Source organism: Elephas maximus, chromosome 24 (genome assembly GCF_024166365.1).
Source record: "Elephas maximus indicus isolate mEleMax1 chromosome 24, mEleMax1 primary haplotype, whole genome shotgun sequence".
Classification (NCBI taxonomy): Eukaryota; Metazoa; Chordata; class Mammalia; order Proboscidea; family Elephantidae; genus Elephas; species Elephas maximus.
The window spans coordinates 12,115,096-12,259,274 of NC_064842.1; the positions used below are offsets into that span (position 1 = coordinate 12,115,096).

At 43.4% G+C, this 144,179-nt stretch overlaps 2 protein-coding genes and 1 long non-coding RNA gene across 5 annotated transcripts; all 3 read right to left on the reverse strand.

The window, feature by feature from the left end:
• Positions 1–4,961: 4,961 nt before the first annotated feature.
• Positions 4,962–40,412, reverse strand: LOC126066731 (uncharacterized). The gene is made up of 3 exons (XR_007515234.1): positions 40,200–40,412; positions 6,101–6,196; positions 4,962–5,678 (listed from the first exon to the last, which is right to left on the reverse strand). It is a non-coding gene; the product is annotated as an uncharacterized LOC126066731 (long non-coding RNA).
• Positions 40,413–45,147: 4,735 nt separating this feature from the next.
• On the reverse strand, positions 45,148–67,083 carry HHIPL2 (HHIP like 2). Its single transcript, XM_049868041.1, has 9 exons — positions 66,738–67,083; positions 61,176–61,828; positions 59,304–59,447; positions 57,947–58,278; positions 56,429–56,555; positions 55,519–55,664; positions 51,021–51,102; positions 46,697–46,779; positions 45,148–45,730 (listed from the first exon to the last, which is right to left on the reverse strand). The coding sequence occupies exons 1-9, from the start codon at positions 67,056–67,058 to the stop codon at positions 45,384–45,386; spliced, it is 2,235 nt and encodes a 744-aa protein (XP_049723998.1). The 5' UTR covers positions 67,059–67,083; the 3' UTR covers positions 45,148–45,383.
• A 6,730-nt stretch (positions 67,084–73,813) lies between these two features.
• TAF1A (TATA-box binding protein associated factor, RNA polymerase I subunit A) lies at positions 73,814–112,553 on the reverse strand. 3 transcript variants are annotated; one of them, XM_049868033.1, is made up of 11 exons: positions 112,490–112,553; positions 110,562–110,723; positions 107,834–108,003; positions 101,191–101,304; positions 100,524–100,722; positions 88,642–88,772; positions 87,518–87,676; positions 82,119–82,185; positions 81,269–81,392; positions 79,684–79,799; positions 73,820–74,295 (listed from the first exon to the last, which is right to left on the reverse strand). In XM_049868033.1, the coding sequence occupies exons 2-11, from the start codon at positions 110,680–110,682 to the stop codon at positions 74,183–74,185; spliced, it is 1,314 nt and encodes a 437-aa protein (XP_049723990.1). In that variant the 5' UTR covers positions 110,683–110,723; positions 112,490–112,553; the 3' UTR covers positions 73,820–74,182. The 3 variants fall into 3 exon arrangements, with proteins under 3 accessions (XP_049723991.1, XP_049723990.1, XP_049723989.1); XM_049868032.1 differs by having other exon boundaries at positions 73,823–74,295; positions 79,645–79,799; XM_049868034.1 differs by lacking the exons at positions 107,834–108,003; positions 110,562–110,723; positions 112,490–112,553 and adding an exon at positions 103,413–106,893 and having other exon boundaries at positions 73,814–74,295; positions 79,645–79,799.
• Between the last annotated feature and the right edge of the window lie 31,626 nt (positions 112,554–144,179).

A 144,179-nucleotide genomic window follows, 5' to 3' on the forward strand; every position in this document is an offset into this window, starting at 1 on the left:
GACCACATATTAGGTCATGAAACAAACCTTTGCAGAATCCAAAACATCGAAATATTACAAAGCATCTTCTCAGACCACAAGGCAATAAAAGTAGAAATTAATAACAGAAAAACTAGGGAAAAGAAATCAAATACTTGGAAACTGAACAATACCCTCCTGAAAAAAGACTGGGTTATAGAAGACATCAAGGAGGGAATAAGGAAATTCATAGAATGCAACGAGAATGAAAATACTTCCTATCAAAACCTCTGGGACACAGCAAAAGCAGTGCTCAGAGGCCAATTTATATTGATAAATGCACACATACAAAAAGAAGAAAGAGCCAAAATCAGAGAACTGTCCCGACAACTTGAACAAATAGAATTTGAGCAATAAAAGAATCCATCAGGCACCAGAAGAAAACAAATCATAAAAATTAGAGCTGAACTAAATGAGTTAGAGAACAGAAAAACAATTGAAAGAATTAACAAAGCCAAAAGCTGGTTCTTTGAAAAAATTAACAAAATTGATAAACCATTGGCTAGACTGACTAAAGAAATACAGGAAAGGAAACAAATAACCCAAATAAGAAACGAGAAGGGCCACATCACAACACACCCAACTGAAATTAAAAGAATCATATCAGATTATTACGAAAAATTGTACTCTAACAAATTTGCAAACCTAGAAGAAATGGATGAATTCCTGGAAAAACACTACCTACCTACCTAACACATTCAGAAGTAGAACAACTAAATAGACCCATAACAAGAACAGAGATTGAAATGGTAATCAAAAAACTCCCAACAAAAAAAAGCCCTGGCCCAGACGGCTTCACTGCAGAGTTCTACCAAACTTTCAGAGAAGAGTTAACACCACTACTACTAAAGGTACTTCAAAGCATAGAAAATGACGGAATACTACCCAACTCATTCTATGAAGCCACCATCTCCCTGATACCAAAACCAGGTAAAGACATCACAAAAAAAGAAAATTACAGACCTATATCCCTAATGAACATAGATGCAAAAATCCTCAACAAAATTCTAGCCAATAGAATTGAACAACATATCAAAAAAATAATTCACCACGATCAAGTGGGATTTATACCAGGTATGCAAGGCTGGTTTAATATTAGAAAAACCATTAATGTAATCCACCATATAAATAAAACAAAAGACAAAAACCACATGATCTTACCAATTGATGCAGAAAAGGCATTTGACAAAGTCCAACACCCATTTATGATAAAAACTCTCACCAAAATAGGAATTGAAGGAAAATTCTTCAACATAATAAAGGGCATCTATTTTTTTTATACAAAGCCAACAGCCAACATCACTCTAAATGGAGAGAACCTGAAAGCATTTCCCTTGAGTACGGGAACCAGACAAGGATGCCCTTTATCATCGCTCTTATTCAACATTGTGCTAGAAGTCCTAGCCAGAGCAATTAGGCTAGACAAAGAAATAAAGGGCATCCGGATTGGCAAGGAGGAAGTAAAATTATCTCTATTTGCAGATGACATGATCTTATACACAGAAAACCCCAACGAATCCTCCAGAAAACTACTGAAACTAATAGAAGAGTTTGGCAGAGTCTCAGGTTATAAGATAAACATACAAAAATCACTTGGATTCCTCTACATCAACAAAAAGAACATCGAAGAGGAAATAACCAAATCAATACCATTCATAGTAGCCCCCAAGAAGATAAAATACTTAGGAATAAATCTTACCAAGGATGTAAAACACCTATACAAAGAAAACTACAAAGCTCTACTACAAGAAATTAAAAAGGACATACTTAAGTGGAAAAACACACCTTGCTCATGGATAGGAAGACTTAACATAGTAAAAATGTCTATTCTACCAAAAGCCATCTATACATACAATGCACTTCCGATCCAAATTCCAATGTCATTTTTTAAGGTGATAGAGAAACAAATCACCAACTTCATATAGAAGGGAAAGAAGCCTCAGATAAGCAAAGCATTACTGAAAAAGAAGAAGAAAGTGGGAGGCCTCACTTTACCTGATTTCAGAACCTATTATACAGCCACAGTAGTCAAAACAGCCTGGTACTGGTACAACAACAGACACATAGACCAGTGGAACAGAATTGAGAACCCAGATTTAAATCCAACCACATATGAGCAGCTGATATTTGACAAAGGCCCAGTGTCAGTTAATTGGGGAAAAGATAGTCTTTTTAACAAATGGTGCTGGCATAACTGGATATCCATTTGCAAAAAAATGAAACAGGACCCATACCTCACACCATGCACAAAAACTAACTCCAAGTGGATCAAAGACCTAAACATAAAGACTAAAACGATAAAGATCATGGAAGAAAAAACAGGGACAACCTTAGGAGCCCTAATACAAGGCATAAACAGAATACAAAACATTCCCAAAAATGACGAAGAGAAACCAGATAACTGGGAGCTCCTAAAAATCAAACACCTATGCTCATCTAAAGACTTCACCAAAAGAGTAAAAAGACCACCTACAGACTGGGAAAGAATTTTCAGCTATGACATCTCCGACCAGCGCCTGATCTCTAAAATCTATATGATTCTGTCAAAACTCAACCACAAAAAGACAAACAACCCAATCAAGAAGTGGGCAAAGGATATGAATACACACTTCACTAAAGAAGATATTCAGGCAGCTAACAGATACATGAGAAAATGCTCTCAATCATTAGCCATTAGAGAAATGCAAATTAAAACCACGATGAGATTCCATCTCACTCCAACAAGGCTGGCATTAATCCAAAAAACACAAAATAATAAATGTTGGAGAGGCTGCGGAGAGACTGGAACTCTTATACACTGCTGGTGGGAATGTAAAATGGTACAACCACTTTGGAAATCTATCTGGCGTTATCTTAAACAGTTAGAAATAGAACTACCATACAACCCAGAAATCCCACTCCTCGGAATATACCCTAGAGAAGTAAGAGCCTTCACACAAATAGATACATGCACACCCATGTTTATTGCAGCACTGTTTACAACAGCAAAAAGCTGGAAGCAACCAAGGTGTCTATCAACGGATGAATGGTTAAATAAATTGTGGTATATTCACACAACGGAATACTACGCATCGATAAAGAACAGTGACGAATCTGTGAAACATTTCATAACATGGAGGAACCTGGAAGGCATTATGCTGAGTGAAATTAGTCAGAGGCAAAAGGACAAATATTGTATAAGACCACTATTATAAGATCTTGAGAAATAGTATAAACTGAGAAGAACACATACTTTTGTGGTTACGAGGCCGGGAGGGAGGGAGGGTGGGAGAGGGTTTTTTACTGATTAATTAGTAGATAAGAACTACTTTAGGTGAAGGGAAGGACAATACTCAATACACAGAAGGTCAGCTCAAATGGACTGGACCAAAAGCAAAGAAGTTTCCGGGATAAAATGAATGCTTCAAAGGTCAGCGAAGCAAGGGCGGGGGTTTGGGGACTATGGCTTAAGGGAACTTCTAAGTCAATTGGCAAAATAATACTATTATGAAAACATTCTGCATCCTACTTTGAAATGTGGAGTCTGGGGTCTTAAATGCTAACAAGCGGCCATCTAAGATGCATCAATTGGTCTCAACCCACCTGGATCAAAGGAGAATGAAGAACACCAAGGTCACACGACAACTATGAGCCCAAAAGACAGAAAGGGCCACATGAACCAGAGACTTACATCATCCTGAGACCAGAAGAACTAGATGGTGTCCGGCCACGACTGATGACTGCCCTGACAGGGAGCACAACAGAGAACCCCTGAGGGAGCAGGAGATCAGTGGGATGCAGACCCCAAATTCTCATAAAAAGACCAGACTTAATGGTCTGACTGAGACTAGAGGAATCCCGGCGGTCATGGTCCCCAAACCTTCTGTTGCTACAGGACAGGAACCATTCCTGAAGACAACTCATCAGACATGGAAGGGACTGGACAATGGGTTGGAGAGAGATGTTGATGAAGAGTGAGCTACTTGTATCAGGTGGACACTTGAGACTGTGTTGGCATCTCCTGTCTGGAGGGGAGATGGGAGGGTAGAGAGGGTTAGAAACTGGCAAAATTGTTACGAAAGGAGAGACCGGAAGGGCTGACTCATTAGGGGGAGAGTAAGTGGGAGTATGGAGTAAGGTGTATATAAGCTTATACATGACAGACAGACTTGATTTGTAAACATTCACTTAAAGCTCAATAAAAATTATTAAAAAAAAAAAAAACCATTGCTGACAGTCAATTCCGACTCATAGGGACCCTACAAGACAGAGAAGAACTCCCCCATGTAGTTTCCAAGGAGCAGCTGGTAGATTCGAACTGCTGACCATGTGGTTAGCGGCCAAGCTCTTAACCTCTGTATCTTCACATAAAGCCACCCCAAAAGTGGGACTCTGGCTTCTGCCAAGGAAAATCCAGCTTTCAAAATAATTCCTTTAATGTGGAAAGGGGGTGGGAGAGGGGACGGCAGTTCCCTGGGAGAAGAAAATTGCCCTTCTTCAGGGCTTATGATTCGCATCCTGACTGCCTCCTTTGTCTGCATGAGCTTTTCCCAGTTTATCTGAGTGTATGTTTGAAAAAGCAAAAGGTGGAAGGCAGAAGAGAAAGAGAATTTGTGTGATTGATCATCCCACCGGATAAACACCCTGGCCTCCTGACTCAAACCTGCTGAGAGAGAATTAAATTATTCAAATCAAGAGCTGCAGAACAGCTTTTCTTTGCCAAACCATAATAGGGAGCAAGTCGCTGGGAGGCACCTGGGCTCTTTCCTGCCTTCCAACAGCCAGGTGGCCGCTGCCATTGCTATTTCTCCAAGCCGGAACAATCAGCAACAGCCCTGAGCCCTCTGCAGTTTAGAACTCTGATTTTACACCAAAGTTCCTCCTCCTCCCTCCTCCTCCTCACAAGCAGTGGGACAAAAGCCTGACTGGATTTTCTACATGGCCTTCACCCATCGGACAACAGCCCTCTCTCCCAGCCCCTCTGTGACAGTCACACGCCCCCAACGATGGAGATGCCAGCCTCTCAGCACCCACAGTCACCTAAAAAACAACAACAAAGTTACTGTCGCGTTGATTCTGACTCATGGCGACCCCTTGTGTGTCAGAGTAGAACTGCACTCCATACAATTTTCCATGGCTGATTTTTCTGAAGCAGATTGCCAGGCCTTTCTTCCAAGTCACCTCCGGGCAGATTCAAACTGCCATCCTTCGATTAGTAGCTGTGTGCTTAACCACTTCATGCTCTAAAAATAGAGGCTGGCCACTTGAAAGAAAAACGGCAGACAGAAACCAGGGGAACCTGTCACCCATTCTCACCACCTCTCCCAACCAGAGGGAGAACTGTGCACTCATCAGCTCACCCCCTTAAGCTGGGTACATTTAGAACCTTTGAATCCTGAAACCTGTGAAATGCTGAAATCTGATGTTTGAGGGTGGAAACCAATGCAGGTTTTTCACTCGAGCCTGGAGTCATTCAAGAGTGCCAGAAGAGGGGTGGGGAACCTGGAAGAGGAGGTGGGAGGGAAAGAGGAGGAAAAGAAAAGGTAGGTTGGTAGAATCTGTTGTTTCTGGTGCAGCCCCCAGCCAGGTCTTCGCTCCACAGCTCACAGCCATCCTTCTCCACAGCAGACCGACTCCTTCTAATCCAGTTGCTGCAGAGACGATTCCAATTCATGGCGACCCTGTGTGTGTAGGAGTAGAACTGTACTCCACAGGGTTTTCAACAGCTGAGTTTTCAGAAGTAGTTCACTAAGCCTTTCTTCAGAGGCACCTCTGGGTGGACTTGAACCTCCAACTTTTCAGTTAGCAGCCGAGCGCATGAACTATTTACACCACCAGGGGACTCCCTGACTTCTTCCAGTGGCTTTAAAAAAGAGCCCCAGAAGAAAAACTGTACCTCTTTTCCCCACATCTGGCTCTCTGAAGGCCCTCTCCTCCCTCTCCCGCCTCCTCGGCTCTCACAGCCTGGCCTCTGGGCCTCTCCAAGCGTATAATTTCCTGCTCTCCCTCCCCTTCTCTGCAAGGCCCCTCAGACATGGTATCCACGACCTTTCCTCTCTCCCACCTTTTGACGCAGGCCCACATGCTCATCTGTTCTACTCACCCTGTCAGTCTCTCCAGTGCCAGCCATCAGAACACCTGCCTGACAACACCCGATAGGGGTGAGGTCTGCACACCACGTCCAACGTAAATGAAGACACTAAGAAATACGCAAGAATAAGGGACAATTTTGGTAAATGCTATAACATGCAATTTTGAACAATAATAACAACCAAAAAAATGTGTGTGGCTACAAAGGTAGACAGGTATGCATAAAGGTGTATAGGAAGGCACATGTGAGTATATGGGTGTACACAGGCAGGTGCGTCTGTAGGCATGTGTACACTACATATATCTTCACATATATAATAAACCACATAGGGGCACAGTTACAGACACTACCCAGACATGAGCAAACACCTTGCAGGATTGGTTTACCGGATTTGAGGGCTTGGGCCAGGTCTCACGGGATAACCCAATAGGCACAACATAACTCATAAAGACAACGTTCTACGTCCTAGTTTGGTGAGTAGCATCTGGGGTCTAAGATACAACGATTGGTCTCTACTCGTCTGGAACAAAAGAGAACGAGGCAAACCAAAGACTCAAAGAAGAAACTAGTCCACAGGACTAACAGCCCACATGAAACACAGCCTCATCTAGTCTGAGACCAGAAGAACTAAATGGTGCCCAGCTACCACTGTCAACTGTTCTGGCCAGGGACACAACAGAAGGTCCCAAATAGAAAGGGAGAAAAATGTAGGACAAAACTCGAATTCCTAAAAAAAAAAAAAAAAAGGCCAGACTTACTGGACCAACAGAGACTATGGGAACCCCCAAGACTATTGCCCTAAGATACCCTTTGAACTTGAATTGAAGCCACTGGTGGTCTCCTTTCATCCAAATAATAGACTGGATTATAAAATAAACAATATCACCCATGAATACTGTGCTCCCTTAAATAATCAACTGTGTGAGACCAAACGCTCAACATTTAGCCTAAAACGAAGATAAGAAGCCAAGAAGCGGCAGGGAAGGCAGATTAATAGAATCAGAGCAAACATAGTGGAAATAATGAGAATGCTGAAACACTGTAAAAAATGTAACCAATGTCATAGAACAAGTTGTATAAAAGCTGTTAAATGGGAGCCTAATTTGCTATGTAAACTTTCACCTAAAACACAATAAAATATTTTTTTAAAAAAAGAAACACCTGCCTGAGCCAACAAGGTCAAATTTCCTTCTTCAGAGGGCTCAACAAACGGCCTCCATGCAAAGCCCGAGGAGGAACGCGTTAGGCTGCAGGGCTGGTATTTGTGGCCATTGTCCCCTGGTCCTCTTCCAGGACATTTTCCTACTGTTACTCCTCCATAGACACCCTGAGGAAAGTCACTGGGTGATAAAGACAAATAAGAAAAGCAAACCAAGCCCCCTGCATCCTTTTCCAGAGGTGATGGGCCTGGGGCAGCAGGCGGAGCTTCTAGTGGGCCAGGGCTAATCCGCCACCCCAGCTGGAAGTCAGGGAAAGGCTGGAGGATTGTATCAGGCGAAGACGTATAGGCCCCCGCTGAGTAATACGGAGGTCAGCAAGTCACTTCGTCCAGCTTTAAATCTACGGGCTGTGACTTCTTGGCAGACGTGAGGTCTCCCTTATTTTCTTTTCGATAGCCACTCTGGACAAATTGCAGCCGGGGTCGCTGTATATATCCAGGCTCCGACAGCTCCGCAGAGTGCCTCTCCCACACAACAGGGGGCATTCTCCTTTGCAGCTCGCAACCTGAAGCTGGGACAGAGCTGGTATTCAGGCCCCAGCAGGAAAGCTGAGAAAAAGCTCAAGGTCAGCCCCGGAGGTGCAGGAGGAAGGAAGGAGCCTCCCGTCACCTCTGTGCTGCCTGATGCTGATAAAAAAATAAAATAAAATAATAGCAGGTGATAATGTTCAGCCTCAGACACCCAGGCCTGGCTTTCTAAAAGGCTGGCCAGAGACCCTGTCCCTCCCCAGCTGTCATTCTGGAAAGACAGACTGGGGACAGGAGCTTAAACCCCGTACCCCACACGTGGAAGCTCTCTCAGAGATAACCTGGTTCTCCGCACAGTGAGCCGGAGGCACACCTACCACACCAAGGGTCTTCAGACGTGCTGAGATGCTCTTCCCTGCCCCGTGTATCCAAGAACCGCGGTTTTCCCTTCCCCCTTTCTAGCCCCCAGCCCCAGTCTGCATTAAAGAACTTTTGCTTAGTTTGTTGTTTTCTTAGACACTAAGTCTTATTTGGATTACCTGGGTGGTGTAAACAGTAAATGCGCTTGGTTGCTAACCAACAGGTTAGAGGTTCAAGTCCACCCAGAGGTGCCTCAGAAGAAAGGCCTGGTGATCTATTTCCAAAAACTCAGCCACTGAAAACCCCGTGGCGCACAGTTCTTCTCTGACACACGCGGGGTCGCCATGAGTCGGAACCAGCACCACAGCAACCGGGTTGATTTGTTTTTCCCATCAAATGAAAGTTCCTCCCCAGCCCTCGCTCACTGGCTATTGAAACCTTAGAGCTGCTTTCGCTCATGCTGTTCCCTCTGACTCTGATTCCGTTCTCTCACTCCCTGGCCCTTTGTCCAGAGAGAAGTCCCCACATGGAAGGTGAGCTGAGGCCTTCTCTGAGCCCCGCCCCCAGGTCTCGCAGGCGCCCCCGCCTCCTCATCTCCAAGGCCCTCCCAGGAGGCCTTTACTCCACTGGTTTTGCAATCTTTACACGTCTCCTCCCCGGAGACAAACCTCCTTGAAAGCAGGAGTGTTTTATTTTGCCCATCCGGGCCAGCCAGCACACCAGGCATCTTGGGTGGGTTACATACATTGACCAAAGCTACAGTCTCTCTACTAAATCCCAAAAAAAACCCAAACCCGTTGCTATGGAGTTGATTCTGACTCACAGTGACTCTACAGGGCAGAGTAGAACTGCTCCATAGGGTTTACAAGGAGCCCCTGGCGCATCTGAACTGCTGACCTTTTGGTCAGCAGCCAAACTCCTAACCAGTGTCCCACCATCTCTCCCCAAACCTGCAGCATGCAGTCAGAGCTGTGTCCCCACGCTGCTTCCCAGGGAAGGTAGGGGAGCCATGAAGGACACTCAGACCTTTGACTGCTTTCTGTCAAATCACTTTCTTGAGATTATCTTTAGGATAGGCGACATAAAGGAACGCTTTTTAAACTGTGCCAGGGCAGCCAGGTGTGGTGGCCAAACCCCTCTGCAGCTCTGAGAAGGTCAACAACAAGCTAGGAGAGAGTCCAAAACCCACTGCCATCAAGTCAGTCACAGTTCATGGCGACCCCTTTATTGCACAGTAGATCTGTGTTCCATAGGTTCAAGGTTAGTAGTCAAGCACAAACCATCTGCACCACCCAGGGACTTAGGAGAGAGTCAGGAGAGACGAAATCTCCATGCATTATAGAAGTCAGATTCCCACTCCTTAGCAGCAACAATGTCCTCCATTCTCTGGCCACCACCCTGAAGACCCCCCAAGCCTGTAGCCAGTCCTGAGAGCCTTAGAACAGCCCCTTCCCCTGAGGCCCTTAGGCAGAAGCACCTCTGATGTGGGGTACCTGAGGTTGGGGTGACCAGTGTCAGCCACAGGGAGCAAAATGCTTTATGTGACATTTTCACCTGAGGGCTTCTGTTGTCAAACCATTCATTACCAAAACTCGGCGATATGTTTCAAAACCTTCCAGAGCTTCAGCAGATGGAAAAGTAAGAAGACATGATGTCAGAATTACTGAAAATGGAAGGATAATAATAAAGACGCTGGGCCTCTGTTAATTCCTCTAAACATCACCCTACTCCAGATCCAAAGGCAGCCAGCTCTTCATCACAATAATCCTTCAATTTATGAGGCCTGGCCACCTTGCAAGCATTTTCTTGGCAGAGAGAGATTCCTACAAGGTGGGAGATCTTGACCATATCTATGAGGAAGAAAAAAAGAAATTGCACCTGACTGGTCCTCAAGCTAAGTCCCTTAATGTTTCCCATCCACCCTTCCCGCCTCCTTGGCTAAAGATGGGTAAGGCATTATGAAATGCAGAGGGCTGAAAAGACAGTGTGGTCCGGAGTTATCCAGATCAAGGTCAAAATCCCAATTCTACCATTTTCTAGCAGTGTAACTGAGCAATTTCCCTGACCTTGCTGAACCTCAGTTTCTTCATCGGTAAAATGGGAGTGCAAATGTGCAGCTCAGAAGGCTAATAAAAGAAACCAGGAAGATAATGTCTATAAACCATCTCGCAGGGTTCCTGCAGGGGGAAAAGCTTTAACCCAGTTTCCCAAAGTGTAGGTGTTATGTGTAAAAGGGGTCCCACAGTCAATAAGTGTGGGACACGCCTGGCTAAACAGATAAAAGTTTGTTTCTTCTCTGCAGGGCTTCTCAGAAACTCTAGCCTGGTAACAGGAGCTGTGACTCTCCAAGAGCCTTCCCAGGCCACTATGACCACAAAACCCTCAGAAGTAGTACTCCTTGGCTTATCTTTAGGGAAATGATGCTTTAAATTAAAGAGAAGACAGCAATTAAATTTTGCAGCTATTGAGGCGACCTCTTCTTCTAGGAGTCCCTGGGTGGTGCAAATAGTTAAGCACTCAGCTACTAGCTGAAAGGTTGGTGGTTTGAACCCACCCAGAGGCACCTTGGAAGACAGGCCTAGTGATCTGTTTCCAAAGGTCTCAGCCTTGAACGCCCTAATGGCTACCAATTTTCAGCCATCTTATTAACTTTCCACACTCCTGTAAAGAAAGCAGACTAAAGACTCTCATCACAGTTGGCACAGTAAGAAACGGAGGCCCAGAACAGCTAAGGAAGCCATCACCGGAAGAGGGCATGGCTTCTCCAAGACTGCAATTTAGCCCCCAAAATGTATTCTATTATCATCACTTATATTCACTAGTTATGGATCTTGACATGAAACCAGCCAACACTTCTTGCAAGTGGATTTGATTTTCTGGAGAAAGGAAATTAATTAATATGCACACTCAGTCTTTTCAAAACCATCTATCAGGTATGAAGAGTCACTATAGACACTTCGGTCCAATAAAGCCCTGCCTAGAGACCCGCCTGATAGCTTTACCCTTTGGTTTGTGGATTAGGTCGAAGAACAGTTTATCTGTTCATGCAGATGAGAACGTCAGACAGCTCACCTTCACTACTGTCCCCTGAATCCAGTACACACTTTTAATCCCACCACAAGGTCAAACGCAAAGCCCAAGAGTGTCGATTTGGAAGAGGTAGATGAATTGGGGAAAAGGAACCTTGGAAAAAGGGTTAAGGTTCCCAAGGTCCAGCCTCGAAGTCCCCCTGTGCCCAAACTCCCACTTCCTCGTTCTCTCTCTCAGCTCCCGCACCTGTTCCTCTACTTTTAGTAATATCGTAGCACCTGACCACTGTGAAGCACGCAGTCATTTTTGCAAAATGAAGAAGCACCTGTTGCGCATTTACACGGCTAACCCTTGTGTGGCACCTTATCACCACAGCTCTGCAAGATACACCATTTTTCCATTTAACAGGTGATAAAACCAAGACTCAGAGGGGTTTCAAGTGTACCCAAGGATTCTCTGGCAGCATGTCTATCACAGGGGAGGCTGGAGGTGACTGAGGAAAGGGACAGCCAGGCGACCCACATCTTAGTGAACAGCATCTGCCTCAGTCATTGCTATGTTGCCATTCCAGAATCTTTTAATACACGCCATGAGCCACATAAGGTCCGGTTGGGCATCACCCAAGCACTTATACGTCTGCGGCATCATAAGGTTATAAGAGAATTCAGAAATTCTGATCAGAGAATGGGACTTAGCACGCGCAACCAGACGCAGTTAACACAGCAGCTTTCCGCACGCGACACATGTATCTCATGTCTCTTGTATACAAAGCAGTTGCACTGCCAGACATACAATGGTACAGTACACACATAAACTATAACACGTATGTCTTGATAGTCATAATAAATGCCCATGTTACTGGCTTAGGTACAGTGAGCTTACCCATCCTTCAAACGTCAGCTCCTCTCTTGTAGGCTCCCCCATCCTACCGCCCTTTGTGCTCCCTCCTCCATATTCCTGGCACTTTGTACCCATCCTGGAACTGCTCTTGCACATGGCAGCGTGAGTCACTCATTATGTTTCTATCTCTCCTGCTGAGCTGGGATCCCCTCGAGGGTGGGGTCCAGGCCTTGGGCATTAATAGCTCTCCAGCATCTTGCTCCATTCCTGGCCAGCGATTGGTCCTCAAGTTGGTGGTCATTGTTAAGGGCCAACCATAAAGCCAAACCAAGTAACATAACCCAGGTGTTAGATGTCAGAAGCCATTGTGTTTTTACCCTGATCCAACAAAAGCTGTTAAAATATAAGCAAAATACATGGGCTCCCTTTTTGGCTACTTTTCCTTCCCCAGACACAAGTCCTCTGAGACATTTCTGCGTTGTTCCTGCCATTTCAGAGCTTTCATCCCAGGTGTCTGACTTACTGAGACATGATTAAGCATTTTTGTCATAGCGGGGACTCTTATTAATACAGATATACAGATTGGCCTGTTCATTAGTGCACATGAAAAATTAGACATGAAAACAGAATGGCTTGATCACAAGCTAAAGAGTATGCAGGGCTTCTATACATCCCAATTGTTTTGGCATTATTCTCATGCTGTGAAGCCAACAAAACCACGATGTGGTGCTCTGGAAATGGCAAGATTGAAGCGAGACCTGCTGCTGCGGTTGTTGTTGTTGTTGTTAGGTGCCATCGAGTGGGTTCTGACTCATAGCGACCCTATGCACAACAAAAGAAACATTGCCCGGTCCTGAGCCATCCTTACAATCGTTGTTATGCTTGAGCCCATTGTTGCAGACACTGTGTCAATCCACCTCGTTGAGGGTCTTCCTCTTTTCCACTGACCCCGTACTTTGCCAAGAATGATATCCTCCTCCAGAGACTGATCTCTCCTGACAACATGTCCAAAGTATGTAAGATGCAGTCTCGCCATCCTTGCTTCTAAGGAGCATTCTGGTTGTACTTCTTCCAAGACAGATTTGTTCGTTCTTCTGGCAGTACATGGTACATTCAATATTCTTCGCCAACACCACACAATTCAAAGGCGTCAATTCTTCTTCGGTCTTCCTTATTCATTGCCCAGCTTTCACATGTATATGATGCGATTGAAAATACCATGGCTTAGGTCAGGCGCACCTAAGTCTTCAGGGTGACATCTTTGCTCTTCGACACTTTAAAGAGGTCCTTTGCAGCAGATTTACTGCTGCTGTAGTTATTTGTAATTATCACTCCCTGCCTGAGACTGCAGTGAGCCACCCCAGAAACAGCCAGCACTCCCCTGGGGTTCTGCACATGAGGTCTCCGGGGCCACCCACGGCCTCTCCATGTCATCACCAGCCTGAGTGAGAGGAGAAGTGGGCATGGGAGTGGGAGGTGTGAGACGGGAGGACGCATGTATCAGTGAGATGAAAAGGGAGGCGAGGCCACTCGTGTTCAGGCGTGTATGATCACACTGGTGGCACAGAGAGCAGTATAAGAGGGATCCCGTTGTGGATTGAATTGTGACCCCCAAAAATAATCCTAACCCCTGCACCTGTGGTGGGAAACCCTGGTGGCCTATCAGTTAACAGCTACAGCTACTAACCGAAAGGTCAGCAGTTCAAATCCACCGGCAGCTCCTTAGAAACCATATGGAGCAGTTCTACTCTGTCCTATAGGGTCAATATGAGTCAGAATCAACTCAACGACAGTTTGGTTATAATGCCATTTGGGAACGGGTTTTCTTTGTTATGTTTATGAAGCAGTATTAGTAGAGGGTCTGTCTTGAGTCAATCTTTTTTGAGATATAAAAGGAGCAGATTAAGCAAGGAGGAAAAGAAGCAGAGATGGAGGAAGAAAGATACCAAGCCACATGAAGACTGCCCAAGAACAGAAGTTCAAAAGAGACACGGATCTTCCTTCAGAGCGAACAGAGAGAAAAAGCCTCCCCCCAGAGCTGGCACCCTGAATTCAGAATTCGAGCCTCCTAAACTGTGAGAAATAAAGCGTCTGTCTGTAAAAGCCACCTATTTGTGGTATTTCTGTTATTGCTGCACTAGATAACTAAGACAGATCCTAATGGTGTATACCCAAAGAATTAAAAGCAGGAATCCAAATAGATACTTGTACACCAATGTTCATTGCAGCACTATTCACAATAGCCAGAAGGTGGAAACAGCCTAAATGTCTACCAACAGATGAATGGATAAACAAAAGCTGGTACATACACACAATGGAAACAACTCAGCCACCTTACCACACAGATGAACCTTGAAAACATTATGCTGAGTGAAGTAAGTCAGTCACGAAAGGACAAATACTGTATGATCTCATGTATATGAAAAAAAAAAATGTACAGAGACCAAAGCTCATTAGTAGTTAGTTACCAGACGTGGGAGGGAAAGGGACAGGAGAGCCATTGCTTAGGGGGCACTGAGTTTCTGTCAATGGCAGTGGAATAATCTGGAAAAGGATAGTGATGATGGCTGTACAACGTGAACAATGTGACCAATGACAGTGAATTATACATGTAAAAATGATTGTCTGAGGCAAGGGAGAATGAAGAAAACCAAAGACACAAGGGAAAGATTAGTCCAAAGGACTAATGGACCACAACTACCACAGCCTCCACCAGACTGAGTTCGGCACAACTAGACTGGGCCCAGCTACTACCAATGACTGCTCTGAAAGGGATCACAATATAGGGTCCCAGACAGAGCTGGAGAAACCCCGAGAGGATGGCCCCAGGGCACCCTTTTAACTCCATACTGAAGTCACTCCTGAGGTTCACGCTTCAGCTAAAGATTAGACAGGCCCATAAAACAAACAATAATACCCATAGTTGAGCCATGTTTATGAAACCAAATGGGCACACCAGCCCAGGGGCAGGGACAAGAAGGCAGGAGGGGTCAGGAAAGCTGGACAAATGGAAATGGGGAACTCAAGGTCGAGAAAGGGAGAGTGTTGGTATGTTGTGGTGTTGGCAACCACTGTCACAAAATAATATATGTATTAACTGTTTAATGAGAAACTAATTTGCTGGGTAAACCTTCATCTAAAGCACAATTGACACAAATTAATGAGTTGGAAAATGTTTTGTTATATATATTTTTACCACACACAAAAAAAAAAAGGATCCTGACTTCTTTGCCTGGAATTCAGCCTTCCAACAAAACTGCCTGGAGTCAAGCCCCAGTCACCACTGAGGAGCTTGGAACTTCAGGCAAGTTATTGACCCTCTCCGTGCCTGCTTCCTCATCTGTGAAGTGGGAAATAGTGGCCCCAGGATATAGGGCTGTCGTGAGGATTAAGGTAACTGACATATGCAGAGATGCAAGAACAGTTTTAAGTGTCCTGTGGTCTTCAGCCCACCTTTATGATCACCTTACTAGGTCCCATCATGCTCCTTTAGCCCTAACCCACACAACTTCACTCATTCAATCAATAAATACCTATTGAATACCCAACAGGAGCGGTGTGGTGCAGTGGGTAAGTGCTCAACTGCTAACTGAAAGGCCGGCGGTTAGAACCCACCAGCTGCTCCGCAGGAGAAAGATGTGGCAGTCTGCTTCCGTAAAGATTTACAGCTTTGGAAACCCTATAGCGCAGTTCTACTCTGTACTGTAGGGTCACCATAAGTTGGAGTCGACTAGAAGGCAATGGGTTTTTGGGGGTACCTAGTACCTAGGACACTGTTGGAAACCCTGGTGGGGTAGTGGTTAAGTGCTATGGCTGTTAACCAAGAAGTCGGCAGTTCGAATCTGTCAGGTGCTCCCTGGAAATTCTATGGGGCAGTCCTACTCTGTCATATAGGATTGCTATGAGTCGGAATTGACTCGACAGCAGTAGGTTTGGTTTGGTTTGAAGCACACTGCACCAAGGTGGTATAGTGATTAAAAGCTTGGCTGCTAACCAAAACGTCAGCTGTTCAAATCCACCAGGCACTCCTTGGAAACCCTGTGGGGCAGTTCTACTCCGTCCTATAGGGTCACTATGAGTTGGAATCGACTGCACAGCAACAGGTTAGCACAACGTTAAATTGAACTGCCTGTTCCTCCCCACACGTGCCCTCCTAGCTTTCCTGCCTACAGCATCTTTTCCTCTCTCCACATGGCCAGATCCTAACTCCTTCACGGCTCAGTCACCTCCTCCATGAAGTCTTCCTCATCCTCCCCAATGGAAGTGGTCGTTTCCTCCTCAGTTTGTGCAGCACCTCATTTTTCCTCCCGTACAGCACTTAATACTTTTTAACTCAAATCAGACCTCAAAACTCCCTGAGGGCAGACCCAGTCTGCTTCATCTTTCTGTCCCGCACAGCATAACATCTTACATATAGCACTCAATATGCAATCAGTGAACAAGTATGGCATGAAGGAAGGAGCACCTGAATACAAACCAGCAGAGAGAGGCTCTCTAGGCCTCTCACCGGAGTCTGTTTATAAAAGGTAGACCGGAGGCCATCAGTTCAATCCCCCCAAAGTTACTAAACAACTGTTATGAGCAAGGCGTTGTGCAAAGCAGTATGGGAAAATTTTTTTTTTTTTAAGTGAAAAATACCCAATCCCTTCCCTGTAGGGTCAAGTAATCAAGCAAAAGGGAAGGTCCCAGTGTCCATTTCCAGCTCTGGATGTCTGCTCCCCCATTCATTCCTGTTCCAGGGCCAGAGGGTGAGACTGTACAAGTCACTGAGCTTCCAGAGAATCCAAGAACCCAGCTCCAACCACGGCCTCCCTGCAGCTTTGCTGAGGCCGTCCCACATGCCCAGGGCACCTGGTTCTAACCTTCTTTGGTCCCTTCCTAAACATCTCGAGCCCGCTCAAAGCAGACCATCTCATCTCGCTCTTTGCCATGATCTTGAGGGCACCTGGAGTGAATGTCCTCCTTTCCCCACTTTATCCCCATCCTCTGCCCTCCCCCCCCATCCACAGAAGGCCCATCCCCCTTCCTTCCAGAGACCCACCTCTCCTGTGCTCAGGGTCACTGGGCCCTTATGTAGACCTCTCAAACCTTGCACCCTCCCTCCAGCACGTTCCCTTCCAAACCTCCGATAGTTACCTCTCTGCTTACCAGGTCCTGCTCTGCCTCTGGCAACCTGGGGCAGTCCACTTACAGCCATCTCTCAGGGCTGTTGAGACAATTTAGATACCACCAGTATGTAAAAAAAGGCTTTGCAAAACAAAGGGACTACAAAAATGTTAGGCATTTTCTTATCCTCTGAGGGCAGAGATCACCTGTTTGTATCCTCTTTGGTTCTCCCTCAATGCCTGGCCATGCTTGTGACTTGAAGGTATTCAATAGATTAGACAAACATCAGATTAATGAGTAAGTCCCAGTATGTATGAGTCAAACTCCCATGTCAATTTGACTGATTAGTTTATCTCTGACTAAGAGCATTTGGGCTTACCACATTCTCACTCTCAATCAAGTGAGAATTCCCGCTGGGCCCTCTCACTCTGAAAAGGACAGAAACCAGGAGAGAGAGGCACTCTAGGGCTCTCACTGGGGCCTTTTTAGGTTCAAATCCTAATGTACGCCTATAGACCAGAGAAGAATTTTCACCCCCGGGTTCCTAGTGTCTATAGATGGGAGCTGAGCTGTTGGACACACCCAAGGTCCAACAGAACAGAGTTGTCCATGAAAGTTACCATCAGTCTGTGAAGGACTTAAGTTAGGATCAACGATAAGGTTTCATTTGTTACTTTAATAGTATAGCTTTTATGCTGTTGTGGTATGTAATTTTGTTGATTTATTTATGCAGGTGTATAAATATTATGTATCAGTATGAACAATCTGTCATATTGATTTGTTGGTTTTGCGGAGCCGTGCGCCCAGGGTCTCCAGAAACCCTGATAAACAATCTGTGACATGTACTCAGGCCTCCCCAACCTTAAGGGGCAAAAAGTCTTTCCTCTCCTTAAGCTCCTGCCCCTTAAGCTGCCTTCCTTTGTCTCTCCTTCCTTTCCTTGTCAAGCCCCTCTTACACCCAAAGCCCCGAAATATCATTGCTTCTCCCCTACTCAAGCTGCCTTCTCCAATGGCCTAATTGCCAAGTTCAGTGCCATTTTCATTGACTTTTCTACAAGATTTCAAATTGCTAGCCAGGCCTTGTTTCCTGAATCTCTTGCCTCAGCTCCCAGGACATGATAGCACCTCTTCCCTCTTTATTCCTCCTCAGCCCTAACCCACACCTCATTTCCCCCAAGTTCAGGCCTCAGGCCTCTGATTCCTTAAGGACACTCTGTTCCTCTGGTATCACACTGATGAGGACCCAAAAAAAACAGACATCTCTAATTCAAGGCCTCTTCTAGGCTCCTGGCTGGAACTTCCAGCAGTTCCTGGACCTCCACCTGGCTGTCTTGCCAGCTCAAGTGGTCCAGAACTAGACTGTTGGAATCTTCCCAAGACCAACTATCCCCCCGACTCACATTCCCAGCGACAGGTGCCATATGTCCGTTCATTCCCCATTGCACAAATATAGACTGTGTGCCCCCTCTGTACAGGCACTGCCCTGGGTCTGGGGAGGCAGCCGTGAGCAGACTCCCACCCTCATGCATGGCAAGAACTCAAACAATAAGCAAGGAAATAAGTATAAACTCCAACATCAGGTGGTGATATGTGCTATCAAAGAAAATAAAGCAGGCTTAGGAGATCATGGCCAGAGGGCTCCTATTTCACATAGATGTTTAACGCAATGGGACTTGGATGAGTGAGCCCAGGGAGACTGAGAAGTGGCTGCTGGGGGAATAAGAAGAAAATCAGGAGTACAGTCCCAGAAGCAAAGCAAAGCAAATGTTTCAGAAAGAAGGGTCCACCATGTCCCAAGGTCCAGTTGGGTGAACACTGAGAACCAACCGTTGAACTTAGCAATATGTAAGTCACAGGGCAGTCTGTTCTGCGACTGTCATGGGGATGGTGCAGGACTCAGCAGTGTTTCGTTCCGTCGTGCACGGGGTTGCCATGAGTCAGGAGCTGCTTTGACGGCAGCAGACCAACCACAGGTCACAGGAGACAAGACAGAGTATTTCCGTAGTGGAAGCAGGGAAACCTGCTGAAGAGACTGAAGAGAGAATGAGAGGGAGGGATGAGATAAGACAGCAAGGACAGATGACTCTTCCGAGCAGCTTTGATAGAAAGAGGAGCAGAGAAACAACGGAGCAGCAGTGGAAAGGAAACATAACCTAGTATGAGGCTCTGGGGCCATTTTTTATGATGGGACATTACAACGTCTTCGTGTGCAGGCAGGCGGTATAATCCCACGGAGAGGGAAAATGTAAAGATGGTGGGGAGGAGGTGACTGCAGGAGCAAAGTCCTGATCAGGGACCAGAGCACAGCAGATGTTTTGCCTTAAGACAGGAACAGAGACAATTCTCTTTGACTCCTTTTTACCTCTATCTCCAATCTCTTATCTCTACATTCCTGACATCTTACATCTCAAATCAATCACCAGGTGTGGTCGTTTATTCACCCCCCCCCCCAATATCGCACACTTTTGTCACTTGCTTTTCATTCCCACTGCCACTACTCAGGATGAAATTATCATGTCTTTTTAATTGTAAAATACAATCACGTTTTCTTTTTTTCTTTAAGTAAGTAAGAAATACATTTTTACAAAGAATTGCTATGGGAGAATTAAGCACCCACATAAAAGAGACATGAAACAAAAAAATAGTGATTTGGCAAAGTGGGTAGGAAGTCTACAGATGATAAAAAGTGTCTTATTTCCAAGGAGTAAAATCAGAAAATCCTGTACTTAACTCCTTTCTGCATTAAATTCTTGTATCTAACAATTTAATTTCGTGTTTTTTCCACTAGATAAAACTAGGAAGGATGATAAGTATTTTTTTTATACTTTATATATATTTTTTCTTTTTCTTTTTTATTGTACTTTAGATGAAGGTTTACAGAACAAACTAGTTTCCCATTAAACAGTTAGTGCACATATTGTTTTATGACACTGATTAACCACCCAATGACATGTCAACACTCTCCCTTCTCCACCTTCGGTTCCCTATTACCAGCTTTCCTGGCCCTCCTGCCTTCTCTTCCTTGCCCCTGGGCTGGTGTGCTCCTTTAGTCTTGTTTTGTTTTATGGGTCTGTCTAATCTTTGGCTGAAGGCTGAACCTCGGGAGTGACTTCATTACTGAGCTAAAAGGGTGTCCAGGGGCCATCTTCTCCATGAACCTCCCCTTGGCATCCTGGTATCTCTCCCTCAACTGAACTCCTGTATTGCACTCATGCATCATCTCTTCTTTCTGGGCTACACTCCCTCATATTATCCATTGACCTCCATCTATGTAAGCCTTCCTCCCACAACTGCACTGTAATTCCCTGAGGGCAAGGACAATTGTCCACGCTTCTTGCACTGCTCCTTGATATGTACGACAGTATTTTTTATATAAAATACTCCTAAATAAATGTATGTTGATCAAGTCATGAACTTCAGTAATGAGGTGCGTTAGGAAGCACTCATATCTGAACGCAAACCCCAGGTAGAATGTTTATGAGTATTTCAAGAACCATTTTCAACTCAAAGGTTTGACCTCAAAAGGGTGCTAGGGACTGTCCACCACTTTGTCACTCCAGAAAGATGAGTGTTCAGCCCTAAGGAATCACTGGCCCAGAAAAACTGGTTCAGGAGCACTGGGGTTAGGGGTCTGCCCTACTCTAAACAAGATTTGTGAAGGAGGCAGAAATAGGGGCTCAACTGGACTTGGACTCAGCAGGTCCCTATCTCTTTTATTTGCCCCTTCTGTTGGCAGGTTTCCTAACTGGCTCTTTGGAAGCCACCCTGTGGGACACACAGTTGAGTCCATGCCTATTTGTAACATGAAGAATGTGTGCAACTCATAAAGTTTGCATCCATGTGGAGGAGTGCATATGTGTGCCTGCTGAGCCCTCAAAAGCATCACTAATGAGTGAACAAGAATTCATTGTGTATTCTTTGCAGAGCAGCCTGTAGACACTTCATAATTTGAAAAAAAATACAAGAGCTTCTGCCTCTCATATGAGATGACTGAGTTTCCTGCCAACCTCCTTTTCAGATGGATCTGAGTTTCCCTCCCAACTCTGTCCCCTACCTGCCTTAAGACTCTCTGCCAGTGACTTTGCCTTCATTTCTTCATCTAGACCCCAGGTGTGATAATACTTACCTTGTAGGTGGTTGTGAGAGTGAAATGGATGGAGCTAAGGTTCCTAAAGTGCCGCTACCATGCCTGCAGCTCTATCCAGGATACCTATCATTACATGATTACAAGTCAACAAACTGAAGAACATACTGATACACTGCAACAATTTATTACACATGCTTAGGGACTGGAAGTCTGGGCAGCCGCAAGCAAACCCGAAAGTAGCAGAATTAGGGTGGTAGAAATGGCATTTGCCCATCTCCATTCTTGAGGCTCCTCTTCTGATCCTGTGTCTCTAGACGCTTTGTCTGCCAGCCTTATCAGTTTCCCACAGATGAGAGCTCATTTGAATCCCTACGTCCCCTTGTAACCTCTCTGCCTATCTGATCCATATTTTACAGTTGAGAGCACTGAGGCTTAAGTTAAATGCCACTCCCAAGGTCAAAGAGCTAGTTGGTGGCAGAGCTGGAACCCAGGACTGTTGGATCCAAAACCACCTTCTCCTCCTTGTACCTCGCTGCCCTTTCTAAAGCACTGACCCAGCTGGGACTTCATAGTAGTGGCTTACAGTGAGTTCAAGAGAATTCTGTGCTGATCAAGCAAAAAGATATGACCACGAGATGTCACTGTTGCACAACAACCTATTTATTGGGGCCAACAGGTTGACAGTGTCCACGAGGGGAGCCGTGCCCCACAGCAGGAGACCCTCCAAAGGCAAACAGTGCAGAGAGCCACCAGAAGAGGACAAGAGAAGTCTCAGGGGGAGGTGGAATGCAGAGGGAGGAGCTTATATGTCTCGGTTATGTCCTTCTGCAGCAAAGTGGGAAGTCTTGGGGTCAGGGAGCTTTAAACCGCCACAGCAGCTTGGGGTCTTTATCTTATCCATGGCTAGCAGATGTGTATCTTATCTATGGCTAGCAGAACCCTAAGCTGGACCACATGAAGAAGAACGGGGCATCAGGATGGGAGAAAGACTTATTAACAACCTGCGTTATGCAGATGACATGACCTTGCTTGGTGACAGTGAAGAGGACTTGAAGCACTTACTCATGAAGATCAAAGACCACAGCCTTCAGTACGCATTACACCTCAGCGTAAAGAAAAGAAAAATCCTCACAACTGGACCAATAAGCAACATCATGATAAACGGATAAAAGACTGAAGATGTCAAGGATTTCATTTTATTTGGATCCATAATCAGCACCCGTGGAAGCAGCAGTCATGGCATCAGACACGCATTACACTGGGCAAATCGGCTCCAAAAGACCTCCTCAAAATGTGAAAAAGCAAAGATGTCACTTTGAGAACGAAGGTGTGCCTGACCCAAGCCAGTGGTGTTTTCAATCACTTCATATACATGTGAAAGCTGGATAATGAATAAGGAAGGCCGAAGAACTGACACCTTTGAGTTGTGATGTTGGTGAACAATACTGAATATCCCATGGACTCCCAAAAAAAGAACAAATCTGTCTTGGAAAAAGCATAGCCAGAATACTCCTTAGAGGCCAGGATGAAGAGACTTCGTCTCACATACTTTGGACATGTTATCTGGAGGGACCAATCCCTGGAGAAGGACATCATGCTTGGTCAAGTGGAGGGTCAGCATAAAAGAGGAAGACCCTCAACGAGAAAGACTGACACAGTGGCTTCAACAATGGGCTCAAGCATAACAACGATTATGAAGATAGTGCAGGACCAGGCGGTGTTTCGTTCTGTTGTACATAGGGTCACTACGAGTTGGAACTGACTCATAGGCACCTAACAACAACAACACGGCTAGCAGATATTGAGCATAGTTTTGTAGGATATGCAAAGCAGGCAGGCCCTAAATGGATAAAAATCTGCTTATTTCAGTTATTTTTAAAACAATTGGATGTGTAAACACTTGCATTAGGCATTGGCAAGCATTTTGAGCTAACGAGCCTCAGCTTGCTATGAAGAAATAAACAACCTGGGGCTAATATACAGAAACCATCTTTGGCTCATTTAAAAAACATGGCTACAAGGTGTACAGAATAGTGGCAAGATGGTTATGAATTTGTATTGTAACCAGCGATTCTAAACGCCCTTGCAATTGAGTTTAGACAGCCCCCGCCGGGCCTGCTATGGCAGAGACTGGAGAGCAGTCTGGACACCATCACCATGACAGCGCTACATAGTGCTCCCTAGGATCATTCCTGGCCATCCCTCCTGCGATTGAGCCCTGGTGGCAAAGTAGTGTAGGTGCTTGGCTGGCTGCTAACCAAAATGCCCGGGGTTCAAACTCACCAGCCACTCCAAGAGAGAAAGATATGACAGTCCGCTTCCGTAAAGATTACAGCCTTGGAATCCCTATGGGGCAGTTCTACTCTGTCCTGTAGGGTCACTACGAGTCGTAATGGACTCATCGGCAGGGGGTTCGGTTTTGGTTTGCTTCTAAGGCAGGTGAAAGGAGACCTGGTAGTGTAGTGGTTAAGCACTTCTTGCTAAACCCAGCAGCTCCGGCTCCTGTAAAGATTACAGCCTTGGAAACCCTATGGGACAGTTCTACTCTGTCCTATAGGGTCACTAAGAGTTGGAATCTACTGGACGCCAATGAGTTTGGTTTTTTTTTGGTTTAAGGCAGGTAAGAAAAGTGATCCCTCTCCTCCTGATGAAAAAGTGGAAGCTCAGAAACATGGTGTCGCCATCTAAGTCTAGGTAAGGCCTTTCATAATTCAGGAAGAGCCAACCAGAAAACTAAAAGGGTCTCCAAGTTACAACCACACACTGATGCAACAGTCAGCCATAAATGCACATTACAGCACGCAAAGCCCAGCACTGATCCTGGACAGAGAATACCATGCCTGGGGGGAAACAGCCATTCCCCCCTGTCATGTCATTACAGAGAAACGTCCTGCCAGATCCCAGATCTACTACTGAGCCCAGCTGGTTCTCATTCTCTTCTGAGGCCAAGTCTACTGCTTGGTTTCATTTAATTGCATATTTTTATCATTTGATACCTGTAGCCAGAAGCCTGCAGGTATAAATGCCCTTTCCCATCAGCGCAAGCAAGAAAATGTACCTGCCATGGTAGTATTGAGTCAGAATCAACTCGATGGCACTGGGGTGGGGGGATGGTAGTATTTGCTTCACCGGGCTGCTGACTTATTTTAAGAACTAAATCTTTCCTGTTACTATATTTTTCACTCTAGGGTGTATGTACTCCAAGACTGACATTATATTAATAACTAAGTCGACAGCAGGAGCCTCGTCTCGTGTGATAAGGTAGCGCCACCTAGGGACCACTTGCTCAACAGCAGCCAAAATAAATAACAGCAGTAACCTTGACAAACATGAGACTGTTTGGGGCTCTGAAGGAGAATTTTACACGCATTCTTCTCTCCTCACATAACCGAGCTTGCCTACCAGTATTATATCCTCCTGTTAATTTTAAGATAAATAAGTCCAGACACAAGGCTCCAGCAAGAAAGCTGAGTGAGTTTTCCACTTGCCAACTCTGCTTCATACTTTCCAAGCTTGGTGACTGTCGTTTATAAACGATGAGGTCATGACAGAGGAAAGTGAATGTAACTCCCAGGTGCCCAGAGCACAACCGTGGAGAGAGGCAGCCCTCCAGGGGGACCTGATGCAACCGTCTTGTCTTTATTTAGACCTTCCGTCCAGCATCTCTAAGCTTTGGGTGTGGATTTATTCTCACAGCACCTCTAAGGAGTGTAAATCCCAGCGTGATGTTACCTACAGGCTGTCACGGTAAAGAGGTGGAAAATCCTCCCACCGTGGGGACTAAGGGTAGACACGGGGCTGTTCACAGCCCACAGAACTCAGGCTCCCCGCATTAGCAGTGCAAGAATGGAGAATTACCACCCTATTAACGCCCAACAGCTCTGGCCTTCAAGCTCCCAGTTCTTTTCGGATATGCAGACCAGGGTTTCTGGATCTCGGTACGCTGGCATTTTGGGACAGATAACTCTTTGTGGTAGGGGGATCTGTCCTGTGCAATGTGGGATATTTAGCAGCATCCCTGGCCTGTGCCCACTACACACCAGTAGCACCATCCCCCACTGTTGTGACAAATGGGCTAGACGTTGCCAAATGTTCCCAGGAGGCTGGGGTAGGGCAAAATCACCCCCGGGGTGAGAGCTGCTTACCCAAAAGGCAGATACACAAAGCACACAGGGTATCGTAATAACTACCACTGCTTAAGAGACACAGATTGGGTGGCGCAAGTGATTTGCACTAGGCTGCTAACCAAAAGGCTGGTGGTTCGAATCCACCCAGCAGTATCACAGAAGAAAGGTCTAGGTGATCTGCTTCTATAAAAATTACAGTCAAGAAAACTCTGTGGAGCTCAGATCTTCTCTGTAAACACATGGGGACACCGTAAGTCGGAACTGGCTCCAAGGCAAAAAATTTGCTTTGTTGTTTTTTTGGTGTCGGTGTGCTAAGAACTCCCTGACAGTATCTTATTTAATCTTCCCAACCAGGACGATAGTCTGTGTTGACTCTCTAAGGGAATATTTACATCAGAAACAGCAAACGGAAGCTGAGAGATGTTGGGTAATTTGGCTAAGGTCACACAGATGGCAGCTGCAGAATTACCATTTGAAACCAGCCTTCTGTGACTCTAAAACCTGAGCTCATCATCACCTACTAAGATGGCAAACCCTGGGGCACAGGCCAGGTATTTCTGGAACAGTCTTAATCCTACTAGAGTATGTGGTTGTGGTTGTTAAGTGCTGTCGAGTCGATTTTGACTCATAGCGACCCCAGGTGACACAGTAGGACCGACTGCCCCATAGGGTTTCCTAGGCTGTAATCTTTCCAGGAGCAGATGGCCAGGTTTTTCTCCCATGGAGCCACTGGGTGGGTTCGAACCGCCAACCTTTACATTTAGTAGTGGAGCACTTAACTGTTGTGCCAGCAGGGTTATGCTACAATATGCTAGCACTATTAAATAATATACCCAAATGTGGGTTTAAAGGCATAAACACTGCAGCTACTCTCTGTTAAAAAAAAAAAAAACTGATCCAAAGTGTTAGTGCTGAAGAGATTTTGCTGTGGGTCTGAGTTCAGATCCCATGGCCAGTAATTGGCCTATTATTTTGGCTGAATTATTTAAGCTCTTGGGGCCTCTGTTTATCCATCTACAGGATAAAAAGGGCTAGTTGGATCATTGGTTCTCAACCCTGGCTGCACATTAAAATCACTTGGGGAGCTTTTAAAAGAGAATCCTTAAGCCCCATCCCAAACCAATTAAACCAGAATCTCTGGGAATGAGACCCAGGCAGTGACTTTTTTTTTTTTTTAATTGTGCTTTAAGTTTACAAGTCAGTCTCTCATACAAAAATTTGCTCTCCCCCTAATGAGACAACCTGCTCCTTCCCTCCATTCTCTCTTTTGGTGTCCATTCCACCAGCTTCTAACCCCCTCTGCCCACTCATCTCCCCTCCAGATAGGAGATGCCAACATAGTCTCAAGTGTCTACTTGATCCAAGGAGCTCATTCTTCACCACCATATTTTTCTATCCCATTGTCCAGTCCAATCCCTGTCTCAAGAGTCGGCTTTGGTAATGGTTCCTGGCCTGGGCTAACAGAAGGTCTGGGGGCCATGACCACCAGGGTCCTTCTAGTCTCAGTCAGACCATTAAGTCTGGTCTTTTTACAAGAATTTGGGGTCTGCATCCCACTGCTCTCCTGCTCCGTCAGGGGTTCTTTGTTGTGTTCCCTGTTAGGGCAGTCATCGGTTGTAGCCGGGCACCATCTAGTTCTTCTGGTCTCAGGCTGATGTAGTCTCTGGTTTATGTGGCCCTGTCTCTTGGGCTCGTAATTACCTTGTGTCTTTGGCATTCTTCATTCTCCTTTGCTCCAGGTGGGTTGAGACCAATTGATGCATCTTAGATGGCCGCTTGCTAGCGTTTTAAGACCCAGTTGCCGCTCTCCAAAGTGGGATACAGAATGTTTTCTTAATAGATTTTATTATGCCAATTGACTTAGATGTCCCCTGAAACCATGGTCCCCAAACCCCTGCCCCTGCTACGCTGGCCTTCAAAGCATTCGGTTTATTCAGGAAACTTCTTTGCTTTTGGTTTAGTCCAGTTGTGCTGACCTCACCTGTACTGTATGTTGTCTTTCCCTTCACCTAAAGTAGTTCTTATCTACTATCTAATTAGTGAATACCCCTCTTCTTCCCTCCCTCCCTCCCCATCTCGTAACCATCAAAGAATATTTCCTTCTCTGTTTAAACTATTTCTCGAGTTCTTATAACAGTGCAATATTTGCCCTTTTGCAACTAATTTCACTCAGCATAATGCCTTCCAGATTCCTCCATGTTATGAAATGTTTCACAGATTCATCACTGTTCTTTATCGATGCATAGTATTCCATTGTGTGAATGTACCATAATTTATTTATTCATCCGTTGATGGGCACCTTCGTTGCTTCCATCTTTTTGCTATTGTAAACAGTGCTGCAATAAACATGGGTATGCATGTCTCTGTTCGTGTAAAGGCTCTTATTTCTCTAGGATATATTCCAAGGAGTGGGATTGCTGGATCGTATGGTAGTTCTATTTCTAGCTTTTTAAGGAAGCGCCAGATCGATTTCCAAAGTGTTTGTACCATTTTACATTCCCACCAGCAGCGTATAAGTGTTCCAATTTCTCCACAGCCTCTCCAACATTTATTATTTTGTGTTTTTTGGATTAACGCCAGCCTTGTTAGAGTGAGATGGAATCTCATGGTAGTGTTGATTTGCATTTCGTGAGCATTTCCTCATGGATCTGTTAGCTACCTGAATGTCTTCTTTAGTGAAGTGTCTGTTTATATCTTCTGCCCATCTTTTAATTGGGTTATTTGTCTTTTTGTGGTTGAGTTTTTGCAGTGTCATGTAGATTTTAGAGATCAGGCGCTGACTGGAAATGTCATAGCTAAAAACTTTTTCCCAGTCTATAGGTAATCTTTTTACTCTTTTGGTGAAGTCTTTGGATGAGCACAGGTGTTTAATTTTTAGGAGCTCCCAGTTATCTACTTTTTCTTCTGCATTGTTAGTAATGTTTTGCATACTGTTTATGCCATGTATTAGGGCTCCTAACGTTGTCCCTATTTTTTCTTCCATGATCTTTATCATTTTAGATTTTATATTTAGGTCTATGATCCATTTTGAGTTAGTTTTTGTGCATGGAGTGAGGTATGGGTCTTGTTTCATTTTTTTGCAGATGGATATCCAGTTATGCCAGCCCCATTTGTTAAAGAGACTGTCTTTTCCCATTTAACTGATTTTGGGTCTTTGTCAAATATCAGCTGCTCGTAAAAAAAAAAAAAAAACTCGTAGGTGGATGGATTTATGTCTGGATTCTCAATTCTGTTCCATTGGTCTATGTATCTGTTGCTGTACCAGTACCAAGCTGTTCTGACTACTGTGGCGGTATAATAGGTTCTAAAATCAGGTAGAGTGAGGCCTCCCGGCAGTTACATTTTTTAAAGCTCGTGGGTAACTCTCATATGCAGCCAGGGTTGGGATCCAAGGAGCTAGATGGACTGAACTATAAGTCTCTCAGATTCTGTGTTTCTGCCTGAAATCCCAACTCCCCTTCAACCGGAAGCCATCTTTTCTCCCTTATGAGACCCACAAGAGCTGTTCTAGAGAGCGGCCAGTTTCTCTTTCCTATAAGACTGTCCCAAAAGCCTTGAAAACCTTCCTGGGAGTCCTCCCGTGTCTCAACTGCCCTCCAGTCCGTGAACCAACCACATCCAGCATCTCATTCGACCTCCAGAAAGTACTGAAACCTCACCCGCCGGTGGTAGCTGAAGGCTAGAAACTCCTTCTACAAAAAGGTGCAAAGAGCAGGGAAAACGACAGCAGACACCTGTGCCACCTGAAAAGACTATCCTCTTCTGGGCCTCGCTGAATGCTTGCCCTGTCTGACTTTAATAAGGTTAATTCCAATCCGTGGTCTCGCAGGAAGTGAGAGAATCTCTCCTTTTTGAGGAAGACTGGCTCTCTCCCATTTCAGCTCCCAAAGGAGAGTGACAATGTCTCACTCAGCAGGTGCCGAAACAAAGAGCTAGTGACAGAAATGGGGCTTCAGACAGTAGAAGCCCCAGGCTCCTTGAACTTTCCTATGACTCCTGCCACCCCCACAACAGAAGGGTTTCACGTAGCACTATTAGACACGGCAAATAATAAAAGTAATGTACACTGATTAAGTACTCCCCAGGTGCCACACTCTGTCCAAAGTGTTTACATGCATCACTGTATTTATTCTTCACAAGTTCCCCCGTCAGATACTATCATCATCATTGTCAACATCATTCCCATTTTATAGATGAGAAAACCAAGTAGTCTGTAGTCATTGCTCCTCTTCCTCGCCTCCCACTCATTCTCCATCCTGTCCAGCCTGGCTTTGGTCCCCATGAATCAAGCAATTACCTAAATAATGTCTGCCTGCCGCACACGTATTGACTTATTCACTGAAGGGATAAGCTTAGAGAGGTAATGTGCCCAAGCCACACGGCTAGAAAATAGGAAAAGCAGTGCTAGTTTTCCAATCACAAACTAGGGTTCTTTGGCATTTTATTATATTTCTTGTAACACCTTCCCAAGTTTTGATTTACCTTGAGATTTACTAAATGGGCCTGAGGGCTGCCTCGTGACTCCTTTCAACCAATAGAATGCAGTAGAATTGACACCGCCAGTTGCGAGTCTAACTCGTAATAAAAGGCCTGGCAACTTCTGCTTTTTTACCCTTCAAAATCAGGCACCAAGTAATAAATCCATATATACTCTAGAAAAGATGGGCCATGTGGAAAGGCCTGGAGGACGACACGCCACATGGAGAGGGAAACCACTTGGAGAAGCACTAAGCCTCCAGACGTGCCAGAGAAGATGCCATCTTGGATTCTCCAGCCCACTTGGGCCTCTAGAAGACTCCAGCCTCCTCTGCCATCCAACTATAACTGATTTAATCACATGGTCCGACTTCATAACTGCAACTAGACAAGTGTCTGACCACAGTGCTGGGCGCCACGGCCTGGTCCAGCTGACACATCCGTTAACCATCACATGAGGTGAGATGGCCGCTGTGCTGACCTCTTTACACACAGCATCACGTTTAGTCAGTCTTACAACCACCCTAGGAGCCAGGTGCCCTCTCAACCCCAGTTTACAGGTGAAGAATCTGAGCCCTGTACGTTAGATAACCTCCCTGCAGCTGGCAAAGCGCTGGGGGTGGAGGCAAAGATGCATTTTCTAGATGCTTCTCTTCAGTCACCATCCTCTGGGCCCTTTCCTCTGAGAGCAACGTAAATACCTGCCACCCCAGGCCATGCTGCTCCCTGGCCCAGTAACACCCCGACACCACTGCTGTACAACTACCCCAGACTCAGAATTGAGGTCCATCCATCAATTCCATCCAAAAGTCCAGCAGTCTGATTAAAACATATCTAAATTTTTTTTAAAAGAGGATTGTTTGCGCGGGATAGGATCAAAAATGCAGGAGGTGAATGTTTGTTACAATGATTTTATTAATGAGGTATATTTCATGGGGCCACATCAGGCAGGGAGGCATCCACCACTGAGCTGCCCCGTGAGGTCAGGTGCTGCCCACTCACTTACTGGGAGACACATCAGCCCTGGGGTTTATGCATTTGAGATGGTGAGAAGGGCTGTGTGCCCTGAGTCAGTCTGGACACTATAGCCCCTTCCACCAGGGTCCACGCAAAGGGGAAGAGAGGATCATCTGGGACCAGGGTCCCTGACCCCAGAATCCAGATCATGAGCCCCTGCTCTGTCCTGGGATCCTACTGGCCTCCCCATCCATCCCCAGGGGGCACTGGAAAGAGCTCAGGCTACTGGGCCAGGTGTTTGTCGATCTTCTCTAATGCTAAATGGAAAGCTTCCTGAAGCAGGAAACACACACATCTTGCTCATTTTGCATGTCCTGCACCTCGACAAATGTAGGCTGTATTTTTCCTGAAGTACGGTGCCACGTTCCCTGATTTCTGCCACTTCCCCATGTGAAGGAAACGCTGGTGGCATAGTGGTTAAGTGCTGCTGCTGCTAACCAAAACGTCAGCAGTTTGAATCCACCAGGTGCTCCTTGGAAACTCTATGCGGCAGTTCTGCTCTGCCCTCTAGGGTTGCTATGAGTTGGAATCGACTCCAAGGCAACGGGTTTGGTTTGGTGTTTTGGGTTCCCCGTGAGAATGGGTTGTGATTATAATGCTAAAATGAACAGTACCCCTACTTCCTCCTTCCTCCACTCACTGAGCCACTGCACCTGCTTCTCCTTCCTTTTGAGCCCTTTGCTTTGGGATTTGCTCCTCACCATCCCAAGACCTGTTTCCCCATAACTCTGGCTCCAGAGAGGGTACCAGGTCCAAGGACGAGTCTCCGCCCCCCCTCCCTCCCTATCCTGACCCCAGGTCCCCACTAACAATCCTAAGTTTTACCTGGGAAAAATTCAGAAAGCCCCTTTCCCCTATTTTTGTTTGGTTGGTTGGCTAGGTTGTGTGTGTGTGTGTGGTTTGTTTTAACTTTCTTTGATCCACTCCCAGAATATAATCTAAAAGTGGCTTCTGCTACTCTTTTACTCCACAATCTGATGCAGTTCTCTTCCCCTCCCTAAGCCACAGTTTCCTTGTCTTCAAAATGAAGTCCTGGTCCCCTGGCCCTTACAGTCTTCCACCGTGAGTCTGACTGTGGACAGGACAGTATAAGGTGGGCTCCCAGGGAGGGGAGGATGCTGGAGAGGGATTCTGAGCAGAGCTGGAGAGCCCTGCACCAAGAAGGTGGGAGGTCACTGGGGTCTGTCCTGCTACTCCCTCACCCTCAGATGGCGGCTCAGGGCTACAGGGAATTCAGAAAATGGAGGCCAGGGAGGAAGGAGAGACTGAAGGCAAGTGAAAGGACGTATGAAGTAGGAAGAAGTTCCCTTAACACATAAAAAAGCCAAGGGATGGGGCTGGAATTTACTTTTTTCCACTACCCCCACTCCTAACCAAATCGGACCCTGGGATGTTGCCATGGATTGAATTGTGTCCCCCAAAAATGTGTGTCAACTTGGCTGGGCCATGATTCCCAGTATTGTGTGATTGTCCACCATTTTGTCATCTGATGTGATTTTCCTATGTGTTGTAAATCCTACCTCTATGATGTTGATGAGGTGGGATTATCGGCAGTTATGTTAATGATTCAGGACTCAATTTACAAGATTAGGTTATGTCTTAAGTCAATCTCTTTTGAGATATAAAAAACAGAAGCGAGCAGAGAGACAGGGGGACCTCATGCTACCAAGAAACAAGAGCCAGGAAAATATCTCGTCCTTTGGACTCAGGGTCCCTGCGCTGAGAAGCTTCTAGATCAGGAAAGATCGATGACAAGAACCTTCCCCCAGAGCCGAAAGAGAGAGAAAGCCTTGCCCTGGAGCTGAATTCAGACTTCTAGCCTCCTAGACTGTAAGAGAATAAATTTCTCTTTGTTAAAGCCATCCACTTGTGGTATTTCTGTTACGGCAGCACTAGATGACCAAGGCAGATGCCTTCCCTCCTCACCAAGCAGGAAGCTGGAATCTTTATCTCCTCAGGGTTGATTATAGCTTAATGATCAGTCTATAAAGAAAAATCCCTTTCGTGTTCGTTTCTGACACTTCACAATTTATTGGCACTTGCAAGTTCATTACTGTGTCGAATCCTCAAAAATGCTCTGAGGGCCAAAATTAATATCTCCGTTTTAGAGGTGATGAAACGTGGCTTGAGCTAGGGCTTGACCTTGAGGGGAAAAGAAGAAGAAAGAGATATAAAATTAAATGCAAAGGCCATCCAGGCCTTTTAACACCATGCTACTCATGAGGAAATTAAAGCCTTCATAGGGGCTTCCAGCAGCCTTATCTTTCTTTCATCTTGTCCTTTCATCTTTATGTCCTTTCTCCTAGAGAAAAAGAGAGACACTGTAAATACAGTTCATAAGTTAGAACTGAAAGGGAGAGAGGTTTCATTTTTCTATCACATCCCACTTCCCCCTGCCTGGAGATCAAGTTCACTAACACTGAAGGGTAAGAGGGGGAACAGGTGAAGGGCACTGGCCAGCATCTGTTTGCAGGAGTTAATACAGCGTCAAGGGCATAGAATCAGGGAAATCTAGTTTCTGCTCCTGGTTTTACCTTAACTGAATGCCTGACCTCCTCAAAATTACCTCTGAGACGGAAAATAAGCCAGCTCTTGATGGCTCTTCGCAAGACAGGAGACATTATAATCAGGCTGTTTCAGGCAGAAGGAGCCATGTGAAATGAGAAATGATGGCTACTTGCTGGGTTCGCTTGGGAGGGAGAGGAATTTGTATACAAAAAATGAAGCTGACTGAGGAGTTTGGCCTTGATCTGGAGGACAATGAGAAGGCCCTGAAGGCTCCTGGAGCAGAGGAGTGAAGAAAGCCATGATTAGGACAGTGAACCTCAGAGCAATGGCCAGAGGCAGCGGGACAAGGAGGAAGCCAGGCACGCCATGTGAACACAAGGGTACTGCAAAATTCCAACTTGGGGGAAGAGGCAACTGTCTTAGTCATCTAGTGCTGCCGTAACAGAAATACCACAAGTGGATGGGTTTAACAAAGAGAAATTTATTTTTCACAGTCTAGTAGGTTACAAATACAAATTCAGGGTGTCAGCACCAGGGGAAAGCTTTCTCTCTGTTGGCTCTGGAAGAAGGTCCTTGTCCTCAATCTTCTCCTGGTCAAGAAACTTCTCAGGTGCAGGGAACCCGGGTATAGAGGACACACTCTGCTCCTGGTGCTGCTTTCTTGGTGGTATGAGGTCCCCAACTCTGCTTGCTTCCCTTTCCTTTTATCTTTTTTTTTTTTTTTTAATAATTTTTATTGTGCTTTTAAGTGAATCCTTTTATCTCTTGAGAGATAAAAGGCAGTGCAGGTCCCACTCCAAGGAAACTCCCTTTACACTGGATGAGGGAGGTGACCTGAGTAAGGGTGGTGTTACAATCCCACCCTAATTCTCTTAACATAAAATTACAATCACAAAATAGAGGACAACCACACAATACTGGGGATCATGGCCTAACCAAGTTGATACATATTTTTTGGGGGGGACACAATTCAATCCATGACAGCAACTGAATTGGAAATAAGGATGAATGATGAGATGACATCTCCCTCTTTTCTTCTGGCTTACAAAATTAACATCATCTTAGACATCATTCATTCAATCATCAAACATTTACTGAGCACCTACTACGTGCTAGACGCTATTCTAAGTGCTGGGAATACTGCAGGGAATAAAACATGAGAATCTCTGCCCTCAAAGAGCTGCCATTCTAACCAGGAGAGGCAGATAAAGAGTAACAACCATAATAAGCACATTAGCTAAATGAAAAAAGGATATCCCAATGGTTAGCACTCGGATGCTAACCGAAAGGTCAGCAGTTGAAACCCACCAGCTGCTATGCAGGAGAAAGATGTGGCAGTCTGCTCCCATAGATTACAGCCTTGGAAACTTTAGGGGGTAGTTCTATCCCATCCTATAGGGTCGGTATACGTCGGGATCGACTCGACAACAACGGGTCTGGTTTTTTTTTGGTTTAGCATGGGGTGAAAAGGAGAATGGTGAAGCTTCAAATAGGGGGTCAGGAGAAGGTGATATGTAAGCAGAAAGCTGAAGGAAGGGAGGCAGACTTGCCTACCGCTGGGGGGCATATGATCTTCTTTCAGTAACAGACCACCCTGTGGCCATAACTTCATACCCGCAATGCTGTTGTTGTCACTTGTCATAGAGTCGATTCTGACTCATGGTGACCCGTGTGTGCAGAGTAGAGCTGTGCTCCATAGGGTTGTCAAGGCTGTGACTGTTTGGAAGCAGATCACCAGGTCTGTCTTCTGGGCGCCTCTGTGTGGGTTCTAACTACCAACCTTCTGGCTAGTAGTCCAGCGCCTAACTGTCTGCGCCCCCAGGGAGTGGAGTAGCTGTTCCTTCAAAACATGGCTCATTAACCAAGAGTGAATGAGGCATAGTCCCTGATCCCAACCCCATTAAAAAAAGGCCAGGGACAGAGCTTTCCTCATGTACTCCATCTCCAAGGTCTAGCCTTGTGTAAGTACTCGATATTTCTCGCATCAATCAATTCATCCATACTCAACCAATAACTTCTTTAATTTACTAGCCTCAAACACAGCCCCCATAACTCACCTGTAAGTACCAAACTTGGTAAGATTTATCAGAAACAAGATTCAAGGATTTTTTAACACATAAAGGTATCACCCTTAATATGACCAGAACACGCTTTCTGTTTTGCATTTTCCCCTCCAGGCATCTCTGTATCCATAACTTGAGGTAGCTACAATTTGGTGCATTAATCATAATTAATTTTGAGATGTGGGTTCTTTTCCACTTATCATTATGCTGTAAGCATTTTTTTCTGGCGTTTCTTAGTCTTTAAAATTATCATTGATGATGGATGAAGAGGGTCAGGCAGTTACCCTCACAGATGGCCAGCTAAAGCAATGCCATTTTCAATGTCCCTGAATTACAACACCTATGGCAATGGGTGACCACAGCCTTCAATATGGATTGCACCTCAACACAAAGAAAACAAAAACCCTCACAGCTGGACCAATGAGCAATGTCATGATAAACGGAGAAAAGATTGAAGTTGTCAAGGATTTCATTTTACTGGGATCCACAATCAACAGCCACGGAAACAGCAGTCAAGAAATCAAAAGACACACTGCATTGGGTAAATCTGCTGCAAAGGACCTCTTCAAAGTGTTGCAGAGCAAAGATGTCACCCTGAAGACTAAGGTGCGCCTGACCCAAGCCATGGTATTTTCAGTCACATCATATGCATGTGAAAGCTGGACAATGAATAAGGAAGACCGAAGAAGAGTTGACTCCTTTGAATTGTGGTGTTGGCGAAGAATATTGAACATACCATGGACTGCCAAAAGAACGAACAAATCTGTCTTAGAAGAAGTACAACTACAATGCTCCTTAGAAGCAAGGATGGAGAGACTGCATCTTACATACTTTGGACATGTTGTCAGGAGGGATCCGTCCCTGGAGAAGAACATCATGCTTGGCAGAATACGGCGTCCACTTCTGAAAAGAATTACATAAAAAGAAGAGCAGCGGAACATTGTCTGAATAGTCCCAGAAGATGAGCCCCTCAGGTTGGAAGGCACTCAAAATGCAACTGGAGAAGAGCTGCCTCCTCAAAGTAGAGTCGGCCTTAATGACATGGATACAGTCAAGCTTTTGGGACCTTCATTTGCAGATGCGCCATGACTCAAAATGAGAAGAAACAGCTGCAAACATCCATTAATAATTGGAGCCTGGAATGTACAAAGTATGAACCTAGGAAAACTGGAAATAGTCAAAAATGAAATGGAACACATAAAGATCATGTTAGGCATAAGTGAGCCGAAATGGACTGGTATTGGCCATTTTGAATCAGACAATCATATGGTCTACTATGTCAGGAATGACAGATTGAAGAGGAATGGTGATGCATTCATCACCAAAAAGAACATTTCAAGATCTGTCCTGAAGTACAAGGCTGTCACTGATAGGATAATATCCATACGCTTACAAGTAAGACCAGTTAATACAAATATTATTCAAATTTATGCACCAACCACTAAGGCCAAAAAGGAAGAAACTGAAGATTTTACCAACTTCTGCAGTCTGAACTTGATTGAACATGCAATCAGGATGCACTGGTAATTACTGGTGATTGGAATGTGAAAGTTGGAAATGAAGAAGGATTGGTAGTTGGAAAATACAGCCTTGATAGAAACGATGCCGGAGATCACATATTGAATTTTACAAGACCGACAACTTCTTCATTGCAAATACCTTTTTTCACCAACATAAATGGGGACTATACACGTGGACCTTACCAAACGGAATACACAGGAACCAAATCGACTGCATCAGTGGGAAGAGACAATGGAAAAGCTCAATACCATCAGTCAGAACAAGGCCAGGGGCCGACTTCAGATCAGATCATCAACTACTCATATGCAAGTACAAGCTGAAACTGAAGAAAATTAGAAGTTGACAAGAGCCAAAGTACAACCTTGACTATATTCCACCTGAATTTAGAGACTATCTCAAGAATAGATTTGACGCGTTGAACGCTAATGACCAAAGACCAGGTGAGCTGTAGAATGACATCAAGTACAATCAGAAAGCAAGTGGTCATTTAAAAGATAGGAAAGAAAGAAAAGACCTAAATGGATATCAAAAGAGACTCTGAAACTTGCTTTTGAACGTCGAGTAGCTAAAGCAAAAGGAAAAAATGATGAAGTAAAAGAGCTGAACAGAAGATTTCAAAAGGTAGCTCGAGAAGACAAAATAAAGTATTATGATGACATGTGCAAAGACCTAGACATAGAAAACCAAAAGGGAAGAACATGCTCAGCATTTCTCAAGCTGAAAAAACTGAAGAAAAATTCAAGCCTCAAGTTACAATACTGAAGGATTCTACCAGGAAAATAGTAAACAACGCAGGAACCATCAAAAGAAGAGGGGAGGAATACACAGAGTCACTATACCAAAAAAGAATTGGTCAACATTCAACCATTTCAGGAGGTAACATATGACCAGGCCCGATGGTACCGAAGGAAGAATTTCAAGCTGCACTGAAGGTATTGTCAAAAAACAAGGCTCCAGGAACTGATGGAGTAGCAACTGAGATGTTCCAACAAACAGATACAGCACTGGAAGCGCTCACTCGTCTATGCCAAGAAATTTGGAAGACAGCTACCTACCTGGCCAATCGACTGGAAGAGATCCATATTTAGGCCTGTTCCCAAGAAAGGTGATCCTACTGAATGCGGAAATGACAGAACAATACCATTAATATCAAATGCAAGTAAAAGTTTGCTGAAGGTCATTCAAAAGCAGCTGCAGCAGTGTATCGACAGGGAACCGCCAGAAATGCGGGCTGGATTTAGAAGAGGACGTGGGACCAGGGATGTCATTGGTGATGTCAGATGGATCCTGGCTGAAAGCAGAGAATACCAGAAAGGTGTTTACCTGTGTTCTACTGACTATGGTTTAAAGTCAGGAAAGGTGTGCATCAGGGTTATATCCTCTTACTATACCTTATTCAATCTGTATGCTGAGCAAATAGTCCAAGAAGCTGGACTATATGAAGAAAAAGAGGGCATCAGGATTGGAGGCAAACTCATTAACAACCTGTATTACACAGATGACACAACCTTGCTTGCTGAAAGTGAAGAGGACTCGAAGCACTTATTAATGAAGATCAAAGACAGCCTTCAGTATGGACTGCACCGCAACAAAAAGAAAACAAATCCTCACAACTGGACCAATAAGCAACATTATGATGAATGGTGAAAAGGCTGAGGTTGTCAAGGGTTTCATTTTACTTGGATCCACAAGCAGCAGTCAAGAAATCAAAAGACACATTGGCATTGGGCAAATCGGCTGCAAGAGACCTCTTTAAAGTGTTGAAAAGCAAAGATGTCACCTTGAGGACTAAGGCACACCTGGCCCAAGCCACGGTGTTCTGAATCGCCTCATATGCATGTGAAAGGTGGACAATGAATAAGGAGGACTAAAGAAGAACCAATGCCTTTGAATTGTGGTGTTGGCAAAGAATATTGAATATACCATGGACTGCCCAAAGAACAAACAAATCTGTCTTGGAAGAAGTACAACCAGAATGCTCCTTAGAAGGAAGGATGGTAAGACTCTGTCTCACATACTTTGGACATGTTATCAGGAGGGAGCAGTCCCTGGAGACGGACATCATGCTTGGTAAAGTGGAGCGTCAGTGAAAAAGAGGAAGACCCTCAAAGAGATGGATTGACACAGCGGCTGCAACAATGGGTGTTACCACAAATCGCAGATTTGAGCCGCCTGCCGCAAAGCCAATACTGAGACGGGAGGAGGTAAGCAGTAAGAGGGCTTTACTGAATACCAGTATTCAAGAGACAGAGGGGGTTAAATTTCTCCCAAATTCTAATTCTAAAGAGCTAATGGGAGGGTTTTATAGGACTAAGGCCGGGGTTACCTAATGTTTTTAAGCACATAGCCCACAGATGGTCTTACACATCACAAAACAACTACAATAAACTCTTTATTAAACTAAAGATATGCATGTCAGATATCTGGACTCTAATCAGTATGTTTGTAACAGGCTGAAAAAAACTCACATAAGAATCTCTCGGCTAGTGGAACTGTTCTGCCAAGTCCACTCTGGCTGAGATAGGGAGCAAGAAAGAAAGTTGTAGATTAAAAGTGTCAGGCAGCTTTTCTAGCTGCCCTCTTGCAGGCTGAAGGCCATTTCTCAGGAGAACAAAAAAGAGAAGAAAGACCAAGGCCAAAGGAGCTGAGAGAGCTCCACGTCCCTTTAGAAGAGACCAGAGCAGCTGGTGCAATAAAAAAAAGTTTAGAGATTACTTAGGGCATCATTACAGCGTTAGTTATGTCAAGCTCTCAATCACCCATTGTGAATAGGAGAAAACATGTTGTAAGGTATTAGGGTGTGTTTTATGTTAAGAGTGGTACAGGCGGCTCAGCCGTATCTTGAACAGAACCTGCGCCATTTTCTAAAGACTAGAGATTAATCACAGCTTATACAGCTATACTAAAACAAACGAGGAAATATATTCTCCCTACTTGAATATTAAAATACTGGAGAAAATGTATTTTCTCTGCTTCATGGGCTCAAGCATACCAAGTGTGAGGCTGGCGCAGGCCCAGGCAGTGTTTTGGTCTGTGGTACTTGGGGTCCCTAAGCGCCAAGTCTGAACCCACTCCACAGGACTAACAGCAACATTTACATACGGGATAGAGATTCTAAGGTGACACAGGGATTTGTGGAAACATTACTTCTGTAAGCATGAAAAAGCTATTCCTTATTAGAAAGAAGATAATGGGCATTCTTAACGTGCTTTAGAAATAACCCGGAAGAGAAAAGCCTGGCCCGAGCAGGAAAATGAAAAAAAAAAAAAAGCCGACCTCGGCGGCTTACCCGGACCTGCGGGCCGCAGTGCCGGAAACGAAGGCGCGGGGCTCCACGGCTCGTTATCCGCGCCCGGCAGAGGGCGCCACCCACTGAATTGCCAACAGAAAAGGAGGGGTGGGTGCTCGCGGCGACCTGGACCGTGAGCCGGGCGAGGCGGGCAGAGGCGGCGCTGGCGGGCAGGCCGCGCCGGCGGGCAGGAGGCGCTGCGCCTGCAGTTACGCCGCGTGGCCAGCGGGCGGCGCTGTGGCACCGGCTCCCGCGCGCTCTCCCCGAGACCGGCCGGTGCGCGTCCAGCCGCTGTCGCCCGCCCAGAGCGCGGCCAGCGTGGCCCGGAGGGCGACTCGGCCTGTGGCTGCCACGTGGCAGCCCGCGACCCGGGGCGGCCGGCTCCCAGACCCCGCCCCCTGCAGCAGGGAAGGGCGGGGTCGCTCATGCCAACAGCCCCGGTGGCGACCTTTCCGCTCTGGGGTGTTTTCCTGAGTTTCAGAACGCCGCGTGACCCGAGTCGCCGGGGGGACTGCCGAGAGTCTGTTGTGAACACACGAGTTCTAGGCCAGGGTTCCTTTTCCCAGAACCGAGGGCCGGAGGCTGGGGCAGTGGCCCGAGGCCCGTGTGGCCGTCCAGCGCTTGACGAGTCCGAATGGAGAGTTACTGAAAACACCAGAGACATCGGGTTTCGAAACCAACACCCCCAAAAAGTAAAATAATATATCATCCTTTTTTTTGTTTGTTTTATTGATTACATGTTGAAATATTTTGAACATGCTGGATTAAATAAAATGCATAATTACAATTAAATTCACCTGTTTCCTTTTACCTTTTTTTTAATGTGGCTACTAGAAAATTTTAAATTACATCTGTAGTTTTCCATTTTCAGCTCTCATTATGTTTCTCTCGGAGGGTGCAGGTTTAGGGAGCCAGAATCCTGTCCCCTTGATTTCAAGTTCTTTCTTGACCTGCCCTTACATCAGGTAAGCAGTGGTAGGCAAAGACAGTCTCTCATCTGTGGGCCTACCCAGAGCCAGTACTGTACCTGGCAAGTAGTAAGCATGGCGTTCGTTTTCCCCCAACATAATCTTAAAAAAAAAAAACCAAACCCGTTGCCTTCCAGTCGATTCTGACTCATAGCAGAGAGTAGAACTGCCCCGTAGAGTTTCCAAGGAGCACCTGGTGGATTTGAACTGCAGACCTTTTGTTTAGCAGCTGTATCACTTAACCACTAGGCTACCAGAGTTTCCACCATAATCTTAGACTCCACAAAAAGTGAAGTAATGTATCTCTTAAATTGAGCTAGCTTTGGGATGATCAACTGTAAGACTTTCTGTCTTGGCTTGCAAGATTTAATTCTGGAAAACCACACTCATACTCGGGTCGTTTTGCTTTTCTGAGGTCAGGATATCTGTACCAAGCAACACTGTGGAGGAGCGATGTGCAGAGTGCCTTGAGGAAACAGGCCCCACTCCTGCAAAAAAATACCCGTAATTATCACTTAAGGAAGCCGTGGTTGACACTGGATGCCTTTTGGCAAAGCCATTTCAGAGCCTCAGATACCGCAGAACACTTTAGTACAGGACTACTTATTCTGGTTGTTGTAAATTTGATTCTGCACTCCCTTCCCCTCCCCACCCCCTACCCCAAATATGCATTGAATTCCTGGTCCTTGGACCTGTGGATGTGGTCCTGGGTGGAAATAGGATTTCTTCTGTTGTGTTAATAAGGTCGTAGGAGTGGAGGGTAGATACTTAACCTAACCACCTCTAAGTTACAGAAAGACCAGAATATCCATTTCCTTCATATCATTTACCACACTTTGTGTTAATAGGTTGTCCCTTATATCACACCATTAAAATACAACCCTTCTGAGGGCAGAAACTCCTGATTTCCGTGTTTTGCTCATTATTACAATTCTTTTGCTCACAGTAGTGTCTTGCTCACTATCATATCTGCAGCACCTAGGACGCTCAATAAATGTTTGTGTAAAAAAAAAAAGACTGGCACAAACACAGAGACACACATGGAGAAGACATCCCTGTGAGGATCATCTACAAGCCAAGGGGTCAAGAACACCCGGGACTACCACCAGGGAAGCCGTCAGCACAGCCAGGACCCTGACCTTGACTTCTAGCCTCCAGAGCCGTGAGACAATAAATGCCTGTTGTTTAAAGCCACCCACTTGTGGTATCTGTGTTACAGCGGCACCAGGTAACTGAGACACTGGGTAACTTGGCCATCAAGTGGCCGAGGTAGTAAGAAAAGATGCCTTAGAAGTCTTCTAGCCTCGTCTCCCTCCAGCATTACCAGGCCTTGTCCTTCCTCCCATTTTTCCCTCCTCCAGATGGTCTCAAAAAAAAAAGAAGCACATGTATCAGTGTATTTTTCAACTTTCTGAACTTTCCAACACCCTAGGCTCCGAGGAAACGCAATACATGTTGACTTTGCTATAGCCTAGCGATTATTTTCCAACAGATCCTAGCCCCTCAGTAAAGGTCATTAGCATCACCAGGCATCCTCCAGAAAGTGAAGCCCCCTGGCCAGAGAGAAATACCGTTCCTGTCCTCCAGCTTCCCAGCATTTCAGGGATACCACTCAGTTCCTTTCTCCAGACCCCCAAACCCCCCCAAAAAAAGAAAACCAAACTCTTTGCCGTCAGGTCGATTCTGACTCATAGCAGCCCTATAGGACAGAGTAGAACTGCCCCATGGAGTTCCCAAGGAGCGGCTGGTGGATTTGAACTGCTGACCTTTTGGTTAACAGCCCAGCTTTTAACCACTGTGCTGCAGGGACTCACTATCCTCCTGTTCAAAGGCTGTGCTCAGAATGCCTTGAATTTGATGATGAAGTCCTTTGTTTGATAAATGAGTTCTGAGCACCTTTCCCCTAGAACTCAAAAGACTACCCCGACCCTATTTTTACCACCTTCTTTGAAGAAATGATGGGAGAAAAATGTGTCAGTCTGCTTCCGAAAAGATTTACAGTCTTGAAAACCCTATGGGCAGTTCTACTTTGTCCTATAGGGTTGCTGTGAGTCCGAAACAGCTCGATGCCAGTGGGTTTCTTTGAAGAAATACTGTTACAGATAGAATTATGTTCCTTGAAAATACGTGTTATAAATCCTAACCCCTAAACCTGTGGTTATAATCCCTTTTGGGAAGGGAGTTTCTTTGTTATGTTAATAAGGCAGTATTAGGGTAGAAAACAAACCAAACCTGTTGCTGTGGAGTCGGATTCGGACTCATAGTGACCCTATAGGACAGAGTAGAACTGCCCCATAGGGCTTCCAAGCAGTGGCTGGTGGATTTGAACTGCTAACCTTTTGGCTAGCAGCCATAGCTGGCCGTAGCTCTTAACCACTGCACACCAGGGCTCCTATTTATATAGGGTGTGTCTTAAATAAGTCTCTTTTGAGATACCGAAGAGCAGATCAATCAAAGAAGCAGAGATGGGGGAAGGTAGATACCAGGCCACATGAAGACCACCAAGGGACCAGGGAACAGAAACCGAGAAGAGACAAGGATCTTCCCACAGAGCCCACAAAGACAGAGCCTTCCCTTAGAGCTGGGGCCCTGAATTCGAACTTCTAGCCTCCAAATCTGTGGGAAAATGAATTTATGTTCATTAAAGCCACCCACTTGTGGTATTTCTGCTACGGCAGCACTAAAAAAAAATAAGACAAATACCAGCGGGGCAAGATGAGGCAAAGGGAGCTCAAATATTTTGTCCAAAGGTTAGATAGAACCAGTCTCCCCGAACTGACCAGAGTTTTCAGCCATCTTTCAACAAAACGATCCAGGGTTTAATCCCTTCCCCCATTATCCTGATGTCTTCATCTGAGAAGGACCTAAAGGCATAAAATATCTGAGTGGTCAGAAACCTGCAGTTCATTTCTAGCCTGAGTGTTCCTAAAAGCTACAAAGGTAGGCAAGGGTAAAGACCAAAAGATAATCTAAAAATGATCTTCAGAAAATGATGACCAGTGTTTTCCATCTTTTATAAAGACAAAAAAAAAAGACAAAGACAAACCCACTGCCATCAAGTCAATTCCACCTCAGAACGACCCCATGGGACAGGGCAGAACTGCCCCAGAGAGTTTCCAAGGAGCAGCTAGTGGATTTGAACTGCTGACCTATTGGTTAAGAGCTGAGCTCTTAACCACTGAGCCACCAGGGCTCCTCATAAAGACAAAAGAGGAGAAAAAGAACAAAAGCGAAGCTGGATGGATTTAGGTTAGCTAAGAAGCCACCACCGTCAGTTACCGTGGTGCCAACTCCAAAGTGTGGCGCCCCCATGTGTGTCAGAGTAGAACTGTCCTCCATAGGGTCTGCAATGGCTGATTTTTTGAAAGTAGATTGCTAGACCTTTCTTCAGAGGTGCCTCTGGGTGAACTTGAACTACTGACTTTTAGGTTAGCGGCCAAGCACATTACCCATCAGCACCACCCAGGGACTGCTGGTACATGATAAACAAAAACCCGTTGTCGTTACGTCTATTCCAACTCATAGTGACCCTATAGGACAGAGTCGCATTGTCTCAGAGCATTTCTAAGGCTGTAAATCTTTATGGAAGCTCACTGCCACGTCTTTCTCTCACAGAGCGGCTGGTGTGTTCAAACCACCAACCTTTCAATTAGCAGCCGAACACTTAACCGCTGCACCACCAGGGCTCTGGTACATGGTAGGTATTCAAGTAAAGTGTAGTTATGTTTATTACGCTACTTGCTGAGGCACCATAGTAGATGCTAGAGGTGTTGAGGTGAACCTGCCCTTATTCAGTCCATGAACTTCCGACTGGACGAAGGAGAATACCCTTTTGGAGGGATTTTCCTCAGAAGCCTGTCACAGGCCTCCTAGACCAGGGACTAGGCATGAACGTGAAGTGTGGCTCTTAGCCAAACTCGAGGTATGCTAGATTTCCTAACAGCAGACAAACACTCAGAAGACTGAAGGAGATATATCAGTCTGAGACACTGTTGATTTATTATCTTAGGTGGTAAGCATTTTTAAAAACAAAACAGAGACATCAAGTGGGATTCCAGGCAGCTTTACAGAATACTAGACCTTACGACCCAGGTGCACTGGCAGCGTGGGCCTTGCTTGGTCTAACCGCAGACGCACCCATACAGATGAGGGGCTTCCATCCATTCTCACCCAACCCCATTGAGTTCTCTATGCCTCACCCACACTTCCCGTGCTTCTAAGGTGCACCTTCAGCAGCAGCTTCCGTGTGGCGCCGTCCCCGGGCTGGCCACGGTGGCAGAAAAGGCCGAGGGAGACTCCTGCCAGCTCGTCGTCGCTGTGCTGACGGGGCCGTCCTGCCACCGTGGCTTTTCCGGCTCTTCTTCCTCTTCCCTTGGGGGCCTGGGGACCGCACTCCGGCTTTCTTCCTTGTGCCAGGCCTTCTCCTGCCACTCGTGGGAGAAGCCGGCTTCTTGGAGAGGCCTTTCTTAGACAAGCCTGGGTGAGAGCTAGAAGCGGAGGTCGCGCTGGATAACTTTCTAGCAGCTTTCTCTGCTTGCTCCTTTAGCAAGTCCAAGACTGTCTCTGGGAAATAAGCACTTAGTTAGTGAGAAATAGAAGTCCTGGAAAATAGCTCTAAGAGAAATACTACCTGGGATACCTGTGACTGCATAAGGGTTCTTTAATATGGATTCTTTTTAAATTAATATTTTTAATTCTCTTAACTGATATATATATGTGTGTGTGTGTATATATGTAGGACTGGTGGTTAAGAGCTCAGCTGCTAACCAAAAAGTGGGCAGTTGGAATCCATCAACCACTCCTTGGAAACGTTATTGGGCAGTTCTATTTTGTCCTATATATAGGGTCGCTATTAGCTGCAACCCACTCAACAGCACACAACAACATACATACGTACATAAAAAAAAAATTTTATTTTTTTTATGTATACAAAAAAAAAAACGAAATGTATAAATATATCTCTTTTTTTTTTTTTTTTTTTTTTTGAGCAGGGTCAGTCCAGTGATAAGTGGCTCTAGAATAAGATAGCTGCCTATGAGGGTCTTCTTAAGACAGCACCCTCCTCTACAAGCACTCCCTGACTCCCCGCCTTCCTCAGGAAGAATTCACCACTGTCAGGCCCTCCCAGGCCCCTGCACACCACCCTCCATAGCAGAGCCTCAGTGTTGCACTTACCTCTGTATTTCCCTGCACTCCCCACCCCACCATTAACCCTGAACTCCTGCAAGTCAGAGACTTTTCATGTCATAGCACCTGCCCCGTAGTAAAGGTTACGTACATGAACGATGCTAAATGAAGGGATACATGAACAACTAAAGGATGAATGAATGAAGGCAGGAGCACAGGTCACAGGAGAGGCAGGTGTCGCTCCCACCCACTGAGCCATGAGGACAGTCCGTGTCCAAAAGACAGCCCTTGAGGGGAAGACTGAGACCCTCCTCCCCAGGAGAGACTGTAGACTGCGCGCTGAGGGCACCATGCAGGCAGCAACGCCGAGGCCTGCACCCCAGGATTCAAAGGCAGACTCACTGGCAAGTGGCCTGAACTGGGTCCGCTTACTCTTGGTTTTCACGGGCACCGGCTTGTATTTGCACTTGCCTGGGGGCGCACGCCTGAAAACACAGACAGAAGGGTGAGGACACAAGGCTGTGACAATGTGACCAGGAAGTCAAGATCACCAGAGGGCATGTATTAGCAAGAATCGCACTCAGCCCTCAGTTGCTGGTGGGGACGGGGTAGATGGAATAGGAAGTAATCTCAGATGGACAGAGCATGGCCATCGCCAGGGAACCTCAGGCCTTGGGAGACGGTGTAGTGAGGGGCTGGGCCAGGGGCATGGCAGCTGACAGAACTGGGCTCAGTCCTGGAGACCTGGGTAAGAGAACCTTGCTAAGCCTCAGTTTCTGCATCTGTAAAATTAAATAATAATCACAGTACCCAGCTCTCAGGAGGTGGTAAGGATTAAACAAGATCTGTGTACCTGGAACCCTAAAAATGACTGATAAAGAATGAGACAATAAAAAGATTCAGAGCAATGCCCAGTACGTAGCGAGAGCTCGACAGATGACGATGGTGATGATGAGGAAGATTCTGTTGCTGCTGCTGGTGATGGTGATGGTGGTGATGGTGGTGATGGTGCTGGTGGTGGTGGTGGTGCTGGTGGTGGTGGTGGTAATGGTGGTGGTGGTGCTGGTGGTGGTGGTGGTAATGGTGGTGGTGGTGCTGGTGGTGGTGGTGGTGATGGTGGTGGTGGTGCTGGTGGTGGTGGTGCTGGTGGTGGTGGTGATGGTGCTGGTGGTGGTGATGGTGGTGGTGGTGATGGTGGTGGTGGTGCTGGTGGTGGTGGTGGTGCTGGTGGTGGTGGTGCTGGTGGTGGTGGTGCTGGTGGTGGTGGTGATGGTGCTGGTGGTGGTGATGGTGGTGGTGGTGATGGTGGTGGTGGTGCTGGTGGTGGTGGTGGTGATGGTGGTGGTGGTGCTGGTGGTGGTGGTGCTGGTGGTGGTGGTGATGGTGCTGGTGGTGGTGATGGTGGTGGTGGTGATGGTGGTGGTGGTGGTGATGGTGGTGGTGGTGCTGGTGGTGGTGGTACTGGTGGTGGTGGTGGTGGTGCTGGTGGTGGTGGTGGTGCTGGTGGTGGTGGTGGTAATGGTGGTGATGGTGCTGGTGGTGGTGGTGATGGTGGTGGTGGTGGTGGTGGTGATGGTGCTGGTGGTGGTGGTGATGGTGCTGGTGCTGGTGGTGGTGGTGGTGGTGGTGGTGGTGGTGGTGATGGTGGTGGTGGTGCTGGTGGTGGTGGTGATGGTGCTGGTGGTGGTGATGGTGGTGGTGGTGCTGGTGGTGGTGGTGGTGATGGTGGTGGTGGTGCTGGTGGTGGTGGTGCTGGTGGTGGTGGTGATGGTGCTGGTGGTGGTGGTGGTGCTGGTGGTGGTGGTGGTAATGGTGGTGATGGTGCTGGTGGTGGTGGTGATGGTGGTGGTGGTGGTGGTGGTGATGGTGCTGGTGGTGGTGGTGATGGTGCTGGTGCTGGTGGTGGTGGTGGTGGTGGTGGTGGTGATGGTGGTGGTGGTGGTGGTGGTGGTGATGGTGGTGGTGGTGATGGTGATGATGGTGGTGGTGGTGGTGGTGGTGCTGGTGGTGATGGTGGTGATGGTGATGGTGATGCCACCGAAGGGAAACCCCTTTAGGAACTCTTGGCACAGCCCCTTAAATAATGCCAGTCTCTCCACCTAGTAGCACACTAATTCTTAAACGGCATTCCCCCTGGATGCACCTGAGAAATTAAAGGGACTTGGGAGACAGGGGAGCCCCAGTGGCGCAGTGGTTAAGCGTTTGTCTGCTAACCAAAAGGTCAGCAGTTTGAACCCACTAGGCGCTCCTTGGAAATCCTATGGGGCAGTTCCACTCTGTCCTACAGGGTCGCTAAGAGTCGGAATCAACTCAAAGGCAACAGGTTTGGTTTGGTTTTGGGAGACAGGGACCACCCCTGGCATCCACGACCAGAGCAGAGATGCAGCTTCCCAGCCAACCTCACTGCCTTCTCTGCCATGCTCCAACTCTAACTTCCTCACCCCAGGTTTTTTTAAAAAAAAAAAAAGCAACTTTATTATTGAACAAACACATACGCGACGCTTAGGGACTGTTCTAAATACTGTATAAATATTAACTCATCAAATCTTCATAACAATCCTATGGTGTAAATCCAATTATTATCCCTATTTACAGGTAGGGAAAATGATGCACACAAACGTTAGGCAACAGGCCCAGAGCTAGTCAGTGGCAAAGCCAAGATTCAAACCCAGGCTCCAGAGCCCACGTTCTTAACGATCGTATTCAGCTGGCTCTCAAGGAGAAGTAAGAGGAAAGGATGGACGAGGAAAAACCAGACATATATAAATTGATAGTCTCCTCGGAAGGCTGGGATGGGTGCAGATATGGGAAGTTGTGTCAAACGAGTAATCACAGCAGAATCTGGATCCACTGCTACGGAAACTCAAAGTCTGTATAATTCAATGTAATTACGGCTGGACTAAGTGGGTGGGGCTGAAACGACTTTGATCTTCCACAAAGAAAACGAAGTTCCTATCCTGGGTCCCCTTCTTACTGGCTGAACTTTAGGAAGTAATTTAACTTCTTTAGCCTTCAGTTTCCTTATCTGTAAATTGAGGGCGTTAACTCACCTTCTTGGGATTTTGTCAGCATTAAGTAAGATGCCGTATGCAGAGCACTTAGCACCATGCCTGTACACAGTAATTACTCAGTAATTACCAACTTGAGAAAAAGTGTATGAGGAAGGATCTCTTCGGTGTGGGAAAAGCAGCACAGTTGCTTTACGTATGGCCTCTCATGTTTGGAAGAAGTAGAGCCAGAATGCACCTTAGAAGCGAGGATGGCAAGACTTCATCTTATGTACTTTGGACATGTTATCAGGAGGGACAAGGCCCTGGAGAAGGACATCATTCTTGGTAAAGTAGAAGGTCAGCAAAAAAGAAGAAGGCCCTCATGGACATGTATTGACACAGCGGCTACAACAATGGGTTCAAGTATAGCAACCATTGTAAGGATGGCACAGGACTAGGCAGTGTTTCGTTCTGTTGTACATAGGGTCACTATGAGTTGGAACCAACTTGATGGGCACCTAACAACAACAACTCATGTCTGCTCTGGTGAGAGAAGGAAATTTAATTACCCCCAACAAAACAGGAAAGAAACATGGATTCACACAGAAAACCTGTCAGGGGAAAGAGCAGGAGAACTCCTGGAGTAGGCATTACCAACCCCCCAAAGCACTTTACGAGAGCCTGGGTCCACTCCATCCCCTACACACAAGGAGCCATGCCAGGAGCTGACCCAGTACAGGAGACAGATAGACCAGTACCAAATTCACCCTCTTGGTAATCTGTGTACCAGCTACCAGCACAGTGCCCCAGGCACAAACTCTGGGATCCTCAGTCAGAAGCTAAGCTTCAGTCAGGGCCTGAGCCTCTTCTAGGATCTCCTAAGAACACATAAACTGACAGCCTTGTTGCCAAATGGAAGCTGAGCTGAGCCCTGACCAGTGACTGTACTTATTTGCCTAATGTCTACTGAACACCAACCCAGATGTGAATAACATAAACCTCATGGGGAAGTTTCCTCTGCACGTGCGAGCTGGTTCACAGGAGACTTTCTTGTTGGGACAAGAATTCTGTGATGAGTCCAGCACACTGTCCAAAGTCCTCGGGATGATATACCCCACCACCCTTCCAGGGGCAGATACACTGACCACAGACTCAACAACTCAAGAGTCGCAAGTTGCACTGTGGCTTCTGCCTGATCAGTTGGAGGTGGCTAACCTCTGAGAGAGGTGGACAAAGAAGGAGAAGTAAACAGCAGATAGCCCACCAAGTGAATAAATACTGCTGCAGTATTCCAGAAAGGGCCAGGTGGAGATGCTAAAACAGCCTGACAATTTAAGATATTTGCCGAAGACTTTAAGACATCCACCAAGCCCAGGAGATAGGGCAGCAATGTCTACCTGGGTGGTCAGTGGGGTAGACTAGTTGTTGGATGATCCCAGACAGAAGTTTCCAAAAACATATGAAAAAACAGGAACCACAGACCTAGACTAGACATCCTAGAAAAGTTCAAGACTCTCATTTCCAATTGCAAAGAGACCATATCCCAAGAATTCCGTAATTCTTATGGACTTATTGTTCTGCATATGTTTGCCCAAAATGCTTTTCATCTGAAGCACAGATTTGCTCCATTGATAAATTTTGGTGATTCTTGGAAACTGAGGACCTTGTGTATCACCTGGCATTGAAATGAGGACTGATGAAGATGCACTTGCAAAGAAAAGGAGACCAGCTCTTACCTGGAGGGGTCGACAAATTTGTAAATAGATCCATGCGGCGCGTAGGCACTTGGGTAAGAGGTGGCCAGGAAATAGAGCTCCCCTAAGGAAAAAGACTCAAAAGAATAAGCAAGAAATAACAGGGCATCAGGAATCAAAATGAGGTACGGCCCTAGAATACAGTGAGCCTCAAGATCAGAACCCCAAAATCATGAGTGACACGGAGGCCTTGGCTGGACTGTGAGCTTCTTGAGGGGAAACACCACCTTTGAACCCCTGAGCCTAACTTAGGGTGTGGCACAGCCACATTAAAAAAAAAAAAAAAAAGCCAAGCTAGTCACCATAGAGTCAATTCCAACTCACGGGCAGCAGATCACCAGGCCTTCCTTCCCAGGAGCCTCTGGGTAGTTTCAAACCCCCAAACTTTTGGTTAGTAGTCAAGCACTTAACTGTTTGCACCACGCAGGAACTCTATTAAAGTTTGCTGATTGAAACAAATGGCTTCTCCTTTATCATCTCTTTGCTCTCAGAAATTTTACCTCTATTTGCTTCCATTCCTTTCCCACTTCTCCTTCACTGATGAGGGTTCTCTGTGGAACTTTGGAAACAGTGTACAGAGGAGGACCATTTCCTTTCCACTTTATGCTTCTCCTTTCTTTAGTCCTTTCTTTCCCCCTCAGCCTCGCGCTGTCCTTGTTTTCCTCCTTCAGTCCTCGAGTTCCTCATTTCCTTATGAGCCTGCTCCCTCTGCAGCCTCTCCTCTTGGTCTTCTCCAAGCCCCACACTTCTACCCACTTTCTCCCTCTTCTCATTTAGAAAGAGCCCGTTTCCTCCCATTTGAACTCCAGGGAACGCTGTTCCTTTCTCGTAGTTACGACCTCATTCCGCCTTGTTTAAGGTCATCAGTGGAGAACAGTATCACGCAGGTTTAGAGTTGGGCAAATTGGGGTTTAAATTCTGACACAACTCTCTGTGACATCTTGGGAAGCCTCTTAATCTGCACAACCCTCAGGATATTTACTCATTTGTACGCTGGACGTAATAATAGCTCACATAAGGAGTCCCTGGGTGTTTGCGCCCAGGGACTACTTATGTGAGGTATTATTATCTCACCAAAAGGTTAGAGGTTTAAATCCACCCAGAGGCACCTCAGAAGAAAGGCCTGATAATCTACGTCTGAAAAGTCAGCCACGGAAAACCCCATGGAGCACAGTCCTGCTCTGACGTACCTGGGGTCACTCTGAGATGGAGTCAACCTGACGACAATTGGTTTTAATACCTCACGTGATTCTTAGGTATTAAATCAGAAAGTACTCAGTCATCTGCAGTAACTATTACTCTCTTAACTCTTTAACCCTGAAGGGTCATTGCTGCCTCTTAAACATCTTTGTAAATCTGGCACAATGTACAATCGCACCACATTTCATTCCCTTGTTGTCATGTGCCTTACACAACTGTCTCTTAAGTTTATGGAAGAAACCATCTACTACATGGCCTACAAATCTGAACAGCCTCGAGCTTTATAGAGAGAGGCTTTCTTCCTCAAATTTGTGTATAACAGTAACCAATGTTTGTCTTTGCAGAGGCCCCAGACAGGATAAAAGCTGCCTAAGGTGGAATGGCTTTGCATAGTAAAAAGCTGTATTTATAATCTTCCTCAATAAGGGGTCTGAAAATATAGGACATGACCTAGTCTAGAGTCCCTTTGCCCCTCTGGAAACCTCAGGCACGGCCAGAGGTGATTCTGCCCAGAGGGGTAGAAGGGGGTCTGCCCAGAGTCCAGGAGAACACAGGCTGCCCTGTGCAGGGGCCCCTGCAAACCTGATCTAAAAGGAGAATTTAAAACCTTGAATCGTGGCATATTCCCTACGTGGGACTACAGTTTGTGGGGACTATATGTTTTAAACATGCCACAGATTTCTTACCGTATTTTTAGAGAAAACCATAGAACTTGAGGTGAATTTCACCTGTAGTATTCAATTGACACTTTTCACATGTATGTTTTAGAACCCCCCCCAAAAAAAAATCCCTATAATATACCATGAAAAACAAACGTGTGTAACGTGATTTTATTGCAAGCATTATTTCTTTGACCAGTCCTCTGGGGATTGTGCTTCAGTGACTGACATTCAGAAATCCAATCCATAGAAACCCAGCAATGGGCACCAGCCCACCGGTCATCTGCTGGGCGGTTGTTTATCGACACCACCTATCAGCTCTGAGAACTCAGTAAATAGACTGCAGCAAGAGCTGAGGCAGAGCTCTGTAAGCAAAACGGCGCAGGTAGAAAGTGGCTTAGCTAAAGCTGGCGAAGGATAATAAAACAGTGCAATAATACTCAGATCAAAAAATGTCTGTCAGTGGGGAGGAATATGACAAGAACAGGAAAATCTGAGTCGGCTTAAGCAAAAACACAAAAGCAAGCAACTGGGCAAGAAAATAACTTGCCTCATGAAATGCCTCACTGGCTTTAGGGCAAAGTCTGCCGTGAACACCTTGGCAAGTGCACTCCACAAAATTCAGCCAAGGACGCTTAGTTTTGTTTGCCAGATGTGCTGACTGGCGTTCAAAGACAGCCTGTTTTCTCCTGAGAGCAGTCTACAGGCTCAACACTCCAAACCACCACAGCCAGGCTTTCTATATTCACCTGAAAAGGGGCAAGCCACAGAACATAGCGGCCCAGGGCCCACTGAGCAGGCCTGCTTCCGGGGGTTCTGGCCTCTGAGAGGGTAGCTCCAGCCTCTGAGCAGGGCTCCAGCCTGTGGGGTCCAGCCTCCTTGGGGCTTCTGCAGGGGAGCAGACCCAGCGTGGCCTGTGGCTTTCACATCACTCATTTTCCCTAAGCATTATCCTGCCAACCTGTGGATTCTCTCCTTTTTTATATTTGGACTTCCAATTTGGAACTCACATACTTTTTTCTAGTAAAAATGCTTGAATTTTCCACAATATCCTCAGATCCTCTAAAATGCTCATCTCAACTATCTATTCCTAAGCTAGCGGAGAGGAAGGGTCCAGGAGCTGACTGGGTCTCTTTATATCCTACTCACATAAAGGTCTCGTACACCCACCCTGTGGCTAGAGTGGAAGAAACCAAATATTTAGGAAATCTTCAAGGCTCCGCTTTACAACTATAGAGAATCCTAGGTCTGGAAGGGACACTGAGCGATCACTTTATTCTCTACTTCCAAGCATAACTATAAAAAAAAAAAAGAGTTGACACGGAGTCAACGACCACTCACAGAGACCCATGTGTGTTGGAGTAGAACTATGCTTTGTGGGTTTTTCAATGGCTGATTTTTCAAGAAGCAGATTGCCAGGCCTTTCTCCTGAGGTGCCTCTAGGTGTATTCGAACTTACAACCTTTCAGGGAGTGTCAAACACATTTACCGTTTCCAGTGCCAAATACTGAAAAGATTACGGGCCCTGTCCTCACTTACGTAAAACAAAATAAAACTTATCTTTCAAAATTAAACATAATTTACATAAAGCTGAAATGAAATATTAGTTACTAAGGAGTCCCCGGGTGGTGCAAACAGTTAAGCACCTTACTATTAGCCGAAAGGCTGGTGGTTCGAACCCATGCAGAGACACCTCGGAAGAAAGGCCTGTGATGTGTTTCGGAAAAGACACAGCCTTGAAAACCCTATGGAGAAATTCTACTCTTTACACATGGTGCCACCACGAGTTACAATCAACTTGAAGGCAACTAACAACATCAACAGGTCAAGTCTTTGCAAGTATCAGTTGCTTTCCTGATTATAAAATTTGGAGGAATGTATGAAAGCTAAGTCTTTCTCTCTCTCTACCTGTCTGTCTCTCCATCTCTCTCTGTCTGTCTTTCATGCATGTTTGTGCACTTATGCCTTAATGCTTTGCTGGTGCCCTAAACATGTATCTAACCTGTCTATGGGGTAGCCTCCTACCTACCTGTCTATCCTTTTCTCAGATCACTCAAGAAAGAAATTCACCCTTACTCACTAATAGCAGTTGCTCACAAACTCCTGGCAGGATCAGAAAGAGCCCAGCCCAGCCAGTGAGCTGACGGTACCCTCTCCAGCTGACACCAGCAGGATAAATATCCACTACCCATCTACTGTGGCCCACTAGCGACCCTATCCATGTTCCTATAAATGCAACTTAGAATAAAAGCTGGGAGAAGGGAGCACATGAACCTCCTTCAGGGCCAAAGGACTGAAAAAACTGAAGTGTAGACCTTGATTTGCCCCTCACAGTGTGGTGTGCAGTCCACCCAAGAAACAATAGGGTGGTATACTCAGTCTGTTTCCTCATTGCTGAGATGAGCATCCTAATTACATCATGGGGATGTTCTGATTATTAAATAAGAAGAAAAAGGTAAAGTGCTTAGAATGGTGTCTGGTACATTATAAAGGATGACTGAACGGTAGTGATAATAACAGAAGTGGAAGTCACTATTTAAATAAAAATAAATGTTCAGTCAATGCCTGTGATGACCATAGTTCCAGGAAGCAGAAATCCAATAGCCCTGTACCCTGGTCACCTGCTTCGTCTTCAGCAAAGGAGATGATAAACATGCGAGAGGCGCTGATCAGCCCTGGAAAGGCACACGTCGCCGTGTTGCCCAGGCAGATGTCCTGTTTCTTCCATTTCTTGGTTTTTCTATCTTCCTGCAAAGCCATGAGTCGACTAGATGAAAAATAAAACCTTATGTTTTAGGAATCCATATTTCGAACCTGCAGAAGACTTGTCTTCCTAGAACCAGGGAACCCTTGAATCCTCCAGCCTTCTCAAGAGCCAGAAAGCTGCTTCAGAGACACTTCTGTCACCCACGTAGTCTAGATGGGGAAGCTCATTCTCTATAACGACGGGAGTCTGGTGCCCTGTGAAATCTGCACGATTACAAAAGACTAATCTTATTTTTATTAGTTGTGTGACCTTTGGCTCATTGCCCAGTATCTCTAAGCCTCAGTTTCCTCATCTATGAAATGGTGGCTCAGTGGTTAAGCGTTTGACTGTTCCCCTTCTGTGCTCTTAAGAATCTGTATTTCACTATGTATAAGTTGGAAATCCTGGTGGCTTAGTGGTTGAGTAGTACAACTGCTAACCAAAGAGGATCGGCAGTTCAAATCCACTAAGCGCTCCTTGAAAATTCTATGGGGCAGTTCTACTCTGTCCTATGGGGTCACTGTGAGTCAGAATCTGGTTTTTATATATGAGTTAAAAAGAAAAACCAAACCCGTTGCTATCAAGTCAATTCCAACTCACAGTGACCCTGTAGGAGAGAGTAGAACTGCCCCATAGGGTTTCCAAGAAGCAGCTAGTGGATTCAAACTGCCAACCTTTCGGTTACCAGTTGAGCTCCTAACCACTGCATCACCAGGGCTCCCAGTTAGACCTCAATAAGAACATTAAAATAAATAAAAGAGAGAGAGGACATCAATCTTCCTTACCCACTCATGAAGTCCCCAAAGATGTAGAGGCCACTGAGATTTGGGGATTCACACCCACGGTAGACATACCCTCCAGTGACTGACTTCCCCACTGCATGGCCATATGCATAGATTGGCAGAATGTCATCTGTCCAGGACAAGGAAAGACAGTGAGTGTGATGATCAAAAATGAGAGCTTCAAGGAGGAAGAAGGGGGCTGTTAAATGCAGGTGCCTGATTCAGTGGAGGACACTTTAGCTCTTGGTCTTGGGTGGGACAGGCAGACAAGGGTTAATCACACCTGTTTTTCTTCAACAGACCAGCCATTGGTTCTTGTGAGTTTCCCATTGACTGCCATCTGCAGGCAGAGCGGAGTAAAAAATTCTCTATGAGGCAAAGACCTGGAAGTCTACACACCTAAGTTTTTCTCTTAGGATTGATAAGCCAAATAGTCGGACTTAAGGATTTGGAAAATATTGTGAGGACCTGACTACTGCCTTGTAACTCTGTTTAGTTACCGTGGAGCCAGTCCGACTGCTGGCAGCCTTATATATGATAGAATGAAACGTTGCCCAGTCCCGTGCCATCTTCACGATCTTTCGTATGTTTGAGTCCATCGTTGAGGTTTACGTTGCAGCTTGGTAACTTAAGAGTCCACGAAAAGGCTAAATAATGATGATAGAGTCAGGAAATTTGAAGTCTGAGCCAACAGGAGTTTCTTAAAGCACTCCCTGACTGCTGATTCACACAGGGAAATAGGGTTCTTAACATTTGGGGATTGTCCTTACCTGGCTATCCACAGAATACCATCTCAGTGGGCCACCCTGATTTGGGAAAGAAATTAAAACATACAGCCACCAGTTTTTCTCCGCCAGCAGTTCTCAAAATACTATGCCTAAGAATCATGTGGATAACTTATTTAAAATAGATCCTTAGATCTTTCCCATGCCCCCAATCCACTCGCGATTCAAATTCATAAGGTCTGAGGTGGAGGCCAGGAATCTGCTTTTTCACAAGCACTGCTGGAGGATATTCTGTTGCCAGTGGCCACAGGCCCACACTTTGAGAAGCACCATCCTACAGAACACGATAAAGGCACTCCTTAAGGGACCTGCCACGAGGCAGTGGTGGTTCAGGGGTAGGGTTCTTGCCTTCCGTGCAGAAGACCCAGGTTTGATTTCTGACCAGTGTACCTCATATGCAGCCACCACGCAAGCTGCTAGGAAGCTGAACAGGTCTCAGCAGGGCTTCCAGACTAAGACAGACTAAGAAGAAAGGTCTGGCAATCTATTTCCAAAAATCAGCCAATGAAAACCCTACAGATCACAACAGTCTGATCTGCAATTGGTTGTGGGGACGGCGCAGGACCGGACAGCGGTTTGTTGTGTTGTATGTGGGGTGGCCGTGCGTCTGGGGCCCACTCGATGGCAGCTAGCAACAACAAAGAATCTGTGGGAGAGGACGGTCTCTCAGGTTTTATTCCCTCACCCCCGCCTCCAACCACTTACTCAGGAGGTCACCGCACAGGCTTCTACTCACCCAGAGAGGCGTTGCGACACAGTGTTTTGTCGTAACATTCAAACCCCTCCTTCGCTCTCCAGCCATAGTTCCCGCCTTTAACAATGAGGTCGATTTCTTCAAACCTGTTCTGGCCCACGTCCCCACAGAATATTCGGCCTCGGCCCTGGCGAGTGATGGGGTCCCCCCGGTCCACGGCACAGCGCCACATGTTTCTGACCCCAAAGGCATAGACGGCGGGGTGCGCCCCTGGCTCAGAAACAAATGGGTTGTCGGGAGGCACTCGGTACCGCTTGCCATCTGAACCTGCCCTGTTCACATCAATCCGTAACACCTTTCCCAGCAGGGAGCTTCTGGAAGAAAGCAGGTCAAGAAACAGACACAGGTAAGCAAGGGCACAGAGCCAGAGGTGACTGCCCAAGAGGGCCTACTGATAGTCAGTGCTAAGCTGTTGCTGGCAACACCATGGAGAGATGACCTGTTTTTTTTTTTTCTTTTAAATATACATAAGATGTTAAGATGGAGTCTCTGGTTAACATGCTCAGATGCTAACCAAAAGGTGGGTGGTTCGAGTCCACCCAGAGATACCTAGGAAGAAAGGCCTGCCAATCTACTTCCAAAAAAATTAGCCAGTTCTCCAACAGGTGGGTCACCATGAGTCAGAACTGACTAGATCCATCTGCTTTTTAAAGATGTTAAGACTTCCCCATTTTTGGCTCAGAGAGAATTAGTAAGCCGAAGTTTGATGTAGTTTGATGTAATCCTGGGCAAATTGCAGCTTCGATATTTCCAGCTTGTGATGGGGGGCTGGTTTTCTCTCAGGTTTCATTTCATGCTAAGGATTTTTAAAAGAAGCTGGTTCTATTCCTCCTCGTATAGCAATGTGGTTAGTAAGAACAGAGGTAATATATGTAAAGGAGCCCTGGTGGTGCAGTGGTTAAGCACTTGGCTGCTAACCGAAAGATCAGCAGTTTGAACACACCAGTCCCTCTGTGGGAGAAAAGATGTGACGATCTGCTCCTGTAAAGGTTACAGCCTAGGAAACCCTATGGGGCAATTCTGCTTTGTCCTACAGGGTTGCTATGGGCTGGAATTGACTCCACCGCACACGACAACAATATATGTTAAAAATACTGAGTTCTCCTCTACCTAGCACTGAGAGTTACATTGAGCATTTCTAACATTAATTACCAAAATACACTGACTATAGCTGAAATTTATAGAACAGAAAACCAAATGCTCCTCCCACTGCTTCAACAATGGGGACTGCGTACTGCAGGAAGTGATTTGAATTTGACTCTCTAGAGACTCCACCTCAGCAAAAACACTGCCGAGAGCTCCCCTCCAGGGACAGGGGCCCAGCCTGCATCCAACTTACTTGTTCTGAGCATTTCCAAACTTGCCAAAGGGGTCCCCAGCCTGTCCTCCGTCCCCAGTGAATATGTACATATATCCGTCCAGGCCAAAAAGGAGCTGCCCGCCATTATGATTTGACGCTGGCTCATCTATTTCCAAGATGACCCTGGAAGAGAAAAAGAAACCATGCATAAGGCTTGGACACAAGCTGAAGCTTCATCCTCTTGAGACACTCAGAAATGGCTGATCCGAGCCAGCCAAGACCTGCTTCAGGGTTTCCAAGGATCACCACGCAGGTAGATGAGATGCCCCTTGTTCTCTGTGTCACTCCCTCATAGATCATTCTTCTTTGACTTCGTGGCTCTAGACAGCACCAAGGGAACAGCCACCCTTTCCCAGGGCTTGGCCTCACTCTCTGCTCTACCAGAGCTCTCCATCCATTCCTTTGCGCAGCCCTGAGAGGTTAGTCTATCAGTTCTTTGTGCCCTTTAAATCCTGTCCACATAGGAAAAGAGAGAAGGCAGAGAGGAGAGGGGGAAAGGCAGGGTGGGACAGGGGGAAGAGCATGACCTTGGGGTCAGTCAGAACTGAGTCCTTAATCTGACCATGATGCAACAGCTTTATGGCCTTGTGCCACAGCCCCCTGGAAAGATCAGAATTCCCACATTTGAGGTAAAGAGCCTGAGATCTAATGGCCACGCGATAATTGGTGGCTGCTTTTATACTCTGTCCTATAGGGCCCCTATGAATCAGAATCAACTTGATAGCAATGGGTTGGGTTTTTATATTTATATTTACGGAGCCCTGGTGGTGCAGTGGTTAAGAGCACAGCTGCTACCCCAAAGGTCGGCAGTTTTAATCCACCAGCCACTCCTTGGAAACCCTATGAAGCAGCTCTATTCTGTCCTGTAGGGTCGCTATGAGTCAGAATCAGCTTGATGGCAATGGGTTTGGTCAGGTTATTGTGAGAAGCCCTGGTGGCACAAACAGTTAAGTGCTTGGCTACTAACCAAAGGTTAGCATGTTGCTGTAAAAAAAAAAAAAATTTGCATAGCACGCTTGCAAAAATACCTCGTGGGGGGAGGGAGCTATAAAAAAAAATTGGCATAGAGGCACTTATGAAAATACCTCGATAGGGCAGAGAGCGGATGGCAAATGTAGAAGGCCCAGGTTATCGGTATAAAAATATGGTATATTTATGTCAAGGCCCTGAAGGTTCAGCGGTAGAATTCTCGCCTTTCACACGGGAGACCTCGGTAAGACTTCCAACCGACACAACTCACACCCAGGCACCACCTGTCTGTCACTGGGAGCTTGTGTGTCGCGAGGATGCTGACCAGGTTGCAGTGGAGCTTCCAGGTTAAGACGAACTAGGATGAAAGGCCTGGTGATCTACTTCCAAAAATCAGCCTGTGAAAACCCTGTAGATCACAACGGTCTGATCCACAGCCAATCATGGGGATGGCACAGGACCAGGCAGCATATCGTTCCACTGTGCATGGGGTTTCCATGACTCGCCGGCTGACTCAGTGGCAGCTGACAACAACAACAATGCTATATTTATATTTAATATTATAAGTAATACATTGACATTCTCTGTAATCATTTCTCAATTCCTTACAGCTGCTGGCCCTTGCTTACCCCCCACTGTGAAGATAAGCAAGCAGGGCTCTAATTAAGATAACTATAAGGTGATAGCTATACATCACGAAGACCTTGTATTCAAGAGTCTAACTTGCGTTGTCTTCATTAATCAACAACGACTCTCCTTTGTCCATATTATAAGCTAGTGGCTCTAAAACCAGTAAAGTTTCCCTACATCCTCTTGAAGGGCTTATTGGTACTAATTTGGGGCACAGATGCAGACATGCAGATTCTCAGGGGTATGTCTCACCTCTCTGATTTGGGGTTAGCTTTGTTGGGATCAGCCTGAGAAACCCTCATCTCACTAATTCGGATCTTCTCTACCTTCTTCTTGCCCAAACATGAATAATAAATGTAGAACTTGCGGTTGCGGCGAAATTTAGGGTGAAAAGCCAACCCCAAGAAGCCTCTCTCGTCCCCGATCCATGGAGTGGTCAACACGATGCTTCTGAGGTCTAGGAAGGGTTGTTCCAGGCGACTCCCGTCAGGCAGGTAGACCCATACCACTCCTACCTGCTCAGCTACAAAGAAGCGATGGGTGCCGTCCCCAGCATGCACCATGGAGACCGGGTTCCTTAGCCCATTGGCCACCTCAGTCAGGCAGAGCTGGAGGCAGCCCTGCTGGTCCTCAGCCACCACACCCAGGTTGCGGTTGAGATGGTCCTTCCTCAGGACGTTGGGGAAGCAATAGTCCTTGTCAGGGATGTTGACGAGGTGGCAGAAGCGGGCTCCATCCTTGCCCTGGGACCCCTGGAGGCGCCGGTCACTGGTCAGCAGGGAGATGGCAGAGTGGCAATTAGAATGGAAGGCAGAGCAATAGTCTGAGCAGAGGCCAGGAAAGTTCCGGAGGGGTGTCTGAGGGTTCTCGGCATCGTAGAGGTGGGCTGCGTAGGGTGAGCACTCCTGGAAAAGAAAAAAGAGGCTCCATCTCAGTGGTCAGACTGGCCACAGTGGGGCTTACATCAATTTTCGAGCAAGCAGAAAGGATAACTGGTCTAGAAAAGAATCAGGATTCTAGAGCTTCCGTTAGCAACTTCTGGTCAATCATTTCTCTTCTCAAGCACCTAAATTTTCTACCCAGTTAACGTGCCTGGAGACCAGATGAAAAACACACCTCTCGTAGTCACTATCTTATTTCCAGCGTTGTAGCTCAGTTCTTGACACATGAAGTTTTCTTGAATGATGAATGAATATATATATTTTAAAGATATGGTACCAAATTTCTCCACCTTTCCCTTTATTATAAATGCTGTATCATTACATTTTTTACCATTACAATTTTATTCCTTTATACCAGTCTGAAGCAATTTGGCAAAAGTTTCCATTTGTTAAATCTGGGTGTTGGATATAGAGTGTTATTTAATTTTCTGTACCTTTTTGTATGTTTGCAGTATTTTATAACTAAAAATAATTAAAATGGACATGAGATGTATTACTTCCAGAGAGTGCCATCTAGTCATTTCTTCACTTATTTATTAAGCATATTTGTTAAGTGTTTAATACATGTAAAGCATCATGCTGGGAGCTATACAGATTTGAATGGTGGCCATATGGAAGTAGGACAACTCTTTACTCAAACATATGAGGACTGTGTGCCCAAAAGGGTATCTGCTACTTGGGCTTCCCTTAACTGTAACAATTTTTAAAAGGAAAATACAACATTGTGGGCAGACAACCAACTCCCAATAATGATGACAGGCAAAAGCAACAGAAAAGGAAAGTAAGAGAGTCAGGTCTAGAGGGTACAGCTTGGGGCCATAGAGAATTACGGCGCACTGGCCCAAGAGCGCCCCCGAACTGAGCACGAAAGCCTCCCCCAGGCCAGCTGGCCAATGTGGGACCATCTCATTCACCTCCATTCTCTCATCACTTAACAAAGGCACCAACAGCATTTTTCAGACAGATTTGAGTTCTCTGTTCTCTTATTTCCGGGTCGTAGACTGCAGAGCAAGCTCTTGGTTATCAGGAAAAGGGGACGTTATGGATTGAATTGTGTCACCCCAAAATATTTGTGTTGAAATCCTAGCTCCTATACCTGTTTGGAAGGAGCCCTGATGGCACTAGGCTGCTAACTGAAAGCTTGGTGGTTTGAACCCACCAACCACTCCACGAGAGAAAGATGTGGCCGTCTACTTCTGTAAAGATTACAGCCTTGGCAACCCTATTGGGCAGTTATACTCTGTCCTATAGGGTCTATGAGTCAGAATCGACTTGATAGCAATGGGTTATGCCTGTTTGGAAATAGGGGCTTCCCTTTGTTATGTCAGTGAGGTCATACCAGAGTAGAACAGCACAGAGACACAGATGGTGGGGAGGGGGGGCCAGGGGACAGACACCAAGGAACATCAAGAAACTCGTGGAACTACCAACAAAGAAAGACCTCCCCCTAGAGTCACACCCTCGATTCGGACTTCTAGCCTCCTGAACAGTGAAAAAATAAATTTCCGTGCTTTAAAGCCACCCACTTGTGGTATTTCCGTTATGGCAGCTCTAGGTAACTAAAACGGGGAGAAAGAACCCAGAGAGTGGAAATTCACCGAGTTTCTCCACGAGCTGCCTGTTGCAGTCAGGATACTTGTCAGAGCTGCTGACAAGAGGCAAAATGAACTGTTGGGAGTCTCACCTCACTGTCTCCATCTACTCTCCAGGCGTGGGAAGAAGAGACGAGAAGCTGCAACAGCAGGGGGCAGCAGGGGCTGTGGAGGGAGAACGCCTACCGCGGCACACTCATATGCAGCAATTTGGAGTTTGCCAAGTTGCTATTGCCCAGCTAGCTCAGGAGCTATCATTTCTATGTTTTAAGGTTAAGAAAACAAAGTTCCAGGGAGAGTCACTCATATTATGGAGTCACGGCAATAGGCTTGGGTTTTTTTGGTTTTTTCCTTCATGCCAGACACTATTCCTGCCCCGGGGATATGGTGACCCAGATGCACCCTTTCTGTTCTCACAGAGCTTACTGACCTACGTCAGAAACCCCTTAAGCAAAAGAACCAGTCCTGGGCCAGTCGGTGCTGCTGTTACCCTAAGTTAGCATGGTGTGATCATGTTACTGGGTGGAAACCCCAGGCTCTTGCTCGGCATGACTCATATTGGCCAATAAACAAGAGACCAAGGTGGGAAAGCAGAAAAGCACCTTTATTTCATTTCGCAACGCAAAGGAGTCAGTCGGAGCTGCTGCTGCCAAGACCGCTTGCTCCCCAAGGGCAAGGAGAAAAGTTACTTTGAAGGAGTTTACAAGTAGGAAGTTCATACAAGTTATGTCAACAACATTCTTAATCATACTATGCAGCTGCGACGGGGTTTGCATATAACTATTTTTATCCAGCAAAGAAAGCAGGACTTTAATGCAAAGCTGTGGGGGAAGAAGCCCAGCAAAGGAAACGGGACTTTCAATGCAACACTGTGGGGGAGGAAGCCAAACAAACAAAGCAGGATTTTCAATGCAAAGCGGCATGAGGCTCTGCCTTAATCAAAGATCACAAGGCTTGGAGCCTGAGCCTCTAGATCCGTGCCCCGGCACTGTTTGCCCTTGGACAAGTCATTTAAAACTCCACGAGCCTGATTCCTCATCAGGAAAATGGTCATAAAAACCATCTCTGAAGTCCGTGGGTGGTGCACACGGTTACGCTTGCACTGGACTACGAACCAAAAGGTTGGCAGTTCGAAGGTACCCAGAGGCGCCTCAGAAGACAGGCCTGGCGATCTGCTTCCATAAGGTCACAGCCTTGAAAACTCTATGGAGCAGTTCTGCTCTGCACGCATGGGGTCGCCATGAGCTGGAATTGACTTAACAGCAACTAACAATAACAATCCTAACTACCTCAGAGGGCAGTGGTGATTCAATAGGAGAATCCTCACCTTCCAAGTGGAGACTCAGGTTCAACTCCCGGCCAAAGTACGTCATGCTCAGACACCACCCATCTGTCAGTAGAGGCTGTGTTTGCTATGATCCTGAATGGGTTACAGCAGAGCTTCTAGACCAATACAGACTAAGAAGAAAGGGCTGGTGATCTACTTCTGAAAATCAGCCAGTGAAAACCCTATGGATCACGACCATCTGATCCCACTGGTGCTTGTCATACATGGGGTCGCCATGAGTTCGGCCAACTCAATGGCAGCTAACAACAACTATCTCAGAGAATCATTGTTGGCAACACTCAATATGTGGGGTAGAGGAAAAAAAAGAGGGCCTTATAGGGTCACTATAAGTTGGAATTGACTCGCCAGCAATGTGAGTTTGGTTTTTTTTTTTCTTTTTTTGGTATATAGATATTAACAAATTGGACAAGTGTAGGGTTGTTTTCCTGATAATATTCTCATTCTTCAAATCCCTAAAACAGGACATCAGCTGAATTTGGCTTTCTGAAACCTCTCCTCCAATAGGGAGTGAGGGAAATGTTTTTTCAGGGGATATCTCAGAAATTAACAGCCTCTGATGAGTGGTTAAGAGCTCAGCTGCTAAGCAAAACAGTCAGCAGTTTGAATTCACCATCTCCTTGGAAACCCTATGGGGCAGTTCTACTCTGTCCTGTGGGGTCACTATGAGTCAGAATCAACTCAAGGGCAACAGATTGCTCATACAAGCCCAGCTTCTGCCTAAAGAGTTAATTCTCGAGTAAACAGCCAAGGGATGGTGCTTGAGGTGACAGAGTACCGCCCTTGGTGGTAATACCCAGGCATCTGCTTTGGCTGCAGGCTCCGCAATGAGTCACGCCTGGATTCTGGGAAGCTCAATTAACCTCTCCCACCCCTTGCAGGGAGCCAGAATGGCCAGTGCTCTCCAGAATAAGAGCAGTGGGGATGTGCGGCTGACACAAGGAAATGCCCTGTTGATATGCCCAGTTGTTGGCCACGCAATTGTGCTGACTGCCCAGGAGTTCTCAGATCAAAGGCCTGTCTCGACTTCCTGTCCATTGCCCTCCACAAACCATTAGTACACTCTTCCCCCCAGCAACCCCTTTCCTCAGCTTTCCCCCGTACCTGTAACCGCCCTCTTCCCACAAAGGCAGTGTCAAAACCCAAAATCCACTCCCTTCAAGTCAATTCTGACTCATAGCGACTCTATAGGACAGAGTAGAACTGCCCCATAGGGTTTCCAAGGAGCAGCTGTTGCATTTGAACTGCTGACCTTTTGGTTGGCAACCGAACTCTTAACTACTGCACCATCAGGGCTGCCAAAGGCAGTGTGAACAGTCCTATTTTCAGGCTGGGCTGAGCTAAGGTGATGCCTCTCCAGGATGTGGATTCCCCTGGGGAGCCAGGAAAAGCAGAACCTCTGAGTCACTGCCTTCAGTGGCTGGGAGCTCTCTCCATTCCACTGTGGAGTCATTGGCAGGCAGCTCTGGGAGGGCTTCCCGCAACCCTACAGCCGCCATTATCACACCAATGGCCCCGAGGAGGACTGGAACCCAAAAGTCGTCCCCATTCTCTTCACACCTCTGTAAAGGCCACTGATGACGTGCACTGTGCCCAGCTCGCTCGGGGCACAGCAGGGAGGCCAACGACAGCTGCCCTAGAGCTCCATGGACACCCCCTCAGCCTCCTGGGGCCTGAGAATACCAGGCAGAAGAACCCCTGAGGGAGAGCTTCGGGGGACCAATGGAAACTCAGCAACCCTCTCATTAGGGTGCCTGGCCAGAGCCCAAAGGTAGGTAAGGTGAGGTAACTGTCAGGTGAGCTTCTGTAGGGCCAGGTGCCCGATGCACTCACTCTCGACGGCCGACCACCCACAAATCACTGAACCACTGGGGCTGGAGGGCACTTTTCTAAGCCAGCTCCCTCCACCCCACCTCGGGGTGATGCTCAGACATACCTGGCAGAGGATGTCTTTAATGTAACCTCCGCACAGCTCATGGCCCCTCAGGTCAAAGTAATCCATGATGTCCCAGTACCGGGAAGCGATGCGGTGATCCTTGCTCTGGTCACAGCAGCCGAAGGCCTCGTAGTCAGAGCAAAATTCAAGGTGCACTTGGGGCTTGAAAGGGGGCCCATAATCCAGGCACTGGGGGTGTCCCTGCAGCAAGCCCACCTGGCCCAGCAAGAGTGTGACACAGAGACAGAAAATGCGAGAAGAAACAGGGAGCCAGGGGGCCCGCCAACTTGGGCCACTCCTAGGAACGGTCTCTCCCAGCATGTTAGCCTTGGGAATACTCAGGCTGCTGTGTTTGCTCAGGTTGGCTTCCCTGCTCTGCCCTAGGTCCCTCCCTCCCTTCCTCCTTCTCCCCCTCCCCACCCCCCTTTTCTCCTCCTTCTCTTCTCTCCTCTCCTCCAGTTCACTGAGGTGGTTTCTGAGCAGAGTCCTTTCTGTGGAGTGGGAAACTGAGCATCCTTCATGATCAGAGTGGGCGGTGTCCCCCAAATCCCATCAAATCATGAAGCTGGCTCAAGTCTCAGCCCCTGGTACTCTTATTGCGGTGGAAATGTGTTAATGTGTTAAACAATAGTGTTAATGGCAGATGTACTGTGATTCATTAAAACTACCAAGAATCCCTGCCATGTGTTGGGGGGCAGGGGAGGGGAGAGCAGGAAATTCACAGGCTGAGCAGCCCAGAGTCCCAGTGAGAAAGCCACAGATGAGCCAGGTCTCCCCGCAGTGCTGAAGGGCCCTCTGGAACACAGGTGAAGATGTGGAAAGAGTGGGGTTCCTGTGACCAGATGTCAAATGCCTCAGGGCTGGGAAGGCATGTATTGGGAGTGGTAGAAAACCCAAATGGGTTACTGTCGAGTCAATTCCGACTCATAACAACCCTATAGGACAGAGTAGAGCTGCCCAATAGGGTTTCCAAGGAGTGGCTGGTGGATTCAAGTGCCGACCTTCTGGTTAGCAGCCGAGATCTTAACCACTAGGGGGCCCCTGTGTAGGAGAGCAAATTCCCTGAATCTTGCCTCCACAGCCAGAAGCAAGAAGAGAGGAGGCAGTAAGGAAAAGCGGAGAGTGCCCAGTGAAAGCAAGAAGTCGCCAAGAAGTCTTTGGGACAGTATGACCAGGAAGCACAGGACGCCTGGGTTCTCTGTATTTTTTGCCAAATGCATACCTTCTCAGGGGCTCTCTTCCTTACCTACATGTCCCAACGTTAGCATTTAAGCATGTGTTTTGCGTTCTACGTATCCCTTGCTCATAGCAGGCCTTTGATACATATTTGAGTAAGCAGATGAAGAACATGGAATCCCAAACTCACACAGCCCCATACCCAAACAGGGGCATCAACAGGGGCACCTGGGGACTCGGGATGTTTGGTACCTGAACTCACTTTGAGTTATTCACGGTTCCACTTCACCGTGACATGCCTTTACCGGCAAAAGCTGCCCTTTAAGATGCAGATGAAATCAAAGCTGCTTCTTCACGCAAAGGTGTCCCTAGGGAGGGCTCCACCACTCACCACGGGGAACAGCCTCTGCCTGTATGTCATTAGGAGGGGGCACAGCGTCACAACCCAGCCACGTCTGCACACAGAGGGCTCTGGATTCTGAAAGGGGAATAACTATAACGAAGGGGAAAGTAGGGGAGGGAGAAGTCAGAGTGATTGTCGACGAAGCCGTCTTCCTGTTTGCACTGTTCAATATCATACCGAGTTGAATATTGCTTTCTAAAACAGAATATGGCATCCACGACTCAGTGGTGACTGTGCTACTCCCATGGGGCTGTTGGCTCAAAGGTCAGATAACATCATTGCTCTGGAAGCCTTGGGTGGGAGGAATAACACTTGGAATAATGTCAACCATGAGTTCATAGCTGTCACTGCTGCCTTCCCTAGAGGACACCATGCTTGGTAAAGTAGAGGGTCATCAGAAATGAGGGAGACCCTCCATGAGACGGATTGACACAGTGGCTGCAACAACGGGCCTCAGACACAGCAGACTGTGAAGATGGCGCAGGACTGGGCAACGCTTCGTTCTTTTATTCATAGGGTTGCTATGAGTCGGAACCAACTCAGTGGCACCTAACGACACTGCCTTCTCAGAAATGGGAGGTAGCCATCTGACCTGTGATGTGTGAGAATGAATACTTCCCCGTTCCACATACGCCCTGTGGATATTGTCTCTTTGTTATAATGACATTTATGTCTCAGTTTTCCTTTTACCACAAAAAAACTGAGTCCAAGAAAAATGCCTCCTTATTTGGGCAATAATTCTAAATGACTCAGTTTAAAGAATCAGAGCAGAGCTTTAAAAAAAAAAAACAAAAACTGGACAGAATAAAACACAAACCTTCCTATCTACCCAGGACATGACAGTGGTAGGAGGAGTTTCAATCAGGCCTTATTTTTTTAAGGACAAGAGTTAATTGAAAAATTAGCTAATGGGATCTTTTCAGACAGTGCCATTGTGAGTTTAAAATTATTAAAATGTGTAACATGTCTGATGGGACTATGTAACATTTCAGGTATATAATAGATGCAATTATATAATAATTTCACAATAGATGTTTCAGTGTCAATCCAGTAAATACGTATTATTACGTGTAAAGTATTATGCCGGAAGTGCAATGTTTAACAAAAAAACTGGTATGTAAACTTTCAGGGAGTTTATGTTCTGAGAAGAAAGGATAAAATAAGTGCCCAAATAATACAAAACAAAAAAAACCAAACCTGTTGCCATAAAGTCGATTCCAACTCATAGCAACCCGATAGGACGGAGCAGAACTGCCCCATAGCATTTCCAAGGCTGTAATCTCTATGGAAGCAGATTGCCACCTCTTTCTCCCGTGGAGTGGCTGGTGGGCTTGAACTGCAGACTTTTCAGTTAGCAGCCAAGCACCTAACCACTGCACCACCAGGGCTCCTCCCAAATAATACCAGGCAGATTATATTAAGATAGTAATAAAGGAAGGACAAACTGTCATTAGGGATTCCAAGGAGGGCCAGATGACATCAGGATGGAGGGGACAAAGGAAAGCTTAATGAAAACTGAACAGAGTTTTTAGATAAGATACAGGTGGGAAAGAACAGAAAACAAGTTTCAACTATTAGGTAAGCTTAGGAGCCATAAACTGGGACCAGACTATCTGAAATTGTCAGCTCCCATTTTTTGAAGCAAACGTGCTATTTGCACATGCAAGTCCATATGGCAAGTGCCTTTTTAAAAGTAATGCTAAGAAGCTTGTGTTGGTCCTACCATCAGCACAGGAAACAGAACAGAAAATACAAAAAGAAATGTTCTAGCTTGTTAGCTTCTCATATAGTTCAATTTCCCTCACAGGCTGTCTGCCTTCACAGACCTTCGTCTCTCACAGTCTGAAAATGAGCATACGTGTCTGAGACTGAGAAAGTAATAATTTCTCTCAATTTTACTATGCATTACAACTTACCAAGTATTTCTTCACACTTCATCTCACTGATCTTCACAAAATTATTAGGTAAGCAGGGTAGACATCATCATGACCAATTACAGGCAAGGTAATTAAGTCTCAGACAGGTTTAAAATACTTAGGGTCACACTTTTAGTGAATGGAAAAGGCAGCAATAAAGTCCAGGTGTTTTAAATTACAGCCCAGGTTCCTTTTCATTCCATCACAATGTATCTGAAAAGAATGACCACATAGGATGTATAGCAATCACTTTTAATTGTCCTTCTTCATCTTGAAGAAAAAAAAAAAAGAAGAGTCCTACTTATTTTCTTTTGAAAATATTTAAAATGTTGTTAGGTATCATCCAGTCAGTTTCGACTCATAGCAACCCTACGTACAACAGTATGAAACACTGCCCAGTCGTGTATCATCCTCACAATCATTGTTATGCTTGAGCCCACTGTTGCAGCCACTGTGTCAATCCATCTCATTGAGGGTCTTCCTCCTTTTCACCGATCCTCTGCTTTACCAAGCGTGATGCCCTCATCCAGGGACTAGTCCCTCCTGACATGTCCAAAGTATGTGAGATGAAGTCTCGCCATCCTTGCTTCTAAGGAACATTCTGGCTGTACTTCTTCCAAGACAGAATTTGTTCTTTCTTCTGGGAGTCCACGGTATGTATATTCAATATTCTTTGCCAACGCCTTGATTCAAAGGCATCAGTTCTTCTTCGGTCTTTCTTAATCATTGTCCATCTTTCACATGCCTACGACGCAATTGAAAACACCATGGCTTAGGCCAGGCGCACCTATTTAATCAACCCAGCAGAAAAAGCACTTGTGCTATAAACGTGGATGAATAACTGGGTCCAGACACACTTCCCTCTTCATTGAAGAAAAATTTGTTGCCATCAAGTCAATTTTGACCCTGTAGGACAGAGAACTGCCCCAGAGGGTTTCTAAAGCTATGATCTTTACAGAAGCAGCCAGCCACGTATGTCTTGTGTGGAGCTGCTGGTAGGTTCAAACAGCCGATCTTTTGGTCAGCAGCCAAGCGCTTTAACCACTGCACCAGCAGGGATCCTTTTTTATTAAAGAAACCACTCCCTCGCCCCTGCCAAAAAAAACCCCAAAGTCATTGCGTTGAGTTGATTCCGATTCTGACTCAAACTGAGCCTATAGGACCGAGTCGAAATGGCCCAGTTTCCAAGGCTGTAAATCTTTACGGAAGCAGACTGCCACATCTTTCTCCTTTATTAAAGAAAGCTCTGTTCTTACAGTTTCTTATAGCTTTTTTTTTCTTTGTCCTTTCATATTGATTTGAATGTCTTTATAGACTTTTTGTCAGTTTGTAGATATTGCAAATACTTCTGCCTGTTAGCAGACTGTATTTAATTTTCTCTAAGGTGTCATTTGATCAACAAAAGGTCTTAATACACTTGACCATGCATCTCTCTCAATCTAGACAAAATACATGAGGCAACTTTTTTTAAGCAGTGGACAACAGGCAACACCTGGCTGGGATCACTGAGGAAGAGAAGGGTGAATGAAGTAAGTCCCCCAAGTGTCTAGCTTCTGCACCTGAGGACAGTTTCCCCAGAGCAGTGCATGGGAGTCCAAGCAAGGTAGCCCCACTGAGCTGAGGCAGCAGAAGTGAAAGTGTGAGCCAGCTGAAGCAGCCAGTCACCCAGGAGGGAACTCTGCAGAGCACCCTGGAGTCTGTGTGCCTAAGGGTTGCCTTTAAGTCCATGGTCAATGGTTGCACCATACATAAGCTGAGAGGGAGTTATATTCTGCAGTGAGAGGCAGTAGCTCATTTATTATACAATTTTGCTATTTCAGAGGTGTTTAGGAAAAAACAAGTTGACTTTAAATTCTCTTTATTTAGTTCCTGTTATTTGAAGCATCTAATGTAGTTATCTACCACTGTCTTAGCTATCTAATGCTGCTATAACAGAAATAAGCACAAGCAGATGGCTTTAATAAACAGAAACTTACCCTCTCACAGTCTAGGAAGCTTCAAGTCCAAATTCAGGGTGCCAGCTCCCGGGGAAGGCTTTCTCTCTCTGTAGATTCCGGGGGAAGGTCCTTGTTGTCAATCTTCCCCTCTGGTCTAGGAGACAGGTCCAAAGGACACGCTCTGCTCCTGGCGCTTCTTTCTCAGTGTATGAGGTCCCTCTCCTCTCTGCTCTCTTTTATTACCGCAAAAGAGATCGACTCAAGATACAACCTAATCCTGTAGATTGTGTCCTGCCTTATTAACATAACTGACTCTAATCCTGCCTTGTCAGCAACATAGAGGTTAGGATTTACAACACATAGGATGATCACATCAGATCACAAAATAGTGACAACCACACAGCACCGGGAATCGTGGCCTAGCCAAGGTGACACACATTTTGGGGGGACACAATTCAATCCATAAAAACCACCCATCTGTCAGTTTGTTGTACTGTGTTGGCCTGTTTGTGTGTTGTGTGTTACTGTGATGCCAGAAGCTATGCCACTAGTATTTCAAATTCTAGGAGGGTCACCCATGGTGGACAGGTTTCAGCAGAGCCTCCAGACTAAGACAGACTAGGAAGAAAGGCCTTGGTGATCTGCTTCTGAAAATTAACCAACGAAAACCTTACAGGTCACAAGAGAACACTGTCCAACTTGCTTGTTTTGGACACGTCATCTGCAGGGGTCAATTGCTAGAGGAGGACATCCTGTTCAGTGACATAGAGGGCCAACGAAAGCAAGGGAGGCCCTCAGTGGGACGGGCTGGCCCTCAGTGGGACGGGCTGGCCCTCAGGAGGTGCTGGCAACGATGAGGACGACGCAGGACCGGCACCATTTCGTCCTGTTGTCCGTACAGTGGCCAGGAGTCAGCGCTGACCCGAGAGCAGCTAACAACAGTGTTATCCCGGCGGACGGCTCAGTGGTGACCACCCGCAGCTGAGTCGGTTCCGACTCACAGACAGCTACCCCACGCGCTTCAGAGCGGGACTGTGCTCCACAGGGTTTTCAAGGGCTGTTTACTGAAAGCATCTGGAACTAGACTGCCAGGGCTTTCTTCCAAGGGTTATTCGGTAGTTAACATTTATTAAGCATTAATTATTATCTAGGCATGAATTACATTTCTTTTATTTTTCTTAGCAATCCAATGAGATAAATCCTATTGTCTCCATCCTACAGATGAAGAAATTGAGATTAAAAGAGCCTAGTGTCTTGTCCGAGAAGTCAGAGAACTACCAAAAGAAAGACCAGGATTCAAACCCAAAGAGTTTCCCAGAGAAAAAGGAGAGGGAACACACGAGCTCTAAAGCATGTCTTGTCCGTGTCTTGGGTTGCTGTGCCAGGCAACCAAGAATCTCAAGCCTTTTGTCAAGTTAGGGCAACGCCCACTGAAAGCTGCCTGCCCCCCTGCCCCAAATTAGTTCTCTAAAATCAGAGGTGTCTCTTGAGAAGATCAGTTGACCCCAAGCTGCCACATCTTTATATTAAAAAGAAAAAGAGATCTTTTCTAAATCCTTCTCTTTCCAAAATTCCTCAACAGAACTCATCACCCAATGCCTTTCTTCATGCAGGAAACCTAACATTGATCAATCAGAAATTAAAAGAACAAATTTATTTCATAGCACAAGTTATAGTTAGAACACAAAAGGGCCAGAAGCAAATTATGTGCGAAGTAGCAATAACTGCTGTGGAGCTGTATTCTCTGATTAACCAAAAAATTTTTTTATTTGAAGAAATATTCTTTAATAAATAAGCCACATTTAACAGTACAAAAAGAAAAATACAAAGCAAAGGCAGTGAGGCTCGTTCTCTAACTATAACTGAGAGTAAAAGGAATGTAAAAAAATACAAAAATAACTTTTTAAGAGCCGTATAAACTCCCTTCTTAAAATGCCAAACAAACACATTCAGTAGCTATCTACAGAGCTGCTGCTCTGCTCAAGGCTCTATAAATAAAAGTTAAAATCAATGTCAGAGTCCTGGATCTACAATACTGTAGCTTTTCACTGCTCTGTTCATCCGCTTCATTTTCTTCTTTAAGCCTTGATGACCTTGTTTTGATACATACCGAAAATATCTACAACCTAAAAAACAAAATAAAGACTTTTAATACTTATCATCAAATTCTTCAAGTATTTCCACATTTTGCTTCAACTCTGGCATACTAGTGATTATGAAAACAGGCTGACTTGTATTATCTATACCAATATATCCTAAGAATACCCCAACAGCTGTCACCAATGAAATGTATTGCTTCCTACATTCACAGATGTTTTTGATTCCTCAAAATTAAAACACATACTTCAGCTTGTTTTCTATCCTGCTCCCAAAACCTCAAAATTGTTTTCTCCAAGAGCAAATGACTATAGCTTCCCTCTCCAAGTTAGCTTAAAAATCAGCTAAAAAGGCATCTATAAAAACATTAAAGTTCTCTGTAGAAATTCTAGTTGAAAGGTTAGAATAAATGAATCATAGGTTGGAAAAAATCAAATATTACCTATTCATTCCAGTCATCTAGCAAGCAACTAGAAGGTGATTATGTAGCTCTGAAAAGTATGCCTAATGCTTGCTCATTTAAGTTCTACCTGCTCTTCAAAGTCGTACAATGCTAAAAGAATCATTTATCAAATATTTCAGAGAAACAAATCAAATTTCAATAAGAAAAACGTAAAGTGGATATTATAAGTAATAGGATTTTCTATGTTCAATAACTGAATAATGAGACCATAAATCACACACAAAAACATTAACTACGTTACAATCTCAGCGTGTATATATCCATTTTCTCTGGGAAGTTGGCCGGATATATATGTACCTGGTGTTGTTGTCAGATGCCATCGAGTCCGTTCTGACTCATAGTGGCCCTATGTACAACAGAATGGAACACTGGCTGGTCCTGTGCCATCCTTACAATTGTTGTCATGCTTGAGCTCATTGTTGCAGCCACTGTGTCAATCCGCCTCGTTGAGGGTCTTCCTCTTTTCCGCTGACCCTGTACTTTGCCAAGCATGATGTCCTTCTCCAAGGACTGATCCCTCCTGATAACATGTCCAAAGTATATAAGATACAGTCTTGCCATCCTTGCTTCTAAGGAGCATGCTGGTTTGTACTGCTTCTCAGACAGATTTGTTCTTTCTTTTGGCAGTCCATAGTATATTCAATATTCTTTGCCAACACCGCAATTCAAAAGCGTCAATTCTCCTTTGGTCTTATTCATTGATTTCACACACATATGATGTGACTGAAAATACCATGGCTTGGGTCAGGTGTACCTTAGTCTTCAAGGTGACATTTTTGCTCTTCAACGCTTTAAAGAGGTCCTTTGCAGCAGATTTACCCAATGCAATGTGTCTCCTGATTTCCTGACTGCTGCTTCCACGGCTGTTGATTGTGGATCCAAGTAAAATGAAACCCTTGACAACTTCAATCGTTTCTCCGTTTATCATGATGTTGCTCGCCGGTCCAGTTACAAGGATTTTTAAGTTGAGGTGCAATCCGTACTGAAGGCTGTGGTCTTTGATCTTCATTAGTAAGTGCTTCAAGTCCTCTTCACTTTCAGCAAGCAAAGTTGTGTCATCTGCATAATGCAGGTTGTTAATGAGTCTTCCTCCAATCCTGATGCCCCCTTCTTCTTCATATAGTCCGGCTTCTCGGATTATTTGCTCAGCATACAGATTGAATAGGTATGGTGAAAGAATACAACCCTGACGTACACCTTTCCTGACTTTAAACCAATCAGTATCCCCTTGTTCTGTCCGAACAACTGTCTCTTGATCTATGTAAAGGTTCCTCATGAGCACAATTAAGTGTTCTGGAATTCCCATTCTTCACAATGTTATCCATAATTTGTTATGATCCACACAGTCGAATGCCTTTGCATAGTCAATAAAACACAGGTAAACATCCTTCTGGTATTCTCTGCTTTCAGCCAGGATCCATCTGACATCAGCAATGATATCCCTGGTTCCACGTCCTCTTCTGAAACCAGCCTGAATTTCTGGCAGTTCCCTATCGATATACTGCTGCAGCTGTTTTTGAATGGTCTTCAGCAGAATTTTGCTTGCGTATGATATTAATGATATTGTTCTATAATTTCCACATTCGGCTGGATCACCTTTCTTGGGAATAGGCATAAATATGTATCTCTTCCAATCAGTTGGCCAGGAAGCTGTCTTCCATATTTCTTGGCAGAGACTAGTGAGCACCTCCAGCGTTGCATCTGTTTCTTGAAACATCTCAATTGATATTCCATCAATTCCTGGAGCCTTGTTTTTCGCCAATGCCTTCAGAGCAGCTTGGACTTATTCCTTCAGTTCCTGATCATATGCCACCTCTTGAAATGGTCGAACATCGACTAATTCTTTTTGGTATAATGACTCTGTGTATTCCTTCCATCTTCTTTTGATGCTTCCTGCGTCGTTTAATATTTTCACCATGGAATCCTTCACTATTGCAACTCGAGGCTTGAATTTTTTCTTCAGCTCTTTCAGCTTGAGAAACACCGAGCGTGTTCTTCCCTTTTGGTTTTCCATCTCCAGCTCTTTGCACATGTCAAAATACTTTACTTTGTCTTCTCGAGAGGCCCTTTCAAATCTTCTGTTCAGTTCTTTTACTTCATCAATTCTTCCTTTTGCTTTAGATGCTCGATGCTCAAGAGCAAGTTTCAGAGTCTCCTCTGACATCCATCTTGGTCTTTTCTTTCTTTCCTGTCTTTTCAGTGACCTCTTGCTTTCTTCATGGATGATGTCCTTGATGTCATTCCACAACTCGTCTGGTCTTCGGTCACTAGTGTTCAATGTGTCAAATCTATTCTTCAGGTGGTCTCTAAATTCAGGTGGGATATACTCAAGGCCATATTTTGGCTCTCGTGGACTTGCTCTGATTTTCTTCATTTTCAGCTTGAACTTGCATATGAGCAATTGATGGTCTGTTCCACAGTCGGTCCCTGGCCTTGTTCTGACTGATGATATTGAGCTTTTCCATCGTCTTTTTTCACAGATGTAGTCAGTTTGATTTCTGTGTGTTCCATCTGGTGAGGTCCATACATGTGTATGGTCACCATTTATGTAGGTGAAAGAAAGTATTTGCAATGAAGAAGTCGTTGGTCTCGCAAAACTCTATCATTCGATCTCCGGCATTGTTTCTACCACCAAGGCCATATTTTCCAACTACTGATCCTTCTTCTTTGTTTCCAACTTTCGCATTCCAATCACAGTAATTATCCATGCATCTTGATTGCACGTTCGATCAATTTCACACTGCAGCAGCTGATAAAAATCTTTTATTTCTTCATCTTTGACCTTAGTGGTTGGTGCGTAAATTTGAATAACAGTCGTATTAACTGGTATTCCTTGTAAGCATATGGATATTATCCTCTCATTGACAGCGTTGTACTTCAGGATAGATCCTGCAATTTTCTTTTTGACTATGAATGCAACACCATTCCTCTTCAAGTTGTCATTCCCAGCATGGTAGACTATATGATTGTCCAATTCAAAATGGCCAATACCAGTCCATTTCAGCTCACTAATGCCTAGGATATCAATGCTTATGCATTCCATTTCATTTCTGACAATATCCAATTTTCCTAGATTCATACTTTGTACATTCCAGGTTCCATTTATTAATTATTATATATGTACCTGTAGTAACCCTTGTATTATCCCTGAAAATAGTACACAAGAATTACCTCATTTTATTAGCTAAGAAGAGCTAGTTTCCATGATGGCACTTAAATATTTTGTGTTTGTAAACTCATCATCCACTTCAGCAAAAAAGCCTTGTATAGAGATTTCTGCTGCCTCCTAAGATATAGAAAGAACTTCGCTTCCATACTAACAACAAGAAAAGGCCAAGTACAAAATCCTAAATCTTCTTGAGCCCACTGGAGAGCTAATGTCACAGGGCAACCAATCAGCCTGAATTCCAAGGATGAAAGGCTCTTCCAAGGAGAAATGGGATGCACGGACTGGCTCACTTGCTACAGAGTATGGGAAGAAGAGGCAGCTACCACACAAGCGGCCCATGCTCTAAGCATGAAGCAACAGCTGCCCACAATTAGAAGAACCTGAATCCTATGATATAGCAGTGGCAACCAGAGTGAGAACAAACTCAGCTCAGTGAACCCCTGAAGAGACTGACCCAACCCCCACACAACCACCAGGCAGTAGAAGGGACAGCCATTTTCAAGCACAACCATGTTTGACATTCCTATAATCCTTTAGAACTTAAAAAGCATTTTGACTTAGTGTTTAATATGCAAACCCTGGTGGCATAGTGGTTAAGTGCTACAGTTGCTAACCAAAAGGTCAGCAGTTTGAATCCATCAGGTGCTCCTTGGAAACTCCATAGGGCAGTTCTACTCTGACCTATAGGGTCACTATGAGTCGGAATCAACTCGATGGCCATGGGTTTCGTTTGGTTTTTTGGTGTATGCAAACCAGGACTGGTGATACAATGCCCATTTCAGAGACGGCTCACAAAGGCTACATGGCAAGTAAGTGACAGCATGGGAGAATGAACCCAGAGCTCCTAACTCTGCTCAAACACACTGTCTGAGATACCTCGGCATTCGTAAAGTAGTAGAAAATCACAGTCCAAATCACACTGTGTCCCTTTTCATTAGTGTATTAGTGAGAAAATTTCAAGTTATTTTATTAATTCCTTTCCTCTCACGAAACCAACATTTTATACATCTTAGTAACCATCTCAAACACTCGCTGATTCCAAATAACACGAATTCCAAATAACACAAACTAAATCCGTATCTAAAACGGGACTAAAGAACAGATGGCTTACTAGCAGTCATTGCAAGGTTTATTTCCTTCACTTCTGGACGTTATTTTGTAGCAGTTTCATTTCAGTATTTCCTACCTGTTCAGATTTCAGTGGTACATAGCGGTAAGAGTTTTACTGGCCAAAACATTCTACAAAGAAAAGATCCATTCCTCTGTTCTTTTAGGAGGATTTTTGTTAAGTTAATGGGAAATATTCCTTTTCTTAATGGGAGTGGAATTCTTTTCTTTCAGAAACAAGATAAGTGAACATAGAGCTAGTGTAGAGCAATGAGGTCAATAAAGAATATTTTTCTTTTTCTTATAGACAGTCTTAGTCAACTCTCTATACGGCAAGGCCAAATGGTCATTTGTTGTGGGATCAAACTGCATGCTACACCCTAATGCCAAAGACACTCATGTTAGAACACACGGAGACCATCACAATCAACATGCAATCACCAAATCTATCTGTCGGTACACCTTCCAGGCACATCACACCTTGTTCCAACTCAGGATTCGGCCTTCCATCCAAGTTATTTCTTGAGCACCTAATATCCCTGGGAATTGTGCTGGGTACACTCTAATGTGAACAAATGGCCATACTTTCTCATTTCAAAATTGTCCAAAATCTGTGTCTACATAAAAAACAAAAAACACCTTTTCCTAACAGTATTCCAGCTACCAAAGCTTTCTCACAAGCCAAGGCCTTATCTTCTGTCCAGTCGTTTTTCGCCCAGAAGTAGCTGAAATGAAAGCTTGGCCACCAGTTTTTCCTAGAGCGCCACTCATCTTGAACCCACGCTAGATGATTTCTGGAAAAGAAAAATGTCACAAGGGAAGGTCACTGGGGGGGACAGATCTGAACTGTCAGAATCTGAACTTAAGCACACTCTACGGGAAGATGACAAGGAAGATGTTTCCAAACCAAATACGGAGCATGGCCAGGCCATAGCACATGACTGGCAACAGTATGAAAACACAGCTTTTTTGTACTCTTTTATTTCTACATCCCGTTTTCCATTCAACTAATAGCCAATTCAGTACAGCGCAGTGAGTAAGAGCATAGACTCTGAAGCCAGAATCCTATATTCAAATTTCAGTTCTTCTATTTACTATCTATGTGACCTTGGCCAAGCTGCTTAATCTCTTGAGCCTTAGTTTCCTTGAGAATATTAATGATACATATTCCAGAGCACTGTTACTAGAATTAAACCGTTCCAGTAATACAATAGGTCTCATACGAAGTTCTTCAGGTACTCTCTGGTACGCAGTAAACGTTCAATAAATATTAGCTATCATTATTACTTAAAAGTTACTTTAAAATTATATGCTACGAGGAATTATTATCCAAATCAAGTTGCCATTATTATACAAATACACCACGGATCTGACAGCTGAGCCCAAGAATGCTAAGTGCTCTTCAGTAACTGAATTTAGCAAACGCATATTTAGCACCTATGTGCTCCCTGCGGTAGAATTTCTAGAGGTTCAAAAATGAACAGCGCACTTCTCTGATTTCCAGAACTTTATTCCCCAGCATACGTTTATGTACCGCTTTAGACTTAAAAAGTGGTTTACAGTGAGTGCGCCAACATACCACACTAAACATTTTCAGCACTGTTTTAGCTCCAGGGTCAAGTCAGATTTGAAGTCTGAACAAGTTCCCGCTGACACTGAATTTTCTAACCAACCAAAATGGATATAATAAATAAAAGAAACTTAACTTTATGGTATCTCTGTCATTCCTTTTCTTATTCAAAATGTGGCACTAACCATACTAGGAGCAGAGGTATTTTCTGGATACCCAGCTCACAGTAGACTTGATAAATACTTGTTGAATGAATAACCAATGATTCTCTTGTGAGGCTCTAAAAATCACACTGAGAATGGCTGAAAATTGCCTCCGAGGTGATCTTAGAAGCTGACAACACACAGAAGAAATCGACTCTTCACGAAAAGCTTTACCAAGGGTCTTTAGCAAAGAGTGAGGGTGACCCCTCTCCATTCTTATTTCCAGTATGAAAACACATACTAGCAGTGCAGTGCTAAGTACCATACTTACCCAATAGCACAAACAAATCTTGAGAGAATTTTTATAACTGATGCTCATGACTTTGTACTTTCTTGCTCTGATATACTCATAAAGACAGCTGAAGACACAGTTCAAGAAACCCAAAAACATAAGCAAAGAACTTTATATAAATAGTCATGGATATTAGCTAAAATACTGGGAAATATTACTTATGCTAGTCCAATAACACTGTTTGTGTTTCTTACTTACCCCATTAAGGTCTGTTTCAGATATTTTGCCAAATATTTCCATGCAGTTATATTCTTAGTGCAGCCAGCAAAATCTAAGATTGCAAATAATACCTCCAGCCCCAGTTTATGGTGTTCTTCTTTATCTGCAATAATCAAACCAGTCCAAGTTTACGTACTTTGTGAAATACACAAAGCGAAAAAATATATATACAGCTGATTAAAACATTACTGAGTCATATGCCCTCTGGTTTGGGTTAATAGTTTAAAACACCTCACTATGCTGACACTCTACTGTAATGAATTTGAGCATTTCAATAATTTAGTCCATGCTAACGAGGTCAGCGTGGGAGTCTGATCCCTACATGGGTTATAGGCCTCAATTTATATGCCACTGAGAATGTTATTTAAAGCAGTTGCACTATTTGGCCATGTTATGTATGTTCTCTTCTATTAGGAGAGGGAGGCAGCCATTCCAATACCAACTGAGCTTACTGAGATGATTTTCTTCAACAAAGGAATATATTCTTTTCTAAGCTGACCTGAAGCCTAGTAGGGATTAAAACGAGGTGAATTATATAAATTGAAGCCTTTTCTCTTTTGCTGACCACTGCCTATGTTCTACAGCAGGGATGAGCAAACTTTTTCTGTAAAGGGTCAGAGAGTAAATATTTTAGACTTTGTGGTCCACACAGTCAGTCACAAGTTCTCAGCTCTGCCACTGTAGTGAGAATGCAGCCACGGACCGTACGTCACGAGTGAGCATGGCTGTGTTCCAGCAGATCCTTATTTGGGGGTGGACGTGACCCACTGGTTATAGTCTGCCTGCCCCGCTTGTCTGAATAAAGAGATATAAAACAAAAATTATTTACCTGAATTTCTAAGTATTCTATGGAATTCTAACATCAGTTTATGAGATGGTACAATCTGGTACAAAATCTGGAAGATAGAATAATTTTGCCATTTTTACACACTCAGGGCATTTCCAAATTCCAGCGTGCTTTCAAAGGAAGCTCTTGTCTAATGTGCTTTCAGTAAATAAACCAGGGATTTAGAAGATAATCTGCTCCTGTCCACCTTCAGTTAGGGTACAGAAAGCAGTTCCTATAAAGCTTAAAACAAAAAAAAAAGATCATCAGTAGAACTGGGGAAATAGATGGGGACCTCATACACTTCTGGAGTCCTGGTGGCACAGTGGCTGAAGTGCTCAGCTGCTAATCGAAAGGTCGGAGGTTCAAACCCATCGGCCACTCTGAGACAGAAAGATGTGGCAGTCTGCTTCCATGAAGACTTCCAGGCTTGGAAACCCTTTAGGGCAGTTCTACCCTGTCCTGCAGGGTCGCTAAGAGTTGGAACCTGTTCAACAGCACTTTCCATTCCACCAGGAGTGTATGAAGAAAACAGAACCAAATCCACTGCCGTCGAGTCAACTCCAACTCATGGCAACCCCGTGTGTTACAGAGCAGAGCTGAGCCACAGGGTTTTATCGACTGCAATCTTTACGGAACCAGACTGCCAGCACTTTCTTCCACGGCACTGCTTGGTGGGTTCAAACACCCAATCTATAAGTTAGTAATTGAAGCAAAGAGTTTGTGCCACCTAGGAGTAATGTGAGTTCTAATTTCTCCACATCCTTGCCAACACTTATTACTGTCTGTCTTTTTGAGTCTAGCCATCCTAGAGGGTGTAAAGTGGTATCTCATTGTGGTTTGATTTGCACTTCAAGTATCTTTTAATGTGCATACTGCCAATCTGCATACCTTTCTTAGAAAAACATCTATTCAGGCCTTTTGCCATTTTTTAAACTTATCTTTTTGTTATTGAGTTGTAAGAGTCGTGTATATATTCTAGATATAAGTCCCTTATCAAACATGTGATTTGCAAATATTTTCTCCCATTTTGTGGGATGCCTTTTCACTTTCCATAATGGCTTCATTTGAAACACAAAAGTTTTTAGTTTTGATGAAGTCCAGTTGTGTGGGACAAAGAACTCAATTTGGCCTTTTGTCTCTGGTTCCCGAAAATAACCTTTGGAATCTGCCAGAAATCAAGGTGCCTTTGTTTTCTAAAATAGCCAGGCAATACTTCAACAGGTATAAATGTAACAGGAACCCCAAAGACCAAACCTGGGAAATAACTTCAGGAAAGGAGGTGGGGGCATGATGCAACAAATCAAGCATATTCATTTATTTGATCAATCACGCAATGAGGCCCCAGTGACTATTATTAAGGACTATGGACCTTGGAGCTTCCTTTGAGCTTCCGGATTGATGATGAATGTGGGAAGACCTGCACGCTTCAGTGAACATGGGGCTCCGTGTAGAAAACTTCCCCCAGACCTCGCCTGTGCATCTTCTTCTGTGGCTCTGCTGAGAAAGTTATAGTGAGTATCGCCCTTGCTGTAAGTTCTGTGAGTCATTCTATCAAATTATTGAACTCACTGGGGGCAGTGAGGGCCAGCAGGGCCTGGTATCTGCCTATCTGGCAGTTGACTAGAATGGCAGGACTGAGTCTTTCTAAGCTGCAAAGACCCAGCGTTGGGTGGCTGGTAGGCAGAAGAGGCTGAGCAGGTGTTGTTTTATAAAGACCTACCTCCGGGTGGTTCGGGTCAAACAGACAGAAAACGTCACATGAGTGGCTGGTGTCAGAGATGAAGAAGTGGGAAACGGGGACGTGAGTTACCTTCCCAGTGTGGGATTTGGCCTTACATCTAATATTAACCTACCAGTTTAGCTGTTTTTTTCTTTTGTTGTTCATTCTTTTGCTGTCGTATTTAAGAATCCTTTGCCAAATCCAAGGTCATGAAGATTTACCCCTGTGTTTTCTTCCAAGAGTTTAATCGTTTTAGCTGTTTCCTATAACATTTTAAAATCTTTTAAAAACATTATTAATGATCGGCAACCCGAGTGAAGGTATCATCTTGCTTTTGTTAACTCTCCTTAATATTTCATTGTACAAACAGGTCAAAAGGTTATTTTGAAGAGCAGAATTAAAACAGCAACTTTAAAAGTATGTTTAATAAAACAAAGCCTGTTGGACAACTCTTAAACATATCGTTTCTACCTGGAAGGTTTGACAAATGTGAAAGTATACTTTAAAGCTAACTGGTCTTTTAAAAGAAGCCTGATAGATGAGGATTTTTCTCAGTGTCATTTTTGTAATTTATTCAGTTCTACAGTTTTAAAAGAAGAGACACTGCTCTTGGTTTCCTCAGCAATTCAGCATCAATGTCTACTTCCAGTGCTTTTACTCTAAATGCTCCATGCATTGCTCTCTGCCCAAGGAAAATACACCTGGCAAAGATGGGCAAAGCATATCATGTATTTCCAGTTCTACAGGGGAGGGACAAAAATATGGTATGAGACAAAATAATGACTGAAAACTTCCCAAATTTGCTGGAAAAAACGCCAATTTAAAAATCCAAAAAAAGCTCAGCAAACCTCAACCATGATAAATAAAAGGAAAACCTAGGCTTCATCTGAGTCTGAAATTCAAAGACAAATAGAGGAATTCTGAAAATAGCCACAGGAGCCAAGCACAATACACAGGGGGGAGTTAAGATAAAATGATGGCTTATTTCTCATCAAAACAACAGAAAGACAATGTAACAGCATCATAAAATACTTATAGAAATAAAAGTCGACCAGAATTCTACACCCAGCAAAACTATCTTTCGAAAACTGAAGATAAAATAAAGACTCAGAAAATCGTGGCCAGAAGCCCGCAGTACAAGAAACGTTCTGCAGACTGAAAGACAGTGACATCATATGGCAACTCCCATTCTGGAGGAAGAAATGAAGATCACCAAAATGATAAATATGCAAGTAAAAACAAATGATATATATATATATATATATTCTTTCAATAATTTATTTAAAAGACATGTGGCTATTTAAATTAAAAAAAAAAAAAAACACTATTACAGTATGGGGTTTCTGATATACATAAAAAACCTAACCGTAAAATAAAGGACAGGGTGGTAAATAAAACTATACCGAGGAAAGGATGCTGTATGTTTTATGTAATGCAGCACAGTCCTAACGCTCAAGTAGACTGATAAATGGGAAAATGTGTCTTATAATTACTCAAGCAAACACTACAAAATATAAAAAATCTAGAATAGTCAAATACATGGGGACAGAAAGCAGACGAGTGGCTACCAAGGCCCGGGAGGACAGGGAGAAGCGGAAGTTGTTGCTTCATGGGCAGAGTCGCTGTCTGGGAGGTGGAAAATTTTGGAAACAAATAGTGGTCATGTTTGCACAACCATGAGTGTGATTAGTACCAATGGACTGCACATTTGAAAACGGCAAAAATGGTGAATTTTATGTTGTGTGTGTTTTACCACAATAAAAATAGTTAAAGCACGTATACTTCCAAGAAAACCACTACAAAATATTTCAGAGAAAAATTAAAGGCCTAAATAAATGGAGATATAGACCATGTTACCACTTTGAAAAACTCAGTATTAAGATATTAATTCTCTCCAAACTGATCTATAGGCTCAAAACCCCAGCAGGATTTTTTTTTTTTTTTTTGTAGTAATAGACAAACTGATTTTAAAATATATATAGAAACTCAAAGGACCTAGAAAATCCAAAAATAGTTTTGAAAAGGGAAGACAAATTTAAATTTGTATGACTTTCAGCACATGATTCCAAGACTTGCTATAAAGCTACAGTAATCAAGACAGGAGGTATGGGTATAATGATGGAAATATACTTAAGCACAACAGTCCATATATGAGGTCAACTGATTTTCAACAAAGTTACCAATGTAATTCAATGGGGAAAGGATAGCCTTCAGTAAATGGTGCTGGAACAACCATATGGAAAAAATGAACTTTGACCCTCAGCTCCCTCCAGAGAAAAATTAACTGAAAATCTTAAACCTAAATATAAAAGTTCAACACTCTTAGAAAAAAAACATAGACAAGGCTCTCCACTCTCTTGCAGTAGGCAAGGATCTTTTAAACAAAAAACCACTAACCCCAAAAGAATAAAAATCCATAAACCAGATTTCATCATAATTAAAAAATTCTGTATTTTATAAGGCATTGTTAAGAAAACAAAAAAACAAGCCACAGACTGGGAGAAAATATTCAAAATTCATATACCTGAAAATAAAAAGTATACCCTATTATATTAAAAACAAATAAACAAAACCAACTCTTCCTTATCAATAAGACAAATAACTCCCCCTAAAATAGACAAAATACTTGAATAGACACTTCACAAAAGAAGATGGGCTAACAGCACATCAGAAGATACTCAACATTATTTGTTATTGAGGAAATGAAAATTGAAACCACAGTGAGATACCCCTACATACCCACTAGGATGGGTATAATTCAAAAGACTGATAATACCAAGTGTTGGTGAGGATGTGGAAAAACTGAACTTTCATACATTGCTGCTCGAAGTGTCCATGGCACAGTTACTTCAGAAAACAACTGAGCAGCTTCTTAAAGAGTTAAACATATACTTTAGCCAGCAATTCCACTCCTAGGTAGCTACCCAAAAGAGATGAAACTATACATGCACAGAGCCTTGTACTTGAATGTTCATGGCAGCATACTCATAATGGCCAAAAAGTAAAAATAACCCAAATGTCCATCAAGAACTGAATGTATAAAACAGGACTAGTACTCAAAATAATAAGGAACAAATCAGTGATACATGCAATAACATGGATGAATCTCAAAAACAGCATGCTGAGCTAGAGAAGCCAGACCCACGAGTACACATGGTTAGATCCCATTTGTAGGAAATTCTAGAGAAGATAATTTTAATCTACACTGACAGCAGATCAGTGATTGCCTGTGATTGGGAGTGTTTAGGGTAGGCTGGCTGTAAAGGGAAATATGGGGACTAATTGGGGTGATGGAAATGTCCTATATCCAGATTATCACGGTGGTGACATGAATATAAATATTTCTCAAAGTGCTCCAATTATAAACTTCAAATAAGTACATTTTACTGTATGTAAATTGTATCTCAATAAAGTTGATTTTCAAAAGATACCAATACAGTGCTTTCCAAGCAAGGTGGCAAGCGCTTGCTGAAACACTGATCCTTTTTCTTCAGGCTCATGCAGAGGGCAAGGAAAATCTGCCTGGATCCTTCAGCTGGGAGCAGTGTGCTCTTGCTCACCTCAGTGTAATTTTCTACAGGTGCTATAATATGCAAGTTGAAAAGCACTGACCTAAGGACATTTTAAAGTAGACCCCTCCCCCAGCCCTGTTCAAACATTGAAATAAAAAATTCTATACCTTAAGCACACTTATCAGTTTCTCTTTTGGTGCCTTCTCTCTCTTTAGAAAGTTGTATAAGTAGACATGGGCATTCGGGTTTGATGGGAACTTTTCATCATACGCATAATTGGTGAGGACCTCTCGGGCGCCATCTTGATCCCCATAGAATTCCAGCATCTACATAAAAATAAGTCGTAACAGCCTAGCTAGATTCTGTCAGATAGCTACGTAAAAGATAATAAACAAATTTACTGGTGGAGACTAAAGATCACGAAACTGACCAACAGTAACGCCAGTTTTTGCTTTCACCAGCATATATTACAAGCTTTATGGAACAGAGAAAATCACTTCTAACAAGGCTTACATGGTTTCCCATTTTGTCCTTATGATATTTTGCCATTGAAAAATGCAGCACCTTCAACCTAAGAACTGCTCCTGTAATAAGGGATAAAGTCCTCAAAGCAGGGCACCCTAACAACTGGAAAAAGATCACGTGATGCAACCAACCTCAGTGCCCTGCATAACTTCAGCCACAAAAGGAGCACATGGATCCTAACTTCTCTCACTTCGTCCCCGTCCTTACACAGAATTCCCAGATTCACCGGCATATAGTTTCAGAAAGTATCTTCTCACAGCACAATTACCACTTCGGCACTCATCAAACTTTTATCAAGCACATTATTTTCCAGGCTTATTTCTAGTGCCCAGTGTCAAGGCACTCTATCCTTCCACAAGGACTCGGGGATGTAAGGATACCATTATGAACAACACTGTGGCCTAGTTTCAGATTTTTCTGCTTTCCTTTTATAAACCTCATCAAATCATTAAAAAAAAAAAAAAACCATTCTGCTAGTCTTTTAAGCTTAACAACAGTAAAGAACTAAAATTTACAACTATACTTCTATTAATTTATTAGCATTTAGTCAAAGCAGGTTATCTAGGGGTGAAAATGAACACAAAGTAACATTAACGGCATTGTTTTTTTTTTTTTTTGGTAAAATAAATTATTCAGATGACTCAAAAAGAGAGACCATATTCTTTTTACTACAATTCTCTCCATTAGTTCTCTTCTGAAAAAAAAGATCAGGCACAGGCTTACCAAAAACATGAACTTAATAACACTTTATGCAAAGTCTACTTACCTCTACATAACTCTTCACGAAAGGGTCCCAAACTCCAGGAATCTGAATCAATGCGGACAGATTTACAGATGTCTTCCAGCTGTGGCTGCGCATATTCTGCGTTGCTGTGCCGTAAGCATAGTCTTCCTCATCTGCCCATGATAAGATTTGAAAAAGTCATTCAGTGTTGAGGACTTCTGCTCAATTAGTAACCAGAAAACTATCCACGAAGGAAAGCTCAGCCCTGCAGCTTCACTGCTGAATTGTAACAAACATCTAAAGGAAAATAATACTATTTAAGAAAACACACAAAATGGGAGAAAAAATTTGCAAATCACATATCTGATATAACTGCTAAGTGACTTGTATCTAGAATATATAAAGAGCTCTTACAAGTCAACAATAAAAAGACAAATAACCCAATTAAAATACGAGCAAAGGATCTGAACACACATTTCTCCAAGGAAAATACACAAATGGCCCCATAAACACATGAGGAGATGGGCAACATTATTAGACATTAAACCTGTTGCCGTCCAGTCGATTATGACTCATGGTGACCCTACAGGACAGAGTAGAACTGCTCCGTAGGGTTTCCAAGGACTGGCTGGTGGATTCAAACTGCCAACCTTTCGATTCACAGCCGAGCTCTTAACCACGGCATCATCACTAGTCATTAGGGAAACGCAAATTCAAAACCACAATGAAATAGCACTTCACACTGATTAAGATGGCTATAATACAAAGGACAGACAATAACAAGTGCTGGGAAAGATGTAGAGAAATTGGGACCCTCACATATGCTGGCGGCAACGTAAAATGCTGCAGCCACTTCGGAAAACAATTTGGAAGTTCCTCAAAAGATTAAACAGAGTAAAATTAAACAGGACCCACACCTCACACCATGCACAAAAACTAATTCCAAATGGATCAAAAATCTAAATGTACAACCTATAAAGATCACATAAGAAAAAACAGAATCAACCCTAGAGGCCCTAATACACGAAATTAACAGGATACAAACCATAATGAACAACGCACAAACTCCACAAGATGAGCTAGATAACCGTGATCTTCTAAAAATTAAACACTTATGCTCATCAAGACTTCACTAAAAGAGTAAAAAGAGAACCTACAGGCTGGGAAAAAATTTCTGGCTATTACAAATCCTACAAAGGTCTAATCTCTAAAATCTACAGGAAAATCCAGCACCTCTACAACAAAAACACAAATAATCCAATTAAAAAATGGGCAAAGGAAATGAACAGACACTTCAGTAAAGACATTCAAGCAGCGAAAAGGCACATGAGGAAATGCTCACAATCACTAGCCATTAGAGGAATCAAAATCAAAATCATGATGAGATACCATCTCACCCCAGCATTCCTGTAGTTGTTAGGTGCCCTCAAGTCGGTTCCGACTCATAGCGAACCTATGCACAACACTGCGAAACACTGCCCGGTCCTGCGCCATCCTTATAAATGTTGTTATGCTTGAGCTCATTGTTGCAGCCACTGTGTAAATCCACCTCGTTGAGGGTCTTCCTCTTTTCCGCTGACCCTGTACTCTACCAAGCATGATGTCCTTCTCCAGAGACTGATCCCTCCTGACATGTCCAAAGTATGTAAGACGAAGTCTCGCCATCCTTGACTCTAAGGAGCATTCCAGCCGCACTTCTTCTAAGACAGATTTGTTCTTTCTTTTGGCAGTCCATGGTATATTCAATATTCTTCACCAACACCACAATTCAAAGGCGTCAACTCTTCTTCGGTCTTCCTTATTCACTGTCCAGCTTTCACATGCATATGATGTGATTGAAAATACCATGGCCTGGGTCAGGCACACCTTAGTCTTCAGGGTGACATCTTTGCTCTTCAACACTTTGAAGAGGTGCTTTACAGCAGATTTACCCAATGCAACGCGTCTTTTGATTTCTTGACTGCTACTTCCATGGCTGTTAATTGTGGATGCAAGTAAAATGAAATCCTTGACAACTTCAATCGTTTCTCCGTTTATCATGATGTTGCTCGCCGGTCCAGTTGTGAGGATTTTTGTTTTCTTTATGTTGAGGTGTAAACCATACTGAAGGCTGTGGTCTTTGATCTTCATTAGTAAGTGCTTCAAGTCCTCTTCACTTTCAGCAAGCAAGGTTGTGTCATCTGCATAACGCAGGTTGTTAATGAGTCTTCCTCCATTCCTGATGTCCCCTTCTTCTTCATATAGTCCAGTTTCTCATATTATCTGTTCAGCATACAGATTAAGCAGGTATGGTGACAGAATACAACCCTGACGTACACCTTTCCTGACTTTAAACCAATCAGTATCCCCTTGTTCTGTCCGAACAACTGTCTCTTGATCTATGTAAAGGTTCCTCATGAGCACAATTAAGTGTTCTGGAATTCCCATTCTTCTCAGTGTTATCCATAGTTTTGTTATGATCCACACAGTCGAATGCTTCTGCATAATCAATAAAACACAGGTAAACATCCTTCTGGTATTCTCTGCTTTCAGCCAGGATCCATCTGACATCAGCAATGATATCCCTAGTTCCACGTTCTCTTCTGAAACCCGCCTGAATTTCTGGCAGTTCCCTGTCAATATACTGCTGCAGTCATTTTTGAAAGACTTTCAGCAAAATTTTGCTTGCGTATGATATTAATGATATTGTTCTATAATTGCCACATTTGGCTGGATCACCTTTCTTCAGAATAGGCATAAATATGGATCTCTTCCAATCAGTTGGCCAGGAAGCTGTCTTCCATATTTCTTGGCAGAGACGAGTGAGCACCTCCAGCGCTGCATCTGTTTCTTAAAACATCTCAATTGATATTCCATCAATTCCTAGAGCCTTGTTTTTCGCCAATACCTTCAGAGCAGCTTGGACTTTTTCCTTCAGTACCATCGGTTCCTGGTCATATGCCACCTCTCGAAATGGTTGAACATCGACTAATTCTTTTTGGTATAATGACTCTGTGTATTCCTTCTATCTTCTTTTGATGCTTCCTGTGTTGCTTAATATTTTCCCCATGGAATCCTTCACTATCGCAACTCGAGGCTTGAATTTTTTCTTCAGGTCTTTCAGATTGAGAAACACCGAGTGCGTTCTTCCCTTTTGGTTTTCCATCTCCAGCTCTTTGCACATGTCAAAATACTTTACTTTGTCTTCTCGAGAGGCCCTTTCAAATCTTCTGTTCAGTTCTTTTACTTCATCAATTCTTCCTTTTGCTTTAGATGCTCGACGCTCAAGAGCAAGTTTCAGAGTCTCCTCTGACATCCATCTTGGTCTTTTCTTTCTTTCCTGTCTTTTCAATGACCTCTTGCTTTCTTCATGGATGATGTCCTTGATGTCATTCCACAACTCGTCTGGTCTTCGGTCACCAGCGTTCAATACGTCAAATCTATTCTTCAGATGGTCTCTAAATTGAGGTGGGATATACTCAAGGTCATATTTTGGCTCTCATGGACTTGCTCTGATTTTCTTCAGTTTCTGCTTGAACTTGCATATGAGCAATTGATGGTCTGTTCCACAGTCGGCCCCTGGCTTTGTTCTGACTGATGACATTGAGCTTTTCCATCATCTCTTTCCAGAGATGTAGTCAATTTGATTTCTGTGTGTTCCATCCGGCGAGGTCCATGCGTGTAGTCACTGCTTATGTTGGTGAAAGAAGGTATTTGCAATGAAGGAGTCGTTGGTCTTGCAAAATTCTATCATTCGATCTCCAGCACTGTTTCTATCACCAAGGCCGGATTTCCCAACTACTGATCCTTCTTTGTTTCCAAATTTTGCCTTCCAATCGCCAGTAATTATCCATGCATCTTGATTGCATGTTCGATTAATTTCAGACTGCGGCAGCTGATAAAAATCTTCTATTTCTTCATCTTTGGCCCTAGTGGTTGGTGTGTAAATTTGAATAACAGTCGTATTAACTGGTCTTCCTTGTAGGCGTATGGATATTATTCTATCACTGACAGCACTGTACTTCAGGACAGATCTTGCAAGGTTCTTTTTGACGATGAATGTAACACCATTTCTCTTGGAGTTGTCATTCCCAGCATAGTAGACCATATGATTGTCTGATTCAAAATGGCCAATACCAGTCCATTTCAGCTCACTAACGCCTAGGATATCAATGTTTATGTGTTCCACTTCATTTTTGACGATTTCCAATTTTCCTAGATTCATATTTCATACATTCCAGGTTCCGATTATTAATGGATGTTTGCAGCTGTTTCTTCTCATTTTGAGTCATGCCACATCAGCAAATGAAGGTCCCGAAAGCTTTACTCCATCCACGTCATTAAGGTCAACTCTACTTTCAGGAGGCAGCTCTTCCCCAGTCATCCTTTGAGTGCCTTCCAACCTGGGGGGTTCTTCTTCCAGCACTATATCAATGTTCCGCTGCTATTCATAAGGTTTTCACTGGCTAATGCTTTTAAGAAGTAGACTGCCGGGTCCTTCTTCCTAGTCTGTCTTAGTCTGGAAGCTCAGCTGAAACCTGTCCTCCATGGGTGACCCTGCTGGTATCTGAATATTGGTGGCATAGCTTCCAGCATCACAGCAACACACAAGCTCCCACAGTATGACAAACTGACAGACACGTGGGGGCCAGCACCAATCAAAAACACAGAAAATAACAAATGTTGGAGAGACTGTGGGGAAATTGGAACTCTTACGCACTGCTGGTGGGAATGCAAAATGGTACAACCATTTTCAAAAAACGATATGGCGCTTCCTTAGAAAACTAGAAAAATAAATACCGTACATTCCAGCAATCCCACTCCTAGGAATATATCCTAGAGAAATAAGAGTTGTCACACAAATAGACATGTGCACAGCCATGTTCACTGCAGCACTGTCCACAATAGCAAAAAGATGAAAACAACCTAGATGCTCATCAACAGAAGAATGGATAAACAAACTATGTGTCCTGGACGGAACTCTATCCTCCCAAAAGCGTGTGTATCAACTTGCTTAGGCCATGATTGCCAGTATTGTGTGGTTGTCTTCCATTTTGTGACTGTAATTTTATGTTGAAAGGATTAAGGTAGGATTCTAACACCACCCTACTCAGGTCACATCCCTGATCCAAGGTAAAAGGGGTTTCCCTGGGATATGGCCTGTATCACCTTTTCTCTCTCAAGAGATAAAGGGAAGCAAACAGAGAGTTGTGAGCCTCACACCACCAAGAAAGCAGCACCAGTGCCATAACTGGATATCCATCTGCAAAAAAATGAAACAAGACCCATACCTCACTCCATGCACAAAAACTAACTCAAAATGGATCAAAGACCTATATATAAAATCTAAAACGATAAAGATCATGGAAGAAAAAATAAGGACAACGTTAGGAGCCCTAATACATGGCATAAACAGTATAGAAAACAATATAAAGAACATAGAATAAAAACTAGATAACTGGGAGCTCCTAAAAATCGAACACTTATGCTCATCCAAAGACTTCACCAAAAGAGTAAAAAGACTACCCACAGACTGGAAAAAAGTTTTTAGCTATGACATTTCTCATCAGCGCCTGATCTCTAAAATCTACATGATACTGCAAAAACTCAACCGCAAAAAGACAAATAACCCAATTAAAAAAAGGGCAAAAGACATGAACACACACTTCACTAAAGAAGACATTCAGGCAGCTAACAGATATATGAAGAAATGTTCACAGTCATTAGCCATTAGAGAAATGCAGATCAAAACTACAATGAGATTTCATCTCACTCCAGCAAGGCTGGCATTAATCCAAAAAACACAAACTAATAAATGTTGGAAGGGCTGTGGAGAGATTGGAACACTTCTATACTGCGGTGGGAATGTCAAATGGTACAACCACTTTGGAAATCGAGCTGGCGCTTTCTTCAAAAGCTAGAAATAGAACTACCATACGATCCAGCAATCTCACTCCTTGGAATATATCCTAGAGAAATAAAAGCCTTTACACGAAGAGATTTATGCACACCCATGTTTATTGCAGCACTGTTTACAGTAGCCAAAACATGGAAGCAACGAAGGTGCTCATCAATGGATGAATGCATAAATAAATTATGGTATATTTCACAAAATGGAATACTACGCATCAATAAAGAACAGTGAGGAATCGGTGAAACATTTCATAACATGGAGGAACCTAGAAGGCATTAAGCTGCGTGAAATTAGTCAGCTGCAAAAGGACAAATATTGTATAAAACCACTATTATAAGAACTTGAGAAATAGTTTAAACTGAGAAGAAAACATTCTTTTGTGGTTATGAGGGGGGGAGGGAGGAAAGGTGGGAGAGGGGTATTCACTAATTAGTAGGAAAGAACTACTTTAGGTGACGGGAAAGACAGCACACAATACAGGGGAGGTCAGCACAACTGGACTAAACCAAAGAAGTTTCCTGAATAAACTGAATGCTTCGAAGGCCTGCGTAGCAGGGGCAGGGGTCTGGGGACCACGGTTTCAGGGGACATCTAAGTCAACTGGCATAATAAAATCTATTAATAAAACATTCTGCATCCCACTTTGAAGAGTGGCGTCTGGGGTCTTCAACCCTAGCAAGCAGCCGTCTGAGATGCATCAATTGGTCTCAACCCACCTGGATCAAATAAACCCTAGCAAGCACCCATCTAAGATGCATCAATTGGTCTCAACCCACCTAGATCAAAGGAGAATGAAGAATACCAAGGACACAAGGTGATTACGAGCCCAAGAGACAGAAAGGGCCACATGAACCAGCAAATACATCATCCTGAGACCAGAAGACCTAGATGGTGCCCGGCTACCACCGATGACTGCCCGAACAGGGAACATAACAGAGAATCCCTGATGGAGCTGGAGAACAGTGGGATGCAGACCCCAAATTCTCACAAGACCAGACCTAATGGTCTGACTGAGACTGGAAGGACCCTGGTAGTCATGGCCCCCAGACCTTCTGCTGGCCCAGGACAGGAACCATTCTGGAAGCCAACTCTTCAGACGGAGAATGGACCGGACAATGGGTTGGAGAGGGATGCTGGTGAGGAGTGAGCTTCTTGGATCAGGTGGACACTTGAGACTATGTTGGCGTCTCCTGCCTGGAGGGGAAATGAGAGGGTGGAGGGGGTTAGAACCTGGCGAAAAGGACACGAAAGGAGAGAGTGGAGGGAGAGAGCAGGCTGTCTCATCAGGGGAAGAGTAATTGGGAGTGTGTAGCAAGGTGTATATGGGTTTTTGTGTGAGAGACTGACTTGATTTGTAAACTTTCACTTAAAGCACAATAAAAAGTATTTAAAAAAAAAAAGAAAGCAGCACCGGGAGCAGAGCATGTCCTTTGGACCTCAGGTTCCTGCACTGAAATACTCCCAGGCGAAGGGAAGAACAATGGCAAGGACCTTCCTCCAGAGCCGACAGAAAAAGCCTTCCCTTGGAGCTGGCGACTGAATTTGGACTTCTAGCCTACCGGACTGTGAGAGAATAAAATTTCCACCTGTGGTATTTCTGTTACAGCAGCACTAGGTGACTAAGATACTACGTTACATACACACAATGGAGTACTGTACAACGATAAAGAACAACGACAAATCTGCAAAGCATCTCACAACATGGATGAATCTGGAGGGCGTTACGCTGAGTAAAATAAGTCAATCACAAAAGGACAAATATTGTATGAGACTGAGACAGATAGGGTTAACTGTGCTGGTGAAACAAAAGAGCTGTTAAAAGGTTGCCATCTAAAAGCTGGGTCAACAAGAACCACATCCTGTCAACAAGAGATAAGGCTCAAACAACCAGTGAATTACTATCTCCTTCTTGGTGTCCCTTCCCCCTTTACAGGCTCCCACATGCGCAGAAGAAAGCGTGACCACTGTTTAACCTTCCTTGGCCCTTCAAAGATGGTGATGCAGTGCCAAAGATCAGGGCGCTTGTGCTATATCCCATAATAAGTGATGCCAAGGGCTGCCGAGAGGACTCCATCTTGACTATTAGTGGGTTCCATCTTGGATTCCAGATGCGCAGGCAACCTAATTAACATGCACCGCCATTCTGAGAAGTGCCCGCCCCTTGAAAGAAGCCCACTAAATATTCACTATTGTCTCCACCAAACCCATATAAGCCCTAGCCCTGCTTCCCTTTTCAAGTCAGTCTTTTGGAGAGGCTTAGATCCCCGCTGATTCCTTTTTCTTGAGTCAAGCAAAATAAAACTTGCTGAAGATAAAGCTTGTCTTTCGTGTGTATTCTCACTCAGGAAAAGACAAGGACCCTTTGTGTCAGGTTGCCAGCTGGTAACAAGACCACTACTATAACTTACACACAAAAAGAAATAGTCTTTGATGGTTACGAGGGAGGGGAGGAGGACAAATGGAAAAACATTAAATAGATAATAGATAAGTGGTAACTTTGGTGAAGGGTAAGGCAGTACACAATACTGGGGAAGCCAGCAAAATTTATCCAAGGCAAGGTCACGGAAGCTCCACAGACACATCCAAACTCCCTGAGGGGCCGAATTACTGGGCTAAGGGCTGTGGGGATCATGGTCTCAGAGAACATCTAGCTCAACTGGCATAACATAGTTTATAAAGAAAATGTTCTACATTCTACTCTGGTGAGTAACATCTGGTGTCTTAAAAGACTGTGATTGGCCATCTAGGATACTCCACTGGTCTCAACCCTTTGGGAGCAAGAAAGAGTGAAGAAAACTAAAGATACAATGGAAAGATTAGTCCAAAGGACTAATGGACCACATCTACCATGGCCTTCACCAGACTGAGCCCAGTACAACTAGATGGTGCCCAGCTACCACCACTGACTGCTCTGACAGGGTCCCAGACAGAGCTGGAGAAAAATACAGAACAAAATTCTAACCCAAAAGGAAAGACCAGGCTTGCTGGCCTGACAGAGACTAAAACCCTGAGAGTAGGAGCCCTGGACACTGTTTCCGCTCAGTAATGAAGTCACTCCTGAGGTTCACCCTTCAGCCAAAGATTGAACAGGCCCATAAAACAAAACAAAACCAGAGGAGCACACCAGCCCTAGGGGAAGGACTAGAAGGCACGAGGGGACAGGAAAGCTGGTAATAGGGAACCCAAGGTTGAGAAGGGAGTGTTGACATGTCGTGGGGTTGTTAACCAGTGTCATAAAACAATATGTGTACTGTTTAATGAGAAACTAGTTTGTTCTGTAAACCTTCACCTAAAGCACAATTAAAAAAAAATGTTCTACATTTGAGTTTGGTGAGTAGCATCTGGGGTCTTAAAAGACTTTGGGCAACCATCTAAGATACTCCACTGGCCTTACCCCTTCCACTAGCCTCACCCCTTTGGGAGCAAGGGAGAATGAAGAAAACAAAAGACACAAGGGAAAGATTAGTCTGAAGGACTAATGGACCACACTTACCACAGCCTCCACCACACTGAGACCAGTACAACTAGATGGTGCCAGGGTACCATCACTGACTGCTCTGGCAAGGATCACAATAGAGGGTCCTGGACACAGCTGGAGAAACGCAGAATAAAATTCTAACTCACAAAAAAAGATCAGACTCACTGGCCTGACACAAACTGGAGAAACCCCTTTTAGCTCAGTAATGAAGTCACTCCTGAGGTTCACACTTCAGCCAAAGATTAGACAGGCCCATAAAACAAAATGAGACTAAAGGGGCACACCAGCCCAGAGGCAAGGGCTAGAAGGCAAGGGGGGGACAGGAAAATTGGTAATAGGGAACCCAAGGTTGAGAAGGGGAGAGTGTTGACATATCACGAGGTTGTTAATCAATGTCGTAAAACAACATATGTACCAACTATTTAATGCAAAGCTAGTTTGTCCTGTAAACCATCTAAAATACAATAACAACAACAACAAAAAAAGGTTAAACAGAGTTACCATATGACCCAGCAATTTCACTGCTAGGTATATACCCAAGAGATATGAAAACATATGTCAATTTTAAAAATAAAAAACCTGAAGATCTCCAACAAAGTATTTTCCTACAGAAGAGGGCCTCCAGTCACTGAGTGTGTCAAATGCAATAACCTGTACATGAAGGTTCACAGCAGCATTATTCATAACACCCAAAAGGCAGAAACAACCCAAATGTCCATCAACTGATGAACGGATCAATAAAATGAGGTATAACCATACAGTGGAATATTATTTGGCCCTAAAAAGTGAAGTACTAATACATGCTACAGCACGCACAACCTTGAATATATGCTAAGTGAGATAAGCCAGTCACACAAGACCTCAACACTATACGATTCCATTTGTATGAAACGCCCTGAATAGACAAATCTACAGAGACAGTAAGTAGATTAGTGATTGCCTAGGGCTAAGAGGTTTGGTGGGGTGGCAGAAATCGAGAGAAACTGTTAAAGGTTTCCTTTTGGGGGTTGATAAAAAGGTTCTAAATTTGATTATGATGATGGTTGCACAACTCTGGGAATAGGCTAAAAAAACACTGAGTTATACACTTGAAATGGGTGAACCATATGGTATGTGATTATATCTCAATAAAGCACTCACTAAAAAAAAAAAAAAAATGAGATACCACTACACCCAACAAATGGGCTAATATGAAAAATCTGGGAATAACTAGTGTTGAGGAGAATATAGACAAGAAAAGTCTCCCTGGACTACTTCAGGGAGAGCTTAGCACATTGTCTACCAAGACTGCGGACACCCCTGCTCTAGAACTCGGCACTCCTAGAACACGTTTATGTGCACCAGTACACATGCCCATGAATGTCAAAGCGGCATTATTTTTAACAGCCCAAAACTATTAAAAACTTAAAAAGCCATCAGTAATAGAAAGAATAAATAATTGTGTGAATATCATACAAAAAAAAAATTCTACAGTAATAAAAATGAACAAGCTAGAGCTACATTCAACAATACGGATAGATCGTAAAAGCAATGTTCATTAAACAAAAGACGCAAGGCCCAAAAGCATACAGGCAGTATGAATTCAAACATAACTTCAGAAACAGGCAAAACTAACTTACACTGTTTAAGGATGCACACACGAGTCGCAAAGAAAAGCCAGTGAGTGATTACTATAATGACCAGGACAGCGGTTTTCTCGGGGGCATTCTGAATAAGGAGACTGCACAAATGCCTTACAAGATTGTCATGATGAAGACAGCATTTCAGGAGTGTCTTGGGAGAGACCATGGACAAGAAAAGGGAAGGGAATTGAGATTAGTAGAGTCTACATGTCCAGAGACTACATGCCTTCAGCTAAGAAAATACTGCTCGTCACAAACAGGGTGATAAACACCTGGACCGAGATTTGGATGGGGATGTGAAGACAGACAGTAGTTAATCCTCTACTTTTTTTATGTAATTACAGAAAAACCATATAAGAGAAGAAATGTGCAGAGAACCACACAGCTCCAACAAATGTAAATCTGTCGGGAGGAGAAGGTGACGTCACCCCTGAAGGTGTGAGAAAGGGAACCTGGTCCCAGAAGTAAGGACACCTGTTCAATTCCTGTGGTGGGTAAACCAAGGAAACTGTCTGCTATGATCTTTGTATGAAAGAAAAGGACTTTATCTTGCCATGCTCTTTAAACATACTGTCTTGAGAAACAACATCATAAAACAAACACCATTCTAAACACATGGAAATATTTATTACCTGCAGTAACACCTGTTGAAGAGAATTTGTAGCTTTTCATGAATTCAGGTTTTAAAAAATAAAATGTCATGAACTTAATTTATGAACCATCTAAAAAACGGAAAGGCTTTTTGATGTGTCAGAAATATTATAAAAGATGATCAAGAAGTTTATGTTAATAGAACTGTCAATTCTCTGTCATATCTGAGTAAGGTAGGTTTGGAAGCAGAGGGGATTTACCACGTTACTTCTTAAAATTCCTTCTGCCCCTATGATTCAGTCTCATCACCCTAAGAAAAAGCTCACTCACTGTCACTCACCAAGCTTAGACAACTCCATCTTCTTCTTAGACCAGGTATAATACTGCAAAAGCCCTTTATAGGCCTGAACAAGGTTGATTAATATATCCTGGGAAGACGACTTTTCACCGTATCTCCATGTCTCTGCCTGGCTTAGACTTCTGTTTGCATCCTCGAGCATCCCGTGATGTAGGAGGTACAACGCATGTTGTAAAGAGATCTGCAACAACAATAGTACAGACAACCATTAGCCAAAAAGCTCTCACTGTCCACTGAATGGTTAACAGACAACACATGCTGGGCTAAGACCTTGGTAGGATACAAATGACGTAACAACATGGTCTCTGTGATCAAAGTTTTTATGTAGCCTGGAAGGAAACACAAACATGAAACAATTAAAATGATGTAAATAAGAACTAAATTATATAAACATACAAACAGGAGACAGTGTGACAGAGTGACTGACACAGATAAACAAAGAGAAGGTATTTTCAGTCAGAGAACAAGGAGGGCAAGTGGAAACCAAGAATTAAATGATCAACGCTACGTTCCTTCAGCTTCTTTTACTTGCTCAGGTGTCTTCCATCTTTCTGCCTAGGCTTTTTACAGTATTACCTACCGTTATCAGTGAAACGAGCAACTAAAAAAAATTACACTCCAAATGTAAATTCGTAAAGCCCACTCTCACCTTTAAGTAATTCATGACACCAATGTTTTTCATCCGGTCAGCAAAGGTACTGAAAGTCTCCACATTGCTCTTGGGATGATAATAGAGAATCTCACTTCCAAGCCTCCATATAATCTGTCAAAGCAGAAATCACCACCAAAATGTAAAATCTTCGCCTTAACCAACTTCTAAGAAAGCTATTTTTAAATTTCTTTTTCTGGTTATAATATTTAAAATCCTATCATTTATTTTCCTAGATATCACTATTAACACTTTACTGTGCTTTACCCAGTGAAGCTATTATGATAAAATCATTTCACTTGATTAATATTAAAATACAGGTAGTCTCCAATTTACGACCTATTTGAGTTACATCAAACTGCACTTACAAACAACTTTTTTTTTTTTTTCTACTTCTGTTAGTAATATGGAAACCCTGGTGGCATAGTGGTTAAGTGCTATGACTGCTAACCAAGAGGTTAGCAGTTCGAATCTGCCAGGGGCTCCTTGGAAACTCTATGGTGCAGTTCTACTCTGTCCTATAGGGTCGCTATGAGTCAGAATCAACTCAACAGCAGTGGGTTTGGTTAGTAATATGTCCTGCATACAATTTTGTAGCACGTAATTCGCTGATGTTATCATTCTCAGGTGTTCACTCGCGGATGTTCAATGTTATGATTTACCATTCAAAAAGTGCCGACTATACCGCCATATAGCAGACTATGGCAATAATAATGAAAACTTAAAAAAAAATTGAGGTATTCAACTTATGTCAGAACCAACCTACAATGGAGCTGTTGGAACAGAACACTGTCATAAGTTGGGGACTACGTGTACTCAAAAAACCAAAACCAAACCTATTGGTGTTAAGTCAATTCTGACTCATAGCTACCCTATAGTACAGAGTAGAGCGGTACCATAAAGTTTTCTAGGAGCGCCTGGTGGATTCGAGCTAGCGACCTTTCCGTTAGCAGCCGCAGCTCTTAACCACTATGCCACCAGTACTAGATAACTATAATTAATCAACTGCCATCAAGTCAACCCTGATTCATGGCAAATCCGTGTGTGTCAGAGTAGAACTGTGCTCCACAGGGTTTTCAATGGCTGATTTTTGGGAAGCAAATCACTAGGCCTTTCTTCTGAGGTGCCTCTGGGTTGACTCAAGCCTCCAAACTTTTGCTTAGCAGTCAAGTACTCAACAGTCTGCACAACCCAGGGACACCAGGTCACTGTAACACTATGGTTTTTAAATAAGTAGTTTAACGAAGGTAGGTGATTAGGCTACATATTGAAGATTTTTTTTAATTTTCATTACAAGGAAGAATATAAAGGTGAGAAAACCTGTATTATGGTAAGATTAGCTCTTCACTGTTCTTGGCCTCATCTTTATTATCTGCAAAATGAGGACAATGAGCTAGATCTTTTCTTAAATCCCTTCAAGCTCTATAATTCGTCAATAAATTATATCTATATTTATAGAACTCTAACTTCAGAATTTTAATCAACAATGGATAAATTTTAATAAAAAAAAAATTTTCTCCCCAGGTCACCAGAACTTTGGGTGACAGAGCTGGAGCTCTTCTTTTTCATGGGAGTGAATCTCTGTTTTTCCCTTACCACAGTTTAAACCATTCCAATATCAACTTCAGAGTAGATTTAAGAGCTGAATTGCAAAAAGTTATTAAATCATTTCTATAAGCACACATACTGTTTATCTGGTGTAACTGTAACACTCATGTTCCCAACTGAAGAAGATCAATCCTGATTTTGTTTGTAGACTACCAAATTGTAGCATTTGGGAGCTTACAGAAAACCTGGAGCTCATCTATCACATTTCTCAAACCTAGCTGGCCGCTCGTTAAAAATAAACATTCTAATGATTCAGATTCTGATTCTGTAAGACTAGGGTGAAGCACAGGAATCTGTATTTTCAACAAAAAGCCCAGATGATTCAAACACACACAAACAATTGTCTGGAAATCACTGATTCAATTCTTCTATTTTACAAAACAAATTCGGGACAAAAAGAGCCTGTAACGTGTTCAATGTTTAAAAGCTATAGGTAACCTTAGTCCGAAAACTTTTCAATCAATGGTGAAATTGTTTTCTTGGCTCTAGTAGATATCTAACTGATGCTACACTTACTACGTTGTTGTTATTGTTGTTAGGTGCCATCGAATCGGTTCTGACTCATAGCGACCCTATGCACACTACAACACTTCCCAGCCCTGCACTATCCTTACAATCGTTGTTATGCTTGAGCTCATTGTTACAGCCACTGTGTCAATCCACCTCGTTGAGGGTCTTCCTCTTTTCCACCGACCATGTCCTTTGCCAAGCACAATGTCCTTCTACAGGGACTGATCCCTCCTGATAACATGTCCAAAGTACATAAGACACAGTCTTGCCATCCTTGCTTCTAAGGAGCATTCTGGTTGTACTTCTTCCAAGACAGATTTGTTCACTCTTTTGGCAGTCCATGGTATATTCAATATTCTTCCCCAACACCACAATTCAAAGGCATCAATTCTTCCGTCTTCCTGATTCACTGTCCAGCTTCCACGTGCATATGATGCGACTGCAAATACCATGGCTTGGGTGAGGCGCAGCTTAGTCTTCAAGGCACAACTCACAATGAGAAGAAATAGCTGCAAACATCCTTTAATAATCAGGACTGGGAATGTACAAAGTATGAATCTAGGAAATTTGGAAATCATCAAAAAGTGAAACGGAACACATAAACATCGATATCCTAGGCATTAGTGAGCTGAAATGGACTGGTATCAGCCATTCTGAATCGGGCAATCTGTACAGTCTACTATGCTGGGAATGACAACTTGAAGAGGAACAGTGTTGCATTCATCATCAAAAAGAACATTTCAGGATCCATCCTGAAGTACAACGCTGTCAGTGATAGGATAATATCCACACAGCTACAAGGAAGGCCAGTTAATACGACTATTATTCAAATTTAGGCACCAACTACTAAGGCCAAAGATGAAGAAATAGAAGATTTTTATCAGGTGCTGCAGTCTGAAATTGATCGAACACGCAATCAGGATGCATTGATAATTACTGGTGACTGGAATGCGAAAAGTAGAAAACAAAGAAGGATCAGTAGTTGGAAAACATGGCCTTGGTGGTAGAAACAACACTGGAGATGAAATGATAGAATTTTCCAAGACCAACGACTTCTTCATTACAAATATCTTCTTTCACCAACATAAACGGCGACTATACACATAGGCATTAAACTGACTACATCTGTGGAAAGAGACGATGGAAAAGCTCAGTATCATCTGTCAGAACAAGGCCAGGGGCCGACTGTGGAACAGACCATCAATTGCTCATATGCAAGTTCAAGCAGAAACTGAAGAAAATCATGGCAAGTCCACGAGAACCAAAATATGACCTTGAATATATCCCACCTCAATTTAGAGACCATCTGAAGAATAGATTTGATGTACTGAACACTAGTGACCGAAGACCAGATGAGCTGTAGAATGACATCAAGGACATCATACATGAAGAAAGCGAAAGGTCATTGAAAAGACAGGGAAGAAAAAAAGACCAAGATGGATGTCGGAGGAGAGTCTGAAACTTGCTCTCGAATGTCGAGCAGCTAAAGCAAATGCAAGAAAGGATGAAGTAAAAGAACTGAAGATTTCAAAGGGCGGCTCGAGAAGACAAAGTATTTTAATGACATGTGCAAAGAGCTGGAGATGGAAAACCAAAAGGGAAGAACACACTCGGCGTTTCTCAAGCTGAAAAACAGTTACTGTATTAATTAAAAAAAAGAAAAAAAAAAAAACAAACCCGTTGCCCTCAAGTTGACTCCAACTCACAGGAATCCTAATGGACAGGGCAGAACTGCCCCGTACAGTTTCCAAGGAGTGCCTGGTGGATTCGAACTGCTGACCTTTTGGTGAGCTGCTGAGCTCTTAACCACTGCACTGCCAGGCTTCCCCTGTATTAACAGAAGCTATTTAAGATATTCATGTGTACTGTGTGTGTGAACTGTCTTTGCTGAACAGCTTTAACAGTATATGGGAGATGGTGCTCTAGAGGCCTGGGATATACCAAATTCCTGCCCTTGTGCAATATACATTCTATCGTGAAGACAGAATCAACAATCAAGAAACATAAATTATGTAATAGCTCAGAAAGCGACAAATGTTGTGGAAAAAATAACGCAGCAAGGGGCCTGAAAAGTAAAGAGGTAGGGAGGATCAGGAAGAATGGTTAGGGGGTCAGGAGTGTCAGTTAGTCAATGGGAGCGGGCAGCACAGAATTACAATTTGAAATAGAAGAGTCATGGTAGGTCTCGTTAAGGAGGGGACTTGAAGGAGGCAGCCAGAGTGGCAGCCGAAGAAAGGCCTTTCCAAATAAAGAAAAGATGGGGGAAAAGCAATCAGGCAAGAATATGCCTGGCCTGTTCAGGTAACAAGGCCAGTGAGGCTGAAGCACAATAAAGAAAGGGAGAAAGAGAAGTCAGAGAGGTCAAAAGGCGGAAGGGAGTGATCAGGTCATGTTGGAACTTACCGACGATTATAAGGACTTTGGGTTTTACTCTGGGTGAAATGGGAAACTATTAGTGTTTTCAGCGGAGGTGTGACATGATCTGACTTACGTTTTGAAAAGATCACTCTGCAACATTAGTCATTAGGGAAATGCAAATCAAAGCCACAATGAGATATTACTTCATGCCCACTGGATGACTAAACTCAGACAGACTATAAGTACTGGGAATGATGTGAAAAGATTGGAACCCTCACTCACTGCTGGTGGGAATTTAAAATGGTGCAGCCACTTAGGAAAAGAGCCTGGAAGTTGCTCAAAAGGTTACAGAGTTATCATAAGACAGAGCAATCCCACTCCTAGGTACACACCGAGAGAAATGAATGCATACATCCATACAAAAACTTGTCCATGACTCCTAGCAGCATTATTCATTATATCCAAAAAGTGGAAACAATGCAAAAGTCCATCAATTGATGAATGGATAAATAAAACGCGGTATAGGCATACAATGGAATATTATTCAGTCGTAAAAAGGAATAAAGTACTGATGCACGCTACAACATGCACGAATCTTGAAAACACTATGCTAAGTGAAAGAAGCCAGTCATAAAATACCATATATCAAATGGTTCCATTTGTATGAAGTGTCCAGAATATGCAAATCTAGAGACAGAAAAGAGATCAGCGATTGCCAGGGGCTGAGTATGGCGAGTGAGGAGTAACTGCTAAAGGGTGCAAGGATTCTTTTTAGAGGAATGAAAATGTTCTAAATTGATTGTAGTGATGGTTACACAACCCTGTGAATAAACTAAAAACAAAACAGTGAACTGACATCTTAATGGGTGAGCTGTATGTTACGGGAATTATATCTCAAATAAAGCTGATTAAAAACAGTGGGGGATCACTCTGATTGTTGTGCTGAAAATAGACAGGGGTGGGGAAGAGGGAAAGCAGTCATCCAGGTGAGGTGACAGTGGCTGGGAACAAGGTACAGCAAAGGAGGGGGTGAGAAGTACTTAGATTACAGTATTTTGAAGGTACAGCTAACAGGATTTTCTGATGGTTTGGTTAGGGAGTATGGGAGAGAAAAGGATGACTCCAGAATTTTCAGCCCTAGCAACTACATAAAGAAAAAATAAAGTAACCACCTGAAGTAAGGAAGATCGGGCTTAAGGGAGAAGACCAGAAGTTCCATTTCAGACACAGTATTTTTATTTTTTTTTTATAATATATTAGTTAGGATAATACGATCATTAAATATCCAAGTGGTGATGTGGGGTGTAGACAGCTGGATACAGGAATCTGGAAATAAACAGTGAAGTCAGGGCCAGAGATATAGGACTGAGACTCACGAGCAATAGATATTTAAGGTGATGAAACTGAATGAGATAATCAAGTGAGTAAACATCAGGAAGAGGACAAAGGATTGAGCCCTGGGGCACTCCCAAGCCAAAAGGCCAGGGAGAAGAGCAGCAACCAGAAAAGAGGACTGAAGAATAGTCAGTGAAGTAGGAGAGAAAATGAAGAGAAAGTGCAATATCCTAGAAGCCAAAGAGAGAAAATTGATCACACAGGAAGGAGTCACCTACTAACTGTTAATATTGCTGACAGATCAAGTTAGATGAGCACCAAGAACTGCTACTGGACTGAACAACATAGCAGTCATTGCTGACTTCGACTAAACAGTTCTGTTGAAATGGTGACGATGAGTGGAAAGGGTGTCTAACAGGAGAGGGTTTGGAGAGAACAGGTATATTCACCTCTTTCAAGGAGCTCTGCTGAAAGGGGGAGTTGAAAAATGAGGCATAGCTGGTGGAGGACGTGGGGGTGAGAGATGATTTTAATACTGAAGAAAAAACATATCTGTATGATGATGGGAAATATTCTGTAGAAAAGGAAAGAAGTGTTGGAATGATGAATATTGGAGAATTTAGAGCTCAAAGTATTTTTAGTCTCCTTTAAAATGAGAGTAAGTAAAAAGAAGTATACAAAAAATGTCCTGATACAATCTCTACACCCAAAGCTACTTCTAGTAGTTTTTGGTAACATCAATTTGGGAATCTACAAAGCTACTCTGGGTAAGCTCCAGAGGCAGAAACTCCCAGGGATCTAATATCTTCCAGCACACTTACACTTTGTTTACCTCAGGGGCAGCCTGCCTTTTGCCGGCATCTGAGTCTTCCAAGATCTGAAAATAACTATGCATATATTCCGCCGCTTTCTCCCACTGGTGTTTTAGCAGAGCTTCTTGGATCAAACCTAAACAAGCACTTGTTGTCTTGGCAAAATCCTTCTCCTTTTTTCCTCCAGTCTCTACAAAGATAAAAAGAAGACAGACTTTACCCGTAGTGACCCCCAATTCAATGATTCAAAAACTTTTGGCAAGCAAAATTTTTCACACGTAGAACCAAAACCAAAAACCATCAAGTCAATTCCGACTCATAGCGACCCTACAGGACAGAGTAGAACTTCCCAATAGGGTCTCCAAGAAGGACCTGGTAGATTCCAACTGCTGACCTTTTCGTTAACAAGTAGAATAGTAGGCGTTAACTGAATCAGCCCATCCTCAGTATCAAATCAGGTTCACTTGCAACAAACCCTTCCGTACTGTTATCAGCTAATAATAAGAATGCCTTATCTGATGTTCTTAAGTTACCAGTTGTTCTTGGGTTACCCTTCAAATCTGATTCAATCATCCTTTCATTCTCGCACTAAACAATCTTGGGAGCTCCCAGAGACTCCCAAAAGCACAGTTTCAGGTATTTAGAACAGGTATTAAAAATCATCAGAGTCATCCTATGCAAGCACGATCTTTATTACTTACCAACATTCTGAAAACTCCAAGAGGTAAGCTTTTAGGTTTTAAGGACTGAGTTTCAGCAACTCAATGATATGAAATGCAAATGAGATTAAAATAGTTGTAGATATTAGCATTTACATCTAAAGTATTGGCAATCAGCATGTGTGATAGTGAAGGTTGTGTGCCAACTTGTCTGGACCATGATTCTAAGTGGTATGGCAGTTACATAATGATGTAGTTTGGCAGTTATGTAATGATGTAATCATCCTCCATTTTTCTGCCTGATATAGTCATCCCCCATTTTGTGATCTGATATAAGCAGCCAATCAGTTGCAAAGGGAGTTTCCTTCACGGTGTGGCCTGGATCCAACATATACAGATGTTACAGCGAAGCTCCTGTGCTCTGGATCCTGCATCCGATTTGTCATTCTCTGACCTCTGGCCTGCCACCTGACCTACAGATCCTGGGATTCACCAGCTCCTGCAACCCCAAGTCAGCAGCCTTCTGCCCAATCTGCCGATTTTAGGTTCATCAGCCCCTGCAACCACGAGTCATGAGAAGCCTCCAGCATGATGCCTCACCCACAGATTTGGGATTTGCCACCCTCCACAACTGCATGAGCCATTTCCTTGAGACAAATCTCCCTGTGCATATATTTATGCATACACGCTTCATTAAAAACAGGAGGATCATCAACAAGATAAACTGACACAATGGCTCCAACAATGGACTCAAACATATCAATAACTGTGAGGATGGTACAGGACTGGGCAGGGTTTCATTCTGTTGTACATAGGGTCACTAGAAGTTGGAACTGACTCAATGGCACCTAACAACAACGTAACGTACGCATCACTGGTTTTGCTCCTCTAGAGAACGCAGCCTAAGACACCATGTTAAGAATGCATTTAGTTACAGACCTAATTTAAGAGTAACTTCCTACACTACAACACTCTAGGCTAACCCATTGCCGTCAAGCCTATTCCAACTCATAGCATCCCTATAGGATGGAGTAGAACTGTCCCATAGGGTTTCCAGGGAACAGGTGGTGGATTCAAAATGCTGACCTTTTGGTTTAGCAGCTAAGCATTTAACCACTGTGCCACCAGGGTTCTACTCTGTCTTATAGGGTCGTTAGGAGTCAGCATCAACTCGGTGGCAAAGGACTTGGTTTTTTCCCCTCTGATGGCTCTCTATGTCTGCTGCCTGTGGAAGGTGTCCTGGTTGTCTAGTGCTGCTCTAACAGAAATACCACAAGTGGACAGCTTTAACAAAGAGAAATTTATTTTCTCACAGTCTAGTAGGCTAGAAGTCCTAATTCAGGGTGTCAGCTCCAGGGGAAGCCTTTCTCTCTCTGTTGGCTCTGGAGGAAGGTCCTTGTCTTCAATCTTCCCCTGGACTAAGAGCTTCTCCCTGCGGGAACCTCAGGTCCAAAGTATGTGCTCTGCTCTAGGTGCTTCTTTCTTGGTGGTATGAGGTCCCCAACTCTCTGCTTGCTTCCCTTTCCTTTTATCTCTTGTAAGATAAAATGTGGTGCAGGCCACACTCCAGGGAAACTCCCTTTACGTTGGATCAGGGATGTGACCTGAGCAATGGTGTTACATCCCACCCTAATCCTCTTTAACATAAAATTACAACCACAAAATGGAGGACAACCACACAATACTGGGAATCATGGCCTAACCAAGTTGACACACATTTTTGAGGGACACGGTTCAAGCCACAACAGAAGGTCTCCTGCATACGGCTACCCAATGAAAACTTTGTTGTGCCAAACTTCAATCTCACGGTCACATCTTCTTCCTTGATTAGTCCTAATATCCCTCGAACTTACGACACTGCCACAATACAGACTATTTACTGTTAATTCAAAGGAAAAGAACTCTACAAGAGAAAAAATCTATGTTTTTTTTACAGTTTATTTTCTTTTCTCATGGCTAGAAAAAAATCTCACATATTCCCATCTTGAAAACGGAAGCTCTTCCCAGCCTGATTCTTCATTTTGTATCCACATTGAACCTTACCATCTCCTTGCATCAGGTTAAAATGGTTAGATGTTATTTTACTTACCCACAGTTTCCATTTGCTTTCGGAGCCAAGGAATAGACATTCCTGTACCAGAGAGCATTGATTTTTCCACCTGATCAGCCTCGGCCATAGGCCTCGTCAATTCGCCACTGAAGTCACTCATACCTATTCCAAACTGGGAATACGTGCACCTTAATCCATAGGCTTTTGAGTTATACCAAAAAAAAAAAAAAAAAAAGCCATCTAATAAATATCATTTACTCAGCAGAATTCACTGTACTTCATAGTTCCTTTAAAGTAAAAAATGAATTTAATTATATCAGTAACAGCCAAAACATATGGTCCTTTTGATAAAAAAACTCAGTAACTACTATGTGCCAAGAATATACAAATATAAATGATACTGTTTAAAAAAAAAAAACCTAGTCTAGAGAAACAGAAAAGTACATAATAAAACAATATAACAAGCATGATAGTAACAGTAGTAGCACTTGCCTAAATTTTTTAAATCCTTACTATATGCCAAACCCATTGCCACTCAGTTGATTCTAACTCATAGCAGCCCTATGGGACAAAGCAGAACTGTCCCCCATAGGGTTTCCAAGGAGCAACTGCTGGATTCAAACTGCCAACCTTTTGAGTAGCAGCTGCAGCTATTAACCACTGTGCCACCAGGGCTCCTACTATATGCCAGGCATATAAATTATCTAATCTAATCCTAAATTAAATAACAGCAATCCTAAAGAGAGAATATCGGAGAAATATTTGGAGGTAGCATCAACAGTACCTAATAACTGACTGCACATGGGGAATTAGGGAGAGGTACCCTGGTGGCTTAGCGCTTAAGTACTACGGCTGCTAACCAGGAGGCTGGCAGTTCAAATCCACCAGGCACTCCTTGGTAACTATGGGGCCGTTCTACCCTGTCCTATAGGGTTGCTATGAGTTCGAATCCACTCAACACCAGTGGGGTGTTTTTTTTTTCTACCCTGAGCATCTTCAGGATCAAGTCCAAAGTCAGCCTGGCATATGATTATCTTTCCAGGTTCCTCTCTCACGGTCAGTTCTACCTTTCGCATCCCTCCTTCACACAAGCCCCCAAACTCTAGCCCTGACAAGCAGTTTGACGTTCTTCCTACTTCCTAAAAGTAGCCACTCAGTTTCTTCAACATTAAAATGGAGGAAAATAATTAGTGAAGGTAACTACGCTGCCCAATGTCACAAGAAGGATGAGGGCGACATTTCAGGAAATAGAAGTAACATCAAACAGCTTGACAGGGCTGGAGTTGGGGGTGTGGGGGTGTGGAGGAGGGCAGCGGAAGGCAGTTGGAACTGATGGTGAGAAAGGAACCTAGAAAGATAGTCACATGACAGGCTGGGTTTGGACTTGATCCTGAAGATGCTTAATTCTCCATATCCAATCAATTATTAGGTACTCTTGACACAACCAGGAAACCCTGGTGGTGTAGTGGTTAAGTGCTACAGCTGCTAACCAAAAGGCTGGCAGTTCGAATCCACCAGGTGCTCCTTAGAAACTCTACGGGGCAGTTCTATTCTGTCCTGTGGGGTCGCTATGAGTCGGAATCGACTCGACGGCAACGGGTAACGGTAAAAACGCTGCCTCAAATTTTGCCTCTTCACAATACAGCCAAATTTTGCCTCTTCACAATACAGCCACACTAAACTTTGCAAAACCTAATTCTGCAGTTAGGAACAAGGGTTTTATATAAGATCTAAATTTGAGTCCGACCACCAGCTGTATTTTAAAGGGGTCGTTACAGAAGAGCTCCCTTCTCAAATTCGCAGACCCAAAATGTTGTCCCGCAGTTATCACGGTAACTAAAGCTTTTCCACCTCCTCTCACTTGTTCTTAGAATTGAAGGTTCCAGGGTATCTGGAGAAAATATTAGAAGAGCACGGATGAACCCTAGCACAAGCGATGAACGAGGGACATCGTGCGGGACATTTACCTGTCTGCTGCTCTCGCCTCCTCTTTCGCGGAACAGCGTTGGAGAACCGGAACCGGAAGTGACGCCGGCCACCGCTTCTTGTGAGCATGCGCAAAATCGGCCGCCGGCGCTCTGGCGCCTCGTGACGCAACCCCCCCCACCTCTAACAACCACTTCGGCTGTGACGTCATCGCCGCTATTCGACCCCGGAAGTGACTGAAACCGACGCGCCCCTGGTGGCTTGTCTCCGGATGTATGTTGTTGTTACCTGCAGCCGGAGAGTGGGAAAATTTAATTGCAAATGGGGATTAGGCAACAGGAGAGCAACTGGTTGGGAGGAACAGTCAAAAATGCAGAATGTCACTTTACTCGAGTTCTTTACTCTGCGATGACCGTTCGGTTTCTGCTGGGCTTAGGTGCACTGCGCTACCGGAGGCTGGCTGCTGGCATTACAAGATAGATTGTTGCATATTCTTTACTTTCTTAAGAGCTCTTTTCTTTTTTATTAAAGTTTAAGTGTCTCTGACTACTTCACCATAATTTGAGCTAGAATCTCGTTTTTCTTCTCAACGGGGGCTGTTCTGCGTACGTGTTTAGGGCCACCTTTCATGAAGGACACTGACAAACCTATATGAAATAGGGATCGGGTTGGAAGTAAGACGGTTAAACTATGTAAAATAATAGACAGTTGAGGGGTTGTAGAGATGACGATCTGGGAAAAGCAGAGACACGTGGGAATACACTGTATGTCTCCAGTGTTTGGACAGCTGATCTGTGAAAGAAGGCTTCAACTACCTTTTCATAGCATCAGAGTACAGAACTAGCACTAACAGGTGAAAGCTAAAGGAGGGCAGCTTTAAAGTCATTCCAAGAAAGAATTTTGTTCACACCTAAGCCTGCACAAATAATGACATAGGCTCCCCCCAGGAACCTTGGGGTTTCTCCTCCCAAAAGAGTGAACCATTTGGGCAGAATCAAGATATTATAGAGGAAATTAAAGGATCTAGGAAGACCAAGGGAGAAGTGATGCCTTTGAATTATGGTGTTGGCAAAGAATACTGAATATACCATGGACTGCCAGAAGAATGAACAAACCTGTCTTGGAAGGACTGCCAGAATGTTTCTTAGAAGCAAGGATGGCGAGACTGCCTCCCATAACTTGAGCATGTTACCAGGAGGGACCAGTCCCTGGAGAAGGACATCATGCTTGGCAAAGTGGAGGGTGAGTAAAAAAGAGGAAGACCATCAATGAGATGGATTGACACAGCAGGCTGCAACAGTGGGCTGAAGCATAGTAAAGATTGTGAGGATGGGGCGGGACTGGGCAGTGTTTTGTTCTCTTGTACACAGGGTCGTTATGAGCTGGAACTGACTTGCCGGCAGCTAAGAACAACAACAGTAACACCTTATACATGGACTCCTTGAAATGCTATGAATACTTGGTTCTGTGTTGTCTTAGTAAACACTGCAATAGTTACGGACTTGCAAGAAAAGTTCCTCCTGCTGCCCCTTGTGTCATAAGTGCTTGGCCCCACATAAGCCTGTGCCCAAGCTTCCCAGGGCAGGGATGACCTAAATCACAGTGTGGTCCAGGAGGGCACACACACAAAAGAACATAGCCATTAGCCTCTAGTCTATAGCCTTGGTCAGTCTGTATTTATTCCTTTGCCGTGACATATAACATAAAATATCAATATTAACAGGAGTTTGGAAGAAGTTGATTCCAGCCCTCATGGATGACTTCGAGGGGTTCAAGACTTTAGTGGAGGAAGTAACTGCAGATATGGTGGAAATAGCAAGAGAACTAGAATTAGAAGTAGCACCTGAAGATGGACTGAATGGCTGTAATCTCATGATAAAACTTTAATGGATGAAGAGTTGCTTCTTACGATTAGCCGAGAAAGAGTTTTCTTGAGATGGGATCTACTCCTGGTGAAGATGCCACGAACATTGTTAATCACAACAAAGGATTTACAATATTACATAAACTTAGTTGATAAAGCAGTGGCAGGGTTTGAGAGGATTGACTCCGATTTTGAAAGAAGTTCTACCGTGCGTAAAATGTTATCAGACAGCATTATGTGCTACAGAGAAATCTTTTGTGAAAGGAAGAATCAGTCAATGCAGCACATTTCACGACTGTCTTATTTGAAGAAGTTGTCACAGCCACCCGGAGCAGTCAGCAGCTGTCAACATCAAGGCAAGACCCTTCACCAGCAAAAGACCCTTCACGGCTCACTGAAGGCTCAGATGACGATTAGCATTTTTTAGCAATAAAGTATTTTTTAATTAAGGTATGTATATTGTTTTTTTAGATGTAATGCTGTTGCACACTTAATAGACTACAGTATAGTGTGAACATAACTTTTACATGCACTGGGAAACCAAAAATTTTGTGCGACTTACTTTATTGCAATATTTGCTGTATTGCGGTGGTCTGGAACCCAATGCGCAATATCTCCAAGGTATGCCTGTATACATGGCTAGAAATTCATACTGTCACAAAAATGGAGAAAGAATATCTGGTTTTCCTTAAAGTTCTTCAACACCTCTCGGCCACAGTACATAAAAGAGGGAAAGTAAAGAATGACTATCATTATGTGCCCTACCTTCCTCTTGTCTTTCTCATGGTATCACTCTGGTAAAAATTTATGGACCATATTATGTCTAAGCTAATATTATAAACAAGATAAAAAAGGAATGACATGTCAAAAATGCAAACAAAATAAAATGAAGCCTGCAAAAAGCAGACAGACTCCTATCTAGAAAACATCCCAAAGAACTGAAAGGTGTTCTCACAACTGCTTTGTGCTAAAGAGCCACTGAATATGATGATGAATTACATTAAAAAACAAAAAAGCCTGCACACTGACATGTAGAGAAGAGTAGTCCCATGAGCCTTTCCTGTGCAGTCTACTGAAGAATGAGCTTCAGACAACTAAACGATTGGAGAGACATCTTCATAAATTAACTATACTATACAACAGTTAATAGCATGAATACGACTTTAAAAAATCAATGTGGCAAAAGCAATAACATAAAAACAAAAACAGATCACATAATAACATAGAGAAAAATATTATCCAACTGTTGTTTATTGCCCTCAATTCAGCTCCAACTCATGGCCACCTTAAGTATAACAAAATGAAATGTTGCCTGGCTCTGTGCCATCTACATGATCATTGATATGTTGGAGTCCATTGTTGTGGCTATTGGGTCAATCCATCCATCGAGGGTTTCCCTCATTTTAGCTAACCTTCTGCTTTATTAAATGTGATAGCTTTTTCTAGTGATTGGCCTTTCCTGATGATGTGTCCGAAGTAAACAAGATGAAATCTCACCATCTTCGCTTCTGAGGATCATTCTGGTTGTATTTCTTCTAAGACTGATCCGTTTGTTCTTCTGGAAGCCCACAGTATATTTAGTATTCTTCACCAACACCACAAATCAAACACATAAATTCTTCTGTCTTCCTTTTTCACTGTCCAGCCTTCACATGCATATGAGGTGATTGAAAAGACCATAGCTTGGATCAGGCACACCTTAGTCACCAAGTGACATCTTTGCTTTTTAAAACTTTAAAGAGGTCTTTTTAGCAGATTTACTCACTGCAATAAGTTGTTTGATTTCTTGGTCACTGCTTCTATGGGTATTGATTATTGATCCAAGTAGAATACAATCCTCACAACTTCAATTTCAAACCTTATGGATAATAACAGAACATAAAAAAACCTTATGGATAACAACAGCACATATCCAACTGTAAATTCCCTAAACTACATGGACTAGGATCCCACCCCAGGCTTACACTGGAGGAAACACTGTATTCCCAAAGATGCACTGCCAGCTTCAGTTATTGCCTTTTTAGTAGCTTAAGCCTCTATATAAAGAAGCTCAGGCTGTCCTGCTGGAGAGAGAGGCCACATGGAGCCAACAGTCAGCACCTTGGTTCCAGACAGGTCAGGGAGACCATCCCAGACATTACAGTCCAAAACAGGCGCTTCATGCTTGCAATTGCATGAGTGGGTCAGTTGACACCACGTGAAGCAGAGGTGAGCTGTTCCCATGGAACCCTGTGTAAATTCTTATTTATCTATTTTTATTAACTTTTATTGAGCTTCAAGTGAACATTTACAAATCAAGCCAGACTGTCACATATAAGTTTATATACACCTTACTCCGTACTCCCACTTGCTCTCCCCCTAATGAGTGAGCCCTTCCAGTCTCTCCTTTCGTGACAATTTTGCCACCTTCCAACTCTTTCTATCCTCCAATCCCCTCTCCAGACAGGAGATGCCAACACAGTCTCAAGTGTCCACCTGATATAATTAGCTCACTCTTCATCAGCATCTCTCTCCTACCCACTGTCCAGTCCCTTTCATGTCTGATGAGTTGTCTTCAGGAATGGTTCCTGTCCCGTGCCAACAGAAGGTTTGGGGACCATGACCGCCGGGATACCTCTAGTCTCAGTCAGACCATTAAGTCTGGTCTTTTTGTGAGAATTTGGGGCCTGCATCCCACTGATCTCCTGCTCCCTCAGGGGTTCTCTGTTGTGCTCCCTGTCACGGCAGTCATCGATTGTGGCCGGTCACCAACTAGTTCTTCTGGTCTCAGGATGATGTAGGTCTCTGGTTCATGTGGCCCTTTCTGTCTCTTGGGCTCTTAGTTATCGTGTGACCTTGGTGTTGTTCATTCTCCTTTGATCCAGGTGGGTTGAGACCAATTGATGCATCTTAGATGGCCGCTTGTTAGCATTTAAGACCCCAGATGCCACATTTCAAAGTGGGATGCAGAATGTTTTCATAAAAGAATTATTTTGCCAATTGACTTAGAAGTCCCCTTAAGCCATAGTCCCCAAACCCCCGCCCTTGCTCCGCTGACCTTTGAAGCATTCAGTTTATCCCAGAAACTTCTTTGCTTTTGGTCCAGTCCAGTTGAGCGGACCTTCCATGTATTGAGTATTGTCCTTCCCTTCACCTAAAGCAGTTCTTATCTACTAATTAATCAGTAAAAAACCCTCTCCCCCCTCCCACCCTCATAACCACAAAAGTACGTGTTCTTCTCAGTTTATACTATTTCTCAAGATCTTATAATAGTGGTCTTATACAATATTTGTCCTTTTGCCATGCAGGTTCCTCCATGTTATGAAATGTTTCACAGATTCGTCACTGTTCTTTATCGATGTGTAGTATTCCATTGTGTGAATATGCCACAATTTATTTAACCATTCATCCTTTGATGGACACCTTGGTTGCTTCCAGCTTTTTGCTATTGTAAACAGAGCTGCAATAAACATGGGTGTGCATATATCTGTTTGTGTGAAGGCTCTTATTTCTCTAGGGTATATTCCGAGGAGTGGGATTTCTGGGTTGTATGGTAGTTCTATTTCTAACTGCTTAAGATAATGCCAGATAGATTTGCAAAGTGGTTGTACCATTTTACATCCCCACCAGCAGTGTATAAGAGTTCCAATCTCTCCGCAGCCTCTCCACCATTTATTATTTTGTGTTTTTTGGATTTAAGGCCAGCCTTGTTGGAGTGAGATGGAATCTCATCGTAGTTTTAATTTGCATTTCTCTAATGGCTAATGATCGAGAGCATTTTCCAATGTATCTGTTAGCTGCCTGAATATCTTCTTTAGTAAAGTGTGTGTTCATATCCTTTACCCACTTCTTGATTGGGTTGTTTGTCTTTTTGTGGTTGAGTTTTAACAGAATCATATAGATTTTAGAGATCAGGCACTGGTCGGAGATGTCATAGCTGAAAATTCTTTCCCAGTCTGTAGGTGGTCTTTTTACTCTTTGGTGAAGTCTTTAGATGAGCATAGGTGTTTGATTTTTAGGAGCTCCCAGTTATCTGGTTTCTCTTCGTCATTTTTGGTAATGTTTTGTATTCTGTTTATGCCTTGTATTTGGGGCTCCTAAGGTTGTCCCTATTTTATTTTCCATGATCTTTATCGTTTTAGTCTTTATGTTTAGGTCTTTGATCCACTTGGAGTTAGTTTTTGTGCATGGTGTGAGGTATGGGTCCTGTTTCATTTTTTTGCAAATGGATATCCAGTTATGCCAGCACCATTTGTTAAAAAGACTATCTTTTCCCCAATTAACTGTCACTGGGCCTTTGTCAAATATCAGCTGCTCAAATGTGGATGGATTTATATCTGGGTTCTCAATTCTGTTCCACTGGTCTATGTGTCTGTTGTTGTACCAGTACCAGGCTGTTTTGACTACTGTGGCTGTATAATAGGTTCTGAAATCAGGTAGAGTGAGGCCTCCCACTTTCTTCTTCTTTTTCAGTAATGCTTCGCTTATCCAGGGCTTCTTTCTCTTCCATGTGAAGTTGGTGATTTGTTTCTCTATCACATTAAAAAATGTCATTGGAATTTGGATCGGAAGTGCATTGTATGTATAGATGGCTTTGGTAGAATAGACATTTTTACTATGTTAAGTCTTCCTATCCATGAGCAAGGTATGTTTTTCCACTTAAGTATGTCCTTTTGAATTTCTTGTAGTAGAGCTTTGTAGTTTTCTTTGTATAGGTCTTTTATATCTTTGGTAAGATTTATTCCTAAGTATTTTATCTTCTTGGGGGCTACTGTGAATGGTATTGATTTGGTTATTTCCTCTTCGATGTTCTTTTTGTTGATGTAGAGGAATCCAAGTGATTTTTGTATGTTTATCTTATAACCTGAGACTCTGCCAAACTCTTCTATTAGTTTCAGTAGTTTTCTGGAGGATTCCTTAGGGTTTTCTGTGTATAAGATCATGTCATCTGCAAATAGAGATAATTTCACTTCCTCCTTGCCAATCCAGATACCCTTTATTTCTTTGTCTAGCCTAATTGCTCTGGCTAGAACTTCTAGCACAATGTTGAATAAGAGCGGTGATAAAGGGCATCCTTGTCTGGTTCCCGTTCTCAAGGGAAATGCTTTCAGGCTCTCTCCATTTAGAGTGATGTTGGCTGTTGGCTTTGTATAAAAAAAATTTTTTAGATGCCCTTTATTATGTTGAGGAATTTTCCTTCAATTCCTATTTTGGTGAGAGTTTTTATCATGAATGGGTGTTGGACTTTGTCAAATGCCTTTTCTGCATCAATTGATAAGATCATGTGGTTTTTGTCTTTTGTTTTATTTATATGGTGGATTACATTAATGGTTTTTCTAATATTTAACCAGCCTTGCATGCCTGGTATAAATCCCACTTGGTCGTGGTGAATTATTTTTTTGATATGTTGTTCAATTCTGTTGGCTAGAATTTTGTTGAGGATTTTTGCATCTCTGTTCATTAGGGATATAGGTCTGTAATTTTCTTTTTTTGTGATGTCTTTACCTGGTTTTGGTATCAGGCAGATGGTGGCTTCATAGAATGAGTTAGGTAGTATCCCGTCATTTTCTATGCTTTGAAATACCTTTAGTAGTAGTGGTGTTAACTCTTCTCTGAAACTTTGGTAGAACTCTGCAGTAAAGTCGTTCGGGCCAGGGCTTTTTTTTTGTTGGGAGTTTTTTGATTACCGTTTCAATCTCTTTTTTTGTTATGGGTCTATTTAGTTGTTCTACTTCTGATTGTGTTAGTTTAGGTAGCTAGTGTTTTTCTAGGAATTCATCCATTTCTTCTAGGTTTGCAAATTTGTTAGAGTACAATTTTTCGTAATAATCTGATATGATTCTTTTAATTGCAGTTGGGTCTGTTGTGATGTGGCCCATCTCGTTTCTTATTTGGGTTATTTGTTTCCTTTCCTGTATTTCTTTAGTCAGTCTGGCCAGTGGTTTATCAATTTTGTTAATTTTTTCAAAGAACCAGCTTTTGGCTTTGTTAGTTCTTTCAATTGTTTTTCTGTTCTTTAACTCATTTAGTTCAGCTGTAATTTTTATTATTAGTTTTCTTCTGGTGCCTGATGGATTCTTTTGTTGCTCACTTTCTATTTGTTCAAGTTGTAGGGACAGTTCTCTGATTTTGGCTCTTTCTTCTTTTTATATGTGTGCATTTATTGATATAAATTGGCCTCTGAGCACTGCTTTTGCTGTGTCCCAGAGGTTTTGATAGGAAGTATTTTCATTCTCGTTGCATTCTATGAATTTCCTTATTCCCTCCTTAATGTCTTCTATAACCTAGTCTTTTTTCAGCAGGGTATTGTTCAGTTTCCAAGTATTTGATTTCTTTTCCCTAGTTTTTCTGTTATTGATTTCCACTTTTATGGCCTTGTGGTCTGAGAAGATGCTTTGTAATATTTCGATGTTTTGGATTCTGCAAAGGTTTGTTTTATGACCTAATATGTGGTCTATTCTAGAGAATGTTCCATGCGCACTAGAAAAAAAAGTATACTTTACAGCAGTTGGGTGGAGAGTTCTGTATAAGTCAATGAAGTCAAGTTGGTTGATTGTTGTAATTAGGTCTTCCGTGTCTCTATTGAGCTTCTTACTGGATGTCCTGTCCTTCTCCAAAAGTGGTGTGTTGAAGTCTCCTACTATAATTGTGGAGGTATCTATCTCACTTTTCAGTTCTGTTAAAATTTGATTTATGTATCTTGCAGCCCTGTCATTGGGTGCATAAATATTTAATATGGTTATATCTTCCTGGTCAATTGTCCCTTTAATCATTATGTAGTGTCCTTCTTTATCCTTTGTGGTGGATTTAAGTCTAAAGTCTATTTTGTCAGAAATTAATATTGCTACTCCTCTTCTTTTTTGCTTACTGTTTGCTTGATATATTTTTTCCTATCCTTTGAGTTTTAGTTTGTTTGTGTCTCTAAGTCTAAGGTGTGTCTCTTGTAGGCAGCATATAGACGGATCGTGTTTCTTTATCTAGTCCGAGACTCTCTGTCTCTTTATTGGTGCATTTAGTCCATTTACATTCAGCATAATTATAGATAAGTGTTTAGTATTGTCATTTTGATGCCTTTTTATGTGTGTTATTGACAATTTCATTTTTCCACTTACTTTTTTGTGCTGAGACGTTTTTCTTTGTAAATTGTGAGATCCTCATTTTCATAGTATTTGACTTTATGTTTGCTGAGTCGTTACATTTTTCTTGGTTTTTGAGTTATGGAGTTGTTATACCTCTTTGTGTTTACCTTAATATTTACCCCTATTTTTCTAAGTAAAAACCTAACTTGTATTGTCCTATATCGCCTTGTATCCCTCTCCATATGGCAGTTCTGTGCCACCTGTATTTAGTCCCTCTTTTTGATTATTGTGATCTTTTACATATTGACTTCAATGATTCCCTGTTTTGAGCATTTTTTTTTAATTAATCTTAATTTGTTTTTGTGATTTCCCTATTTGAGTTGATATCAGGATGTTCTGTTCTGTGACCTTGTGTTGTGCTGGTATCTGATATTATTGGTTTTCTGACCAGACAATTTCCTTTAGTATTTCTTGTAGCTTTGGTCTGGTTTTTGCAAATTCTCTAAGCTTGTGTTTATCTGTAAATATCTTAATTTCAGCTTCATATTTCAGAGAGAGTTTTGCTGGATATATGATCCTTGGCTGGCAGTTTTTCTCCTTCAGTGCTCTGTATATGTCGTCCCATTGCCTTCTTGCCTGCATGGTTTCTGCTGAGTAGTCTGAACTTATTCTTATTGATTCTCCCTTGAAGGAGACCTTTCTTTTATCTCTGGCTGCTTTTAAAATTTTCTCTTTATCTTTGGTTTTGGCAAGTTTGATGATAATATGTCTGGTGATTTTCTTTTTGGATCAATCTTATATGGGGTTCGATGAGCATCTTGGATAGATATCCTTTCGTCTTTCATGATGTCAGGGAAGTTTTCTGTCAGCAGATCTTCAACTATTCTCTCTGTGTTTTCTGTCCTCCCTCCCTGTTCTGGGACGCCAATCACACGCAAGTTATCCTTCTTGATAGAGTCCCACATGATTCTTAGGGTTTCTTCATTTTTTAAAATTCTTTTATCTGATTTTTTTTCAGCTATGTTGGTGTGAATTCCCTGGTCCTCCAGATTTCCCACTCTGCATTCTAATTGCTCGAGTCTGCTCCTCTGACTTCCTATTGCATTGTCTAATTCCGTAATTTTATTGTTAATCTTTTGGATTTCTGCATGCTGTCTCTCTATGGATTCTTGCAACTTATTAATTTTTGCACTATGTTCTTGAATAATCTTTTTGAGTTCTTCAACTGTTTTATCAGTGTGTTCCTTGGCTTTTTCTGCAGTTTGCCTTATTTCATTTCTGAGGTCATCCCTGATGTCTTGAAGCATTCTGTAAATTAGTTTTTTATATTCTGTATCTGATAATTCCCAGATTGTATCTTCATTTGGGAAAGATTTTGATTCTTTTGTTTGGGGGGTTGTAGAAGCTGTCATGGTCTGCTTCTTTATGTGGTTTGATATCGACTGCTGTCTCCAAGCCATCACTAAGATATTGTAGTGATTTATTCTATATTTGCTCACTGAGTCTTATCTTGTTTTGTTTTCTTTCAGTATACGTGGATGGGCTACTAGATTGTGCTGTCTTGATTGTTGTAGCCCTTGACTTACTTATGACCTATTACCAGCTGGTTTGGGCTGTTGCCAGATATGTATGCCTGAGTCTATTCACTATTCTTGAGTAGAATCTGATTTTTGGTCATCAAATGTGTGCTGCACCCTAACACCTATTCACCTCGAGAAGTAGTGGTGATAGTTGTGTGCACCAGATTCTATTAGCAGCTGGGGTTCACACTCCAGGGGGGGCAGGATGCTGACAGGTTTCCCTCAAGTGTCAGTGAGGTAGGTGTGTCTCTATTCCTAAAGCACCTTGGTGGGAGGGCTCTGCAGCTGTACCTTAGGCCCCCAATGCAAGTACCTCTACACATTGGTAGGTGTCACCCTCCTTAGACCCCTAAGGCAAGAGGCTAGGTGGTCTGGGGGGAGCTTCAGCCCTCAGTTCCCTGTTGTGGGTCAGTTAGGGCTCTGTGGAATAAGCAGAGATATCAGACCTGGGAAACTTGTTTTTCCAGTAAATCCGCTAAAAAAAAAATGCAGTCAGATCCCTATCAGAAATGCCTTTGCATTATAATAGCCACCTTGTTCTCTGTAGGGATGAAAGCCCGAGATATGGATCATATATGCTTGGCTGGAGCTGGTTCTGTGTTTTTAGTCCAATTAGGGAAGGATTTTTGTTCCCTGGGTTTTTTGTGGTTGCTTCTCTCAGGCCGAAAGAATGGGTTAGGAAAAGACCAAAAAAAAAAAAGGGAAAAGAAAACCCGTGGAGCGGAGCCGTTCTCCCTCTGGCTCAGGAAATTCCAATGTTAATGAAGCTGCCTGGGAAGGGGAGGGGAGGGTTCAGAAAAGCAGGAGAGAGTAGCACCCCGGAATATAGCCAAAGTTGCTTATCTTGCTTGGGATGACTATTTTATCTGAGATTCCCGAGGGGCGTGTCGCCTATGTGTGCTGGCTGTGTAGAGATTGCCCCCGAGTGTCTAGCCCGCAGAAGCCGTGGTCAGTTCCTCCGCTGCCAGTCCAAAGCCCAGCATCAAGGTTCCACGGCTGGGACGCTGCACTCCTGGCTCCAAAATCAGTCGCTGCCTCCAGGGGACTTCTCCTCCCACCAGCCATGTCGCCATGCCGCCGGCGTGGACCGGCTGGGCCCCCTCCCAGGGTCAGTTCAAGGGGGTAGGTCTGCGCCCCGTGTTTGCGCCGTGACAGGATGCCACGTTCAGCTCCCCTGTGCCCAGTCCAAAGCCCGGCGCCAAGGTTCCACGGCTGGGACGCTGCACTCCTGGCTCCAAAATCAGTCGCTGCCTCCGGGGGACTTCTCCTCCCACCAGCCGCGTCGCCGCACCGCCCACGTGGACTGGCTGGGCCCCCTCCCAGGGTCAGTTCAGGGGGGTAGGGCTGCGCCCCGTGTTTGCGCCATCACAGGATGTTGTGTTCAGCTCCCCTGCTCCCAGTCCTAAGCCCGGCGCCAAGGTTACCTGACTGGGACGCTGGCTCCAGGCTCCGAAAACAGTCGCTGCTTCCCCATAGTTGTTCGTTCTCCATCTCTGTCACTCAGGTCAACTCTTTAAATCTGTGTTTGTTGTTCAGGGTTCGTAGATTGTCATGTATGTGATCAATTCACTTGTTTTTCCGAGTCTTTGTTGCAAGAGGGATCCGAGGTAGCGTCTACCTAGTCAGCCATCTTGGCCCCCTCCTGCTATGTAAATTCTTGACTCACAAAACTATGAGCAATAAAATAGTGGTTGTTTAAAGCCACTAAATACTGGGGTGGCTTGTTACACAACAGTAGATAACTGAAACACCAATATTGACCATTTTGCATCATTCATTTTTTTCTTGATCAGCCTTATTAGAGATAGACAGCTTAATTCTGCTGCGATGAGGAAACAAACTGTGCCGTTACAATATTTTTAGATTTTGAGACTAATTTTACTGCTCAGAACATGCTCTGTCTTGGTAAAAATTCCATGGGCACTAGAAAAGAATGTGTATTCTGCAGTTGTTGATCATTGTGCTCTACTAATGTTAACAAGGTTAAGACGGTTGATTACTTAGATTTTCTGTATCAATTATTTTTTGTATAGTATTGCTATTAACTTATGAGATAAAAAAAAAAAACCTGAACCCATTGCCATCGAGTCGATTCTAACTTATAGCGACCCTATAGCACAGAGTAGAACTGCTCCATAGGGTTTCCAAGGAGCGGCTAGTGGATTCAAACTGCCAACCTTTTTGTTAGCAGCTGTAGCTCACCATAACTCTTAACCACTGCGCCACCCAGGCTCCACTTATGAGATAGGGGTGTTAAAAACTCAGACTATGTTTGCGGATTTGTCTCTTTCTTCCTTTAGTTTTGTTAGCTTTTCCTTCATACATTTTGAAGCTCTTTTATTGTGCAAATAAACATTTATAGTCCTTATACCTTCCTGATGAGTTGGCCATTGTATCCTTATGAAATGTCCTATTTGGCAGCTTGGCCAAAGCTGGAAGCTCAAAAACTGCTTCACTTACGTGTCTGGTAGCTTAGCTGTGGTGACTGACATGGCTAGCGTGGGCCTCTCTCTCTCCAAATGTTTTTTACTACTTAGCAATCCAGCTCAAACTTATTTACTTGTTAACTGGATCTCTAGAAGATAAAAGTAGAAGCTGCAAGGTTTCATAAGTCCCAGAACTGGCATGGCATCACATTTGCCATATTTTGTTAATCAAAGCAAGTCAAAAGACCAGCTGAGATTCAACGGGAATGAGGAAAACGCTCTTCCTCTTAACAGGAGAAGGAACATGTGTGTACAGGGATAGGAAGAATTTGTTTTTTTAATTTTTATCATGCTTTAAGTGAAAGTTTACAAATCAAGCCAGTTTCTCATACAAAATTTTATATGCACCTTGCTATGTACTCCTAGTTGCTCTCCCCCTAATGAGACAGCACACTCCTTCTCTCTACCCTCTATTTCCGTGTCCATTCAGCCAGCTTCTGTCCCCCTCCACCTTCTCATCTCCCCTTCAGACGAGCTGCCCACAAAGTCTCATGTGTCTACTTGATCCAAGAAACTCACTCCTCAGCAGTATCATTTTCTATCTTATAGTCCAGTCCAACTCCTGTCTGAAGAGTTGGCTTTGGGAACGGTTCCAGTCTTGGACTAACAGAAGGTCTGGGGACCATGACCTCTGGGGTCCTTCTAGTCTCAGTCAGACCATTAAGTCTGGTCTTTTTACAAGAATTTGAAGTCTGCATCCCACTGTTCTCCTGCTCCATCAGGGATTCTCTGTTGTGTTCCCTGTCAGGGCAGTCATCGGTTATAGCCGGGCACCATCTAGCTCTTCTGGTCTCAGGCTGATGTAGGCTCTGATTTATGTGGCTCTTTCTGTCTCTTGGGCTGATAATTACCTTGTGTCTTTGGTGTTCTTCATTCTCCTTTGATCTAGGTGTGTTGAGACCAATTGACGCATCTTAGATGGCCGCTTGCTAGTGTTTAAGACCCCAGATGCCACTCTCCATAATGGTGGGATGCAGAATATTTTCTTAATAAATTTTATTATGCCAGTTGACCTAGATGTCCCCTGAAAGTGTGGTTCCCAGACTCCTGCCCCTGCTACTCTGGTCTTCAAAGCATTCAGTTTATTCAGGAAACTTGTTTGCTTTTTGTTTAGTCCAGTTGTGCTGACCTCTCCTGTATTATGTGTTGTCTTCCACTTCACCTAAAATAGTTCTTGTCTACTGTCTAATTAGTGAATACCCCTCTCAATCCCTCCTCACCCTCGTAACCATCAAAGAATATTTTCTCTTTTGTTTAAACAATGAAATGTCTATCTTAATGTCTACTTTGTCTGGTATTAATATAGCCTTCTTTGCTTACTGTTTACATGGTGTATCTTTTTCCATCTCTCACCTTTCAACTTTGTCTTTTTATTAATGACCTTCCCTTATTTGTAATCCAGCCCAACAATCTCCGCTTTTTAATTGCTGCATTTAATACATTTATTCTAACTATAATAATTGATAGGATTGAATTTAGGTCTATCATTTTCGTATTTGTTTTCGATTTGTCCCGTTAGTTTTGTTTTTCTCAGTTCCTCATTTCCTTCTTTTGCATTAATCAAATTTCTTTTTCTTACTCCTTTTTAGATCCTCCTTTATTGGCTTTTTAAATTTTTTTTTTGAGTTGCTGAATGGCACAAATGGTTAAGCACTTGACTACTAAACAAAAGGGTGGTGGGTCAAATCCACCCAGAGTTTCCTCAAAAGAAAGGCATGGAAATCTACTTCTGAAAGGTCACAACCATTTGAAAACCTATGTGCCATTCTACTCTGAAACACATGTGGTTGCTATGAATTGGAACGTACTGTCTTTTTTAGCTAGACTCCTTACATTATTGTTTTATCAGTGTCTCTAGGGATTACGATATGCATTCTTAACTAATCACAGTCTACTTACAGTTAAAATTATCATACTTCACATGAAACTATGTGAAGAATTTTGCAATAATATACACCCACTTCTCAGTTATTGACATGGCTAGGTTCCAAAGATCAGGTTGTTATGTGAAAATGGAAGACGACCACATCAGATCACAAAAATGGAGAATGAATACATCATTACATAACTGCCTAATTACGTCATTATGTAACTGCCAAACCACTGAAAATGATGGCCCAGCCAAGGAGACACATAACTTTAACCATCGCAGCCAGCATTACTCTCACCTTGCACCTCAGTGTTTGTTAAAAAAGTCAGGTAGTAAATTTTTTACTATCATCATAAATGTGAATGTCAGATAACAAGATAGTCAATAAGTGAGGAGTAGGTGTAGTTCCATTTACCACCCCCTAAGTCCTTTGTGGAAACCCTGGTGGCATAGTAGTTAAGTGCTATGGCTGCTAACCAAAAGGTCAGCAGTTTGAATTCGGCAGGTGCTCCCTGGAAACTCTATGGGGCAGTTCTACTCTGTCCTATAGGGTCGCTATGAGTCGGAATCGACTTGATGGCACTAGATTTGGTTTTGTTTTTTTGATAAGTCCTTTGTGCTGTTGTCGTATATGTTACATCTACAAAAGTTATTTTTGCCTTATATTGTTATGTATTTTAAATAAATTAAGAGAAGAAAAAAATATATTGCCTTTTATGTTTACCTACCTTTTACCATTTCCATTGCTTTTTATTCCTTCCTGTATGTGATATTGTCTGAAAAAAGTAGCCACCAAAAATTCTTCCTACCCAAGAACTATTTTAGGTAAAGGAAAGACAACACACACCACAGGAGAGGTCAGCACAACTGGACTAAACAAAAAGCAAAGCAGTTTCCTAAATAAACCTAATGCTTTGAAGGCCAGCGTAGCAGGGGTGGGGGTTTGGGGACCATGGTTTCAGGGGACGTCTAGGTCAACTGGCATAATAAAATTTATTATGAAAACATTCTGCATCCCACCACTATGGAGAGTGGCATCTGGGGTCTTAAACACTAGCAAGCGGCCATCTGAGATGCATCACTTGGTCTCAACCCACGTGGAGCAAAGGAGAATGAAGAACACCAAAGACACAAGGTAATTACCAGCCCAAGATACAGAAAGGGCCACATAAATCAGAGCCTACATCAGCCTGAGACCAGAAGAACTAGATGGTGCCTGGCTACAACCGATGACTGCCCTGACAGGGAACACAACAGAGAATCCCTGATGGAGCAGGAGAACAGTGGGATGCAGACTTCACATTCTTGTAAAAAGACCAGACTTAATGGCCTGACTGAGACTAGAAGGGCCCCAGAGGTCATAGTCCCCAGACCTTCTGTTAGTCCAAGACTGGAACTGTTCCCAAAGCAACTCTTCAGACAGGAATTGGACTGGACTATAAGACAGAAGGAAACCCTGGTGGTGTAGTGGTTAAGTGCTATGGCTGCTGACCAAAGGGTCGGCAGTTCGAATCCACCAGGTGCTCCTTGGAAACTCTATGGGGCAGTTCTACTCTGTCCTATAGGGTCGCTATGAGTCAGAATCAACTCGACGGCACTGGGTTTGATTTTTTTTTTTTTAATAGGATAGAAAATAATACCGCTGAGGAGTGAGCTTCTTGGATCAAGTGGTCACATGAGACTATGCGGGCAGCTCTTGTCCGGAGGGAAGATGAGAAGGTGGAGGGGGACAGAAGCTGGCTGAATGGACACAGAAATAGAGGGTGGAGAGAAGGAGTGTGCTGTCTCTTTAGGGGAGAGCGACTAGGTGTATACAGCAAGGTGTATACAAATTTTTTGTATGAGAAACTGGCTTGATTTGTAAACTTTCACTTAAAGCATGATAAAAATTAAAAAAAAAAAATTCTTCCTATCCCTGTACACACATGTTCCTTCTCTCGTTAAGAGGTAGAGCATATTTCCCCATTCCCATTAAATCTCAGCTGGTCTTTTGACTTGCTTTGATAAACAAAATTTGGCAAATGTGACACCATGCCAGTTCTGGGACTTAAGAAACCTTGCAGCTTCTACTTTTATCTTCTAGAGATCTAGTCAACAAGTAAATAAGTTTGCGCTAGATTGCTAAGTAGTAAAAAACATGTGGAGAGAGAGAGGCCCACGCTAGCTGTGTCAGTCACCACAGCCGAGCTACCAGACACGTAAATGAAGCAGTTTTTGAGGTTCCAGCTTTGGCCAAGCTGCCAGCTGAATTCAGCCACATGACCTATCCCAGCCAACAACACACAGAGCAGAAGAACCATCCAGTTACGTTTAGCCAAGCCACAGGATAGAGAGAAATAATAAATGATTATTATTTGTAACCACTAAGTTTTGGGGAAGTTTAATACATAGCAAAAAATAACTACAACGGTATAGATACCAGCTTCCATCTGGTTTGTCATCTTCCCTCATCCTGAAGAACTTCTTTTAGCATTGCTTATAGTACAGGTCTGTTGGTGTTAAATTTTCTCAGTTTTCATTTATCTGAAAATGTCTAGTTTACCTTCAGTTTTGGAGGGTTATTTTGTCTTTTAATACTTTAAACTCTTCCATTGTGTTTTGGCCCCTTATTTCTGTTGTGAAGTCAGCAGTCATATTTGTATAAGTTTTGCCCATGTGTAATGTATCATTTTTCTCTGGTTGCCTTCAGGGGTGTTCTTCCTTATTTGGATATTAGCAGTTTGGCTATGATGTGTGTGGGTCTGGTTTTCTTTATAATTATCTTGCTAGGGATTTACCAAATTTCATGAATCTGTAATTTTGTTATTTACTAAATGGGGGTATTTTCAGCTTTTATTGCCTCAAATATTTTTCTCTGTGCAGTCCTCCCTCTGCTCTCTTTCTGAGACCCCAATTTATATATTTAAGACCATTGGATGTTGATATTGGTTTCTGAGTAGTCTCTCTGACCTTTAGATAGGGTAATCTAGTGGTAATAACTTCAAGTTAACTTTTTCTTGCTTTTGCAGTCTTTAGTCTGCTGAAGTCCACTTAACGCATTTTTTGTTTGTTTTTTCATTTCAAACATTGTACTTCTCAATTCTTGGAATTTTTCTTATTTAAAAAAAGTTTTCCTTTATCATCTGCCACTCTCTATGTTTTCATTCATTTTGACCATGTTTTCCTTTATGTCCTTGAAATTATTTATAATAGCTGCTTTAATTTTTTTTTCTACTCCTTCCAGTATCTGGGTCATTTCACAGTCATAGACTGCTTTTATCTCTTATTGTTCACATTTTTCTATTTCTTTGTGTGCCTGGTAATTTTTAATTGCATGCCAGACATTTGTGGATGATACTTTTACAGGAAGTCTGGATTTGTTATATTCTTCCTTTAAAGGATGTAAGGTCTTGCTTAGCATGCAGGAAAATTACTGGTTGATCCTGCTGGTCACTTCAGACTTGATACTACCATTTTCTGTGTGAGTCTATTTTGGTTGTAAACTTCGTTCCAGCACGTGCACCCCTTTTTTTATTGTGGTCCATTCTCCTAAGGTTTGGCCTTTCTGTATTCTTAAATAAGTGCCGAAGTGCTGGGCTGGAAATCCAGTGTCTCCCAGCATGCCATGACCTTTATTATCACTCCTCAGCCTTCAGCCCTGCATGAGGCAAACTCTGTTAGGCCCTGTGGAATCTTGCCTGTCACGTTTGTATCCATTTAGCAAACAAATTCTCATGGAGAATTCTCACAAAAGCTTCTAGGATTACCACCCCCAATACACACACACACACTCCCTGAACAGTTCAGGTAATCTACCCAAAAATTCCAGCCACTTTGACAACCTGGAACTCAATTTCCTCCTCAACTCAGCAAGACCACCACTTTACTTGAGCTTTACCTCCCTGATTATGGGGTTCACCTTTTGTGTTTTGCTTTCGAGGACCACAGTTTTGTTGTTATTGTTGATAACCTATGTGTAACAGAATGAAACATTGTCCAGTCCTGTGCCATCCTCACTATCATTGGTATGTTTGAGCCCATTGTTGCAGCCACTGTGTCAATCTATTTCATTGAAGGTCTCCCTCTTTTTCACTGACCAAGCATAATGTCCTCCCCAGTGATTGATCCCTTCTGATGACATGTCCAAAGTAAATGAGACAAAGTCTCACCATCCTTGCTTCTAAGAAGCATTCTGATTTTACTTCCTCCAAGACTGATTTGTTCATTCTTCTGGCAGTCAAGTTCTGCCTGTTTATCAAAGCCTGAAAATAGGTGCTTAATTTGCCTATTTTTATATTTTTTGCAGCAGTTAGGTAAGTTCAGTACTAGTTACTCTAAAAAAAAAAAAGTTGCCATTGAGTCAGTTCCGACTCATAGTGAACCTATAGGACAGAGTAGAACTGCCCCATAGGGTTTCCAGGGTTTGGTGGATTCAAAATGCCAACTGTTTGGTTAGCAGCCGTAGCTCTTGACCACTATGCCACCAGGGTTTCCACTAGTTACTCTATCATGGTCAAAACAGAAGTGTTAAATTCTTTATATCCTTGTTTATCAGTAGTGCTAGAGATATTTACTTAACAAGCCAAATTACAAAGAAAACTCTGTAATGTCTCATAGATTCAACAATTTCATTGTACACTGAACACAAAATCAAGGGAAGGAGTACACCCTAAAATAAGTTTTGGAAAATGGCCAAAACTTGTATGGCAGTCAAAATGACCATGTGCTTCACACATAGCTTTTTGAGCATGACATCTATGATCACTGGAAAAAGGAAGTTAATGGATAAACTCAGAAAGCTTTCCACTGCAATCCAATAGACACCCTTTATGACACTTTCATATATTGGATGACAGTTGCTCAAATACTACTAAATGCATTCCATTCATAAATTAAAATGTTCTTCCTCACTATTTTGAATAACTGTGTCATAATCCACAGCCCAAAGATTAGATACACCTGAAAATTCACTAGAAAAGATATTTCTTAACTTCATCAAAATGGACCTCACTAGTTTTTGTTCACCTCTGACATGACAGGTGTCATGGATTGAATTATGTCCCCCCAAAAATGTGTGTATCGACTTGGTTAGGCCATGATTTCAGTATTGTGTGGTTGTCCTCCGTTTCATGATTGTAGTTTTATGTTGAGAGGATTAGGGTGGGATTGTAACACCACCCTCACTCAGGTCACCTCCCTGATCCAAGGTAAACTGAGTTTCCCTGGGGTGTGGCCTGCACCACCTTTTATCTCTCAAGAGATAAAAGGAAAGGGAAGCAAGAAGAGACCTCATATCACCAAGAAAGCAGCACCAGGAGCAGAGCACGTCCTCTGGGCCTGGGGTCCCTGCGCCTGAGAAGCTCCTCAACTAGGGGAAGATTGAGGACAGGGACCTTCCTCCAGAGCCAACAGAGAAAGAAAGCTTTCTCCGGGAGCTGATGCCCTGAATATGGATTTGTAACCTACTAGTCGGTTTTAAACTGGGAGAAAATAAATTTCTCTTTGTTAAAGCCATCCACTCATGGCGTTTCTGTTATGGCAGCACTAGATGACCAAAACAACAGGTGTCAAGCTTTCTGGATCTAAATGTACACCTACGGGGAGGAGGCATCAGCCTCAGACGTGTGACAGCTCCTGATCCCATTTTGTACAATCCATTCTAGCCATAAAAATTAAAAGTTTATGCGTATTTTCCACAGACCTTTAATTTACAATCTAGAGCAAGGGTCAGCAGTCTTTTTCTGTAAAGAGCCAGATGGTAAATACTTTAGGCTTGTAGACCTAATGTTTCTGTGGTAGCTACTCAACTCTGCTATTGTAGCATGAAATCAGCTATAGGCCATACAAAAATGAATAAACCTGTTTGGTTTTTGATATAACTTTATTTAGAAAAACAGGTGTTAGCTGGATTTGGTCTGTGGGTCTTAAGTTTGCCAATCCCTGCTCTAAAGTAATAATATTTCTGTTCACAGTAAAACTTTAGTGGGGCTGTATAAGCCAATCGATCAATTAAAAAACAATTGTAAAGATACATAATCATATTAGTGACTATTTTTTAATCCAAAAAGAGATCTAGTAAAAAATAATTACTGAAGTCATCATAAATCTCAGTCATTGTGATAGACACAGGCTCTGCGCTGCTTCTCCTGTATGCTAATATAATTAGAAGGAGTCAATGCTAAGGAGAAATTTTGCTATTCTAGACCAGAGAAAAGTGATTTTAATGGGGAGAATGAGATCAGCCATCATTGTCGATGATGTATATTTACCTAATTACATTTATTATCCTAATGACTCTGTATAGTGAGTCACAAACTATATTCCCCTAATTTCTAACGGAGAAATGTGCTTTTGTAAAGAATAAAGAAGCTGCATACATTCCAAATAATTTAAAATGTATCCGCGAATTGGCTATTCATATAAAGAAAAAATAATACAACTGATTCAGATTTAAATTTAAGTTAGTGTAGAAGAAGGAACAAATGTAGGAATAGAACAGTGTAAGACTCCTCTTGCTGTTGTTATTAGGTGCCGTCGAGTTGCTTCCTACTCATAGCGACCCTATGTACAAAAGAAAAAAACACCGCCCAGTCCTGTGCCATCCTCACAATCATTTCTATGCTTGAGCTCATTGTTGCAGCCACTGTATCAATCCAGCTCGTTGAGGGTCTGCCTGTTTTTCCCTGATCCTTTACCAAGCATGATATCCTTCTCCAGGGACTGGTCTGTCCTGATAACATGTTCCAGGTGTGTAAGACATAATCTCACCATCCTTGCATCTAAGGAGCATTCTAGCTGTATTTCTTCCAAGACAGATTTGTTCATTCTTTTGACAGACCATGGCATATTCAATATTCTTCACCAACAAATCAAAGGCGTCAATTCTTCTTCCATCTTCCTTATTCATTGTTCAGCTTTCACGTGCATATGAGGTGATTGAAAATACCATGGCTCGGTTCAGGCACACCTTAGTCTTCAGGGTGACATCTTTGCATTTTTAACACTTTAAAGAGGTCTTTTACAGCAGATTTGCCCAGTGCAATGTGTCTTTTGATTTCTTGACTGCTGCTTCCATGGGTGTTGGTAGTGGATTCAACTAAAATGAAACCCTTGACAACTTCAATCTTTTCTCCGTTCGTCATGATGTTACTCATTGGTCCAGCTGTGAGGATTTTTGTTTTCTTTATGTTGAGGTGTAATCCACACTGAAGGCTGTAGTCTTTGATGTTTATTGGTAAGTGCTTCAATCCTCTCCACTTTACTGCAAGCAAGGTTGTGTCATCTGCATAATGCAGGCTGTTAATGAGTCTTCCTCCAATCCTTATGCTCTGTTCTTCTTCGTATAGTCCAGCTTCTCAGATTATTTGCTCAGCATACAGATTGAAAAAGTATGGTGGAATAACACAATCCAGACGCACACATTTCCTGACTTTAAACCACTCGGTATCCCCTTGTTCTGTTCGAACAGCTGCCTCTTGATCTGTGTACATGTTCCTCATGAGCACAATTACTGTTCTGGAATTCCCATTCTTCACAATGTTACCCATAATTTGTTATGATCCACACAGTCAAATGCCTTAGCATAGTCAATAAAACACAGGTAAATATCCTTCTGGTATTCTCTGCTTTCACCCAGGATTCATCTGACATCAGCAGTGATATCCCTGGTTCCACATCCTCTTCTGAATCCTGCTTGAATTTCTGGCAATTCCCTGTCAACGTACTGCTACAGTTGCTTTTGAATGATCTTCAGCAAAATTTTACTTAGATGTGGTATTAATGATATTGTTTGATAATTTCCATATTCGGTGAGATCACCTTTCTTGAGAGTAGGCATAAACATGAATCTCTTCCAGTCCGTTGGCCAAGTAGCTGTCTTCCAAACTTCTTGGCATAGACGAGTGAGCACTTCCAGTGCTGCATCTGTTTGTTAAAACCTCTTGAATGGTATTCTGTGAATTCTTGGAGCCTTGTTTTTCGGCAATGCCTTCAGTGTAGCTTGGACCTCTTCCTTCAGTACCATCAGTTCCTGATCGTATGCTACCTTCTGAAATGGCTGAACGTCAACCAATTCTTTTTGCTGTAGTGACTCTGTGTATTTCTTCCATCTTCTTTTGATGCTCTTGGAGGAGGAAAATACACATTTAGAAATATGACACTTCCTTTAATTGGTATGAGAAAATTTCTTTAATTAGAAAAAAATTATAAAGGAAAATACCTTGGGTCTACAAGACATTTCATTTTTTTTTTTTAAGGTTGATATTATAATCCTCTCCATGTAGCTGATAAGAGAAGCTACCGACTACAGAGTATTTACAACCATAGGTGCTAAACAATTTGCTAACTAATCAGATTTTCTCAAAAGTCTCAAGCAGTGCATCTCAACTGGGAGGGTGGTACCATCCCTACTAAGGTGAGTCTGGAAACGCATGGGGACAATTTTTATTTTGTGACGAAAACCATGGGATGCTACTAAAATTTCACGGCCAGCACCAGGGGTGCTGTATATCCGGCAGCTGTTAGGAATTTCCCATGAAAGGGCCAATGGAGCTCCAGCGAGAAACATTTGTCTAAATAAGTAAAATCCTCTGGCCCCTTGCTCAGCTGCAACTGGGCTTTCCTAGGACTCAGTCGGAAGGGATAAGCTCCCCCAGGCAGGCAAACTATTTTACTATTCACTTACATGTATTCTTCATTCCTTTATGCTTGTCAAGAATAGTAAATATGTTTAAAGTAATTATGGGAAATAACGAAAGTGTGCCTCGTGTAGGCACACAGTAATGACTCACAGCGTATACTCTATTACAGACTTCAGATTCCTCTGACGTGACAATGCAGTCTCAGCTATCCTGACAAAACCTCAACCTCTGATCACAAAACAAGCGAAACATTTTGGTTTTCGAGATAGCCATCGCCATTCTTCCTCTTTTCTGCAGGAGTTCCAAGACAGCTTGACCCGAAGTATTTTAAATCCTAAAGCACAATTTTGAGCTTTTCTTTTCTTTTAAGTAAATGTATACAAAAATAACACACAGATATCTATAAATACATGGTATGGGTCTGGTGTTAGTTTTCAATCCTTACTTTCTAGAGCTGTGCTGTAGTCTGAGTTGTGATATTCTGCAAGTGTAAAATGCACACCAGGTTTCGAGCACTTCATGTGAAAAAAAAGATGTAAAATGTCTCATTCAGGATTTTTATATTGATTGCAAGTTGAAATAAGAATATTTGGGATATATTAAATAATATGTATATTACAATTAATATCACCTGTTCTTACCTTTTAAATGTGACTTGTAGAAAATTTTAAATTCCGCATGTAGCATGCGTCGTATCTCTATTGGACGGCATCATCCTAGGGAATCATTAAAAAGTGAGGGAAATATCACGTCATGTTTGTTGTTGTTGTTGTTAGGTGCCGTCAAGTTGGTTCTGAGTCATAGAGACCCTATGCACAGCAGAACGAAATACTGCCCGGTCCTGCGCAATCCTTACAATCCTTGTTATGCTTGAGCTCATTATTGCAGCCGCTGTGTCAATCCACCTCGTTGAGGGTCTTCCTCTTTTCCGCTGACCCTGTACTCTACCAAGCATGATGTCCTTCTCCAGGGACTGATCCCTCCTGACAACATGTCCAAAGTATGTAAGACACAGTCTCGCCATCCTTGCTTCTAAGGAGCATTCTAGTTGAACTTCTTCTCAGACAGATTTGTTCGTTCTTTTGGCAGTCCATGGTATATTCAATATTCTTTGCCAACACCACAATTCATCGGTGTCAACTCTTCTTTGGTCTTCCTTATTCATTGTCCAGCTTTCACATGCATATGATGTGACTGAAAACACCATGGCTTGGGTCAGGCACACCTTAGTCTTCAGGGTGACATCTTTGCTCTTCAACACTTTGAAGAGGTCCTTTGCAACAGATTTGCCCAATGCAATGCGTCTTTTGATTTCCTGACTGCTGCTTCCATGGCTGTTGATTGTGGATCCCAGTAAAATGAAATCCTTGACAACTTCAATCTTTTCTCCATGTATCATGATGTTGCTCATTGGTCCAGTTGTGAGGATTTTTGTTTTCTTTATGTTGAGGTGTAATCCATACTGAAGGCTGTGGTCTTTGATCTTCATTAGTAAGTGCTTCAAGTCCTCTTCACTTTCAGCAAGCAAGGTTGTGTCATCTGCATAACGCAGGTTGTTAATGAGTCTTCCTCCAATCCTGATGCCCCGTTCTTCTTCATATAGTCCGGCTTCTGGTATTATTTGCTCAGCATACAGATTAAATAGGTATGGTGAAAGAATACAACCCTGACGCACACCTTTCCTGACTTTAAACCAATCAGTATCCCCTTGTTCTGCTGGAACAACTGCCTCTTGATCTATGTAAAGGTTCCTCAAGAGCACAATTAAGTGTTCTGGAATTCCCTTTCTTCTCAGTGTTGTCCATAGTTTGTTATGATCCGTACAATCAAATGCCTTTGCATAATCAATAAAACACAGGTAAACATCTTTCTGGTATTCTCTGCTTTCAGCCAAGATCCATCTGACATCAGCAATGATATCCCTGGTTCCATGTCCTCTTCTGAAACCAGCCTGAATTTCTGGCAGTTCCCTGTCAATATACTGCTGTAGCCGTTTTTGAATGGTCTTCAGCAGAATTTTGCTTGCTTGTGATATTAATGATATTGTTCTATAATTTCCACATTCGGTTGGATCACCTTTCTTCGGAATAGGCATAAATATGGATCTCTTCCAATCAGTTGGCCAGGAAGCTGTCTTCCATATTTCTTGGCAGAGACGAGTGAGCACCTCCAGCGCTGCATCTATTTGTTGAAACATCTCAATTGATATTCCATCAATTCCTAGAGCCTTGTTTTCCGCCAATGCCTTCAGAGCAGCTTGGACTTCTTCCTTCAGTACCATCAGTTCCTGATCATATGCCACCTCTCGAAATGGTTGAACATCGACTAATTCTTTTTAGTATAATGACTCTGTGTATTCCTTCCATCTTCTTTTGATGCTTCCTGTGTTGCTTAATATTTTCCCCATGGAATCCTTCACTATCGCAACTCGAGGCTTGAATTTTTTCTTCAGTTCTTTCAGCTTGAGAAACACCGAGCGTGTTCTTCCCTTTTGGTTTTCCATCTCCAGCTCTTTGCACATGTCAAAATACTTTACTTTGTCTTTTTGAGAGGCCCTTTGAAATCTTCTGTTCAGTTCTTTTACTTCATCAATTCTTCCTTTTGCTTTAGCTGCTCGACGCTCAAGAGCAAGTTTCAGAGTCTCCTCTGACATCCATCTTGGTCTTTTCTTTCTTTCCTGTCTTTCAATGACCTCTTGCTTTCTTCATGGATGATGTCCTTGATGTCATTCCACAGCTCGTCTGGTCTTCGGTCACTAGTGTTCAATGTGTCAAATCTATTCTTCAGGTGGTCTCTAAATTCAGGTGGGATATACTCAAGGTCATATTTTGGCTCTCGTGGACTTGCTCTGATTTTCTTCAGTTTCAGCTTGAACTTGCATATGAGCAATTGATGGTCTGTTCCACAGTCGGTCCCTGGCCTTGTTCTGACTGATGATATTGAGCTTTTCCATTGTCTCTTTCCACAGATGTAGTCAATTTGATTTCTGTGTGTTCCATCTGGTGACCAGGTCCATGTGTATAGTCACCGTTTATGTTGGTGAAAGAAGGTATTTTCAATGAAGAAATCGTTGGTCTTGCAAAATTCTATCATTCAATCTCCGGCATTCTTTCTGTCACCAAGGCCATATTTTCCAACTACTGATCCTTCTTGTTTCCAACTTTCGCATTCCAATTGCCAGTAATTATCGATGCATCTTGATTGCATGTTCGATCAATTTCAGACTGCAGCAGCTGATAAAAATCTTTTATTTCCTCATCTTTGGCCCTAGTGGTTGGTGCGTAAATTCGAATAATAGTCATATTAACTGGTCTTCCTTGTAGGTGTATGGATATTATCCTATCACTGACAGCAATTGTACTTCAGGATAGGTCTTGAAATGTTCTTTTTGACGATGAATGCAACACCATTTCTCTTCGAGTTGTCATTCCCAGCATAGTAGACTATATGATTGTCTGATTCAAAATGGCCAATACTAGTCCATTTCAGCTCACTAATGCCTAGGATATCGATGTTTACACGTACTATTTCATTTTTGATGATTTCCAATTTTCCTAGATTCATACTTCGTACATTCCAGGTTCCGATTATTAATGGATGTTTGCAGCTGTTTCTTCTCATTTTGAGTCGTGCCACATCAGCAAATGAAGGTCCCGAAAGCTTTACTCCATCCACATCGTTATGGTCGACTCTACTTTGAGGAGGCAGCTCTTCCCCAGTCATCTTTTGAGTGTCTTCCAATTTGGGGGGCTCATCTTCCAGCACTATATCAGACAATGTTCTGCTGCTATTCATAAAGTTTTCACTGGCTAATGCTTTTCAGAAGTAGACTGCCGGGTCCTTCTCCCTAGTCTTTCTTAGTCTGGAAGCTCAGCTGAAACCTGTCCTCCATGGGTGAGCCTGCTGGTATCTGAATACCAGTGGCATAGCTTCCAGCATCACAGCAATACACAAGCTTCCACAGTACGACAAACTGACAGACACGTGGGGGAGATCATGTTTAGAGTTCTCTAATATTCTGGTTTGACGTCATCCTTTGGTCCTCTTAGTAATCCATACAGTTTAGCATCTCATATTGATTTAGATGGCAACGAGCTTCTGTACTTATTGCGGGAAACCCTTTCTATATACAGTTGCTTAGTAGCCACACTTGAGTACAGTTGTCATCAGCGGTATAAATGTTCCTGTTCCTAATTTCATCCTGCATGTATCAATTAAAATGCTACAGATTCGGTATGTTTGTTTTGTCCCAGTGCATGATCTGTAAAAGGTCTGCTGTGATTGTCTGTCACTTCCAAGAACATATTCTTTTTTCCCCTCTCAGTTTTTAGTGTCTCCTCCAGGAGGTGCTTTTGATTGACTCGCGTAGCTTGGGAGGGTGTTACTGGCCATTCTGTCTTTTAGTGAGAAGGGATCCGTTTCTAGCCTAGGTGCTATCCAAAACAACCTCCTGTCTGTCAGTTTGTCATACTGTAGTAGTTTGCTTGTTCCTGTGATACTGGAAGCTATGGCACCAATTCTTCAAATACCAGCAGGGTCACCCATAGTAGACAGGTTTCAGCAGAGCTTCCAAACTAAGACAGACTAGGAAGAAAGGCCTGGTGATCTACTAGAAATTAGCCAGTGAAAACCTTATGGATCACAGTAGAATGTATTGTCTGGTATGGCGCTAGAACACGAGTCCCCTAGGCTGGAACGCACTACACAATAGTTGTAACACTGGATTCAAACATACCGGAGATCTAGAAGACGGTACAGTACTGGGCAACATTTTGTTCTGTTATGTATAGTGTCTCCATGAGTTAGAGTCGACTCAAAAACAACTAATACCCACAACAACTATGTAAAAAGTCTCCCCAAAAGACTTTTTTTTTAGGTCTAAAAGCATGGATTCTCTGAGACTTGTTGTACATCAGCCATCACTGTTGGCTGTAATAGCCTGGGGTTTTGCTGTTTGATTATTTAAACAACATAAATGGGCAACATTTTTATGTATTATCTCATTTGCTTCTTATAGAAACATTATGTTGTTGCTGTTAGGTGTGGTCCAGTCAGTTTCAACTCATAGCGACTCTGTCCACAAAAGAACAAAACACTGACCTGTCCTACACTGTCCTCACAATTGTTGCTATGCTTGAGCCCCTTGTTGCAGCCACTGTGTCAGGCCATCTCATTGAGGGCCATTAGGAAACACCATAGAGTTTTAATTACCCTCAATTTTATAGATGAGAAATCTGAGACTCAGAAATGTTACCGACTTGCCTTAGGCCACACTATTAGATTTCTGATTCCTAGTTTAATGCTTTGGATTGCATTCCTCGCCTCCTCTGTTGTCCTGGTAAGGAAGTAATTCATATCTGAAAACAAAGTGGACAAAGCCAAACAGTCTGCGCTATGGGAATTGAGTCGTACAGGCCCCACCCTGGAATCTGTCCGGCATTAGTTTCAAAGCACCAAATATTTGACTTCTGTAAACATACTGCCAAAGTAAATTTAGACAGAACCGGAAGCAGGAAGTTATATATAAACCTATATATTATAGTGGCAATTTCAGATGTTTGTATTTCTTTCCTTGTACATTAGAGATTGGGATAGTATTTGTCAGGACTAGTACATGCTGATAACAGACTTTTCCTTGTGTTTGACTCACTCCCAGTGAAACATTCCCTTTGACATGTGTGGGAGGGATTTAACCCTATTGGTCATGCCCAACGCAAAACTCCATCGTCTATTGGCTTTCAGAACAGGATACTTGCTTAAATTTCAGTTCAATTAGAATATCTCTTCATTTAAAGTCTGAGAGCTTTCTGTTTTTCATTGTATCAATTCTAAATTCTTGTGTTTGATTTTCAAGGGTTTTCATAATCTGACCCACTCTAGCTACTCAAACTTACCTCCCAAACCTGTTACCGTCAGATAGATACTGACTCATGGTGACCCCATGTGTATCAGAGTAGAACTGTGCTCCATAGGGGTTTCTTGGTTGTGATCTTTACTGAAGTAGATCTCGAAGCCTATCTTCCACAGCACTGTGGCGTGGGTGTGAACCACCAACCTTTAGGTTAGTGTTGAGTTGTCCTTATTGTTAGGTGCTGTCGAGTAGTCTTTCGACTCGGTGACCTCCTATGACAAAATAGAACTGCCCCATACAGTTTTCTAGGTAGTGGGAACCTTCACAAGAGCAGATCACCAGGCCTTTCTCCAACAGAGTGGCTGGGTGGGTTCAAACTGCCTACCTTTAGGTTAGCAACCGAGCACTTAGCCGGTGTGCCACCAGGGCTCCCTTAAGTTATTAGTAGAGCACAAAGCATTTGTGCCACCCACTACTCTAACAGGACCCTTTCACTCTAATTAGACTAGCTTTCCTTACTCTCTCTTAAACATACTGCTTTCTGCTCTACCTTCTCTTTTTTTTTTTAATTGTAATTTAGGTGAAGTTTACAGAGCAAATTAGTTTCTCATTAAACAGTTAATACACAAATTGTTTTGTGACATTGGCTGCCAACTCCGCCCTGTGTCAACACTCTCCCCTTCTCCACCCCAGGTTCCCTGTTTCCATTCCTCCAGTTTTGCTGTCCCTTCTTGCCCTCTCTTCTTTGCTTTTGGCCTGGTGTGCCCATCTTATCTCGTACACATGACTGACCTATGAAGCACGTCGCTCATGTGTGTTATTGTTGGCCCAACAGACATGTCTTATCTTTGGCTGAAGGGTGAACTTCAGGAGTGATAACTTAGTTAGAAGGGTGCCCAGGGGCCATTCTCTTGGGGTTTCTCCAGTCTCTGTCAGACCACCAAGCTTAATTTTTGTGTGTGTGTGAATTTCAATTTTGTTCTACATTTTTCTCCAGCTCTGTCCAGGACCCTCTACTGTGATCTCTACCAGTGCAGTCGGTGGTGGTAGCCGGGCACCATCTAGTTCTTTTGGGCTCAGGCTGGTGAAGGCTGTGGTAGTTGTGGTCCATTAGTCTGCTCTGTCTTCTCTTCTGTTACTTTTTCACCTGCCCCCTCCTCTCTTTCTGTAACCTAAATCCCACCTGTCCTTCAAGACCTAGCACAAATCCTACCATTATTTACTTCCTTCTTTCTTTTACCTCTTTAGTGACTGGAAGCACGTGTTTTAGCACTTTGTTGTGTGACAGAACAGGGGTCTTAGTCCCTTTCGCCCCCTTCATACCTGTATTTCTCCTCGGTAAGAGAGGAGATCTGTATTAGCAAGAGAGATTTGTTTATCTTCTAGGTGTTTCCACTCCAAAGGCTATAATGATGCCTGGCTACAACCGATGACTGCCCTGACGGGGAACACAACAGAGAACCCCTGAGGGAGCAGGAGAGCAGTGGGATGCAGACCCAAAATTCTCAAAAGAACAGACTTAATGGTCTGACTGAGACTAGAAGGACCCCGGTGGTCATGGCCCCCAGGCCTTCTGTTAGCCCAGAACAGCAACCATTCCCAAAGCCAACTCTTCAGACAGAGATTGGACTCAACAATGGGTTGGAGAGGGATGCTGGTAAGGAGTGAGCTTCTTGGATCAGGTGGACACTTGAGACTATGTTGGCATCTCCTGCCTGGAGGGGAGATGAGAGGGTGGAAGGGGTTAGAAGCTGGCGAAATGGACATGAAAAGAGAGTGTAGGGAGAGAGCGGGCTGTCTCATTAGGGGGAGAGTAATTGGGAGGGGAGATGAGAGGGTGGAAGGGGTTAGAAGCTGGCGAAATGGACATGAAAAGAGAGTGTAGGGAGAGAGCGGGCTGTCTCATTAGGGGGAGAGTAATTGGGAGTGTGTAGCAAGGTGTATATGGGTTTTTGTGTGAGAGACTGACTTGATTTGTAAACTTTCACTTAAAGCACAATAAAAATTATTAAAAAAAAAAAAAAAAAAAGAAGAAGAAGAATATAACGAGGATCTGTGTCATCCTGCACCCTTGGGGTGGAGCCAGGGTTCGGGCTTCTCGGGCACAAGCATAAAAGGTGGGCCCGTCTCCTAAATGCTGGCCAGAAAGGATGACACTGGATACAAAAGAATCAGAACTCTGAGAAGACGGAAGAAAGGAAGAAGACCTCAAGATACTCAGCAGAAAATGATACTGTATAGACTATTTGACATGATAAAGAACGTATGTTTGTTTGTTTGATGTTTTCGGGCTCACTACGTTATAGCCAATCACCATGTTTTTCTTTTTAACCAAGACTGTTACTAGGTTTTACCTGGTTTATAACTCTTCAATTATTGTTAAGGATACTTGAATCTTATCTCT

Bases quoted from the DNA above. Each gene is read 5' to 3' on its own strand.
- HHIPL2 (XM_049868041.1), bottom strand. From the start codon at position 67,058: ATGCTGGGAGAGACCGTTCCTAGGAGTGGCCCAAGTTGGCGGGCCCCC. The intron at 46,780-51,020 runs GTAAGAGCTGGT...CTGTGTTTTCAG, and splicing joins AAATTTGTCGACCCCTCCAG to GCGTGCGCCCCCAGGCAAGT. The intron at 45,731-46,696 runs GTGAGTCTGCCT...CTTATTTCCCAG, and splicing joins CCAGTTCAGGCCACTTGCCA to AGACAGTCTTGGACTTGCTA.
- TAF1A (XM_049868032.1), bottom strand. From the start codon at position 110,682: ATGAGTGACTTCAGTGGCGAATTGACGAGGCCTATGGCCGAGGCTGAT. The intron at 101,305-107,833 runs GTAAACAAAGTG...CTGCTTTGACAG, and splicing joins AAAGGCAGGCTGCCCCTGAG to ATTATATGGAGGCTTGGAAG. The intron at 79,800-81,268 runs GTAAGTAAGAAA...TTTCTTTTCCAG, and splicing joins CTGAAACAGACCTTAATGGG to AAATCATCTAGCGTGGGTTC.